This window comes from Thalassophryne amazonica, chromosome 12 (genome assembly GCF_902500255.1).
Source record: "Thalassophryne amazonica chromosome 12, fThaAma1.1, whole genome shotgun sequence".
Lineage (NCBI taxonomy): Eukaryota > Metazoa > Chordata > Actinopteri > Batrachoidiformes > Batrachoididae > Thalassophryne > Thalassophryne amazonica.
In genome coordinates this window covers 98022248-98166426 of record NC_047114.1, presented here as the reverse complement: position 1 = coordinate 98166426, position 144179 = coordinate 98022248, and the positions used below count along the sequence as shown (strand labels likewise).

The 144179-nt window shown below is 44.1% G+C and overlaps 2 protein-coding genes and 1 long non-coding RNA gene across 5 annotated transcripts in view; 1 reads left to right on the top strand and 2 right to left on the bottom strand.

Moving 5' to 3' along the window:
• Nucleotides 1–27590: 27590 nt before the first annotated feature.
• On the bottom strand, nt 27591–105518 carry sdr16c5a (short chain dehydrogenase/reductase family 16C, member 5a). 3 transcript variants are annotated; one of them, XR_004564066.1, is made up of 7 exons: nt 98474–98794; nt 92019–92150; nt 91800–91899; nt 78005–78149; nt 65342–65467; nt 28945–29102; nt 27591–28914 (listed from the first exon to the last, which is right to left on the bottom strand). XR_004564066.1 is itself a non-coding variant. In XM_034183171.1 (7 exons), the coding sequence occupies exons 2-7, from the start codon at nt 98792–98794 to the stop codon at nt 29006–29008; spliced, it is 921 nt and encodes a 306-aa protein (XP_034039062.1). In that variant the 5' UTR covers nt 98795–98800; nt 105451–105518; the 3' UTR covers nt 27591–29005. The 3 variants fall into 3 exon arrangements, 2 of the variants coding, with proteins under 2 accessions (XP_034039062.1, XP_034039063.1); XM_034183171.1 differs by adding an exon at nt 105451–105518 and having other exon boundaries at nt 27591–29102; nt 98474–98800; XM_034183172.1 differs by lacking the exons at nt 27591–28914; nt 28945–29102 and adding an exon at nt 65093–65159.
• Nucleotides 100073–119417, top strand: LOC117521824. Its single transcript, XR_004564067.1, has 3 exons — nt 100073–100285; nt 101047–101053; nt 119405–119417. It is a non-coding gene; the product is annotated as an uncharacterized LOC117521824 (long non-coding RNA).
• A 6534-nt stretch (nt 119418–125951) lies between these two features.
• Nucleotides 125952–144179, bottom strand: part of LOC117522272 (proenkephalin-A-like) — a 25001-nt gene continuing 6773 nt past the window's right edge. The window contains exon 3 of the mRNA XM_034183663.1: nt 125952–126763. Within this exon, the coding sequence (XP_034039554.1) occupies nt 126188–126763 (576 nt within the window). The 3' untranslated portion in view covers nt 125952–126187. The remainder of the gene's footprint in view (nt 126764–144179) is intronic.

Genomic DNA, 144179 nt, shown 5'->3' with positions numbered 1-144179 from the left:
AATTCTAGAATAGAATTTAAAATTCTTCTTCTTACTTATAAGGTTTTGAATAATCAGGTCCCATCTTATCTTAGGGACCTCGTAGTACCATATCACCCCAATAGAGCGCTTCGCTCTCAGACTGCAGGCTTACTTGTAGTTCCTAGGGTTTGTAAGAGTAGAATGGGAGGCAGAGCCTTCAGCTTTCAGGCTCCTCTCCTGTGGAACCAGCTCCCAATTCAGATCAGGGAGACAGACACCCTCTCTACTTTTAAGATTAGGCTTAAAACTTTCCTTTTTGCTAAAGCTTATAGTTAGGGCTGGATCAGGTGACCCTGAACCATCCCTTAGTTATGCTGCTATAGACGTAGACTGCTGGGGGGTTCCCATGATGCACTGTTTCTTTCTCTTTTTGCTCTGTATGCACCACTCTGCATTTAATCATTAGTGATCGATCTCTGCTCCCCTCCACAGCATGTCTTTTTCCTGGTTCTCTCCCTCCCCAACCAGTCCCAGCAGAAGACTGCCCCTCCCTGAGCCTGGTTCTGCTGGAGGTTTCTTCCTGTTAAAAGGGAGTTTTCCTTCCCACTGTAGCCAAGTGCTTGCTCACAGGGGGTCGTTTTGGCCGTTGGGGTTTTACATAATTATTGTATGGCCTTGCCTTACAATATAAAGCGCCTTGGGGCAACTGTTTGTTGTGATTTGGCGCTATATAAAAAATTGATTGATTGAATTGATTGATTGAAAAGCACCACAGTTTGTGTGAAGTTTGTTTAAGAACCTCTAAAAGGACTTTGACAAGGAGTCCCCCCTCCCCCCCAAATGTTTTTCTTTCAAGTAAGACCCCCCCCCCCAAACATATTGTTATTGGAAATATAAAATTATGAGTATTCTCCCACAAGTGTTATAAAACTGCAGTTATGATCCACAATTTGTAAAACCACAAAAAGTAAGAGTGCGAGGGTGTGTGTTCAGAGCTGTCCGTGGTGCTGATCAGATGTGGAACACATTAATAAAAGGTGATGAAAGGAAATTGACAGATGGTAACTGATAATTATAAATTGTCTGTCAGCAAAAAAAAAAAAAAAAAAAAAAAAAAAGTTTCAGGATAAACAAAGAGAATGTCAGAGCACAGCTGTAGTAATTCTGACAATTTTAATGTTCTCTGATATCTGCTGTACAAATTATACAGGATAAAAATGCACACATGTAAAAATATAAATCATTACTGAGGATGATAAAGTAGAAAATAGATTAATGTTCTCTTTATTTGACCCTTTTTGGAAGAAGGTCATTGCTGAAATTAGCTGTTTTTGCTGTAAATATTGAAACATTTCTTCGTTTTTGGCTGTAATATAGGTGCTGGAATAAAAATCTTCTTTAAAGGAAGCAGTTTGTGTTGATTCTGTTATTTTGTGGATATAATGTCAGAACACATTTATAACTGCAAACACTGATCTGATCTCTAACAAACAAGAAAAAAATGATCTTGAAGACTGACTTTAGTCACTTTGAACAAAAAGTTTACCAAGTGGATCAAACATCAGCACATCCGGAAGAAAACATTTGTCAACTCACTCTGAGCCTCGAACGTTCGTGATGGTGTCCAGGAAGGTGTTCTGTGGCGCCACATGGCCCCGTCTCACTGGCATGCTTCCAGCTACAGACAGTTCCTGCGACGAGGTCCAGGTCACAGACAGTTCCTGTAACAAGGTTCCTGTGACACAGACGGTTCCTGTGATGAGGTTCAGGTCACAGACGGTTCCTGTGATGAGGTCCTGGTCACAGACGGTTCCTGTGACGAGGTCCTGGTCACAGACGGTTCCTGTGACGAGGCCCTGGTCACAGACGGTTCCTGTGACGAGGTCCTGGTCACAGACGGTTCCTGTGACGAGGTTCAAGTCACAGACGGTTCCTGTGAGGAGGACCGTGTTTTGACACACGGTTCCAGTGATGAGGTTCCGGTCACAGACGGTTCCTGTAAAAAGGTCCTGGTCACACACAGTTCCTGTGAAAAGGTCCTGGTCACAGACGGTTCCTGTGATGAGGTCCCGGTCACAGACGGTTCCTGTGTTGAGGTCCCGGTCACAGACGGTTCCTGTGTTGAGGTCCAGGTCACAGACGGTTCCTGTGATGAGGTCCTGGTCACAGACTTTCCTGTGTTGAGGTCCTGGTCACAGACGGTTCCTGTGAGGTCAGGTCACAGCGGTTTTCCTGTGATGAGGTCTGGTCACAGACGTTCCTGGAACAAGGTTCCTGGTGCCACGACGGTTCCTGTGTTGAGGGTCCCGGTCACAGACGTTCCTGTGTGAGGTCCTGGTCACAGACGGTTCCTGTAACAAGGTTTCCTGTGACACAGACGGTTCCTGTGTTGAGGTCCCGGGCACAGACGGTTCCTGTGATGAGGTCCGGTCACAGACGGTTCCTGTAACAAGGTTCCTGTGACACAGACGGTTCCTGTGTTGAGGTCCCGGTCACAGACGGTTTCCTGTGTTTTGAGGTCCCGGTCACAGACTTTCCTGTGTTAGAGGTCCTGGTCACAGAGGTGTCCTGTGATGAGGTCCTGGTCACAGACGGTTCCTGTAACAAGGTTCCGTGACACAGACGGTTCCGTGTTGAGGTCCTGGTCTCAGACGTTTCCTGTGTTGAGGTCCCGTCACAGACGGTTCCTGTGATGAGGTTCCGGTCACAGACGGTTCCTGTAAAAAGTCCTGGTCACACACAGTTCCTGTGAAAGGTCCTGGTCACAGACGGTTCCTGTGATGAGGTCCCGTCACAGACGGTTCCTGTGTTGAGTCCCGGTCACAGACGGTTCCTGTGTTGAGGTCAGGTCACAGACGGTTCTGTTAGGTCCTGGCCACAGACGTTTCCTGTTGAGGTCCTGGTCACAGACGGTTCCTGTGATGAGTTCAGGTTCACAGACGTTCCTGTCAAGGTTCCTGTGACACAGACGGTTCCTGTGTTGAGGTCCCGGTCACAGACAGTTCCTGTGATGAGGTCTTGGTCACAGACAGTCCGTAACAAGGTTCCTGTGACACAGACGTTCCTGTGTTGAGGTCCCGGTCACAGACATTCCTGTGATGAGGTCTTGGTCACAGACAGTTCCTGTAACAAGGTTCCTGTGACACAGACGGTTCCTGTGTTGAGGTCCCGGTCACAGACGTTTCCTGTGTTGAGGTCCTGGTCACAGACGGTTCTGTACAAGGTTCCTGTGACAGACGTTCCTGTGTTGAGGTCCCGGTCACAGACAGTTCCTGTGATGAGGTCCTGGTCACAGACGGTTTCCTGTAACAAGGTTCCTGTGACACAGACGGTTCCTGTGTTGAGTCCGTCACAGACGTTTCCTGTGTTGAGGTCCCGGTCACAGACGGTTCCTGTGATGAGGTCCTGGTCACAGACGGTTCCTGTGTTGAGTCCTGGTCTCAGACGTTCCTGTTGAGGTCCTGGTCACAGACGGTTCCTGTGATGAGGTCCTGGTCTCAGACGGTTCCTGTGTTGAGGTCCCGGTCACAGACGTTCCTGTGTTGAGGTCCCGGTCACAGACGGTTCCTGTGTTGAGGTCCTGGTCACAGACGGTTCCTGTGTGAGGTCCTGGTCACTTTCCTTTTTGCTAAAGCTTATAGTTAGGGCTGGATCAGGTGACCCTGAACCATCCCTTAGTTATGCTGCTATAGACTTAGACTGCTGGGGGGGTTCCCATAATGCAATGAGTGTTTCTTTCTCTTTTTGCTCTGTATGCACCACTCTGCATTTAATCATTAGTGATTGCTCTCTGCTCCCCTCCACAGCATGTCTTTTTCCCGGTTCTTTCCCTCAGCCCCAAACCAGTCTCAGCAGAAGACTGCCCCTCCCTGAGCCTGGTTCTGCTGGAGGTTTCTTCCTGTTAAAAGGGAGTTTTTCCTTCCCACTGTTGCCAAGTGCTTGCTCACAGGGGGTCGTTTTGACCGTTGGGGTTTTCCGTAATTATTGTATGGCTTTGCCTTACAATATAAAGCGCCTTGGGGCAACTGTTTGTTGTGATTTGGCGCTATATAAATAAAATTGATTTGATTTGATTTGATCAGGAGAGTCGTCAGGGGAGCCGTCAGGAGAGGCGTCCGTCCCCTCATTAGGAGGGATAGCTGCCCTGTCATTAGGAGAGTGCTAACTACAGCATAATAGGTGCTAATTAGAGCTATTGTTTAGACACTAGCCTATAGCAGTCTGCCTCTCGGTAGGAGGGGTCTGGTTAGGTTTAAAATTCCAGCTTTTGTGGCTTCTGTTTGTTCTTCTCTACAAGAGTCAAGACAGAAGTCAGAGCAAGAATTTAGCTGAGGAAGCATCTGCGATTTGAAGCGAAATGTTCTCGCATCAAGCAACCCAGTCCAGTTGAAGATTCAAGCTTCTCTACTCTTGAAACCGTGTCAGATTTTAAACCTGCACATTCTCCCGATGGGCTCACAAAATGAGTATTTGTTTGCTCCCCACTTATCTGAAGGGGTGTTTTTTGGTGAAACTTACCGCCAACAAGCATGATGCAGATGGAGAAGATCTTCTCCGCGTTGGTGTTTGGGGAGATGTTTCCGAAGCCGACGCTGGTCAGACTGCTGAAGGTGAAATAGAGCGCCGTGACGTATTTATCGTGAATGGAAGGACCGGAACCACTGACAGAGTGATTGTATGGTGTCCCCAGCTGCTCGGCCAGAGTGTCCAGCCAGCCGATGCCCACAGACATGGACAGCTCCACGGCACCAATGCATACCCACAACTGCTCAACAAAAGAGAGGCAGCAATTCAGACTTCAGGACATTGCTCGGCAACAGCAGACTGGGTGGGGGGGGGGGGGGGGGGGGGTTGCTAGATGAGAAGGGGGAGCCGAATTCCTTCACCAATGCCATAGATCCTTCTGGGGTAACAGCAGGGTATTTGGGCTTCAGGAGCCGATAAGGCTGATAAGGCTTGAAAAAATGATACTTGAGATGAGATGAGATTTATTGTCATTGTCATTACATGAGTGCAACAACAACAAATTATGTTTACAATCCAATATCTCAGACAAGATACAGCAATTAATCCACAATTATTACTAGTTTACTGTAATATGGCACACATCAGAATTAAGACAACACATATACATTTGACATTGTTTATGTGTACTAAACTTGAAGCAGTCCTGTCATCTGAATTGAGGTAAAGTGGGTGAAGGCTGCATGCAGGAGGGGCCCTCACCGCCCAGCTTGTGGAGTTGAGGCTGCAGCAGTAAAAACCAGCTGCCTTCGAGGAAAGCCAGGGTGAGGGGAGTAGAGAGACACTGGGGGTGTAATATGGATGGATGGAGGGAGACATGCGCCGTGTGCAGATGAGTTAAGTTTTCTGTCTGTTTCTGACAGTGTGTGTGTTAAAGTGTGACATTGCTAAGCAACAGCAGCCTGGGGGGCGGGGGGGGGGGGGGGGTAGCAAACATGAGAAGGGGGAGCCGAATTCCTTCACCAATTCCGTAGATCCTTCTGGGGGAACAGCAGGGTATTTGGGCTTCAGGAGCCGATAAGGCTGCCATGTTGTTAGATGGAGAGATACAGAATTCCATTTATTGCACCTCTGACCATCTAGAGTCCAAATTTATGGACTTTCCCTCAAGCGTCAAGAGCATAGCCCGCTGGGTAGGTTCCATTGGGGCACGCAGGGTCCCCCCAACCCTGATTTCCTTGTTGAAAAAGTGGTGTCAATAGCGTTGAGAGACCAGCTGATCAATTCCATGGTTAATCCAAATCTTAATTTGAAGAATTCACAGTCTGGTGAAGCTGGGACTTTGAAGGTCAGAACAGAGAACAGAAAGGAGGAGAGGAGAGTGGAGGAATGCGACCGTCCTTGCCAGAGTCCCAAGCTGAAATTCTGACTTAATCAAAGACATGGGGGCCATTAGGGCCAGAAAGGACTTCTGCACTGAGGCAAAATAATAATAATAAGCATGAGACTCAATATGTGTCACAACTCTCATTATTATCGCTGACATTCCACCAAAATGACCTGCAAGATATGATTTGGTGGAAAATAACTCCTTGAGTGTATCTCAGCTTGAGAGGTCTGTGATTGTAATGATGTCTAGCCAATCAGATTTTGAGTTTGCAATTGTTTTCTCTGCCCCTGAGCAAGGCAGCGTCGCTACATCAGGAGCTGGTCCCCGGACGCCGGACTGTGGCTGCACACTGCTCCGAGTGGCTGGACAGTGTCGGGTAAAACGTAGAGGACAAATTCATTCTATGTACGATATGTCATCATCATCATCATCATCGTCATCATCATCACCATCATCATGATCGTCATCATCATCATCGCAGTGTTGTATAGTAACGAAGTAAAATACTTCACTACTGCACTTAAGTACGTTTTGGGAGACTTAAATTCCCCTTACTTTCACTTTTACTTCACTACATTTCCGACCTTTTTTGCATACTTCTACTCCGATATATTTTCTATGCGTCATGCCGTTACTCGTTACAAAAAAAAAAAAAACAACAACAAAAAACAAAACACACACAAAAAAGTCGTGTTTTCACCCAGAGACACCACTGATTACTAGTGACTGCAACGAAGTCAGGCCGATTTGTCATGAGCCATATCCGATAGGCTTTTTTGCACTTGCGCACTTGGGGGGTGTTTGTCAGGAAAATGATAATTTCTCTACATTGATTACAGACCCGCTGCAGGTCTGTAATCAAGTTTTCTGTAGAGTGGCTTTGCTTTGAACCTTGAACCAATCGAGCAGTGATTCGCAGGTTGAAGCAGTGCTTCGATCTACGATTCGTGGGTTAATTTATTTCGCTTCATCCTAATTTTTTCCCACTAAAACCCTGAAGAGCATATGTCTGTGAGTAATATTTAATATTTTTATGTTAAACTGACCTGTTACGGTCTTCTGAAACAGTTGATAGATGTATTTTATAACTTAAAAACGGGACCGATGCTATGGCGTTTTCAATGTTAAAGTTAGCATTAAGCTGTTCGCATCAGCACGTTTGTGTTGATTTGTTTTCTGTATAATTAATGACTCAGCATTCATTGTCATAAGAGTCAATTGTAATTTTTTAAATGTATTTTTATTCATATATTAATAATAGCAAAAACAATAATAGTCTACATAATAGACAATAGTCAATAATAATAGATTAATAATGTTACAATACAGTTTTAGAGAGACAAAAAAAACCTAATGAAACAAAACACAACAGAAAAGATAAAACCATGTAACAATGAAAATAAATAAATACATATAGAAATAAATAACTGTTTCCTGAACACCTCGTGAGTAGCCTACTCTCGTTTAGGTTTTGAAACCTTTTTTCTGAAGTGTTTTTGTGTGATGTGCACAATTTTCAGTATTCTGACTAATACTACCAGTCATTTACAAGCCTAGATAAACTGTAATATAAAAAATAAAAAAAATCAGTCCATTTTTGATTATTAACATTTACTTGTACTTTTACTTTCAATACTTGAGTACATTTAGTTGTACATTATTTGTCATACTTAAGTACAACAAATACTAGATACTTTAAGACTTTTACTTGAGTAGCATTTCAATTGGTGACTTGAACTTCTACCAAAGTCTTTTTTTAATGGGTATCTGTACTTTACTTAAGTGTGATTTTCCGGTACTTTATACAACACTGCATCATCATCATCGTCATCATCGTCTCTCATCATTTCTAAGCAGATTGTTAAATAAAAACTTGGAAACTGAGAAGACGCCTGAGTGTGCTGGTTATGATTTTTAAGAACAAGAATGATGTGCAGAGCTGCAGTAACTACAGAGGCATAATGATGATCAGCCACAGCATGAAGTTAAACAGGTGAAGATCTGTGAGCAGCAATATGGTTTCATGCAGAGAAACAGCACTACAGATGTGGTGGTGCAGGATATGTACAAGGATAGTGTGACAGCAGTGAGATGTACAGTAGGAATGACAGATGCATGTAAGGTAGAAGACCATAGGAGTACATCAAGGATTGGATCTGAGTCCTTTTTTGTTTGCAATGGTGATGGACAGGTTGACAGACAAGCTCAGACAGGAGTCTCCATGGACTATGATGTTTGCAGATGACATTATGATCTGTAGTGAGAGTAGAGAGCAGGTTGAGTCTAGCATGGAGAGGTGGAGATATGCTGTGGAGAGAAGGGGAATGAAAGTCAGTAGGCGTAAGACTGAGTACATGTGTGTGAATGAGATGGAGCCCAGTGGAATAGTGCAGTTACAAGGAGTAGAAGTGGTGAAAGTAGATGAGTTTAAATATTTGGGGTCAACTGTTCAAAGTAATGGAGAGTGTGGTAGAGAGGTGAAGAAGAGTGCGGGCAGGGTGGAGTGGGTGGAGAAAGGTGGCAGGAGTGATTTGTGACCGAAGAATATCAGCAAGAGTGAAGGGGAAAGTTTACAAGACAGTAGTGAGATCATACCATACCATACCATACCCTTTATTTATATAGCACATTTCACAAACACAGTTTCCAAAGTGCTGTACACACACAAAAAAAAAAACACACAGAGGACCACACACTCACGCGGTGCTAAAAACCAAAGCATAAAATGGGTCTTTAGACGAGACTTAAAACACTCTACAGTGGGGGCTGTTCGGATATTAAGGGCAAATCATTCCACAGCTGAGGGCCCATCACAGAAAAAGCCCTATCTCCCCTGGTTTTAAGTCTCGTCACAGGCACCACAAGCTGGAACTGGCCCTCAGACCGCAAAACACGGGGAGGCTGATAAATTTGGATGAGGTCCGAAATGTACGTTGGGGGCCAGTCCATTCAAAGCTTTAAAAACAAACAATAAAATCTTAAAATCAACTCTAAAACGAACTGGAAGCCAGTGCAGAGACGCCAGAACTGGAGTGATGTGCTTTCGCCTTCTGCTCCCAGTTAAGAGACGCGCAGCAGAATTCTGGACCAACTGTAAGCGAGAAAGTGCATTTTGGCTGATGCCGATAAAAAGTGCATTACAGTAGTCTAAACGAGAGGACCCAAAAGCGTGCACGACTTCAAAGGCATTAAAAGATAAAAAAGGTTTAACTTTGGATAAAAGACGCAATTGATAAAATCCAGATTTGACAACGGTGTTTACCTGCTTGTCAAATTTAAAATCTTTGTCAATAATGACGCCGAGGTTGCTGATACCAACTATGTTGGATAGATTAGAGACGGTGGCACTAACAAAAAGACAAGAGGCAGAGCTGAAGCTGTTGAGATTGTCTTTGGGAGTGACAAGAATGGACAAGATTAGGAATGAACATATCAGAGAGACAGCTCAGGTGGGACGGTTTGGAGACAAAGTCAGAGAGGCGAGATTGAGATGGTTTGGACATGTGCAGAGGAGGGACCCAGCGTATATAGGGAGAAGGATGCTGAGGATGGAGCCACCAGGCAGGAGGAGAAGAGGGAGACCAAAGAGGAGGTTTATGGATGTGCTGAGGGAGGACATGCAGGTGGTTGGTGTGACAGAGGACGACACGGGACAGGGTGAGATGGAGATGGATGATCTGCTGGAAATGGACAGTGCACTTGTGTCACGCTGCTGTCAGTCTGTGATGTGCTTTTCAAAGCCTCATCGTGGAGCGACAGCATCATTATCTGTTCATAACTGTTTGAGAGAACATCTGAAGCTGCACCTGAGGAAGAAATGAAAGCAGGTCAGTGAAGACAATGTACCAGATGCAGGCCAGCCAGTGAGCAATGAGGGCAAAGGTGCACATGAGAAGGAAGAGGACAGCAGCGCCGTACTCCGAGTAGCGGTCCAACGTCCTGGCTACACGGACCAATCGCAGCAACCGAGCCGTCTTCACTAGACCAATCAGGGTGGTGGTCTGTGAGAAAAACAGCCAGACTGTGACTGTGTGAACGGCAAAGTGAAAGAACAAATGTGAGCTCAGTTCACTGGTCAGAGCAGATCCACAAAGAAAGTCATGAACGTCTGACAATAAGAAATCATAACATGCACACTCTGCTCCTACCTCTCCTTCTGCACCTCCCCTCAGCGTCTCCTCTCCTGAGCGGTAGATGAGGAGGTCAAACGGAATGGCTGCCACCATGTCGATGAGGAACCAGCCTTTGAAGTAGTGAACGGCAATCCGAGCAGACTGGCTGACAACCTGTGAGGGTATACACACACACACACACACACACACACACACACACACACACACACACACACACACACACACACACACACACACACACACACACACACACACACACACACACAAAATAAAAAAAAATAAAAAAAAACCTCCAGGCCACCGCGCCTCCAGCACTCTTCAGTACCACCAGCACACGGTCCCAGACCTGACTTGACTGTGTGAAGCACTTTGAGTAAATTATGTTGGGATTATTTTTGGTGCCTCATCACCATCATTCAGACAAGAAGCATCCAGGAAGTCACTGGCTGGACCACAGACATGATGCAGCAAATAAAAAGATCTCTAGATTCCAGCTGTACAATCCCTGACAACCAGACCGAGGACTTCAGGAGACCAATCCACAACAAAACCCTCAGTCATACTGGCATGTTGTCATTCTGCCGGCATCATGCAGCCAGTCCAGGACCTATAAAGTCTCATGCAGCTGGCTCTGTCTCATCTGTCGGATTTGGCTGAAGAGCCACAGTAAAGAGACTGTGTAGACTTTGGTGGACTGCTGGAGAATCACATATTCTTTGTTCTCGTTGGTGCTAATCGGTATTTGCACAATCAGGTGTACCACTAGTGTTTCACTTTCGGCAAAAAATGAAATTCAGTATAATGCTTAATAGTTTTTTTTCATGAGCAAATACCATTTACATTTTTTTCGGTGACAGACTGAGTGCTTGATCCTTGTGAATAAAAACAGGTACTACGGAGACTACATTAGGTTTGTGAAGAACTCTTTTATTCCAAAAAGTTACACACCAAAGCATTGGAAATGGTGTTATTTCTGTGTCCTATAATGTGAGTCAAAAGACTGGACCAAAATTTCTGCTGTAAAACCTCCATCATAGGTTTATAAGTGATTCCAGTTTAGAGCTACTACTACGGAGACTACAAGGCTCTACGGAGACTACATTTGGCACAAATTGTCATTCTTGAGGCACTAAAAATAAATATATCACTTCCAATTTCTATATCATGGTTGAGACAAAGACACTCTAGTGAAATATATTGGTATCATTCCTGCACCTAGTGTTGCCTCTCTGTGAGTATGCTACTACGGAGACTACAATATTTTGGGGGATATCCACATCACTGATTATGTGAATTTCCCAGAAGTTCCAGCAATAAAACTGAAACAAATTACTAGCACTGTTTTGTAGGGGATCCATTTAGGTGTCAAATCTAATAAACAGGAATTATGAAATCAAAGGATTTATGTTTAGAACATAGTGTTTTCTCAAATGAATTGACAAATTTGGATTCTGGTGACAAACCTATTATTTTACTCAAATGACTGCTGCTTGGCTCCAAGTGAAGATATTTGATTCCGTAACAGCCGCATGTTCTCCTTGAATTGCTGGCTGTCTGAGTGGTGTCCAAAAAATGAGGTGGGCTTCGTAGATAATTGGCAAAGCTTCTGGGGAAAACCTGGTCTTGTTAGGAGAGACGGCATCCATCCCACTTTGGATGGAGCAGCTCTCATTTCTAGAAATCTGGCCAATTTTCTTAAATCCTCCAAACCGTGACTATCCAGGGTTGGGACCAGGAAGCAGAGTTGTAGTCTTACACACCTCTCTGCAGCTTCTCTCCCCCTGCCATCCCCTCATTACCCCATCCCCGTAGAGACGGTGCCTGCTCCCAGACTACCAATAACCAGCAAAAATCTATTTAAGCATAAAAATTCAAAAAGAAAAAATAATATAGCACCTTCAACTGCACCACAGACTAAAACAGTTAAATGTGGTCTATTAAACATTAGGTCTCTCTCTTCTAAGTCCCTGTTAGTAAATGATATAATAATTGATCAACATATTGATTTATTCTGCCTTACAGAAACCTGGTTACAGCAGGATGAATATGTTAGTTTAAATGAGTCAACACCCCCGAGTCACACTAACTGTCAGAATGCTCGTAGCACGGGCCGAGGAGGAGGATTAGCAGCAATCTTCCATTCCAGCTTATTAATTAATCAAAAACCCAGACAGAGCTTTAATTCATTTGAAAGCTTGACTCTTTGTCTTGTCCATCCAAATTGGAAGTCCCAAAAACCAGTTTTATTTGTTATTATCTATCGTCCACCTGGTCATTACTGTGAGTTTCTCTGTGAATTTTCAGACCTTTTGTCTGACTTAGTGCTTAGCTCAGATAATTATAGTGGGCGATTTTAACATCCACACAGATGCTGAGAATGACAGCCTCAACACTGCATTTAATCTATTATTAGACTCAATTGGCTTTGCTCAAAATGTAAATGAGTCCACCCACCACTTTAATCATATCTTAGATCTTGTTCTGACTTATGGTATGGAAATTGAAGACTTAACAGTATTCCCTGAAAACTCCCTTCTGTCTGATCATTTCTTAATAACATTTACATTTACTCTGATGGACTACCCAGCAGTGGGGAATAAGTTTCATTACACTAGAAGTCTTTCAGAAAGCGCTGTAACTAGGTTTAAGGATATGATTCCTTCTTTATGTTCTCTAATGCCATATACCAACACAGTGCAGAGTAGCTACCTAAACTCTGTAAGGGAGATAGAGTATCTCGTCAATAGTTTTACATCCTCATTGAAGCCAACTTTGGATGCTGTAGCTCCTCTGAAAAAGAGAGCTTTAAATCAGAAGTACTTGACTCCGTGGTATAACTCACAAACTCACAGCTTAAAGCAGATAACCTGTAAGTTGGAGAGGAAATGGCGTCTCACTAATTTAGAAGATCTTCACTTAGCCTGGAAAAAGAGTCTGTTGCTCTATAAAAAAGCCCTCCGTAAAGCTAGGGCATCTTACTACTCATCACTAATTGAAGAAAATAAGAACAACCCCAGGTTTCATTTCAGCACTGTAGCTTGGCTGACAAAGAGTCAGAGCTCTATTGAGCCGAGTATTCTTTTAACTTTAACTAGTAATGACTTCATGACTTTCTTTGCTAATAAAATTTTAACTATTAGAGAAAAAATTACTCATAACCATCCCAAAGACGTATCGTTATCTATGGCTGCTTTCAGTGATGCCGGTATTTGGTTAGACTCTTTCTCTCAGATTGTTCTGTCTGAGTTATTTTCATTAGTTACTTCATCCAAACCATCAACATGTCTATTAGACCCCATTCCTACCAGGCTGCTCAAGGAAGCCCTACCATTAATTAATGCTTCGATCTTAAATATGATCAATCTATCTTTATTAGTTGGCTATGTACCACAGGCTTTTAAGGTGGCAGTAATTAAACCATTACTTAAAAAGCCATCACTTGACCCAGCTATCTTAGCTAATTATAGGCCAATCTCCAACCTTCCTTTTCTCTCAAAAATTCTTGAAAGGGTAGTTGTAAAACAGCTAACTGATCATCTGCAGAGGAATGGTCTATTTGAAGAGTTTCAGTCAGGTTTTAGAATTCATCATAGTACAGAAACAGCATTAGTGAAGGTTACAAATGATCTTCTTATGGCTTCAGACAGTGGACTCATCTCTGTGCTTGTTCTGTTAGACCTCAGTGCTGCTTTTGATACTGTTGACCATAAACTTTTATTACAGAGATCAGAGCATGCCATAGGTATTAAAGGCACTGCGCTGCGGTGGTTTGAATCATATTTATCTAATAGATTACAATTTGTTCATGTAAATGGGGAATCTTCTTCACAGACTAAGGTTAATTATGGAGTTCCACAAGGTTCTGTGCTAGGACCAATTTTATTCACTTTATACATGTTTCCCTTAGGCAGTATTATTAGACGGTATTGCTTAAATTTTCATTGTTGCGCAGATGATACCCAGCTTTATCTATCCATGAAGCCAGAGGACACACACCAATTAGCTAAACTGCAGGATTGTCTTACAGACATAAAGACATGGATGACCTCTAATTTCCTGCTTTTATTGTACTTGGCCCCACAAATCTTAGAAACATGGTGTCTATTTCCCAAGCAGGGGCAAGCGATCAGATACGTTCCTCACATTGTGCTTTGGAGTCACGTCAAACACATTAGAGGTCAATGAAAGGTATTTGAATGGAGAAACACACAATATAATAATAAAAGTTCATTTGTAACAAGTTCTAACAAAAGACCCTCTGTGTTTGTCTCCAGAACTACAACAAATCATCAAAGGAAACATAATTAATTCATGAAAGTCTGCACTTTCATACACATTTCTGAACTGATGCAGATCAAACTTACCCAGTGTGAGCCAGGGGATGCGTAACATGCGGTTGAGTTCTCTGGCTGGAGAACTGTTGGTTGGTTTGGGATCATTTGGAAGCTCAAAGTTGAGAATGAACATAATGACAGAGCCGTCCTCATTCTTCACGGGAACCACGTGGATCAGACAGTGGAAACACACACCTGCAGACACACACCAGACAGAAAATGTTATGTGCTGGGGTGTTTGGCTGGCTTGGGTTTTGTTTTCTGTTTCTCCCACCAGGTGGTATGCATTCAGGACTGAGTGGCTGAGCATTAGGACCTCACCCTGAACACCTGAGGCTTGTTTTCACGTGCAGGTCATCAGGACTCACAGCTGTGGTGTATTTTGTCTTGATCAGAGATTGCTGCATTTAAACCTTGAATGCACAGTGTGTGATTGCCAGAGACTCGACCTTGTGAGCAGACGTGTGAGATCGACGTCAGGAGAACAATCTCACCATCACGGACGCAGAGACCGCTCCAGGTTTGACGCCACAGTCTGTGAAGGAGGATTGGGTGAGGTCTCACGCTCTTCAGCACACTTCCTGAGGTAATTCGGTTTTTGGTGACTTTTATGAAGTAATGACAGTGGATTTGGTGTCCCTCACACCTTGTGTTAGTGAGCTGTCACGTTATGCTAATTGTCTAATCAGCTTCTGCTGCAGTGGAGATTTGAACTGAGTTGTTCTGTGCCTGCAGGGTAAGAAGCTGATGTATAGATTTAAGCCAGGAAGTGTTTGCTGATTGTGTGCACCTTTGAGTTGTGTCTCTCTGTGTGGAGTTGGACTCACCTCATGTTTTCTTTCTTCACAGACTTGGTTTGTCGCGGCCACCTGGGGGGTGTCGGCGGGGTCCCTGGGTCCGAACTGCTGTGGCTCCGGACCGTTTGCGCTGTTGAGAGCGCGCCGTGTTTCCACCTCACCAGACCGCGGACTTTTTGGTTGTTTAGCACTGCACACTGTTATGTTTATTAAATTCTGTTATCTTTTGAACCGTGCTCTGCTTATTTTATGCTGGGTCCTTTCAAACGCTGGGTCGGTGCTCCGACCGCGTCCGAATCATAACAGTGAGCAGTGTTTGGGAAGGCGGACACACCCACCCACATGCACACATCCAGGCAACCAATGGTTTAAATACACTGATTAAAGCCATGAATAGCATCAAAGATGGAACTGAGTGAGATGAAAGGCACCTGCAATCCTGATCAATGAACTTTGATCTTGACTGGTCAATACTTTTACCTATTTAAGATTAGCTGCTGTTTGCTAAGTATTTGGACAAAGGAAGGAAGAAAGGAAAGAAGGAAGAAAGGAAGGAAGGAAGGGGGTCCATACGTTTTTGTACATTCTCTGCCTTTCCTGCTCCTCTTTTGATAATGAATCTTTTGTCGCAGTTACTGTTCCTAAGCAACAGACCAGTCATCATTTAGACAGGTGGACATACACACTTCCACACACAACTATTTTTTATATATAAGTAAATGACACTTTCACTTTCTTTATGCATCGCTGAAGCTAATAATTCATTTATTACATGAACTACACTGCTCACCACCAAAGGAGGCTGTGTGTGCATAATACTAAAGGTTACTAAGGCATACCGTCTTTGGTGTAGAGGGAAATCTCCACCTTCCTCTCCTCACCCCCCAGCAATGCTTTGGCCATCTGGGCGACTGCTGGCCTTTTGGTTAGGGGTCCATACAGGAAGCTGCAGGTCGAGGGCTTCTGCATCACCTCAGCTCGACTGTAACCGCACAGTTCACAGAAGGCATCATTGCAGAAGATGATGGCACAGTTCTTAACCTGGGCATTGGCGATGATGAATCTTCGTTCTGTGGAAGAAAAGGGAGGGTGGAAGACAGAGCAGGAATTGAGAGAAGAAAGAACGAGGAGCTGAAACTCAGCCACACAAACACATCAACTGCATTTGCAAACCAACCAAGATGTGCTTCACTACATTCAAATCCTACAAACAAGGCAAGAACTGCAGCATGTGATGTTTGTGGTCCTCACTTCAGAGGACCAAAAGTCCAAACAGAACCTTAACGTCTGCTCTCGTGTGGACAGAAAGCCAGTGAAGAGCATAAGACACAAGAGTTATGTTTATCAAATTTATCACCAAACTCCAGCAGCTGTGTTGGAGATCACATAAGCATTCCTTCTACTGCTCCCTGAAGTATGTCCTCTTGAATCCCCAAGGCCCATCAGGTCACTGCTTACTGCTGCACACTGCAGCATGAAGGTTTTCAGTCTACAACTCTTTCTGCACAGGATGCCAGTCTATTGCAAGTGATATGATCCAACTGAGCCAAGACCATTTCCAGTTGGGTGGACAGGGATGATGCAAGTCTTGTCCAAGGACACAGGCAGCTAGCCAGAAGAACACACTTAGAATTGAATCCCATTCCATGAATTCCTAGTCCGGCTCTATCTCACAGAGCCACCTGTTCCACTTCAAGACTCCTTATATTGCCATGTGGCAACCACCTTGGATCCTGGATGGCAACCACTCAGTCCATCCCAACCTTTCAAAAGTAGCCGTTTATCTGCTGCAGTCAGATGAAACATGGACATCTCCTTAGCCTTCTCCAGTTACTGGCGTCCTCCACACTGACGTGCCTGAGGTGCTGCATCATGCAGAGAACCCCACCACATGGCCAAAATGTCACAGTGGGTGCTTTTAACAGATCTACAAGGCAGTGACGGGAAAGGACAGGAGGAAGCAGAAGCACTTCATAGTACAGGCAGCTGATAGTGGACCCGGAGGTCTCTGTGAGCAGGTGACACACCATCTACGGTCTAGTGACCCTCAAAGTGCTGAGACAGTAATCAAAGCACTGTGTTCTTCCAGACCTACACCTCAAGCTGTTGTAGTTATAGTTGGTGGTTTCTGTTCGATGATTCACCTTCCAATGAGAGGTGGAAATGTTCACCAACTGGTGTGATTTAAACATTTTAAAACTTAATATGGGAAAGACAAAAGAATTCATTATTGATTTTATTATTAGGGGTCAACAGGTCAAGGTCGTTAAATCCTATAAATATCTTTGTGTCTTTCTGGACAACAATTTAACCTGGAAAGAAAACACTCTTGTATTTAAGACGGCTCAGTCACAACTCTTCTTTCTGAGGAAACTAAGATACTTTGAAATTAGGAGGAACCTTCTACAGGTCTTCTACCAGGAATCTTGACTTCTGTCCCTTTTTTCTGTGCTCTGCTGAGGATAAAATAGTCAGATTCTTTAGTGATCTATATTACAATTACGGTTAGTTAGTGGATATTTTCATTAGTTACTTCATCCAAACCATCAACATGTCTATTAGACCCCATTCCTGCCAGGCTGCTCAAGGAAGCCCTACCATTATTTAATGCTTCGATCTTAAATATGATCAATCTATCTTTAGTAGTTGGCTATGTACCACAGGCTTTTAAGGTGGCAGTAATTAAACCATTACTTAAAAAGCCATCACTTGACCCAGCTATCTTAGCTAATTATAGGCCAATCTCCAACCTTCCTTTTCTCTCAAAAATTCTTGAAAGGGTAGTTGTAAAACAGCTAACTGATCATCTGCAGAGGAATGGTCTATTTGAAGAGTTTCAGTCAGGTTTTAGAATTCATCATAGTACAGAAACAGCATTAGTGAAGGTTACAAATGATCTTCTTATGGCCTCGGACAGTGGACTCATCTCTGTGCTTGTTCTGTTAGACCTCAGTGCTGCTTTTGATACTGTTGACCATAAAATTTTATTACAGAGATTAGAGCATGCCATAGGTATTAAAGGCACTGCGCTGCGGTGGTTTGAATCATATTTGTCTAATAGATTACAGTTTGTTCATGTAAATGGGGAATCTTCTTCACAGACTAAAGTTAATTATGGAGTTCCACAAGGTTCTGTGCTAGGACCAATTTTATTCACTTTATACATGCTTCCCTTAGGCAGTATTATTAGACGGTATTGCTTAAATTTTCATTGTTACGCAGATGATACCCAGCTTTATCTATCCATGAAGCCAGAGGACACACACCAATTAGCTAAACTGCAGGATTGTCTTACAGACATAAAGACATGGATGACCTCTAATTTCCTGCTTTTAAACTCAGATAAAACTGAAGTTATTGTACTTGGCCCCACAAGTCTTAGAAACATGGTGTCTGGCCAGATCCTTACTCTGGATGGCATTACCCTGACCTCTAGTAATACTGTGAGAAATCTTGGAGTCATTTTTGATCAGGATATGTCATTCAAAGCGCATATTAAACAAATATGTAGGACTGCTTTTTTGCATTTACGCAATATCTCTAAAATCAGAAAGGTCTTGTCTCAGAGTGATGCTGAAAAACTAATTCATGCATTTATTTCCTCTAGGCTGGACTATTGTAATTCATTATTATCAGGTTGTCCTAAAAGTTCCCTAAAAAGCCTTCAGTTAATTCAAAATGCTGCAGCTAGAGTACTGACAGGGACTAGAAGGAGAGAGCATATCTCACCCATATTGGCCTCTCTTCATTGGCTTCCTGTTAATTCTAGAATAGAATTTAAAATTCTTCTTCTTACTTATAAGGTTTTGAATAATCAGGTCCCATCTTATCTTAGGGACCTCGTAGTACCATATCACCCCAATAGAGCGCTTCGCTCTCAGACTGCAGGCTTACTTGTAGTTCCTAGGGTTTGTAAGAGTAGAATGGGAGGCAGAGCCTTCAGCTTTCAGGCTCCTCTCCTGTGGAACCAGCTCCCAATTCAGATCAGGGAGACAGACACCCTCTCTACTTTTAAGATTAGGCTTAAAACTTTCCTTTTTGCTAAAGCTTATAGTTAGGGCTGGATCAGGTGACCCTGAACCATCCCTTAGTTATGCTGCTATAGACGTAGACTGCTGGGGGGTTCCCATGATGCACTGTTTCTTTCTCTTTTTGCTCTGTATGCACCACTCTGCATTTAATCATTAGTGATCGATCTCTGCTCCCCTCCACAGCATGTCTTTTTCCTGGTTCTCTCCCTCAGCCCCAACCAGTCCCAGCAGAAGACTGCCCCTCCCTGAGCCTGGTTCTGCTGGAGGTTTCTTCCTGTTAAAAGGGAGTTTTTCCTTCCCACTGTAGCCAAGTGCTTGCTCACAGGGGGTCGTTTTGGCCGTTGGGGTTTTACATAATTATTGTATGGCCTTGCCTTACAATATAAAGCGCCTTGGGGCAACTGTTTGTTGTGATTTGGCGCTATATAAAAAAATTGATTGATTGAATTGATTGATTGAAAAGCACCACAGTTTGTGTGAAGTTTGTTTAAGAACCTCTAAAAGGACTTTGACAAGGAGTCCCCCCTCCCCCCCCAAATGTTTTTCTTTCAAGTAAGACCCCCCCCCCCCAAACATATTGTTATTGGAAATATATAAATTATGAGTATTCTCCCACAAGTGTTATATAAACTGCAGTTATGATCCACAATTTGTAAAACCACAAAAAGTAAGAGTGCGAGGGTGTGTGTTCAGAGCTGTCCGTGGTGCTGATCAGATGTGGAACACATTAATAAAAGGTGATGAAAGGAAATTGACAGATGGTAACTGATAATTATAAATTGTCTGTCAGCAAAAAAAAAAAAAAAAAAAAAAAAAAAATGTTTCAGGATAAACAAAGAGAATGTCAGAGCACAGCTGTAGTAATTCTGACAATTTTAATGTTCTCTGATATCTGCTGTACAAATTATACAGGATAAAAATGCACACATGTAAAAATATAAATCATTACTGAGGATGATAAAGTAGAAAATAGATTAATGTTCTCTTTATTTGACCCTTTTTGGAAGAAGGTCATTGCTGAAATTAGCTGTTTTTGCTGTAAATATTGAAACATTTCTTCGTTTTTGGCTGTAATATAGGTGCTGGAATAAAAATCTTCTTTAAAGGAAGCAGTTTGTGTTGATTCTGTTATTTTGTGGATATAATGTCAGAACACATTTATAACTGCAAACACTGATCTGATCTCTAACAAACAAGAAAAAAATGATCTTGAAGACTGACTTTAGTCACTTTGAACAAAAAGTTTACCAAGTGGATCAAACATCAGCACATCCGGAAGAAAACATTTGTCAACTCACTCTGAGCCTCGAACGTTCGGATGATGGTGTCCAGGAAGGTGTTCTGTGGCGCCACATGGCCCCGTCTCACTGGCATGCTTCCAGCTACAGACAGTTCCTGCGACGAGGTCCAGGTCACAGACAGTTCCTGTAACAAGGTTCCTGTGACACAGACGGTTCCTGTGATGAGGTTCAGGTCACAGACGGTTCCTGTGATGAGGTCCTGGTCACAGACGGTTCCTGTGACGAGGTCCTGGTCACAGACGGTTCCTGTGACGAGGCCCTGGTCACAGACGGTTCCTGTGACGAGGTCCTGGTCACAGACGGTTCCTGTGACGAGGTTCAAGTCACAGACGGTTCCTGTGAGGAGGACCGTGTTTTGACACACGGTTCCAGTGATGAGGTTCCGGTCACAGACGGTTCCTGTAAAAAGGTCCTGGTCACACACAGTTCCTGTGAAAAGGTCCTGGTCACAGACGGTTCCTGTGATGAGGTCCCGGTCACAGACGGTTCCTGTGTTGAGGTCCCGGTCACAGACGGTTCCTGTGTTGAGGTCCAGGTCACAGACGGTTCCTGTGATGAGGTCCTGGTCACAGACGTTTCCTGTGTTGAGGTCCTGGTCACAGACGGTTCCTGTGATGAGGTTCAGGTCACAGACGGTTCCTGTGATGAGGTCTTGGTCACAGACAGTTCCTGGAACAAGGTTCCTGTGACACAGACGGTTCCTGTGTTGAGGTCCCGGTCACAGACGTTTCCTGTGTTGAGGTCCTGGTCACAGACGGTTCCTGTAACAAGGTTCCTGTGACACAGACGGTTCCTGTGTTGAGGTCCCGGGCACAGACGGTTCCTGTGATGAGGTCCTGGTCACAGACGGTTCCTGTAACAAGGTTCCTGTGACACAGACGGTTCCTGTGTTGAGGTCCCGGTCACAGACGGTTCCTGTGTTGAGGTCCCGGTCACAGACGTTTCCTGTGTTGAGGTCCTGGTCACAGACGGTTCCTGTGATGAGGTCCTGGTCACAGACGGTTCCTGTAACAAGGTTCCTGTGACACAGACGGTTCCTGTGTTGAGGTCCTGGTCTCAGACGTTTCCTGTGTTGAGGTCCCGGTCACAGACGGTTCCTGTGATGAGGTTCCGGTCACAGACGGTTCCTGTAAAAAGGTCCTGGTCACACACAGTTCCTGTGAAAAGGTCCTGGTCACAGACGGTTCCTGTGATGAGGTCCCGGTCACAGACGGTTCCTGTGTTGAGGTCCCGGTCACAGACGGTTCCTGTGTTGAGGTCCAGGTCACAGACGGTTCCTGTGATGAGGTCCTGGCCACAGACGTTTCCTGTGTTGAGGTCCTGGTCACAGACGGTTCCTGTGATGAGGTTCAGGTCACAGACGGTTCCTGTAACAAGGTTCCTGTGACACAGACGGTTCCTGTGTTGAGGTCCCGGTCACAGACAGTTCCTGTGATGAGGTCTTGGTCACAGACAGTTCCTGTAACAAGGTTCCTGTGACACAGACGGTTCCTGTGTTGAGGTCCCGGTCACAGACAGTTCCTGTGATGAGGTCTTGGTCACAGACAGTTCCTGTAACAAGGTTCCTGTGACACAGACGGTTCCTGTGTTGAGGTCCCGGTCACAGACGTTTCCTGTGTTGAGGTCCTGGTCACAGACGGTTCCTGTAACAAGGTTCCTGTGACACAGACGGTTCCTGTGTTGAGGTCCCGGTCACAGACAGTTCCTGTGATGAGGTCCTGGTCACAGACGGTTCCTGTAACAAGGTTCCTGTGACACAGACGGTTCCTGTGTTGAGGTCCCGGTCACAGACGTTTCCTGTGTTGAGGTCCCGGTCACAGACGGTTCCTGTGATGAGGTCCTGGTCACAGACGGTTCCTGTGTTGAGGTCCTGGTCTCAGACGTTTCCTGTGTTGAGGTCCTGGTCACAGACGGTTCCTGTGATGAGGTCCTGGTCTCAGACGGTTCCTGTGTTGAGGTCCCGGTCACAGACGTTTCCTGTGTTGAGGTCCCGGTCACAGACGGTTCCTGTGTTGAGGTCCTGGTCACAGACGGTTCCTGTGATGAGGTCCTGGTCACAGACGGTTCCTGTGACACAGACGGTTCCTGTGTTGAGGTCCTGGTCTCAGACGTTTCCTGTGTTGAGGTCCTGGTCACAGACAGTTCCTGTAACAAGGTTCCTGTGACACAGACGGTTCCTGTGTTGAGGTCCCGGTCACAGACGGTTCCTGTGATGAGGTCCTGGTCACAGACGGTTCCTGTAACAAGGTTCCTGTGACACAGACGGTTCCTGTGATGAGGTCCTGGTCACAGACGGTTCCTGTAACAAGGTTCCTGTGACACAGACGGTTCCTGTGTTGAGGTCCTGGTCTCAGACGTTTCCTGTGTTGAGGTCCTGGTCACAGACAGTTCCTGTAACAAGGTTCCTGTGACACAAACGGTTCCTGTGTTGAGGTCCTGGTCACAGACGGTTCCTGTGTTGAGGTCCCGGTCACAGACGGTTCCTGTGTTGAGGTCCTGGTCACAGACGGTTCCTGTGATGAGGTCCTGGTCACAGACGTTTCCTGTGTTGAGGTCCCGGTCACAGACGGTTCCTGTGATGAGGTCCTGGTCACAGACGGTTCCTGTGTTGAGGTCCCGGTCACAGACGGTTCCTGTGTTGAGGTCCTGGTCACAGACGGTTCCTGTGATGAGGTCCCGGTCACAGATGGTTCCTGTAATGAGGTCCGTGTTGTGACACTCGACCGTGTGTGTGGTCTGTTTGCTGAGAATCACAACCCATCCATCCTCACACAGCAGGCCACTCCCACTATCTCTGACTGGCCCATCGGCTCAGGTAGGACAGGAGGGCTGGGATGCTGTGACCTGGTGTGTGTGTGTGTGTGTGTGTGTGTGTGTAGTCACAGGCACACGTGTAAACAGAGAAAGCCACACTTACAGTCAGTTTAAAGTTTCCACGTCACTGAAGCTGCATGTCTGTGGAAGTGGGAGGAACCGGAGCACTCAGGGAGAACCATCCTCCACACAGAGAGAACCAGGAGGGACGAGAACCTGCACATTATGATGAAATACTTCATCTTGCTGATTTTTGAAAGCAAATACTTTACTGCAGAGGACTTTTTATTTATTTGCAGCCGTATTTCTTTTTCTGAAGTTTTTTCACCGCTGGATATTTATTTCCGCAGAATAGGATTACCTGTCAATTAACTCCAATAGGGCGGAGTCAGCTGTGTGATTGGATGCTTGTTTTACAGACATAAGCAACAGCACACCGAAAAAAAACCACGACCCAGAAAGCACTGAATCATTGACATACATTATTTTATTTTTCATTTTTTTAGCCAATACACACTTCCTGTAGCATTAAGGCAGTGACTATTTTTGTTTAGCAGCACCTGGCTAATGCTCTTTATTTTGTCATTATTTTTTTGTTTGCGTACCGTTACTTTCACATACGTTATTCTCAAAGTCTACGGAGAAGTGAAAACACGTTTTGCTGTAAGGGGGGTTCACTGCAGCGGAAAACTACGCCGGGAGCTGGCGCACCTAGTGGAAAAAGTTTATCCGATTTTGGAGAAGCGCGACCAGGAAGAGTCGGTGCAAAACTGACGGCTCCGTTTGGTCCAATTGTGGGTGGTCACTTTGAGTGACAGTGTCTCTGCCTCTCTTAGCATCTTTAGCTCAGAGTCCACTCGATACAGCTGCTAGCTGCTGTCTGTCCTTTTGTAGTATTTTATTCCAAACAGCTGGAATAATATACGTAAAGTGTCTTAACGGCTCATGTAAGACATCTCTGCTGTAATATTCATGCAGAGTGAAATTCTTGTCTTAGCTAATGTTGCATGCTAACAGTATTAGCACATTTAGCAGCTGTCTGTAGCTTTGTCCATTAGGTCCACTTTATTAGATTAGATAGAACTTTATTATAATGTATGATTACTGAGAAAATAAGTGGCTCATAATTTTTAATGTCCACAACAAAGTAAATTGTTACAAGAATCACTGTGCAGTCCACAAAAACACCTGAAGTGAGGTTAGGCTGTTAGCTTAGCTGGTTTCATCCAAGCTCCGCCCCTTTATCCATTTATGGATTTGTCATGACATAGGCAAAGTCAGTGCTTCCAACATGGCAACGCAGAGACACGAGCTTCATGTCATCTGTTGTGGGTCTCCATTAAAAACCTACAGGTGATGTCACACAGACTTTGTCCAGGACATAAACAGTCGGTGGTCTTTACACAAACACTTTCATCCTGTTATTTTCAAAGTCCAGTCCATAGGAATAAATAAAGACTAGCGTGGACATCGTGACTGACTGACACAGACAGTAAAGTGTCTCTCCGGCTGCCATCTTGAGAGGGACTTGTCACAATGTTAAAAATAACAAAAAAGGATTTTTAAAAAACCCATCATACTCACAGTTTACACTACAAACAGCAGTAGATTTTTTTTTTTGGGGGGGGGGGGGGGATACTTTATTGTTGTTTATTCTGTGGAGCTTTTTTTTTCATAGAACATAATTTTATGTAAAAATGCAGAAATACTAATGCATTAAATTTTTAGAATTGGTTGGACAAAAATAGAACTAATAATAATAGTAAATACACTTTTATGGAACCAAAATACAGTACAAGAACAATGTCTGTTAAATATACAATCCGCCATCTAGTGTCCAACACGAAGAAACGCATCTCAGACAGATCATTTTATCACATGCACAGGACAACAAACAACAAACAAACAACCAACAAACAAACAGGCAACACGTTTGAGTGACAGCTGCAGACTGAACAGACACAAAGTGTTTAGAATCACAAAACGAGTGTTTTTACCTCGACAATATTTTAATATCAGCAGTCAAAGGCTGAGACACAGACAGGTACAGAGAGAGAGAGACACACACACACACACACACACACACACACACACACACACACACACACACACACACACACACACACACACACACACACACACACACACACACACACACACACACACACGAGTTCAGGTGTGTTAGAGGCGTGGTCCTCACGTGCAAGTTTGCCCGCACTTTAAAGTAAGGGGCGGAGCCGATCAACAAAAGCCGCTGCTGATTGGTTGGAGGGACAGCCGTGTCTCTGTTGCTGTCCTGTGTCTGAGACTTTTCTGTGAAGGACACAGGAGGACAGACACCTACACGTTGAACTGAGGTCCACTGCTCCAATCACCGTGAACAACCAACCAATCAACAGCGGGGCAGCCGGGCAGGGGCCGATGGGAAATAAATCAAATGTGCAGCGGGAGTCTGACAGTCAGGTGTCATTTACAGTGCGTCCAGCAGGTGGCACCATGGCTCCACTGTGGACGGTCAGCAGACTGACAAACCAAAGTCCCCCCAATGAAAGGACCAAAACTACAACCTCTATTTCACTGCATGAACCCAAAATAATTCATGTTTTTTCTGCCTAACTTTATTTCATTTGTTCATCCATTCCAGCGTTTAAGGACTGAAACATTCCAAAAGTCTTGGGACGGACAATTTAGGACTCATGATAAGATTAAAATAAATCACCTTATTTCAAAGAGATGATTATAATCATGATTGGGTATAAAAGCTGTGTCCATGAAAGGCTGAGTCTGAGGAGCAAAGATGGACAGATGATCTGCTGTTACTCAACAAACGCAAGAAAAATTGTTTAAAATCAATGTTCCTCAAGGAATGACTAGAACGGATTTGCATATTTCTCCCTCTACAGTGTAAAATATTAAACAATTCAAGGAATCTGGAGGAATTTCAGTGAGTAAAAGGCAAGGTGCAAGCCTAGGCTCAACACTCATGATCTCTGATCCCTCAAACGGCACTGCATGAAGAACTGTCAGTCATCAATAGCTGATATAACCACATCAGCAAGAGATTACATTGGAAAATCTTTGTCAGGCACTACAATAGTTACTTTCATAAATGCCACTTTAAACTTTACTGTGCAAAAAAGTAGCCTTATGTTAACCTTGTCCAGAAGCTTGGTTTTAGTGTTTTTAGCTATTTAAAGGTTTCATTATAGTTATTTTAAATGTCAACTGATGTTTTAGAGTCGTATTCAGTGGAATAGAAGGGAGGAGTTGTAATTATTAGGATATAAAAGGGCCACGACGACTCCACACCAGTGTGTGGCGCTGTACACACATCTATGCCTGTCCAGGTGTGTCAACGATTAAACCAGCTGCAACATATCTCTGCTCGTCCGTCTGGCTCCTTCAACCATTTGTATATTGATGCCACGCGTGTGAGTAATTCTTCTGTTGTTAGACTGAGTCACAACAACCTGGTACGGATACTAGACTGGCCTGCCTGGAGTCCCGATCTGTCCCCGATAAAGTGTGGAGAATCCAACAGTGATAACCCCGTACTGTTGGACACCTTAAGACATGCTTGCAGGAAGAATGGGGCAAAATAGCACCTCAGAAACTTCATTTAGTATCCTCAAGGTCAGGACTGCTGCCCTCCAGTAACTGATTCGGGCGACCTGAGATACAAGCTAAAACCATCACTTTAGGAGCATTTGGATATTTTTTAGATTACCTGAGAGCTTGAAGTTGGGCAGTTGTTCCATCCTGGACAGGATCTGGTCATGAAGTGTGGGTTTCACTGGCACAGGATCCCCATCAACCTTTTCTGACATGAAAACAGTTCTGTTGAGTCCTCAAACCGACAAAGGACCAGCACAGTGTTCCAGTGCCCAGATTCGTCCCATCCTTGTCTAGAACCGACTCCTGGCTGAGGACGACACTGGAATGCGTAGGTTTCTTTGACATGAACAGTAACGTGCACTTTTCCCGCCATTTTCAGTCGGTGGGTTTTCAGGCTTTTCCTTTAGGGATCACAGAGCACTGATGCCTGGGAGAAGATCTGAGGTTGTCCATGTGTGCTTCCACGTGGTGTCAGGTCAAAAGAAAAGCATTCAGCACAGAGGAACGCGCACATGGATTCTGTTCAAAAAGCCATGTGTATGGATCGCTTTGCTTTACAAATTTCAGCACTCCTGGAAGTGCACGTACATGCACCAGCTTATGGTGCAGGCCCATCTTTAGACATAAATGGAACGAACCACGCCCTAAAAAACTCAGCAAAAAGTTACTCGGCGAGTGTTTTATATAATATAATAAAAGTATTATTTTCACTAAACATGTGGGTTGATGTCAAAAGATGAGTCAGAAACAGTTTAGAACATCGGCTTTTAATTCCTGTTCTTCACATCCACTGCTTTTGTTGGACAACAGTACTGGAATAAGGTAATGAATCGCAACATGTGAGCCAGGTGTACAAAACGGACAAACCAACAGACAGCAGCACAGACAGTGAGGAAGGACAGAGACACAAGATGTGTTTTTAACTGTCTGAACCTGAACCATGGTGGCCACGCCCCCTCATATGTGACAGAACACGCCTGCTGTCCATCAACCAGTTAGCCACACGTACTGCTAATGTTTGTTATCTGTCATCTGGGAAACTAAAGAAAGTCTGCCAGCCCACAGACGAGACAATGCGAGGTGCTTAAAAAAAAAAGAAAAAAAGACTAGGGTTGAGTTGTGTGAATGTTTGAGGAAATTGAATACTTGTGTCACTGCCTCAAACACGCTCAGTGTTCTGGCACACAGTCGGTTTGATCCAGGCGGTCTGGATCAGGATTCAGATGGTCCAGATGTGTAACAGCTGCATGCATATCAGACGGAAGAGTACAGGGGGCAGAGGCCGTGAGTGCAGTACAAACAATGACGACATACACTGAAGGGCGTGGCCACAGCGTGGCTGCGGCCCATATCAGCCTGTCATGAACATATCTGTATTGGCATTATTATTGCTGATATGAAAACTTTTATTTTACCAAATAAACAGTGCAGAAAAAAAAAACACTTTGGCTTTTGGAAATGGCACCATTACACAGTTTGTCCAGTAAAGGGCACTCCGACTGCATTGCTTACAGTGCGTCAAGCATGGCTACAAGCCCATCACCTCTTGCCCACATTAGCTTCCAGAGAAAGCAGCAACGCGACCAGCTGCCGTTCATTTTCAATCAGAGTGGGTGACAAGTGGGGGCTACACCGCCAGCTAGGCGGGGCCAAAATAGACTGTATCTTATGGACATACTGAGCGATGCAACACAGCAACTTGTCAGGCCGAGTGAAGACAGCGTGATGTACGCTGGTTATATTCATATAATTTATAATCACGTTCATGTTTAAATATCAGTTACATTCCTTTGTCATATCGGCTGATAATTTTTTTTATGGAGTTTTATCAGGTTGCTGTAAAAACCCACCTGCTGGCAACAGTCAGACTCACCGTTTACAGGAAACATCAGCCACAATGTCCTTGAGGAAAATTCCCCCCCCCCCCCAAAAAAAAAATTTCAAGAATACATGAAATGAAGCGTCTGTTGCCACGGCAGCAACTACACAAAGTAGTGGTCACATGATGAACAGAATCATCACCCTCTTCACCGTTTTCAAGGTTACACAAAACTAAAGTCACTTAAAATCAACGGCCTGAGAGGAAAGAGGATTTTAAAAAACTTTTACTTTGGACTCGGAGCCAAGTCCGACTTTAAGCTTTTCAGAGATCCATCAGCGTCTCTTCACTCCTGTTTCCTGAAGCGACCCCTGAACGTGTCCATGATGCTGAAGGCGCCCATGTACATGCGCAGCACGTGGGTCTGCTTCGACGGCAGGATGCTGTGGAACACCAGCAACATGTCAGCAACTAATCAGCACACAGACGACAAACAAATTACACACCAACACCACACGCAGACTGCATTTACATTTGCTTAAATGATCACCCTAAACTAATTTTTTAAAATTAAAATTGCTTAAACCACCCTATTTTTTTTCCTAAAGTTGCTTAAATGACAACCCCAAATTTAATTAAAAAAAAAACTTTTGTTAAAGTTGCTTAAACAACCAGGCTAAATTAAATTTTTTTAATTAAAATTCTTAAATGACCCCCCCTAAATTGAATTAAAAAAAAAACTTTTATTAAGGTTGTTTAAACGGCCACCCTAAATTTTTTTTAATTATTAAAACTGCTTAAATGAGCACACAAAATATAATTAATTTATTAAAGTTTCTCAACCATCCACCGTAACTTTAATTTTGTGACAGAAACGCATCGTAAAAAGCAAAAATTGCTTTCATGAGGTCCAACTCCAATCAAGGAGAGTGGTTCTGGAGTTGCCCAGAGTATGAGGTGCCGGGCAGGTGTGGGGATACTCACGAGTCCCCGGCGCCACTACATTGGAGTTTACCGGTAGATGAGAGGGCCCCCCCCACTTCAACGCACACGTGGGCAATGACAGAAACATCTGGAGAGGTGTGATTGGGAGGAACGGCCTCCCTGATCTAAACCCGAATGGTCGTTTGTTATTGGACTTCTGTGCTAGTCACTGACTGTCCATAACAAACACTATGTTTGAACATAAGGTTGCTCGTAAGTGTACATGGTACCAGAGCACCCTAGGCTGAAGATCGATGATCAATTTTGTGATTGTATCATCTGATCTGAGGTCATGTGTTCTGGACATCAGGTGAAGAGAGGAGCAGAGCTGTCAACTGATCACCATCTGGTGGTGAGTTGGATCAGAGGGTGGGGGAGGACTTTGGACAGACCTGGTCAGCCCAAAGGAGTAGTGTGGGTGAACTGAGACTGTTTGGAGAGCCCACTGTCTGGCAAATCTTCAACTCACACCTCCAGCAGAGCTTTTCTAGCATCCCTGTGGAGGTTGGGGGCACTGAACCAGAATGGGCAATGTTCAAAGCTTCCACTGCTGAAGCTGCAGTGGGGAGCTGTAGGCTGAAGGTCTTAGGTGCCTCAAAGGGTGGCAACCCTCGAACACCGTGGTGGACACCGGTGGTCAGGGAAGTCATCTGACTGAAGGAGGAGTCCTTCTGGGATATGTTATCTCCAGAGGCAGTTGCAAGGTACCGGCAGGCTCGAAGGGCAGCAGCCTCTGCTGTGGGGGAGGCAAAGCAGCAGGTGTGGGAGGAGTTCGGAACAACCATGGAGAAGGACTTTCAGTTGGCACCAAGGTGCTTGTGGCGGACCGTGAGGCACCTCGGGAGATCAAAATAGGTAACCATCCAAGCTGTCTACAGTAAGGATGAGACTCTGTTGACCTCAACTGAGGATGTAATCCAGCGATGGAAGGAACACTTTCAGGAACTCCTGCATCAGACCGGAGCACCCTCTATAGTAGGGGCAGAGCTGGAATCCGATGGAGGATTTTCATCAATTTCCCTGGTGGAAATCACTGAGGTAGTCAAACAAGTCCACAGTGGAAAAGCCGGGGGTTGATGAAATCCATCCAGAAATGCCGAAGGCTCTGGGTGTGGAGGAACTGTCTTGGATGAGATGTCTCTTCAACATTGCATTTAGGTCTGGGACAGTGCAAGTGGCAAACTGGGGTGGTGGTCCCCATATTTAAAAAGGAGAATCACAGAGTGTGTGCCAGCTACAGGGGCATCACACTACTCAGCCTTCCTGGGAAAGTCTACTCCAGGGTGCTGGAAAGGAGGGTTCAGCCGATAGTTGAACCTCTGATTGAAGAGGAACAATGCGGGTTCCGTCCTGGTTGTGGAACAACCAACCAGCTCTTCACTCTCACAAGGAACCTGGAGAGGGCTTAGCGGTATGCCCATCCAGTCTACATGTGTTTTGTGGACTTGGAGAAGGCGTATGATTGGGTACCCTGAGAGATCGGGTACTGTGGGAGGTGCTGCGGGAGTATGGAGTGAGGGGGTCCCTTCTCAGGGCCATCCAATCTCTGTACTTACAAAGCAAGAGCTGTGTTCGGATGCTTGGCAGTAAGTCGGACTCGTTTCCAGTGGGGGTTGGCCCAGCCCTGGCCTGCGCCAGCGCTTTGCCTCGTCAACAATTGTGATATTCATGGACAGGATATCGAGGTGGAGTCGGGAGGAGGAGGGTTTTCAGTTTGGTGGGCTCAGGGTCTCATCACTGCTTTTTGCAGATGATGTGGTCCTGTTGGCTTCACTGGTCTGTGGCCTCCAACACTCACTGGATCAGTTCACAGCCGAGTGTGAAGCGGCTGGGATGAGGATCAGCACCTCTAAATCTGAGGTCATGGTTCTCAGCAGGAAACCGCTGGATTGCCTACTCCAGGTAGGGAATGTGGTGTTGCCCCAAGTGAAGGAGTTTAAGTACCTCTGGGTCTTGTTCAGGGGTGAGGGGACAATGGAGCGCGAGATTGGCTGGAGAATTGGCACAGCAGGGGCGGTATTGCATTCATTCTACTGTACTGTTGTGACAAAAAGGGAGCTGACCCAGAAGGCGAAGGGTTGAGGGTATGAGGGTTGGGTCATGACCAAAACAACTAGATCACAGGTACAAGTGGCCGAAAAGGGCTTCCTTGGAGGGTGGCTGGTGTATCCCTTAGAGATAAGGTGAGAAGCTCAGTCAGAGAAGCTCGGGGAGAAGTCAAGGGAGCGCGGAGTAGAACCACTGCTCCTTCACGTTGAAAGGAGCCAGCTGAGGTGGTTTGGACATCTGGTAAGGATTCCTCCTGGGTGCCTCCCTAGGGAGGTGTTCCAGGCACGTCCACCTGGGAGGTGACCCCCGGAAGACCCAGGACTAGGTGGGGAGATTATATCTCCACACTGGCCTGGGAACACCTCAGGACCTCCCAGTCAGATGTGGTCAATGTGACCTGGGAAAGGGAAGTCTGGGGTCCCCTGCTGGAGCTGTTGGCCCCGTAACCCAATCCCGGATAAGCGGTTGAAGTGAAAGGAAGAAGTGGCTTTCATGTGGTTTGACCCGTGATGTCATCAGTGTGTGCTCGTCTTTCTGTAAATGTATCATGGGACCCCCAATAACTCTTTTTGCATTGTGCCCCCTGAAAAACAATTATTTTCCACATGTATGTAATGGGTTTTTTGTTTTGTTTTAAATCAGTAGTAGTCACCTGACAAGGGGTGGTCGCCAAGCAGTTAAGTGCACTTGCTTGCAGGGTGGAAGGTTCTGGACTCAAACCCCAACCCCTGACTATTCTCCGTGTAATGCGAAGTTGCGTCAGGAAGAGCATCCAGCATAAAATTTGTGCCAAATCAACATGTAGATTCACCTCAGATCTGTTGTGGTGACCCTGAGAGAAAAACCAGGGAGAAGCCGAAGGAACTTACTTTTGACAATGTCGTCAGTTTGAGAGCTGTGCACGAGGCTGAATGGGTCAGACCCCATCTGGCACCAAACGCGTGAGCTATACGTGATGAAATCAGATATTTTATTGAACTATACTGGATGGGTGGGGGTGGGGTGCCCCGATGGGGGCAGGTGATGGTCTAGTGGTTAAGCGTTGGGCTTGAGACCAGAGGATCTTCAGTTCAAATCCCAGCCTGACCGAAAAATCACTAAAGGCCCTTGGGCAAGGTCCTTAATCTCCTAGTTACTCCTGAATTAGTTGTGGGCGCCTTGTACGGCAGCAGCCTGACATCGGGGTGAATGTGAGACACTTATGTGTAAAGCGCTTTGAGCGTCTGATGCAGATGGAAACGCAGTATATAAATGCAGTCCATTTACCATTTAATATTGGACACGTACTCCCTTTTATCCACCAACCCGCTCTTGAGGCAGAATTTTACAGATACATACATCACCATTTCTCAGTGATGAAAGTGAGGTCTGGAAAAAACAACAACAAAAAAAAACCTTAACTTTTTGCTGAAGATCTTTGTGGACGGTGAACCTCGGCTATCTGATTTTTTTTTGTATTTAATTAATTAATATATTTTTGAATCTGCACTCTGAGATGTGTTCTGATGCACGTTGGAAGCAAAATTCTGTGAACAATTGCAGTTTAAAATGAAAAAGATAAAAATGTGCAAACGTGATAAAATCTGAGTATTTGTACGTCTCACAGATACACTGATGACAACAGACTAATTAGGTCACATCTGTTCATCTTCAGGAAATCCGGTCAAATCTCACTGTCGGCAAGAAAAAAACCTTTTACCTGTGACAGACATGAAGACAGATCTGATAAAATATTTGACCAAATTCTTTATGAGATGTGCATTAATAAGTAGAGCAGAATGTGAGTTGCTCTCGTTGACAACAGTTTACATGATGTCCTCATCTGATATCACAATCACAATCGCTTTTATTCTCCAAGTATCCACAGAACACAAGGAGTCGGAGCTGCACTCTCTCTGTACGGCAGGTAGAATTATACACCAAACAGTATCTGTCAATCACAGACAGATTGTTTGCAGACTGTTTTTGGTGACTGTTATGGGCTCAGTGAGTCTGTGGTATCAAACAGCGACACAGACGCACGCTGTTGATGATCTAAGAGAGACTTGCTGTGTGCTTAAAGCGAAGCAGTGCGTTTGTGTACTTTTTTTTTAACTCATACCACAGCATGCTGCTCGCTCCACCTCACAGATGACACGAGAGGACGTGCACTTTTTTAGTGAGCCAAGTTTAACTGAGGAGGAAAAAAGCCTCTATCAGGCTGATTCTTGTCAGAGTTCTGATCCGTTTTTCAGCAGACAGCAGGTTCCTTAATGCAGCTTTTCAGGAACTCAGTAAGGAAAAGCTGCGTTCCACAGACCCACGTCACTGAATCGGAGCACGAGGCTGCTGCGGTTGTGACTGAACGACGTGCACGTGCAGCTGCTTTAACTCCGCTCAGTGTAATTTTACTGCAACTGCATCGAGACACAAAACCACACAACTCCACAGTTCACCTGTGTGCTGAACCACTTTGTGTGTGTGTGGGGGGGGGGGGGGGGGGGGGCAGCTACAGACCAGCTATGATCAGAAGCTCAGAACTGGTTTCTATTTTCTGGGAAAATACATCAAGCCGCAAAAAACCCCAGTAAACATGGAAATCCAGGAATACGTGGAAAGCTTTTGTCTCTGCTTCCTTGTCTTGTGCTATTCAGTCAAAATAAATATTACATCGCCTCCCTGTGTAAACAGCATCTCGTCTGGGCTAGTACTGTGTAATCATTACATTTTCATTATCATGGCAATATGAGAACGCACAATAAACACAACAGATTAAAAAAACACAGCCTATCACAGGGCTCCAGACTAACGGCTTCCAGCCGGAGCTGTTTAGGAGCAAAAGGAGAAAGTTTAGGGGTGAAAATCACAAATTAACACAGACACATTTAACACATAATTATTAATATTTTCCCCACTTTAACAGTTACTGATAAATACTTTGGTAACAAACTAAACTTGTCTTCCCTGTGCGGGCAGACTCACTCCTGAAAAAAATAAAAAACTAAACCATGTGGTGTCTAACAGCAGGGTGTGTCTGGAGTTTTATCTTTGACTTTTCTTTTATCTGCACACACCATGACGACAATGTTTTACAGCGAGGAGGAGCAGCTCAACTTCCATGTTTTTAGTCAAACTGCTCCATCAGGGGAAATGAAGAGCCAGAAAAGGCGTTTGTTCATTTGTCCCAGGTCTTACAATCATCATCATATTGACCAGCAACTTTTTCTCTTCTTGTGGACACACAAAAGACACGCAAAAACAGAGACCCACAATGAGATCCACCACAAATAACTGTACAGACAGCCACCAGAACACAGAGCCCAAAACAGTCACGCCCCTGCACAGTGCCCAGAACAGCCACACCCCTGCGCAGTGCCCAGAACAGCCACGCCCCCATAAAGCCAAAAACAGCCACGCCCCTGCACAGAGCCCAAAACAGCCACACCCCTGCGCAGTGCCCAGAACAGCCACGCCCCCACAAAGCCAAAAACAGCCATGCCCCTACTCAGAGCCCAAAACAGCCACGCCCCTGCGCAGAGCCCAAAACAGCCACGCCCCTGCGCAGAGCCCAAAACAGTCACGCCCCTGCGCAGAGCCCAAAACAGCCACGCCCCTGCGCAGAGCCCAAAACAGCCACGCCCCTGCGCAGAGCCCAAAACAGCCACGCCCCTGCACAGAGCCCAAACAGCCACGCCCCCACAAAGCCAAAAACAGCCACGCCCCTGTGCAGAGCCAAAAACAGCCACGCCCCTGCGCAGAGCCAAAAACAGCCACGCCCCTGCGCAGAGCCCAAAACAGCCACGCCCCTGCGCAGAGCCCAAAACAGCCACACCCACACAAAGCCAAAAACAGCCACACCCCTGCTCAGAGCCCAAAACAGCCACACCTCCACAAAGCCAAAAACAGTCACACCATGGTGAAGAGCCAAAAACAGCCACGCCCCTGTGCAGAGCCCAAAACAGCCACGCCCCTGTACAAAACTAAATACAACCACGCCCCTGTACAGAGTCACCACAGATGACTATTCAGGCAGCTGCCACAGTGACAGAATAAATATTTGCTGTGGGTTCAGGTTGAGTGCCCTGAAGCCACCTGAAGTGTAAACGGTGTGTGGTGTGACATTTGAGTGTGCTGTGATCAGTGATCAGCCTCAGGTTACTCTGAACATTCTGCTGCTTTGCCGTAAGGACAAAAAACATTCACACAGCATGATTTTTTGACTCCACACAGTCCTCAGCCGTGTCACTTCTGGAAGTGATGAAGTCCTGATAACTTACGGCCGTGAATGATGTTCACCCCGTTTAAAGAGAAGGACGGTAAAATCCACAGACACGTCAGGGCCGGGCTGTTTGTAAGATGATCAAAATCAGCAGATTGTGTGTGTGTGTCCCTGTCAGAAAGGAGTGTAATCTTTTCCAGCACAAAGTCCTCACAGGCAGACTGGAGGAGACTGACAGGAGAACAGAATATCAGTGTCAGCATCCTTTGTTCCCCACGCCGACATTGTGAAGGACCGTTTGTTGTAGAAATCAGCTTCTGGATGATGAACAATGACGGTTTTCAAAGCTGACAAAGACTTTTTAATGTCGCTTAAAGCGAGGTGACAGGATGAAGAAAGGCTCCACACAAACCAGAGCGCCGTTAACGGCACGCACCAATCACTCAGTCAGGCTCAGCCCCTCGCTCTCACAGCCCGTAAGGAACGGGACGGGCGACCTGCAAAGATCCTTTGAAAGAAAACTCAGAGGGGATGAACACATGAACGTTTCCCTCAGCCACTACAGGACTGTGCAGTAAATCTGTCCATGTTCAGACCGCGTGGGACCCATCACAAAGGAAAACCACAAAAATCAGAGAAACACCAGCGCTGAGTCATCACAATCACGGCCATTCAGCTCCACGTGGAGTCAGAAACATCTCACAGGTCGGGATCGCCGGCCGGCCAATCAGCAGCCTTTGTTCAAAGTGCTGCTGATTACACGTTTTACATTCTTTCTCCAAGAAAAGGTCACACCGCCTGTGAAACACCTCCATGTTCACACATCCTGTGCGAGACGGTACACAATGACCACTTTAATAGGTACGCCCCCTCAACTGCTCACGAAAGTAAATATGTAATCAGCCAATCGTGTGGCAGAGACACAGCACCTTCACGCACACAGACAGAACACTGAGGAGGCCCTTGAACACGGACACTGCTGCCTCTTCAACCACGTCCCTCTCTGTGGACTCTGCAGACACCAGGATCCAGTCAGCAGCATTCCGCTGGCTGACCGCGCCTCGCCGATGGCAGAGGTCAGAGAAGAACGGTTCCAGCTGAGACAGAAGGTCCATTTCCACCTCAGAACTCCACCTGCTGCCAGATTTCAGGACCAGCTGAAGGAACGGCCCATTAAGTGACAGTGAAGAACGCCGCACTCGCAGTGACAGCAAGCATCTAATGCTAGTAACAGCTAGGAAAACGTCAGCGGCAAAGTAACATCAACGTTTGCTTGCTAGCTATTGTTAGCATCCAACCCAAGAGATGTTCAAGCACATATGAAGTCTGCTGTTTGTATATTTCTCACCCTGTAGGGCAGGTGGTTTAGTGGGACAGCAGTTGGACTGCCAATACCCAGACCTGGATTTGACTCCTGGTCGCCTACCCATGTGAGTCTTTGGACAAGCCCCTCACTGCATTGTTCCAGTCACCCAGCTGGACTTGTTTCCACCACAACCGAGGATATGTTCTGGCACCAATGAGCCTGAGGGAAGAAATAGACTAACCTATTGATTTCAGACAACTCTCAACTATTCAAACGTCTGTACCAGAGGTGTCACCCCACCCCCCAGTACAGATGTTGCACCCCAGAAAAGATCAGCTCACAGAAATCATTAACAGCCAGACATCATTCAAATACATGAACCATGATAAAGACGTGCATTTACTTGTCCTGGCTTCATTTTAATGAGAAAAAGTGTTCCAAAAGTGCCACAAAGCACGACAGTGGCACCAATGAAACTGATGAGCCTCGAAGAAGCTTCTCTCACATCAGCAGCCACGGCTGGTTGGCTCCTGCTGGGTTTTAATCCATCAAGCAGCACATTAAGAACCACTGGAAATCAATCTGTGGACACGCTTCGTGTCTACACTCAGGACCAACTCATCATCGTCTCCATGAGGACGGTACGACAAGACCCAAAGGAAGGAGGCTCCTGTGGGACATCACTAAACTAAATTCTAACTGGCGTGACCTCCCAGTCACTGAGCGATGAGTGCAGAGCAGAGACGACGCTGAAAGTCCAGAGTCCCGATGTCGGTACTGCTGTCACTTTATCCCAACACGTCTAACATTTCTGAGTTCAACAGAAACAGGGCGGTCGTGTTTGGTACCTTTGTTTTACAGCAGCTTAGTTCAAAAACAGTCACACCTAAACAAAGCAGACCTGTGAGGGAAGCTTCCAAGAGGCCCAGTGACAGTTTCTGAGGCTGTGACTGGATAAAATGAGGATGGGACAATGTCTCACAGCTTCATGGTCCAGCGGCACAACAAGAACTTTCTGGAGGGACAAGGGAGACTTGAACTGAGATTTAATCTACTTTATGACTTTACACGTTCTTCTGTGTGCCACTCGTGTCCAGCTGAACCTTTGAAAGTCGATGGATTATAAAAGACCAGAGCTCCATCTGCACACATCACCGCACAATACATGGAGCTGATGAAGAGGAGGACGTGAGCCCAGAACAAGGTCCCCCTGCTGACTGTAACACCATCACAGCTGCACTCTGGGACCAGACCGGATGGATCAGAGGCAGAACAGAGTCCAGCGACGGCTGACTGATCCAAACAAGTTAGAAAATGTTCTCAATCAACTCTGTCAGAAGTTACTCCACCAGCACGGAGGAAACTTCCACAGCTGACGTCTGAGGGCTCAAACATTCAAACCAAACCAGTAAAGTAAAAGGTGCCAACATGACCAGCTGGACTACAGACATGTGGATCTGTTTCCTGGTTATATTACCAGTCTGTGTCCTTGGACAAGGCATCATCTACATCATCCCAGTCCAAGTCAAGACTGGGAGCATTCAGTGGTGCCACGCTTCACCCCATCTGCAACACCATGGTGCGGCCTTGGGCCTGGATGGCAAACTATCCCCACTTCTTGTCTGTTGTTGCTCTTCTGTCAGCTGAAACCTGTCAGTTTGACTGCGGGTGGAGCTGAGCTGCGTGTGCACCCAGCGGGGCCTGTCTGTGGAGGAACCGTAACCAGTCAGTGGACAGTGAGCTGAGTTTAAAGTCTCAGAAACAACATTCCACTCAGGTTCACCTTTGTCCTCGAAGATAGCAAAGTATTATCATTCATTCACAGTCACTCACTCAATGTGGTAACTTTTGGTAAATCAGAGTCGGTCCACACGGATACAAACCTTTTCAGGGCAGTTAAGAGATGAATCCTGGGTATTTCTAGGATGTCTTGGTCTGTAAGGACAGCATGGATAATCTTCTTCGCGACGTACCCTGGATCTAGCATGGGTAACACCGGGCCACCTGACAAAGACAAAAGAACCAAAGACATCACTGCTAGGACTGAGTTGGTTAACAGAAACTGTTTGATAGAGAACTTGTTCTGGATGATGTGACATCAGAACCAGACCAGATGCAGGCATTGTTTTTGACAGATCACCATCGTGTAAATGAAACCTGAGTCATCACATCAGTGCACGTTTCCTCTTAGCCACAGTGCAAGTCACCAAAAAACCAAAACTATATTTCATTCACTTTAAATACACACCAAGTCTGTTTCTGATGGATGGTGTATGTGATTCATATCTAATAATAATCATTAGAGAGCACTTTGCACATAAGGAGTGTTTCATCATTTTCATTTGTTTTGCTCTTGCTGACAGTGGACATTCGGAGGGACAATACCACACACCTTCTTAAAAGTAATGGTTCACTTTTGAGGATATTGTGAAGACCTTTGCACATAACACCAACAAAATGTTTAACAACTAAACCCTTCAGTCATTCACTCAACGTCCTTGTTTTTACTACGACGCTGCACTAAGCAAAGATGATGAGCCAGATAAAGAAGATGCTGACTTAAAACTCACATGTTATCCTCCTTTTCAACAGGTTAATACAAATCTGACAAGTCCAAAAACACATATTTAAGATTCTGGCTAAAAACCCACTCTGACCCTGGACTTGGACTATAAACTCCTCTGTTTCAGCCTCGCTCAGAACAACCGGTTTCCATAACTTTAAATGCTAATGAGCTGTATCTGACCACACCCCTCTCAGGAAAGGGCTGTTGTGTTGGAGTGGAGAACTGCAGGTACCTCACAGGAATGTGCAGAGCTGAAGAGGAAACAAACGTGTGCACACCAAAAAGAACTGGCTTGGAAATTAATTATTATCCAAAGGCTGCAGTTAATGAATGCTCAGGAGTTACTGCACTGAGATAATAACGATGTCTTCCATTTGAACATTCTGAAGGAAGACTTTGGTTTTATCCAGGTCCTTCCCACTGTCGCCAAGTGCTTGCTCACAGGGGGTCGTTTTGACCGTTGGGGTTTTTACGTAATTATTGTATGGCCTTGCCTTACAATATAAGCACCTTGGGGCAACTGTTTGTTGTGATTGGCGCTATATAAATAAAATTGATGATGATGATGAGGTAAAGTATGGGAGCATGCGCGATGATGCACTTTGCCACATCCACAATGTCACGGAACCTTGGGTCCTGGATGCCAACCAACCATGCAGACAACTGCACAATTCCCGCTCTAAAAATAACCATATTGCTACGGCCAGGTGAAATGTGATGTCCCCTTGGCCTTCTCCAGCTACTGGGCTTCTCAAGACACAGACACCTACATGCCTGGATCATGCACGAGAAATGAGCACACGGCCAAACTGTCGTAGCTGATGCTCTCACAATGCAAGGGTTTAAGTAACCACTCGTTTGATACAAAGCCATTCCAGAGGCACCAAAGGATCCTCCAGAGACCCAGTACCAAAGATTTAGTCGCCACCTTAGGTCAATGTTTAGCATCAAGTCTCACCACCATACAGCAAGACAGGCAGCACGAGGACCATAAAGACTGGGACCTTCATTCGCCTGCAGAGACATCGCCAAACACCTCTGTGCAGTGACCTCATGATTATACATGTGACAATTAATACTTCAGAAGTTTAAGGGTTTACATCTAGAAACACCTGAATCCTATTTTAGCTAAAGTCAAGTGATGTCATTATGTGTGTAACCTGACCACAGTCATGCAAGTCTTGATCACTGGTTTAAAAAAATTGCACAGGTGTTGTTCTCATAAAAAGAACCCCAAAGAGTAGGATCACTCTGTTTCAGCTTCACTAACCTCCACACCGCCAACTGCACGGAAGCAAAACATATCTGGACAGAATCAGAATTCAGTGTGCCGAGTTACTGTCCGATGACTCTCAAAGTGGACTTTTTGTCTGCAAAACACACCAGGCTACACTCTGTCCACACAAAAGGAGTCCGGGACAAATCTGGACCACAAATCCTCAGGCCTGATTAAAAAAAAAAAAAAGTAACAGCTAGTGAGTGAAAATTTTATTAAAAACAAAACACGCCTGCAGTGCAAAGAGATTACAGCAACACGACTGCCGAGACGCGAGATATCAGTTACAGAATAACTCTGAAGTGTCAAAAGTGATCATTTTTAGTTGTTTTGCTATACTTTAATAAAACAAAATGAAGAAGTGAGAAGAAAGGTTTTCATTTTTCATTAGTTGGAGAATAACTGGACTGAGAGCTCAGTGTTTGTTTGTTCCACAGTAAAATTAATCCTCAGGAAGACAACTTGACTAATAACTGTGCACGTGTGCATCAAAGGTCAGGTCACTGGAGCCGGGCACCGCTGCACCCACCGCGGGACCTGGATGACAACCAGTCAGGCAGATCAAAACAACAGTCCATCTGCTGCAGCCAGACCAAAATCAAAAAACTAATAACTAATCAATGCTGTTGCAGTTGACTGTAAGGATTTACCGCCGTGGCCTCAATTTTAACTATGGTGTTGCTATGGAGACAGCACAAGAAGACTGAGTGCCTGACTGTCATGGTCGTGTGTGGACGCCGAGCTGTCCACACGGGCTCACAGACCACATTATGTCTTAACAGGTTTGTGCGTCTCTGCGGTGCCCCGTTTTTTTTACATATATACGCATTATTATTTTTTATTTTAGATTTTTGTATCCTCTTGCTGTTTTATTCCTTTTCTGTGTTTCCATTTAAGAGTTTTATTCGAGAACCACAATGGACATAAATAAATGTTGTAGCTTTTTTTTTTATTATCCTTGTAATTATGTCCTTTCAAATACTTCGTCTTCACATTTTACATTTTCAGTACGTGCTGAACTTAAAATAAATCAATCAGCATGAGCGCATGCATATGCATGTGCGTGTGTGTGTGTGTGTGTGCATAGCAGGAAGTGAGAGACCAGCGTTAACTGCTGCGGTAGCAACCTGTGTCCTGAGGGGGCTGCTGGATGAGGGGACAGAGACACAGACTACAGCGGACACATTATTCCTGACCCCGGGCTGTCTGACTCCGTGTGCGTGTTCCAACAAAGAAACTGTCAATTTAAGGACCAGCTGTAAAATGTCACAAACACACACCTCAGGCACTATGTTTTCTGTGTGGCAGAGTCTGGATATGACTAACCTCTGCACTGTCTATCCTATACACACACTAAATATTGTGGTAAATATGAGAAAAAAAGACATTAAGTCTGCTTTTGAGTCATCTTTTAAATGTCCCCGACGGGCTTGTTGATGAGACAACATGATGACACTGAAGGACACGAGCTCAAAGTCCATGTCCACATCAGTAAAACCGATAAGACGTTTGAACACAGCAAGAATTCAAAGTTTCTCTTCACCGGAGCTCAATCAAGGGGGCTTCTGGAGCCCTTCCCTTCACAAATAATTATGATCAGGTCTGGGAGCGTCCACTGGTGCCACAAGTCACAGCATACACCATGACCCTGAACCGCAACCACCAGGAAGATAACTGGTCCATTCCCACCATCTCTGAAGTGTCGGCCTCACCTTCTCCAGCCGCAATTATAATTGAATATTCTCATGAAAGGAGAGTATTTGTTTCTGTGGTACAACAAAGACATTTGGGTTTGAGCTCCAAAGATGACTGAGAAGAGAGTTTAGATCAGACATGTCTAAACTGTTGCCCGTGGGCCAGTTCTGAGAGGCCCGCAGCAAATTCTGAAAATATAATTGCATATGGTCCACACTTATAGCTTCAGCTCAACTCTGTTGCATTCTCAGTTTAACACTAGATGGAGCCAGCTCTGGAGATGGAATACTCCATGAAACAAAATAAAAACTTACCAGGAGCTACCAGAAATGACAGAACTGAAGAAACACAAAATAGCATGTGAGTACCGAAGATTTCAGACACAGTGGGAAAATGAAAATTTCTCTAAAGCAATCGATGGAAAGTGTGTGTGTCTGATTTGCAATGAAGCTGTTGCTGTAATGAAAGAGTATAATGTCTGTCGATACTATGAGACCAAACATCAACGCTACACATCGTACACCGGGTGGAATGAACACAAAGTCAAACAAATGGCAGTCAGCCTGCAAGCTCACTCACTAAACTCATTGCCCAACACGGCAAAACCGTTCTCAGATGGTGATTTCATAATGCCTCATCAAAGTCACAGAAATAATGTGTTTTGCTCACATTTTCATGAGATGAACTCAAAGATCTAAAACGTTTTTATATACCACAAAAGACCTACTTTTCTCAAATATTTTATTGTGGCCAGCCTAAGGCGCACTGTGCAACAATCATGCTGTCTAATGGGATCTTGATAAGTCAGACCTGTGAGGTGGGATGGAAGTGCATTAAAGCAAGGAAGCCACTTCACAACATTGTAAAAACTGTGCAGCAAGATCTTGGGGGCCCAGCAGACCTCACTGTTAACTTGTTTTCCAGACAGGTGAGGAGGAAGGCTCAGAGGATCTGGCCCACTCTCCATGGTGAATTTTGTTATTTGCCATCTGGAGCGAGGCTCAGGTTTCTACAGTGAGAAGCAACAGATATAGCGTAAGTACTCCTTTGTACCCGTGGCCATCTCTGGAATGCTGACCAGAGGAGAGAAGCAGGTACTTAGGATTGATGGTAAAACACGTTAGGTAACTCAGTTCCATTTCCATCGATTCAAGTCTGTACTGTGTCCCCCTTGGTACTGAATGTCTGGTGTGTTTTTCTTTTCTTTCTTTTGTACTTTTTGTATACCCATTGCTGTACAGCCCGTTGCTCCTTTGGAGACACTGAATAAATAAAGTGAAGTGAAAGTGAAAAGTGAAGTGCTCACAGATTCAGACAGATTTGTGACCACTTGGAGAGAAATAGGTCTTTGTGTGTACAGAGAATGTCTTAGATCCTTGAGTTCAGTTCACGCAAATGAAAGCAAAAACAAACGGGTGCATTTGTATTTTTGTTCAGAGTATTAACTTACATGAATTCAGTGTCTGAATTAGTGGAGTAAGTGGTTAAAGCTGAGACAGAGCCCTCGCTTGTCTTGTGTTGATAAGACAGAAGTTATCCTTCACTCTGATTACTTTTGGTTCCAGATGAGACTGATCTAATTTTGGTTTTCTGCTGATAAGCAGGCAGTGCCCCGAGCTACTTAAAATCTAAAGTACTTATTTTTTGCTGCAGCATGCTGCAAGTCATATATGGGTTCACTAAAAAGTTTGGTTAATTTCAGGTTGAACTCAGCTGGAATCTCAGCATCTGCTCTGCCTCACATCAGAGTCACAATTTCATGACTGGAGGGATCCAACAGCCTCCTCCTCCAACAGGGGACAATTATAGGTCCTGTGTTAAAATGCTGCAGGATGCTTTTGTCGTGGGTTAATCCTCTATTCCACCTCGAATAACACCGTGCGCACCCCAGAGACTCCACCAGCTACAGTGAACGTAAACACCAGAGCTGGGTCAACACATCAGAGGCCTCCAGACTGACCAGCTCCATTGTTTCAGACTTTCACAATATCAGAATATTATTCACAGTAAAACAAAAAAAAATATATATATATTCAGCCTAATATCATATTGGGTTTTGAGATCTGGGGCTTTAAAAATGTGGCACAACACTGATTTATACTCCAAAGACGAACAGTACAGAAAAAAAAGATTGTTCTATATACTAACAGGTGTCAAAGTCAACATCAAGGATGATTACTGTTAAATTTGCTGATGATTCTGTCATTGTGTCTCTTTAAATTCAGATGATCAAGACCATGGCCCTGTGGTGTCAGATTTTATCAGTGGGGTAAAATCGTTTTTTTAGATATCAACGTGACCAAACTAAAGAGATATTAATTGATTTAGGAAAAAAGCAGGATGACTTCCTCCTGTAGTTTAAATGGATGGCTGTGCAAGTGTACAGAACTATAAATACCTTGGAACCGTATTGACAGTGGATTAACCTTTGAGCAGATTGACCAGGTATGTAAGAAAAGTTCATCAGCGCTGATGTTTTACCGTAAAACTCAGGCATGTTAATGAGGACAGCATTTTATGAAGATGTTTATTCCTGTTTTCAATCAATCAATTTTATTATATAGCGCCAAATAACATAAACAGTTGCCCCCAGGCGCTTTATATGTAAGGCAAAGCCATACAAAAATTACGTAAAAACCCCAAACAGTCAAAACGACCCCTGTGAGCCACGGCACTTGGCAACAGTGGGACGGAAAAAACTCCCTTTTAACAGGAAGAAACCTCCAACAGAACCAGGCTCAGGGAGGGGGCAGTCTTCTGCTGGGACTGGTTGGGGCTGAGGGAGAGAACCAGGAAAAAGACCTGTGTGGAGGGGAGCAGAGATCAATCACTAATGATACAACGCAGAGTGGTGCATACAGAGCACAAAAGAGAAAACGCTCAGTGCATCATGGGAAACCACCCAGCCAGTCTAGGTCTATAGCCGCATAACTAAGGGCTGGTCAGGGTCACCTGAACCAGCCCTAACTATTAAGCTTAGCAAAAGGAAAGTTTTAAGCCTAATCTTAAAAGTAGAGAGGGTAGTCTGTCTCCCTGATCTGAATTGGGAGCTGGTTCCACAGGAGAGGAGCCTGAAAGCTGAAGGCTCTGCCTCCCATTCTACTCTTACAAACCCTAGGAACTACAAGTAAGCCTGCAGTCTGAGAGCTGAAGCGCTCTATTGGGTGATATGGTACTAGAGGTCCCTAAGATAAGATGGGACCTGATTATTCAAAACCTTATAAGTAAGAAGAAGAATTTTAAATTCTATTCTAGAATTAACAGGAAGCCAATGAAGAGAGGCCAATATGGGTGAGATATTGCTTCTCCCTTCTAGTCCCGTCAGTACTCTAGCTGCAGCATTTTGAATTAACTGAAGGCTTTTCAGGGAACTTTTAGGACAACCTGATAATAATGAATTACAATAGTCCAGCCTAGAGGAAATAAATGCATGAATTAGTTTTTCAGCATCACTCTGAGACAAGACCTTTCTAATTTTAGAGATATTGCATAAATGCAAAAGCAGTCCTACATATTTGTTTAATATGCGCTTTGAATGACATATCCTGATCAAAAATGACTCCAAGATTTCTCACAGTATTACTAGAGGTCAGGGTAATCCCATCCAGAGTAAGGATCTGGTTAGACACCATGTTTCTAAGATTTGTGGGGCCAAGTACAATAACTTCAGTTTTATCTGAGTTTAAAGCAGAAATTAGAGGTCATCCATGTCTTTATGTCTGCTAAGACAATCCTGCAGTTTAGCTAATTGGTGTGTGTCCTCTGGCTTCATGGATAGATAAAGCTGGGTATCATCTGCGTAACAATGAACATTTAAGCAATGCCGTCTAATAATACTGCCTAAGGGAAGCATGTATAAAGTGAATAAATTGGTCCTAGCACAGAACCTTGTGGAAACTCCATAATTAACCTTAGTCTGTGAAGAAGATTCCCCATTTACATGAACAAATTGTAATCTATTAGATAAATATGATTCAAACCACCACAGCGCAGTGCCTTTAATACCTATGGCATGCTCTAATCTCTGTAATAAAATCTTATGGTCAAACAGTATCAAAAGCAGCACTGAGGATCTAACAGAAACAAGCACGAGATGAGTCCACTGTCTGAGGCCAAGAAGATCATTTGTAACCTTCACTAATGCTGTTTCTGTACTATGATGAATTCTAAACCCTGACTGAAACTCTCAAATAGACCATCCTCTGCAGATGATCGTTAGTGTTTACAACTCCTTTCAAGAATTTTTGAGAGAAAAGGAAGGTGGAGATTGGCCTATAAGTAGCTAAGATAGCTGGGTCAAGTGATGGTTTTTAAGTAATGGTTTAATTACTGCCACCTTAAAAGCCTGTGGTACATAGCCAACTAATAAAGATAGATTGATCATTTAAGATCGAAGCATTAAATAATGGTAGGGCTTCCTTGAGCAGCTGGTAGGAATGGGGTCTAATAGACATGTTGATGGTTTGGATGAAGTAACTAATGAAAATACTCAGACAGAACAATGGAGAGAAAGAGTCCTAACCAAATACCAGCTGAATCACAAGCGCCAAGATAACGATAGTCTTTGGGATGGTTATGAGTAATTTTTCTCTAATAGTTAAAATTTTATTAGCAAAGAAGTCATGAAGTCATTACTAGTTAAAGTTAAAGGAATACTCGGCTCAATAGAGCTCTGACTCTTTGTCAGCCTGGCTACAGTGCTGAAAAAAACCTGGGGTTGTTCTTATTTTCTTCAATTAGTGATGAGGTAGTAAGATGCCTAGCTTTACGGAGGGCTTTTTATAGAGCAACAGACTCTTTTTCCAGGCTAAGTGAAGATCTTCAATTAGTGAGACGCCATTTCCTCTCCAACGTACAGGTTATCTGCTTTAAGCTGCGAGTTGTGAGTTATACCACAGAGTCAGGCACTTCTGATTTAAAGCTCTCTTTTTCAGAGGAGCTACAGCATCCAAAGTTGTCTTCAATGAGGATGTAAAACTACTGACGAGAACATAAAGAAGGAATCATATCCTTAAACCTAGTTACAGCGCTTTCTGAAAGACTTCTAGTGTAATGAAACTTATTCCCACTGCTGGGTAGTCCATCAGAGTAAATGTAAATGTTATTAAGAAGTTTTATTTTTAAGTTTTATTGAATCTGTTCTTACTTTTCCTTTATCTGCTGGTATGGGTTTTTAATTTGAAAAAACAAAAACCGTCTGGATCGTATTGTAAATGAGTGCAACAAGACTGCTGGCGTTTCCTTAAACGACCTGCCATTATATATAAAAACAGATTAAGAAGGCGAGGTTGATCTTGGACGATTCCAGTCACCCCCTGTACCCTGAGTTCACAATGTTCCATGGTCATAGATTTATGTCTAAGAAATGTAAGACCAGTAGGTACAAGAACTTTTTTCCCCACTGTTATAGATTTTTAAACACTATCACGATAGTTTTTAAATCGGTTTTTTTACTGAGTTATGTGACTGTGTGGTGAGTTTTTGGTGACTTTTTATGCCATATTTAAGATCATGTTATGTTTATGTATGTCCGAATGTGTTTACTTGCTGGTATACAACAAACTGCCCCTGGGGGGCTAATAAAGCTACTTGATACTTGACTTGATACTTGAAAGATGCTCAGTCTACTTAGTAATTACTTCTGAACTTCAAGCTAGATGCATTTAATTACTATAACTGAAGATTCACAGCTGGACATTTGTCAGTTTATAGTTTGCTAAAAAGTGTTTAAGAAATGCTTTGGAACAGTTTTGGGTTTCCACACATTTTCACTTTGGGATTTATTTCTTGTGTTGTAGTATTTTTGGTGATTAAGATTTCTGAAAGAAACAAAATTTTCGATTTATGGCATTAAAAAAAAAAAAATTCTCGCCTATACTTCAAGTGCATATTGCTCATATGTGAGAGGGTCCACCATAAAAATAATTATACCACCAGAAACAGCGTGTCTTCATTAATACATTCTCAAAATATAATTATTTATTAATTAAGATATCAAATATGCCATGTTTCACCACAAACAGAAGTGTCAAATATAGAACCACTGCACTTAAAATTATATCAGAGAACTAATATTTGTATTTTATGTCTAAATATTCATTCATCTTATCTTTATTTTGTAAGTTTGACAAAACATGGTTCCATCATTTTAAGAAACTACAGTGTCAGAAGCAAAAGATTAACAAATACTGTCTACTTCAAGAGTTTGGACAAAACACTGATTCGTTTTCACCATCAGATGGAAGTTCATCTGCTGGAAGTAGAGCATCAACAGTCTTCATGATGTCTACACAGACATCCTGTCTCCGGGACCACCTATGCGTCTCAGAGGGACCATGAGGACGCACAAATGTTAATTGTGCATATGGTTCCTCATTCCGACATTGCACCAATATCTCAAAAACCATTAAAGATGTAAGGCTGAGATTCGTATTGTGTCTCCTTGTGGGAGACAATCAGTCTGGAACATTTTCTGAAATCTGATGATTTGAGGTGGATTTATCCACCCGAGTGGTCGTGGATCTAATGGAAGGCTCCTTACAGATAATCAATCACTTCTGCAGCTTTAGAGCCAAGTCCCCTGAGCAGAGGTGCCAGGATGGCATGTCCATTAAAGGTGAAGAGCCTGAGGCCCCATGTATCATGACAGCCATGATGCAACCTCCAAACCTAAACAGACTGAGACGGTGGACACATTCACAGGTCCCAACATCACCACTGATGACATCATCCAAACCCAGCTTCTAGGTGAAGGGACGAGGTCAGTGATCAGACCAAACACTCACAGTGTCAGGGCCACTGTGCTCCCCCTTTGGTGGCTGGATCATCATGACACAAAGCCAAAACAAACAAACAAACAAAAAAACCACACACACTAAACCTGCCACAGTGTGACAGGTCAGATTACATTCCATTCCGTTTCCCAATCACATTCCACACCAGTCAGTGATTTCCACCCCGGCTGCCTCCATCTCTTCATCAGAAGACATCCACCATGTTTTTTTCCTTTCGCAACTCTGTAGCTCTTTCATTGAGTCATGGATCCTCCTCCTGAAGTCCTCCTTGGTCTTCCTGATGCCTCTCTTCAGGTTGGCGTGGGCTGTGCTGTAGAGAGCCCTATCACCATCTCTGAAGGCGGAGTTTCTCTCCTTCAGCTGGTTCACCCTGGTCATCCAGGGTTTCTGATTGAGGTCAACCCGGATGTGTTTCTCCACTGTGACCGTATCTACACAGTTCTTAATGTAACACCGTACAGCAGGGGTGGCCAAGTTCGGTCCTCGAGAGCCACATTCCTGACACTCTTAGTTGTCTCCCTGCTCCAACACACCTGAATCCAATGAAAGGCTCATTAGCAGACTTTTAATGAGCCTTTCATTGGATTCAGTTTAAGTATCTCGGGGTCTTGCTCACGAGTGAGGGACGGATGGAGCGTGAGATCGATAGACGGATCGGTGCAGCATCTGCAGTGATGTGGTCGTTGTATCGGACTGTCGTGGTGAAGAGAGAGCTGAGTAGGGGGGCAAAGCTCTCGATTTACTGATCGATCTACATTCCAATCCTCACCTATGGTCATGAGATTTGGCTCATGACCGAAAGAACGAGATCTCGAGTACAAGCGGCCGAGATGAGTTTCCTCCGCAGGGTGGCTGGGCACTCCCTCAGAGATAGGGTGAGGAGCTCGGCCATTTGGGAGGAGCTCGGAGTCGAGCCGCTGCTCCTCCACGTCAAAAGGAGTCAGTTGAGGTGGCTCGGGATCTTTTCCGGATGCCCCTGGACGCCTCGCTGGAGAGGTGTTCCGGGCACGTCCCATTGAGAGGAGGCCCCAGGGAAGACCCAGGACATGCATCTCTCGGCTGGCTTGGGAACGCCTTGGGGTTCCCCTGGGGGACGTGTGTGTGTGGATGGGGAGGTCTGGGCGGCTTTGCTTGAGCTGCTGACCCCGCGACCCGACTCCAGATAAAGCGGAAGAAAATGGATGGATGGATACTTCTCCATAACTCCGTGACCACACAATCGCTTTGATGCCATCGTGAACCTTTCAAACTCTTCCCTTGGGGTTAACACGTTGGTGGGTGTCATAATGCAATTCACCACCAGAACAGTACAGGGTGTGACAGTTTTGTGAAGACTGGCCTACTATCCCATGAAGTCTACTGTCATGAAAGTCACTGATCGTGAAACCGGAAAAGTGAGATTCTGGAAATGGTGCAGTTAGCGGACCAATCACAGCCCGTGCGGTCTCGATCATTTTGATGTATAGCTTTTGGGAGGTACACGTCTGGCTACAGAAAGGGGCTTGGAGGGGGTTCGCAATGACACAGAGGGCGCCAAGTGGCTACGGAGTTACGGATACAGAGCAGCATAAATCTGGCTATAGTCAGTCCTATCCTGGTCCAGAGGCCTGTGTCAGTGCTTGTTTCTTCATTCCATAGTGTGACAAAGATGAGAGTCTACAGATCAATCCATAAACAGTTTTCCAACTTGCAAACAAAATGGCTGCATATTGCACTTATTTCTAAGTGTGTTTGCGTTGCTATTCTGTGTATGAAGAACTGGACAAAGACTAGACAGAAGCCAGTCCACCAATCAGAAAGACTACAAACATTACAGTTACAAACAATGACTGTTTTCTCCAAGTCTGTACAATCTACAGCAAGTAGACTTGGTCAAAACCTGTAGCAGCTGACACACACACACACGCACGTGTGTGTGTGATGCTCATAAGATTTTGGTGATTTGGATTTTTTTTATCCACTTTCCTGAACAGTTTCACTGATATCATGTGTTTGATGTGTGAAGGACCTACTTTGTCTGACATCCATTGAACATTCCGGTGTTGATAAAGTACGGGCACACGATGGTGGTCTTGACGCCATCCACTCCACTTGCCAGCAGTTCTAGATTCACCGCCTCAGCAAAACCTACTGCCGCAAACTTACTGGCACAGTAATCTGTGAACCAGAGACACAGGGTAAAAGAAAAGACAAGTCAAGTCCTGTCTGGATACAGTCACTAATCCGGCCTCGTTAAACCGGCATACATGGGATTGAGAAGCCTCTATTGAGCCAAGCCATTCCAACCCAAATTTGGATTCTGGTCAAACCCACAGCTTTCTCACAGGACCCGGGTCAGGATTTAGAAAAAAGTTCCTGTAGAATGAACACATTCACACACTTGTGTTCAGTGACACAAAAGCTTTAAATACAACAGTAAAGACACATGTAGACTGACAGAATGAACAGGTGAGCACATGAGCCTGGATAACATAAGGCCACACCCTTCACACAAGCCGTGCAAACCATAGCCACCAATGAGGGAGAGCAAAGACACGCCTGTGGCACAGCCAGCAGTTGACCACCCTGGTGCCTCGTCCCAGCCTGTCCTTCAAACATTCTCAAAGGTCATCAGCCTTTGAGATTCAGAAATAGAACCATGAGGTCAAAGGTTAGGTGTTTGGTGACAATGGCATCTTTGCAGGAGAAAGAAGGTCCAAGTCTTTAGTGTCCTGGTGCTTCCCGTCTCACTGTATAGCTGTCAGACTTTGACTCTAACCAGCGACCTGATGTGACGAGTGGACATCTTTGGTCCAGTCCATCCCTGACAGTTTACCAGAATTATTCTAAACCAGTAACTGCTGTCAAGGACTGATGGAGTCTGAAAAAAAAATTCTGAGCCAAGTTGCTGAACTTGTTTAGAATGTGGACACGTGTGCAGGTCACCATCTCCAGCGAGTCATCAAAAGTCAGGACAGATCTGGCAGCGGTGCTGCATATCACAGGCACGTCTCAGAGTGATCTAACGGACCATCGTTGAGCTGTACGGACTGCTCCTCATGGTTCAGCACGCATTCAAACTGCAGATTATCTCCGAAATTTAATGATGTGTTGTCACATGACCCACTGCTAAATGTGTAGGTTTTGATACAGGAGTCAAACTGCAAGCTGCACGGTCAAGTGCTAGAAGCAGACCACCTCGCACTCCAGAGAAGCTTGAAGCATTTCATAGTCTAAACACAACAATTACTCAGACATCAGGGAGGCTGATGTGAAACGTGCACGCTGATCATTCAGATGAGTGAGTGTGTGCTGTGCTCACATCAACACACACCATCTCCCAAATGTAGCCAATGTTTCACGGTGAGAGTGGCATGCCTCACCTGAGTCTACGCGGCCATACGCAATATAGTCATTTTAGCAATACCAACGATGCTCTGGAGAAACCTGGTATCAAAGACATCCAGTCATCACCTGAGGCCAATAGTTTGAGTCCAAGCCTCAGAGTTGTGACAATCCCTCTGGTGGTGAGGAAGACTGTCTCCAGATAGATTCCAAAAGAGGATGGTGGATGTGGAGAAAATCTACACCCAGGGATGATCTAGAGACACCTTGGTGTGGGTTTGTTTAACGTGGGAATGTTATTGTACGCCAACAAACATGGTCCTTGACAGATACCTAACCTGGTCTGATGGCTGGGAAAGCAGGCTCGCGTTCAAGGCTCCTGTTGGACCTTCATGATTACCATCATGATGATAGGGCACATAAGGTTCCCGTCATATTTCACCCCAATAGGCATTCACCTACTTGACCCCTTACCCAGGTGTCACAAGGGGATGACGAGTTGAATTTTGACAGCCATTCAAGCTTCAGAACCACGTCATGAATCTGAAAGCACCTGGGGCCTCATGTACAAAGCGCGCGTACGCACAAAAACCTGGTGTACGCCCGTCTCCACATCCATGTGCAGATGTATCAAAAGTGACTTGAGCATGGAAATTTGCGGTGCGTCACGCAAAAATCCTGGCTGGCGTACACAGGTTTCTACAGCTGTTGTGCTCTCCGACATGTACAGGTGACGCAGGGAGCCGTTAATAGTGTGAAAACAAGAAGTCATCAGAGTGATGTGCACATCAGAGACACACTGATGAACAATTAACACCACATGTTTGCACTTAGATGGATGGATATAAAAGCACGCGCAAAGTGATGCGTAAAATGGCACTAACAATGGCTGCATTAGCATCAGAGGACCTTGCACATGGTGCAATATGACGTGAGCGTGAACTCAGGGAACGCGAGGATTTACTTCCAAATGAGGATAATTGGCTTTGAAACCAAGGCCACTGTTAGTGGAGTTGCACACAGAAATGCAGCTGGGCCAGACCACAATACAATGTGGACCCAGGAGTTGTCTGTGCCCACACAGGTGCTGACCACACTGTGCATCCTGGCATCATGAGCATTCCAGCGTGAGCTGGCTGATCAGTCAGGCGTGTACCAGTCAACCTTGTGCCGAGCCACGCCAGCTGGAATGCAATCATCTGAATCTCATCCAGGCACATTCCAACATTACAGTATGCTTTGCAGGAGAGACAGTTTCCAGAATGTAATCAGAGCTACTGCACACGTTGCCATAAAGGCACCATCACATGATGAGTTTGTTTTTTTAATAGGAAACATTTTCATTCCATCAATGTTCAAATCTCTGATCCCCTCGGTAAATCATTTATGGAAATCATGGATGCATTAGGATTTCAGCAGTTCGTTCATGGTTCAACCCATATCAGTGGTAATACTCTGGATTTGGTTCTTGCACGTGGCCTTGCTGTCACAAATATCGACATCCTGCCTCTTGCATCAGCGGTCTCTGACCACTCGCTTATTAGGTTTACAATTACGTTGCCGTGTTTAGTGGAGCAACAACCTTGCCTATCATTGCGGCGACTGAACTCGAAGCAAGACTACCTGAAATCCTAACTTCAAGCTTGATGAAATTTCAGTCAGTAGACAGTCTTGCAGATAGCCTGAATTTAGTGCTAAAAACCACACTTGATAAGATTGCGCCTCCTCTATTAAAGCAACGCCTTCCCAAAGCACAGACACCCTGGTTCAATAGTTATTTGCGTGACCTTAGGAAGAAGGCTAGAGGGTTGGAACGGAAATGGCGTAGTTCCAAACTAGAGGTGTTTCACCTTGTGTGGCGTGAAGCTATTTTAGATTATAAGCATGCTTTATTGGCTACGAAGCAGGCGTATTATTCTGAATTGATCAACAAAAAAAGCATAACTCAAAGTTCCTGTTTGATACGGTGGCATTTCTTATTCATGGACAGCCACCTGTTGGTCGTTCTCCTTTTTCAGCACAGGACTTTCTGGACTATTTCGAAAAGAAAATAGAAGATATTAGGTTGAGCACATCTCAGCATACTTTGGTTGAATCATTGTATCCAGCTACTGAGCTGGGGACTACTACTGAGGTGCTACCTAGATTCATGGAATTTAACAGTATCTCACAAGGTGTGCTGACGAAACTCATGATGTCTACTAGAAGCACAACCTGTTTATTTGATCCTATACCAACAAAATTGTTTAAGGATCTTTGGCCCATTCTTGGGCCGACTGTGCTGGAAATTGTTAACCTTTCTTTAAACTCTGGATGTGTTCCAAATTGTTTTAAATCTGCAGTGGTTAAACCACTACTCAAGAAATCTAATCTTGATCCTGGTGAATTGAAAAATTATAGGCCGATATCAAATCTATTATTCTGCTCTAAAATTCTGGAAAAGGTGGTTTCACGGCAGCTTCTGGACTATCTTACTGAGAATGACCTTTTTGAGCCACTGCAGTCTGCTTTTAGAAGACATCACTCCACAAAAACAGCACTTATTAAAGTAGTTAATGATCTTCTGCGAGCAATGGACTCGGATACTACTACAGCATTGGTGTTGTTGGATCTCAGTGCTGCGTTTGACACAGTTGATCATCATATTCTACTTGATAGGCTAGAAAACTGTTTCGGGATTACTGGAACTGCTCTTGTGTGGCTGACGTCTTATCTGTCTGGTCGTTCCCATTGTGTTTTGTGCAATGACACTACCTCTGACTTTAAGGGCATGACGTTCGGGGTTCCGCAGGGATCCGTTCTGGGTCCCTTGCTTTTTTCCCTGTATATGGCACCCCTTGGGAACATTTTGCGGCATTTCGGGGTTGCTTTTCATTGTTATGCTGATGATACTCAGTTGTATATGCCGATAGCTGCTGGAAATCCTGTCCGCATAAAATCTTTACAGGACTGTCTTGCAGCAGTGAGAAGTTGGATGTCTAGCAACTTTCTACTTTTGAACTCTGATAAGACTGAAATGATGGTTCTTGGCCCAGCAAGACATCGGCACCAATTTGATCAGCTGGCGCTTAGCCTAGGTTCATGTGTTATACATCATACTGACAAAGTGAGGAACCTTGGGGTAATCTTTGATCCTACGTTGTCCTTTGACCTCCACATTAGGGACATTATGAGGACTGCTTTCTTTCATCTGAGAAATATAGCAAAGATTCGCCCCATCCTGTCTATGGCTGATGCTGAGACTCTGATTCACGCATTTGTCTCTTCTAGATTGGATTATTGTAATGCTTTATTTTCTGGTCTGCCGCAGTCTAGCATTCGAGGACTTCAGTTGGTGCAGAATGCTGCTGCCAGAATTTTGACACAAAGTAGAAGGTTTGACCACATTACTCCCATTCTGGCATCCCTTCATTGGCTACCGGTTTCTGCCAGATTGGATTTTAAAGTTTTATTGTTGGTTTATAAAATTGTTCATGGACTGGCGCCTTCCTACTTGGCGGACTTGGTTAAGCCCTACGTACCTGCGAGGCCTTTGCGTTCGCAGGGCGCAGGGCTTCTGTGTGTTCCGAGGATGAACAAAAAGTCTGTGGGGTATAGAGCCTTCTCCTACCGTGGTCCGGCTCTTTGGAATGATCTACCTGTTATTCGGCAGTCTGACATGGTGGAGATTTTTAAATCAAGACTGAAGACCCACTTTTTTAGACTGTCTTATTAATTTTTTAATCTGTGTTTGCTTTGTAATTTTTTTTTTTTCTACTGTGTTTTATCTTTTAACTGGCAAAGCAGCAGGTGTGGGAGGAGTTCGGAACAACCATGGAGAAGGACTTTCAGTTGGCACCAAGGTGCTTGTGGCGGACCGTGAGGCACCTCGGAGATCAAAATAGGTAACCATCCAAGCTGTCTACAGTAAGGATGAGACTCTGTTGACCTCAACTGAGGATGTAATCCAGCGATGGAAGGAACACTTTCAGGAACTCCTGCATCAGACCGGAGCACCCTCTATAGTAGGGGCAGAGCTGGAATCCGATGGAGGATTTTCATCAATTTCCCTGGTGGAAATCACTGAGGTAGTCAACAAGTCCACAGTGGAAAAGCCGGGGGTTGATGAAATCCATCCAGAAATGCCGAAGGCTCTGGGTGTGGAGGAACTGTCGTGGATGAGATGTCTCTTCAACATTGCATTAGGTCTGGGACAGTGCAAGTGGCAAACTGGGGTGGTGGTCCCCATATTTAAAAAGGAGAATCACAGAGTGTGTGCCATGCTACAGGGGCATCACACTACTCAGCCTTCCTGGGAAATCTACTCCAGGGTGCTGGAAAGGAGGGTTCAGGCCGATAGTTGAACCTCTGATTGAAGAGGAAAATGCGGGTTCCGTCTGGTTGTGGAACAACCAACCAGCTCTTCACTCTCACAAGGAACCTGGAGAGGTCTTAGCGGTATGCCCATCCAGTTCTACATGTGTTTTGTGGACTTGGTAGAACGGCGTATGATTGGGTTCCCCTTGAGAGATCGGGTACTGTCTGTGGAGGTGCTGCTGGGAGCGTATGGAGTGAGGGGGTCCACTTCTCAGGGCCATCAATCTCTGTACTTACAAAGACAACGAGCTGTTGTTCGGATGCTTGGGCAGTAAGTCGGACTCGTTTCCAGGGGGTTGGCCCCAGCCCTGGCCTGCGCCAGCGCTTTGCCTCGTCAACAATTGTGCTATTGCATGCGACAAGGCTACGACGGTGGAGTCGGGAGGAGGAGGGTTTTTCAGTTTGGTGGGCTCAGGGTCTCATCACGCTTTTGCAGATGATGTGGTCCTGTTGGCTTCACTGGTCTGTGGCCTCCAACACTCACTGGATCAGTTCACAGTCGAGTGTGAAGCGGCTGGGATGAGGATCAGCACCTCTAAATCTGAGGTCATGGTTCTCCAGCAGGAAAACGCTGGATTGCCTACTCCAGGTAGGGAATGTGGTGTTGCCCCAAGTGAAGGAGTTTAAGTACCTCTGGGTCTTGTTCAGGGGTGAGGGGACAATGGAGCGCGAGATTGGCTGGAGAATTGGCACAGCAGGGGCGGTATTGCATTCATTCTACTGTACTGTTGTGACAAAAGGGAGCTGACCCAGAGGCGAAGGGTTGAGGGTATGAGGGTTGGGTCATGACCAAAACAACTAGATCACAGGTACAAGTGGCCGAAAAGGGCTTCCTTGGAGGGTGGCTGGTGTATCCCTTAGAGATAAGGTGAGAAGCTCAGTCAGAGAAGCTCGGGGAGAAGTCAAGGGAGCGCGGAGTAGAACCACTGCTCCTTCACGTTGAAAGGAGCCAGCTGAGGTGGTTTGGACATCTGGTAAGGATTCCTCCTGGGTGCCTCCCTAGGGAGGTGTTCCAGGCACGTCCACCTGGGAGGTGACCCCCCGGAAGACCCAGGACTAGGTGGGGAGATTATATCTCCACACTGGCCTGGGAACACCTCAGGACCTCCCAGTCAGATGTGGTCAATGTGACCTGGGAAAGGGAAGTCTGGGGTCCCCTGCTGGAGCTGTTGGCCCCGTAACCCAATCCCGGATAAGCGGTTGAAGTGAAAGGAAGAAGTGGCTTTCATGTGGTTTGACCCGTGATGTCATCAGTGTGTGCTCGTCTTTCTGTAAATGTATCATGGGACCCCAATAACTCTTTTTGCATTGTGCCCCCTGAAAAACAATTATTTTCCACATGTATGTAATGGGTTTTTTGTTTTGTTTTAAATCAGTAGTAGTCACCCTGACAAGGGGTGGTCGCCAAGCAGTTAAGTGCACTTGCTTGCAGGGTGGAAGGTTCTGGACTCAAACCCCAACCCCTGACTATTCTCCGTGTAATGCGAAGTTGCGTCAGGAAGAGCATCCAGCATAAAATTTGTGCCAAATCAACATGTAGATTCACCTCAGATCTGTTGTGGTGACCCTGAGAGAAAAACCAGGGAGAAGCCGAAGGAACTTACTTTTGACAATGTCGTCAGTTTGAGAGCTGTGCACGAGGCTGAATGGGTCAGACCCCATCTGGCACCAAACGCGTGAGCTATACGTGATGAAATCAGATATTTTATTGAACTATACTGGATGGGTGGGGTGGGGTGCCCCGATGGGGGCAGGTGATGGTCTAGTGGTTAAGCGTTGGGCTTGAGACCAGAGGATCTTCAGTTCAAATCCCAGCCTGACCGAAAAATCACTAAAGGCCCTTGGGCAAGGTCCTTAATCTCCTAGTTACTCCTGAATTAGTTGTGGGCGCCTTGTACGGCAGCAGCCTGACATCGGGGTGAATGTGAGACACTTATGTGTAAAGCGCTTTGAGCGTCTGATGCAGATGGAAACGCAGTATATAAATGCAGTCCATTTACCATTTAATATGGACACGTACTCCCTTTTATCCACCAACCCGCTCTTGAGGCAGAATTTTACAGATACATACATCACCATTTCTCAGTGATGAAAGTGAGGTCTGGAAAAAACAACAACAAAAAAAAAACCTTAACTTTTTGCTGAAGATCTTTGTGGACGGTGAACCTCGGCTATCTGATTTTTTTTTGTATTAATTAATTAATATATTTTGAATCTGCACTCTGAGATGTGTTCTGATGCACGTTGGAAGCAAAATTCTGTGAACAATTGCAGTTTAAAATGAAAAAGATAAAAATGTGCAAACGTGATAAAATCTGAGTATTTGTACGTCTCACAGATACACTGATGACAACAGACTAATTAGGTCACATCTGTTCATCTTCAGGAAATCCGGTCAAATCTCACTGTCGGCAAGAAAAAAAACCTTTTACCTGTGACAGACATGAAGACAGATCTGATAAAATATTTGACCAAATTCTTTATGAGATGTGCATTAATAAGTAGAGCAGAATGTGAGTTGCTCTCGTTGACAACAGTTTACATGATGTCCTCATCTGATATCACAATCACAATCGCTTTTATTCTCCAAGTATCCACAGAACACAAGGAGTCGGAGCTGCACTCTCTCTGTACGGCAGGTAGAATTATACACCAAACAGTATCTGTCAATCACAGACAGATTGTTTGCAGACTGTTTTGGTGACTGTTATGGGCTCAGTGAGTCTGTGGTATCAAACAGCGACACAGACGCACGCTGTTGATGATCTAAGAGAGACTGCTGTGTGCTTAAAGCGAAGCAGTGCGTTTGTGTACTTTTTTTTTAACTCATACCACAGCATGCTGCTCGCTCCACCTCACAGATGACACGAGAGGACGTGCACTTTTTTAGTGAGCCAAGTTTAACTGAGGAGGAAAAAAGCCTCTATCAGGCTGATTCTTGTCAGAGTTCTGATCCGTTTTTCAGCAGACAGCAGGTTCCTTAATGCAGCTTTTCAGGAACTCAGTAAGGAAAAGCTGCGTTCCACAGACCCACGTCACTGAATCGGAGCACGAGGCTGCTGCGGTTGTGACTGAACGACGTGCACGTGCAGCTGCTTTAACTCCGCTCAGTGTAATTTTACTGCAACTGCATCGAGACACAAAACCACACAACTCCACAGTTCACCTGTGTGCTGAACCACTTTGTGTGTGTGTGGGGGGGGGGGGGGGGGGGGGGCAGCTACAGACCAGCTATGATCAGAAGCTCAGAACTGGTTTCTATTTTCTGGGAAAATACATCAAGCCGCAAAAACCCCAGTAAACATGGAAATCCAGGAATACGTGGAAAGCTTTTGTCTCTGCTTCCTTGTCTTGTGCTATTCAGTCAAAATAAATATTACATCGCCTCCCTGTGTAAACAGCATCTCGTCTGGGCTAGTACTGTGTAATCATTACATTTTCATTATCATGGCAATATGAGAACGCACAATAAACACAACAGATTAAAAAAACACAGCCTATCACAGGGCTCCAGACTAACGGCTTCCAGCCGGAGCTGTTTAGGAGCAAAAGGAGAAAGTTTAGGGGTGAAAATCACAAATTAACACAGACACATTTAACACATAATTATTAATATTTTCCCCACTTTAACAGTTACTGATAAATACTTTGGTAACAAACTAAACTTGTCTTCCCTGTGCGGGCAGACTCACTCCTGAAAAAAATAAAAAACTAAACCATGTGGTGTCTAACAGCAGGGTGTGTCTGGAGTTTTATCTTTGACTTTTCTTTTATCTGCACACACCATGACGACAATGTTTTACAGCGAGGAGGAGCAGCTCAACTTCCATGTTTTTAGTCAAACTGCTCCATCAGGGGAAATGAAGAGCCAGAAAAAGGCGTTTGTTCATTTGTCCCAGGTCTTACAATCATCATCATATTGACCAGCAACTTTTTCTCTTCTTGTGGACACACAAAAGACACGCAAAAACAGAGACCCACAATGAGATCCACCACAAATAACTGTACAGACAGCCACCAGAACACAGAGCCCAAAACAGTCACGCCCCTGCACAGTGCCCAGAACAGCCACACCCCTGCGCAGTGCCCAGAACAGCCACGCCCCCATAAAGCCAAAAACAGCCACGCCCCTGCACAGAGCCCAAAACAGCCACACCCCTGCGCAGTGCCCAGAACAGCCACGCCCCCACAAAGCCAAAAACAGCCATGCCCCTACTCAGAGCCCAAAACAGCCACGCCCCTGCGCAGAGCCCAAAACAGCCACGCCCCTGCGCAGAGCCCAAAACAGTCACGCCCCTGCGCAGAGCCCAAAACAGCCACGCCCCTGCGCAGAGCCCAAAACAGCCACGCCCCTGCGCAGAGCCCAAAACAGCCACGCCCCTGCACAGAGCCCAAAACAGCCACGCCCCCACAAAGCCAAAAACAGCCACGCCCCTGTGCAGAGCCAAAAACAGCCACGCCCCTGCGCAGAGCCAAAAACAGCCACGCCCCTGCGCAGAGCCCAAAACAGCCACGCCCCTGCGCAGAGCCCAAAACAGCCACACCCACACAAAGCCAAAAACAGCCACACCCCTGCTCAGAGCCCAAAACAGCCACACCTCCACAAAGCCAAAAACAGTCACACCATGGTGAAGAGCCAAAAACAGCCACGCCCCTGTGCAGAGCCCAAAACAGCCACGCCCCTGTACAAAACTAAATACAACCACGCCCCTGTACAGAGTCACCACAGATGACTATTCAGGCAGCTGCCACAGTGACAGAATAAATATTTGCTGTGGGTTCAGGTTGAGTGCCCTGAAGCCACCTGAAGTGTAAACGGTGTGTGGTGTGACATTTGAGTGTGCTGTGATCAGTGATCAGCCTCAGGTTACTCTGAACATTCTGCTGCTTTGCCGTAAGGACAAAAAACATTCACACAGCATGATTTTTGACTCCACACAGTCCTCAGCCGTGTCACTTCTGGAAGTGATGAAGTCCTGATAACTTACGGCCGTGAATGATGTTCACCCCGTTTAAAGAGAAGGACGGTAAAATCCACAGACACGTCAGGGCCGGGCTGTTTGTAAGATGATCAAAATCAGCAGATTGTGTGTGTGTGTCCCTGTCAGAAAGGAGTGTAATCTTTTCCAGCACAAAGTCCTCACAGGCAGACTGGAGGAGACTGACAGGAGAACAGAATATCAGTGTCAGCATCCTTTGTTCCCCACGCCGACATTGTGAAGGACCGTTTGTTGTAGAAATCAGCTTCTGGATGATGAACAATGACGGTTTTCAAAGCTGACAAAGACTTTTTAATGTCGCTTAAAGCGAGGTGACAGGATGAAGAAAGGCTCCACACAAACCAGAGCGCCGTTAACGGCACGCACCAATCACTCAGTCAGGCTCAGCCCCTCGCTCTCACAGCCCGTAAGGAACGGGACGGGCGACCTGCAAAGATCCTTTGAAAGAAAACTCAGAGGGGATGAACACATGAACGTTTCCCTCAGCCACTACAGGACTGTGCAGTAAATCTGTCCATGTTCAGACCGCGTGGGACCCATCACAAAGGAAAACCACAAAAATCAGAGAAACACCGGCGCTGAGTCATCACAATCACGGCCATTCAGCTCCACGTGGAGTCAGAAACATCTCACAGGTCGGGATCGCCGGCCGGCCAATCAGCAGCCTTTGTTCAAAGTGCTGCTGATTACACGTTTTACATTCTTTCTCCAAGAAAAGGTCACACCGCCTGTGAAACACCTCCATGTTCACACATCCTGTGCGAGACGGTACACAATGACCACTTTAATAGGTACGCCCCCTCAACTGCTCACGAAAGTAAATATGTAATCAGCCAATCGTGTGGCAGAGACACAGCACCTTCACGCACACAGACAGAACACTGAGGAGGCCCTTGAACACGGACACTGCTGCCTCTTCAACCACGTCCCTCTCTGTGGACTCTGCAGACACCAGGATCCAGTCAGCAGCATTCCGCTGGCTGACCGCGCCTCGCCGATGGCAGAGGTCAGAGAAGAACGGTTCCAGCTGAGACAGAAGGTCCATTTCCACCTCAGGAACTCCACCTGCTGCCAGATTTCAGGACCAGCTGAAGGAACGGCCCATTAAGTGACAGTGAAGAACGCCGCACTCGCAGTGACAGCAAGCATCTAATGCTAGTAACAGCTAGGAAAACGTCAGCGGCAAAGTAACATCAACGTTTGCTTGCTAGCTATTGTTAGCATCCAACCCAAGAGATGTTCAAGCACATATGAAGTCTGCTGTTTGTATATTTCTCACCCTGTAGGGCAGGTGGTTTAGTGGGACAGCAGTTGGACTGCCAATACCCAGACCTGGATTTGACTCCTGGTCACGCTACCCATGTGAGTCTTTGGACAAGCCCCTCACTGCATTGTTCCAGTCCACCCAGCTGGACTTGTTTCCACCACAACCGAGGATATGTTCTGGCACCAATGAGCCTGAGGGAAGAAATAGACTAACCTATTGATTTCAGACAACTCTCAACTATTCAAACGTCTGTACCAGAGGTGTCACCCCACCCCCCAGTACAGATGTTGCACCCCAGAAAAGATCAGCTCACAGAAATCATTAACAGCCAGACATCATTCAAATACATGAACCATGATAAAGACGTGCATTTACTTGTCCTGGCTTCATTTTAATGAGAAAAAGTGTTCCAAAAGTGCCACAAAGCACGACAGTGGCACCAATGAAACTGATGAGCCTCGAAGAAGCTTCTCTCACATCAGCAGCCACGGCTGGTTGGCTCCTGCTGGGTTTTAATCCATCAAGCAGCACATTAAGAACCACTGGAAATCAATCTGTGGACACGCTTCGTGTCTACACTCAGGACCAACTCATCATCGTCTCCATGAGGACGGTACGACAAGACCCAAAGGAAGGAGGCTCCTGTGGGACATCACTAAACTAAATTCTAACTGGCGTGACCTCCCAGTCACTGAGCGATGAGTGCAGAGCAGAGACGACGCTGAAAGTCCAGAGTCCCGATGTCGGTACTGCTGTCACTTTTATCCCAACACGTCTAACATTTCTGAGTTCAACAGAAACAGGGCGGTCGTGTTTGGTACCTTTGTTTACAGCAGCTTAGTTCAAAAACAGTCACACACTAAACAAAGCAGACCTGTGAGGGAAGCTTCCAAGAGCCCAGTGACAGTTTCTGAGGCTGTGACTGGATAAACTGAGGATGGGACAATGTCTCACAGCTTCATGGTCCAGCGGCACAACAAGAACTTTCTGGGAGGGACAAGGGAGACTTGAACTGAGATTTAATCTACTTATGACTTTACACGTTCTTCTGTGTGCCACTCGTGTCCAGCTGAACCTTTGAAAGTCGATGGATTATAAAAGACCAGAGCTCCATCTGCACACATCACCGCACAATACATGGAGCTGATGAAGAGGAGGACGTGAGCCCAGAACAAGGTCCCGCCCCTGCTGACTGTAACACCATCACAGCTGCACTCTGGGACCAGACCGGATGGATCAGAGGCAGAACAGAGTCCAGCGACGGCTGACTGATCCAAACAAGTTAGAAAATGTTCTCAATCAACTCTGTCAGAAGTTACTCCACCAGCACGGAGGAAACTTCCACAGCTGACGTCTGAGTGGCTCAAACATTCAAACCAAACCAGTAAAGTAAAAGGTGCCAACATGACCAGCTGGACTACAGACATGTGGATCTGTTTCCTGGTTATATTACCAGTCTGTGTCCTTGGACAAGGCACTTCATCTACATCATCCCAGTCCAAGTCAAGACTGGGAGCATTCAGTGGTGCCACGCTTCACCCCATCTGCAACACCATGGTGCGGCCTTGGGCCCTGGATGGCAACTATCCCCACTTCTTGTCTGTCTGTTGCTCTTTCTGTCAGCTGAAACCTGTCAGTTTGACTGCGGGTGGAGCTGAGCTGCGTGTGCACCCAGCGGGGCCTGTCTGTGGAGGAACCGTAACCAGTCAGTGGACAGTGAGCTGAGTTTAAAGTCTCAGAAACAACATTCCACTCAGGTTCACCATTTGTCCTCAGAAGATAGCAAAAGTTATTCTCATTCATTCACAGTCACTCACTCAATGTGGTAACTTTTGGTAAATCAGAGTCGGTCCACACGGATACAAACCTTTTCAGGGCAGTTAAGATGTAAATAATCCTGGGTATTTCTAGGATGTCTTGGTCTGTAAGGACAGCATGGATAATCTTCTTCGCGACGTACCCTGGATCTAGCATGGGTAACACCGCCGGCCACCTGACAAAGACAAAAGAACCAAAGACATCACTGCTAGGACTGAGTTGGTTAACAGAAACTGTTTGATAGAGAACTTGTTCTGGATGATGTGACATCAGAACCAGACCAGATGCAGGCATTGTTTTTGACAGATCACCATCGTGTAAATGAAACCTGAGTCATCACATCAGTGCACGTTTCCTCTTAGCCACAGTGCAAGTCACCAAAAAACCAAAACTATATTTCATTCACTTTAAATACACACCAAGTCTGTTTCTGATGGATGGTGTATGTGATTCATAATCTAATAATAATCATTAGAGAGCACTTTGCACATAAAGGAGTGTTTCTTCATCATTTCATTTGTTTTGCTCTTGCTGACAGTGGACATTCGGAGGGACAATACCACACACCTTCTTAAAAGTAATGGTTCACTTTTGAGGATATTGTGAAGACCTTTGCACATAACACCAACAAATATGTTTAACAACTAAACCCTTCAGTCACCATTCACTTCAACGTCCTTGTTTTACTACTACGACGCTGCACTAAGCAAAGATGATGAGCCAGATAAAGAAGATGCTGACTTAAAACTCACATGTTATCCTCCTTTTCAACAGGTTAATACAAATCTGACAAGTCCACAAAAACACATATTTAAGATTCTGGCTAAAAACCCACTCTGACCCTGGACTTGAGACTATAAACTCCTCTGTTTCAGCCTCGCTCAGAACAACCGGTTTCCATAACTTTAAATGCTAATGAGCTGTATCTGACCACACCCCTCTCAGGAAAGGGCTGTTGTGTTGGAGTGGAGAACTGCAGGTACCTCACAGGAATGTGCAGAGCTGAAGAGGAAACAAACGTGTGCACACCAAAAAGAACTGGCTTGGAAATTAATTAATTATCCAAAGGCTGCAGTTAATGAATGCTCAGAGTTACTGCACTGAGATAATAACGATGTCTTCCATTTGAACATTTCTGAAGGAAGACTTTGGTTTTATCCAGGTCCTTCCCACTGTCGCCAAGTGCTTGCTCACAGGGGGTCGTTTTGACCGTTGGGGTTTTTACGTAATTATTGTATGGCCTTGCCTTACAATATAAAGCGCCTTGGGGCAACTGTTTGTTGTGATTTGGCGCTATATAAATAAAATTGATGATGATGATGAGGTAAAGTATGGGAGCATGCGCTGATGCTGCACTTTGCCACATCCACAATGTCACGGAACCTCCTTGGGTCCTGGATGCCAACCAACCATGCAGACAACTGCACAATTCCCGCATCTCTAAAATAACCACCTATCTGCTACGGCCAGGTGAAATGTGGATGTCCCCTTGGCCTTCTCCAGCTACTGGGCTTCTCAAGACACAGACACCTACATGCCTGGATCATGCACCGAGAAATGAGCCACACGGCCAAACTGTCGTAGCTGATGCTCCCTCACAATGCAAGGGTTTAAGTAACCACTCGTTTGATACAAAGCCATTCCAGAGGCACCAAAGGATCCTCCAGAGACCCAGTACCAAAGATTTAGTCGCCACCTTAGGTCAATGTTTAGCATCAAGTCTCACCACCATACAGCAAGACAGGCAGCACGAGGACCATAAAGACTGGGACCTTCATTCGCCTGCAGAGACATCGCCAAACACCTCTGTGCAGTGACCTCATGATTATACATGTGACATAATTATACTTCAGAAGTTTAAGGGTTTACATCTAGAAACACCTGAATCCTATTTTAGCTAAAGTCAAGTGATGTCATTATGTGTGTAACCTGACCACAGTCATGCAAGTCTTGATCACTGGTTTTAAAAAAATTGCACAGGTGTTGTTCTCATAAAAAGAACCCCCAAAGAGTAGGATCACTCTGTTTCAGCTTCACTAACCTCCACACCGCCAACTGCACGGAAGCAAACAACATATCTGGACAGAATCAGAATTCAGTGTGCCGAGTTACTGTCCGATGACTCTCAAAGTGGACTTTTTGTCTGCAAACACACACCAGGCTACACTCTGTCCACACAAAAGGAGTCCGGGACAAATCTGGACCACAAATCCTCAGGCCTGATTAAAAAAAAAAAAAAGTAACAGCTAGTGAGTGAAAATTTTATTAAAAACAAAACACGCCTGCAGTGCAAAGAGATTACAGCAACAACACGACTGCCGAGACGCGAGATATCAGTTACAGAATAACTCTGAAGTGTCAAAAGTGATCATTTTTAGTTGTTTGCTATACTTTAATAAAACAAAATGAAGAAGTGAGAAGAAAGGTTTTCATTTTTCATTTAGTTGGAGAATAACTGGACTGAGAGCTCAGTGTTTGTTTGTTCCACAGTAAAATTAATCCTCAGGAAGACAACTTGACTAATAACTGTGCACGTGTGCATCAAAGGTCAGGTCACTGGAGCCGGGCACCGCTGCACCCACCGCGGGACCTGGATGACAACCAGTCAGGCAGATCAAAACAACAGTCCATCTGCTGCAGCCAGACCAAAATCAAAAAACTAATAACTAATCAATGCTGTTGCAGTTGACTGTAAGGATTTACCGCACGTGGCCTCAATTTTAACTATGGTGTTGCTATGGAGACAGCACAAGAAGACTGAGTGCCTGACTGTCACTGGTCGTGTGTGGACGCCGAGCTGTCCACACGGGCTCACAGACCACATTATGTCTTAACAGGTTTGTGCGTCTCTGCGGTGCCCCGTTTTTTTTACATATATACGCATTATTATTTTTTATTTTAGATTTTTGTTATCCTCTTGCTGTTTTTATTCCTTTTCTGTGTTTCCATTTTAAGAGTTTTATTCGAGAACCACAATGGACATAAATAAATGTTGTAGCTTTTTTTTTTTATTATCCTTGTAATTATGTCCTTTCAAATACTTCGTCTTCACATTTTACATTTTCAGTACGTGCTGAACTTAAAATAAATCAATCAGCATGAGCGCATGCATATGCATGTGCGTGTGTGTGTGTGTGTGTGCATAGCAGGAAGTGAGAGACCAGCCGTTAACTGCTGCGGTAGCAACCTGTGTCCTGAGGGGGCTGCTGATGGATGAGGGGACAGAGACACAGACTACAGCGGACACATTATTTCCTGACCCCGGGCTGTCTGACTCCGTGTGCGTGTTCCAACAAAGAAACTGTCAATTTAAGGACCAGCTGTAAAATGTCACACACACACACACCTCAGGCACTATGTTTTCTGTGTGGCAGAGTCTGGATATGACTAACCTCTGCACTGTCTATCCTATACACACACTAAATATTGTGGTATTTTAATATGAGAAAAAAAGACATTAAGTCTGCTTTTGAGTCATCTTTTAAATGTCCCCGACGGGCTCTGTTGATGAGACAACATGATGACACTGAAGGACACGAGCTCAAAGTCCATGTCCACATCAGTAAAACCGATAAGACGTTTGAACACAGCAAGAATTCAAAGTTTCTCTTCACCGGAGCTCAATCAAGGGGGCTTCTGGAGCCCTTCCCTTCACAAATAATTATGATCAGGTCTGGGAGCGTCCACTGGTGCCACAAGTCACAGCATACACCATGACCCTGAACCGCAACCCACCAGGAAGATAACTGGTCCATTCCCACCATCTCTGAAGTGTCGGCCTCACCTTCTCCAGCCGCAATTATAATTGAATATTCTCATGAAAGGAGAGTATTTGTTTCTGTGGTACAACAAAGACATTTGGGTTTGAGCTCCAAAGATGACTGAGAAGAGAGTTTAGATCAGACATGTCTAAACTGTTGCCCGTGGGCCAGTTCTGAGAGGCCCGCAGCAAATTCTGAAAATATAATTGCATATGGTCCACACTTATAGCTTCAGCTCAACTCTGTTGCACTTCTCAGTTTTAACACTAGATGGAGCCAGCTCTGGAGATGGAACTACTCCATGAAACAAAATAAAAACTTACCAGGAGCTACCAGAAATGACAGAACTGAAGAAACACAAAATAGCATGTGAGTACCGAAGATTTCAGACACAGTGGGAAAATGAAAATTTCTCTAAAGCAAATCGATGGAAAGTGTGTGTGTCTGATTTGCAATGAAGCTGTTGCTGTAATGAAAGAGTATAATGTCTGTCGATACTATGAGACCAAACATCAACGCTACACATCGTACACCGGTGTGGAATGAACACAAAGTCAAACAAATGGCAGTCAGCCTGCAAGCTCACTCACTAAACTCATTGCCCAACACGGCAAACCGTTCTCAGATGGTGATTTCATAATGCCTCATCAAAGTCACAGAAATAATGTGTTTTTGCTCACATTTTTCATGAGATGAACTCAAAGATCTAAAACGTTTTCTATATACCACAAAAGACCTACTTTTCCTCAAATATTTTATTGTGGCCAGCCTAAGGCGCACTGTGCAACAATCATGCTGTCTAATCGGGATCTTGATAAGTCAGACCTGTGAGGTGGGATGGAAGTGCATTAAAGCAAGGAAGCCACTTCACAACATTGTAAAACTGTGCAGCAAGATCTTGGGGGCCCAGCAGACCTCACTGTCTAACTTGTTTTCCAGACAGGTGAGGAGGAAGGCTCAGAGGATCTGGCCCACCCTCTCCATGGTGAATTTTGTTATTTGCCATCTGGAGCGAGGCTCAGGTTTCCTACAGTGAGAAGCAACAGATATACGCGTAAGTACTCCTTTGTACCCGTGGCCATCTCTGTCCTGAATGCTGACCAGAGGAGAGAAGCAGGTACTTAGGATTGATGGTAAAACACGTTAGGTAACTCAGTTCCATTTCCATCGATTCAAGTCTGTACTGTGTCCCCCTTGTGTACTGAATGTCTGGTGTGTTTTTCTTTTCTTTTTATTTTGTACTTTTCTGTATACCCATTGCTGTACAGCCCGTTGCTCCTTTGGAGACACTGAATAAATAAAGTGAAGTGAAAGTGAAAAGTGAAGTGCTCACTAACAGATTCAGACAGATTTGTGACCAGTATTGGAGAGAAATAGGTCTTTTGTGTGTACAGAGAATGTCTTAGATCCTTGAGTTCAGTTCAAGAAAAATGAAAGCAAAAACAAACGTGGTGCATTTGTATTTTTGTTCAGAGTATTAATCTTACATGAATTCCAGTGTCTGAATTAGTGGAGTAAGTGGTAAAGCTGAGACAGAGCCCTCGCTTGTCTTGTGTTTGATTAAGACAGAAGTTTAATCCTTCACTCTGATACTTTTGGTTCCAGATGAGACTGATCTAATTTTGGTTTTCTGCTGCTGATAAGCAGGCAGTGCCCCGAGCTACTTAAAATCTAAAGCTACTTATTTTTTGCTGCAGCATGCTGCAAGTCATATATGGGTTCACTAAAAAGTTTGGTTAATTTCAGGTTGAACTCAGCTGGAATCTCAGCATTCTGCTCTGCCTCAATACACTTCAGAGTCACAATTTCATGACTGGAGGATCCAACAGCCTCCTCCTCCAACAGGGACAATTATAGGTCCTGTGTAAAATGCTGCAGGATGCTTTTGTCGTGGTTAATCCTCTATTCCACCTCGAATAACACCGTGCGCACCCCAGAGACTCCACCAGCTACAGTGAACGTAAACACCAGAGCTGGGTCAACACATCAGAGGCCTCCAGACTGACCAGCTCCCATCTGTTTCAGACTTTCACAATATCAGAATATTATTCACAGTAAACACCAAAAAAAAATATATATATATTTCAGCCTAATATCATTATTGGGTTTTGAGATCTGGGGCTTTAAAAATGTGGCACAACACTGATTTTACTCCAAAGACGAACAGTACAGAAAAAAAAGACTTGTTCTATATACTAACAGGTGTCAAAGTCAACATCAAGGATGACTTACTGTTAAATTTGCTGATGATTCTGTCATTGTGTCTCTTTTAAATTCAGATGATCAAGACCATGGCCCTGTGGTGTCAGATTTTATCAGTTGGTGTAAATCGTCTTTTTTAGATATCAACGTGACCAAAACTAAAGAGATATTAATTGATTTTAGGAAAAAGCAGGATGACATTCCTCCTGTAGTTATTAATGGACTGGCTGTGCAAGTTGTACAGAACTATAAATACCTTGGAACCTGTATTGACAGTGGATTAACCTTTGAGCACCAGATTGACCAGGTATGTAAGAAAGTTCATCAGCGCATGCATTTTTACCGTAAACTCAGGCATTTTAATGAGGACAGCACTTTTATGAAGATGTTTTATTCCTGTTTTCAATCAATCAATCAATTTTATTTATATAGCGCCAAATAACAATAAACAGTTGCCCCAAGGCGCTTTATATTGTAAGGCAAAGCCATACAAAAATTACGTAAAAACCCCAACAGTCAAAACGACCCCCTGTGAGCAAGCACTTGGCAACAGTGGGAAGGAAAAACTCCCTTTTAACAGGAAGAAACCTCCAACAGAACCAGGCTCAGGGAGGGGCAGTCTTCTGCTGGGACTGGTTGGGGCTGAGGGAGAGAACCAGGAAAAAGACATGCTGTGGAGGGGAGCAGAGATCAATCACTAATGATTAAATGCAGAGTGGTGCATACAGAGCAAAAAGAGAAAAACGCTCAGTGCATCATGGGAACCCCCCAGCAGTCTAGGTCTATAGCAGCATAACTAAGGGATGGTTCAGGGTCACCTGATCCAGCCCTAACTATAAGCTTTAGCAAAAAGGAAAGTTTTAAGCCTAATCTTAAAAGTAGAGAGGGTGTCTGTCTCCCTGATCTGAATTGGGAGCTGGTTCCACAGGAGAGGAGCCTGAAAGCTGAAGGCTCTGCCTCCCATTCTACTCTTACAAACCCTAGGAACTACAAGTAAGCCTGCAGTCTGAGAGTGAAGCGCTCTATTGGGGTGATATGGTACTATGAGGTCCCTAAGATAAGATGGGACCTGATTATTCAAAACCTTATAAGTAAGAAGAAGAATTTTAAATTCTAGTCTAGAATTAACAGGAAGCCAATGAAGAGAGGCCAATATGGGTGAGATATGCTCTCTCCTTCTAGTCCCCGCTAGTACTCTAGCTGCAGCATTTTGAATTAACTGAAGGCTTTTCAGGGAACTTTTAGAACAACCTGATAATAATGAATTACAATAGTCCAGCCTAGAGGAAATAAATGCATGAATTAGTTTTTCAGCATCACTCTGAGACAAGACCTTTCTAATTTTAGAGATATTGCATAAATGCAAAAAAGCAGTCCTAAATATTTGTTTAATATGCGCTTTGAATGACATATCCTGATCAAAAATGACTCCAAGATTTCTCACAGTATTACTAGAGGTCAGGGTAATCCCATCCAGAGTAAGGATCTGGTTAGACACCATGTTTCTAAGATTTGTGGGGCCAAGTACAATAACTTCAGTTTTATCTGAGTTTAAAAGCAGGAAATTAGAGGTCATCCATGTCTTTATGTCTCTAAGACAATCCTGCAGTTTAGCTAATTGGTGTGTGTCCTCTGGCTTCATGGATAGATAAAGCTGGGTATCATCTGCGTAACAATGAACATTTAAGCAATGCCGTCTAATAATACTGCCTAAGGGAAGCATGTATAAAGTGAATAAAATTGGTCCTAGCACAGAACCTTGTGGAACTCCATAATTAACCTTAGTCTGTGAAGAAGATTCCCCATTTACATGAACAAATTGTAATCTATTAGATAAATATGATTCAAACCACCACAGTGCAGTGCCTTTAATACCTATGACATGCTCTAATCTCTGTAATAAAATTTTATGGTCAACAGTATCAAAAGCAGCACTGAGATCTAACAGAACAAGCACAGAGATGAGTCCACTGTCTGAGGCCATAAGAAGATCATTTGTAACCTTCACTAATGCTGTTTCTGTACTATGATGAATTCTAAACCCTGACTGAAACTCTTCAAATAGACCATTCCTCTGCAGATGATCAGTTAGCTGTTTTACAACTACCCTTTCAAGAATTTTTGAGAGAAAAGGAAGGTTGGAGATTGGCCTATAAGTAGCTAAGATAGCTGGGTCAAGTGATGGCTTTTTAAGTAATGGTTTAATTACTGCCACCTTAAAAGCCTGTGGTACATAGCCAACTAATAAAGATAGATTGATCATATTTAAGATCGAAGCATTAAATAATGGTAGGGCTTCCTTGAGCAGCCTGGTAGGAATGGGGTCTAATAGACATGTTGATGGTTTGGATGAAGTAACTAATGAAAATAACTCAGACAGAACAATCGGAGAGAAAGAGTCTAACCAAATACCAGCTGAATCACTGAAAGCAGCCAAAGATAACGATACGTCTTTGGGATGGTTATGAGTAATTTTTTCTCTAATAGTTAAAATTTTATTAGCAAAGAAAGTCATGAAGTCATTACTAGTTAAAGTTAAAGGAATACTCGGCTCAATAGAGCTCTGACTCTTTGTCAGCCTGGCTACAGTGCTGAAAAGAAACCTGGGGTTGTTCTTATTTTCTTCAATTAGTGATGAGTAGTAAGATGTCCTAGCTTTACGGAGGGCTTTTTTATAGAGCAACAGACTCTTTTTCCAGGCTAAGTGAAGATCTTCTAAATTAGTGAGACGCCATTTCCTCTCCAACGTACAGGTTATCTGCTTTAAGCTGCGAGTTTGTGAGTTATACCACAGAGTCAGGCACTTCTGATTTAAAGCTCTCTTTTTCAGAGGAGCTACAGCATCCAAAGTTGTCTTCAATGAGGATGTAAAACTACTGACGAGAACATAAAGAAGGAATCATATCCTTAAACCTAGTTACAGCGCTTTCTGAAAGACTTCTAGTGTAATGAAACTTATTCCCCACTGCTGGGTAGTCCATCAGAGTAAATGTAAATGTTATTAAGAAGTTTTATTTTTAAGTTTTATTGAATCTGTTCTTACTTTTTCCTTTATCTGCTGGTATGGGTTTTTTAATTTGAAAAACAAAAACCGTCTGGATCGTATTGTAAATGAGTGCAACAAGACTGCTGGCGTTTCCTTAAACGACCTGCCATCTATATATAAAAACAGATTAAGAAGGCGAGGTTGATCTTGGACGATTCCAGTCACCCCCTGTACCCTGAGTTCACAATGCTTCCATCTGGTCATAGATTTATGTCTAAGAAATGTAAGACCAGTAGGTACAAGAACTTTTTTTCCCCACTGTTATTAGATTTTTAAACACTATCACGAGTAGTTTTTAAACTAGGTTTTCTTATTACTGAGTTATTATGTTGACTGTGTGGTGAGTTTTCATGGTGACTTTTTATGCCATATTTAAGATCATGTTATGTTTATGTATGTCCGAATGTGTTCTACTGCTGGCTATACAACAAACTGCCCCTGGGGGGCTAATAAAGTCTACTTGATACTTGACTTGATACTTGAAAGATGCTCAGTCTACTTAGTAATTACTTCTGAACTATTCAAGCTAGATGCATTTAATTACTATAACTGAAGATTCACAGCTGGACATTTGTCAGTTTATAGTTTGCTAAAAAGTGTTTAAGAAATTGCTTTGGAACAGTTTTGGGTTTCCACACATTTTCACATTTTGGGATTTATTTCTTGTGTTGTAGTACTATTTTTGGTGATTAAGTATTCTTCTGAAAGAAACAAAATTTTCTGATTTATGCGGCATTAAAAAAAAAAAAATTCTCGCCTATACTTCAAGTGCATATTGCTCATATGTGAGAGGGTCCACCATAAAAATAATTATACCACCAGAAACAGCGTGTCTTCATTAATACATTCTCAAAATATAATTATTTATTAATTAAGATATCAAATATGCCATGTTTCACCACAAACAGAAGTGTCAAATATAGAACCACTGCACTTAAAATTATATCAGAGAACTAATATTTGTATTTTATGTCTAAATATTCATTCATCTTATCTTTATTTTGTAAGTTTGACAAAACATGGTTCCATCATTTTAAGAAACTACAGTGTCAGAAGCAAAAGATTAAACAAATACTGTCTACTTCAAGAGTTTGGACAAAACACTGATTCGTTTTCACCATCAGATGGAAGTTCATCTGCTGGAAGTAGAGCATCAACAGTCTTCATGATGTCTACACAGACATCCTGTCTCCGGGACCACCTATGCGTCTCAGAGGGACCATGAGGACGCACAAATGTTAATTGTGCATATGGTTCCTCATTCCGACATTGCACCAATATCTCAAAAACCATTAAAGATGTAAGGCTGAGATTCTGTATTGTGTCTCCTTGTGGGAGACAATCAGTCTGGAACATTTTCTGAAATCTGATGATTTGAGGTGGATTTATCCACCCGAGTGGTCGTGGATCTAATGGAAGGCCTCCTTACAGATAATCAATCACTTCTGCAGCTTTAGAGCCAAGTCCCCTGAGCAGAGGTGCCAGGATGGCATGTCCATTAAAGGTGAAGAGCCTGAGGCCCCATGTATCATGACAGCCATGATGCAACCTCCAAACCTAAACAGACTGAGACGGTGGACACATTCACAGGTCCCAACATCACCACTGATGACATCATCCAAACCCAGCTTCTAGGTGAAGGGACGAGGTCAGTGATCAGACCAAACACTCACAGTGTCAGGGCCACTGTGCTCCCCCTTTGGTGGCTGGATCATCATGACACAAAGCCAAAACAAACAAACAAACAAAAAAACCACACACACACTAAACCTGCCACAGTGTGACAGGTCAGATTACATTCCATTCCGTTTCCCAATCACATTCCACACCAGTCAGTGATTTCCACCCCGGCTGCCTCCATCTCTTCATCAGAAGACATCCACCATGTTTTTTTCCTTTCGCAACTCTGTAGCTCTTTCATTGAGTCATGGATCCTCCTCCTGAAGTCCTCCTTGGTCTTCCTGATGCCTCTCTTCAGGTTGGCGTGGGCTGTGCTGTAGAGAGCCCTATCACCATCTCTGAAGGCGGAGTTTCTCTCCTTCAGCTGGTTCACCCCCCTGGTCATCCAGGGTTTCTGATTGAGGTCAACCCGGATGTGTTTCTCCACTGTGACCGTATCTACACAGTTCTTAATGTAACACCGTACAGCAGGGGTGGCCAAGTTCGGTCCTCGAGAGCCACATTCCTGACACTCTTAGTTGTCTCCCTGCTCCAACACACCTGAATCCAATGAAAGGCTCATTAGCAGACTTTTAATGAGCCTTTCATTGGATTCAGTTTAAGTATCTCGGGGTCTTGCTCACGAGTGAGGGACGGATGGAGCGTGAGATCGATAGACGGATCGGTGCAGCATCTGCAGTGATGTGGTCGTTGTATCGGACTGTCGTGGTGAAGAGAGAGCTGAGTAGGGGGGCAAAGCTCTCGATTTACTGATCGATCTACATTCCAATCCTCACCTATGGTCATGAGATTTGGCTCATGACCGAAAGAACGAGATCTCGAGTACAAGCGGCCGAGATGAGTTTCCTCCGCAGGGTGGCTGGGCACTCCCTCAGAGATAGGGTGAGGAGCTCGGCCATTTGGGAGGAGCTCGGAGTCGAGCCGCTGCTCCTCCACGTCAAAAGGAGTCAGTTGAGGTGGCTCGGGGATCTTTTCCGGATGCCCCCTGGACGCCTCGCTGGAGAGGTGTTCCGGGCACGTCCCATTGAGAGGAGGCCCCAGGGAAGACCCAGGACATGCATCTCTCGGCTGGCTTGGGAACGCCTTGGGGTTCCCCTGGGGGACGTGTGTGTGTGGATGGGGAGGTCTGGGCGGCTTTGCTTGAGCTGCTGACCCCGCGACCCGACTCCAGATAAAGCGGAAGAAAATGGATGGATGGATACTTCTCCATAACTCCGTGACCACACAATCGCTTTGATGCCATCGTGAACCTTTCAAACTCTTCCCTTGGGGTTAACACGTTGGTGGGTGTCATAATGCAATTCACCACCAGAACAGTACAGGGTGTGACAGTTTTGTGAAGACTGGCCTACTATCCCATGAAGTCTACTGTCATGAAAGTCACTGATCGTGAAACCGGAAAAGTGAGATTCTGGAAATGGTGCAGTTAGCGGACCAATCACAGCCCGTGCGGTCTCGATCATTTTGATGTATAGCTTTTGGGAGGTACACGTCTGGCTACAGAAAGGGGCTTGGAGGGGGTTCGCAATGACACAGAGGGCGCCAAGTGGCTACGGAGTTACGGATACAGAGCAGCATAAATCTGGCTATAGTCAGTCCTATCCTGGTCCAGAGGCCTGTGTCAGTGCTTGTTTCTTCATTCCATAGTGTGACAAAGATGAGAGTCTACAGATCAATCCATAAACAGTTTTCCAACTTGCAAACAAAATGGCTGCATATTGCACTTATTTCTAAGTGTGTTTGCGTTGCTATTCTGTGTATGAAGAACTGGACAAAGACTAGACAGAAGCCAGTCCACCAATCAGAAAGACTACAAACATTACAGTTACAAACAATGACTGTTTTCTCCAAGTCTGTACAATCTACAGCAAGTAGACTTGGTCAAAACCTGTAGCAGCTGACACACACACACACACGCACGTGTGTGTGTGATGCTCATAAGATTTTGGTGATTTGGATTTTTTTTATCCACTTTCCTGAACAGTTTCACTGATATCATGTGTTTGATGTGTGAAGGACCTACTTTGTCTGACATCCATTGAACATTCCGGTGTTGATAAAGTACGGGCACACGATGGTGGTCTTGACGCCATCCACTCCACTTGCCAGCAGTTCTAGATTCACCGCCTCAGCAAAACCTACTGCCGCAAACTTACTGGCACAGTAATCTGTGAACCAGAGACACAGGGTAAAAGAAAAGACAAGTCAAGTCCTGTCTGGATACAGTCACTAATCCGGCCTCGTTAAACCGGCATACATGGGATTGAGAAGCCTCTATTGAGCCAAGCCATTCCAACCCAAATTTGGATTCTGGTCAAACCCACAGCTTTCTCACAGGACCCGGGTCAGGATTTAGAAAAAAGTTCCTGTAGAATGAACACATTCACACACTTGTGTTCAGTGACACAAAAGCTTTAAATACAACAGTAAAGACACATGTAGACTGACAGAATGAACAGGTGAGCACATGAGCCTGGATAACATAAGGCCACACCCTTCACACAAGCCGTGCAAACCATAGCCACCAATGAGGGAGAGCAAAGACACGCCTGTGGCACAGCCAGCAGTTGACCACCCTGGTGCCTCGTCCCAGCCCTGTCCTTCAAACATTCTCAAAGGTCATCAGCCTTTGAGATTCAGAAATAGAACCATGAGGTCAAAGGTTAGGTGTTTGGTGACAATGGCATCTTTGCAGGAGAAAGAAGGTCCAAGTCTTTAGTGTCCTGGTGCTTCCCGTCTCACTGTATAGCTGTCAGACTTTGACTCTAACCAGCGACCTGATGTGACGAGTGGACATCTTTGGTCCAGTCCATCCCTGACAGTTTACCAGAATTATTCTAAACCAGTAACTGCTGTCAAGGACTGATGGAGTCTGAAAAAAAAATTCTGAGCCAAGTTGCTGAACTTGTTTAGAATGTGGACACGTGTGCAGGTCACCATCTCCAGCGAGTCATCAAAAGTCAGGACAGATCTGGCAGCGGTGCTGCATATCACAGGCACGTCTCAGAGTGATCTAACGGACCATCGTTGAGCTGTACGGACTGCTCCTCATGGTTCAGCACGCATTCAAACTGCAGATTATCTCCGAAATTTAATGATGTGTTGTCACATGACCCACTGCTAAATGTGTAGGTTTTGATACAGGAGTCAAACTGCAAGCTGCACGGTCAAGTGCTAGAAGCAGACCACCTCGCACTCCAGAGAAGCTTGAAGCATTTCATAGTCTAAACACAACAATTACTCAGACATCAGGGAGGCTGATGTGAAACGTGCACGCTGATCATTCAGATGAGTGAGTGTGTGCTGTGCTCACATCAACACACACCATCTCCCAAATGTAGCCAATGTTTCACGGTGAGAGTGGCATGCCTCACCTGAGTCTACGCGGCCATACGCAATATAGTCATTTTAGCAATACCAACGATGCTCTGGAGAAACCTGGTATCAAAGACATCCAGTCATCACCTGAGGCCAATAGTTTGAGTCCAAGCCTCAGAGTTGTGACAATCCCTCTGGTGGTGAGGAAGACTGTCTCCAGATAGATTCCAAAAGAGGATGGTGGATGTGGAGAAAATCTACACCCAGGGATGATCTAGAGACACCTTGGTGTGGGTTTGTTTAACGTGGGAATGTTATTGTACGCCAACAAACATGGTCCTTGACAGATACCTAACCTGGTCTGATGGCTGGGAAAGCAGGCTCGCGTTCAAGGCTCCTGTTGGACCTTCATGATTACCATCATGATGATAGGGCACATAAGGTTCCCGTCATATTTCACCCCAATAGGCATTCACCTACTTGACCCCTTACCCAGGTGTCACAAGGGGATGACGAGTTGAATTTTGACAGCCATTCAAGCTTCAGAACCACGTCATGAATCTGAAAGCACCTGGGGCCTCATGTACAAAGCGCGCGTACGCACAAAAACCTGGTGTACGCCCGTCTCCACATCCATGTGCAGATGTATCAAAAGTGACTTGAGCATGGAAATTTGCGGTGCGTCACGCAAAAATCCTGGCTGGCGTACACAGGTTTCTACAGCTGTTGTGCTCTCCGACATGTACAGGTGACGCAGGGAGCCGTTAATAGTGTGAAAACAAGAAGTCATCAGAGTGATGTGCACATCAGAGACACACTGATGAACAATTAACACACCCACATGTTTGCACTTAGATGGATGGATATAAAAGCACGCGCAAAGTGATGCGTAAAATGGCACTAACAATGGCTGCATTAGCATCAGAGGACCTTGCACATGGTGCAATATGACGTGAGCGTGAACTCAGGGAACGCGAGGATTTACTTCCAAATGAGGATAATTGGCTTTGAAACCAAGGCCACTGTTAGTGGAGTTGCACACAGAAATGCAGCTGGGCCAGACCACAATACAATGTGGACCCAGGAGTTGTCTGTGCCCACACAGGTGCTGACCACACTGTGCATCCTGGCATCATGAGCATTCCAGCGTGAGCTGGCTGATCAGTCAGGCGTGTACCAGTCAACCTTGTGCCGAGCCACGCCAGCTGGAATGCAATCATCTGAATCTCATCCAGGCACATTCCAACATTACAGTATGCTTTGCAGGAGAGACAGTTTCCAGAATGTAATCAGAGCTACTGCACACGTTGCCATAAAGGCACCATCACATGATGAGTTTGTTTTTTTTAATAGGAAACATTTTCATTCCATCAATGTTCAAATCTCTGATCCCCTCGGTAAATCATTTATGGAAATCATGGATGCATTAGGATTTCAGCAGTTCGTTCATGGTTCAACCCATATCAGTGGTAATACTCTGGATTTGGTTCTTGCACGTGGCCTTGCTGTCACAAATATCGACATCCTGCCTCTTGCATCAGCGGTCTCTGACCACTCGCTTATTAGGTTTACAATTACGTTGCCGTGTTTAGTGGAGCAACAACCTTGCCTATCATTGCGGCGACTGAACTCGAAGCAAGACTACCTGAAATCCTAACTTCAAGCTTGATGAAATTTCAGTCAGTAGACAGTCTTGCAGATAGCCTGAATTTAGTGCTAAAAACCACACTTGATAAGATTGCGCCTCCTCTATTAAAGCAACGCCTTCCCAAAGCACAGACACCCTGGTTCAATAGTTATTTGCGTGACCTTAGGAAGAAGGCTAGAGGGTTGGAACGGAAATGGCGTAGTTCCAAACTAGAGGTGTTTCACCTTGTGTGGCGTGAAGCTATTTTAGATTATAAGCATGCTTTATTGGCTACGAAGCAGGCGTATTATTCTGAATTGATCAACAAAAACAAGCATAACTCAAAGTTCCTGTTTGATACGGTGGCATTTCTTATTCATGGACAGCCACCTGTTGGTCGTTCTCCTTTTTCAGCACAGGACTTTCTGGACTATTTCGAAAAGAAAATAGAAGATATTAGGTTGAGCACATCTCAGCATACTTTGGTTGAATCATTGTATCCAGCTACTGAGCTGGGGACTACTACTGAGGTGCTACCTAGATTCATGGAATTTAACAGTATCTCACAAGGTGTGCTGACGAAACTCATGATGTCTACTAGAAGCACAACCTGTTTATTTGATCCTATACCAACAAAATTGTTTAAGGATCTTTGGCCCATTCTTGGGCCGACTGTGCTGGAAATTGTTAACCTTTCTTTAAACTCTGGATGTGTTCCAAATTGTTTTAAATCTGCAGTGGTTAAACCACTACTCAAGAAATCTAATCTTGATCCTGGTGAATTGAAAAATTATAGGCCGATATCAAATCTATTATTCTGCTCTAAAATTCTGGAAAAGGTGGTTTCACGGCAGCTTCTGGACTATCTTACTGAGAATGACCTTTTTGAGCCACTGCAGTCTGCTTTTAGAAGACATCACTCCACAAAAACAGCACTTATTAAAGTAGTTAATGATCTTCTGCGAGCAATGGACTCGGATACTACTACAGCATTGGTGTTGTTGGATCTCAGTGCTGCGTTTGACACAGTTGATCATCATATTCTACTTGATAGGCTAGAAAACTGTTTCGGGATTACTGGAACTGCTCTTGTGTGGCTGACGTCTTATCTGTCTGGTCGTTCCCATTGTGTTTTGTGCAATGACACTACCTCTGACTTTAAGGGCATGACGTTCGGGGTTCCGCAGGGATCCGTTCTGGGTCCCTTGCTTTTTTCCCTGTATATGGCACCCCTTGGGAACATTTTGCGGCATTTCGGGGTTGCTTTTCATTGTTATGCTGATGATACTCAGTTGTATATGCCGATAGCTGCTGGAAATCCTGTCCGCATAAAATCTTTACAGGACTGTCTTGCAGCAGTGAGAAGTTGGATGTCTAGCAACTTTCTACTTTTGAACTCTGATAAGACTGAAATGATGGTTCTTGGCCCAGCAAGACATCGGCACCAATTTGATCAGCTGGCGCTTAGCCTAGGTTCATGTGTTATACATCATACTGACAAAGTGAGGAACCTTGGGGTAATCTTTGATCCTACGTTGTCCTTTGACCTCCACATTAGGGACATTATGAGGACTGCTTTCTTTCATCTGAGAAATATAGCAAAGATTCGCCCCATCCTGTCTATGGCTGATGCTGAGACTCTGATTCACGCATTTGTCTCTTCTAGATTGGATTATTGTAATGCTTTATTTTCTGGTCTGCCGCAGTCTAGCATTCGAGGACTTCAGTTGGTGCAGAATGCTGCTGCCAGAATTTTGACACAAAGTAGAAGGTTTGACCACATTACTCCCATTCTGGCATCCCTTCATTGGCTACCGGTTTCTGCCAGATTGGATTTTAAAGTTTTATTGTTGGTTTATAAAATTGTTCATGGACTGGCGCCTTCCTACTTGGCGGACTTGGTTAAGCCCTACGTACCTGCGAGGCCTTTGCGTTCGCAGGGCGCAGGGCTTCTGTGTGTTCCGAGGATGAACAAAAAGTCTGTGGGGTATAGAGCCTTCTCCTACCGTGGTCCGGCTCTTTGGAATGATCTACCTGCTGTTATTCGGCAGTCTGACATGGTGGAGATTTTTAAATCAAGACTGAAGACCCACTTTTTTAGACTGTCTTATTAATTTTTTAATCTGTGTTTGCTTTGTAATTTTTTTTTTATTCTACTGTGTTTTATCTTTTAACTGTGCTTTTCTTGCTTTTAATTTTGAATTTAGATTAATTTGTGTTGTTGTGAATTATGTGAAGCGCCTTGGGGCGACTTTGTTGTGATTTGGCGCTATATAAATTAATAAGTTAAATTAAATTAAATCATGTGATGTGCAAATGTGCATCAGGTGCCTGGCACAGCGAGCCACGGGAGGGTTGCTTGCTTGTGTTTAAATAGTCTATTTGTGTAACTGTTCCAATCAAAAACCAGTGCGGGCACATTTGTGCATGTGCGCATTCAATATGTTTTTATTATTATTATTGTCTTTTTTTATTTTTGCTTGATGGTGAGCTGCAGAGCTTCTTAACAGGCTTCCTGTGTTCTGTATTTGTCAAACGTGTATGTAAATTTGAATGTGAAACTGTCAGCAGAGGCGCGCCTCACCTTTTTAACATCAGTGTCGCATGCTGTTCTGTGTGTCGGCCTCACACACACACACACACACACACACACACACACACACACACACACACACACACACACACACACACACACACACACACACACACACACACACACACACACACACACACACACACACACACACACACTCTGTAGCTCCCACAAACATTTTTCCAGTTTCATGATTAATCCATTTAACAGTGTACTGAATAAATTGTCCCTGTGTGTCTCCACGTCATTTCCAGTCATCTACAGTATCATTTCTTTTCTGTGTTCATGTTGTCTGATGTGACATCGTGGGGAATCCCTGCTCAAAGGGCCTATTTACATGAAATTACATATTTAAATGGGGCGTGGCCAGGGAGAAGTTTGGCTCCAGGCTCAATTCCACATTCAGTGGGATGTACAACCCCAATTCCAATGAAGTTGGGACGTTGTGTAAAATGTAAATAAAAACAGAATACAATGATCTTCAAATCCTCTTCAACCTATATTCAATTGAACACACCACAAAGACAAGATATTTAATGTTCAAACTGATAAACTTTATTGTTTTTGTGCAATTATTTGCTCATTTTGAAATGGATGCCTGCAACACGTTTCCAAAAAGCTGGGACAGTGGTATTTAAAAAGTTCTTTTAGTCAGACAGGAAAGATTGTTTTTACCTGCTTTACATGTTTCGGCTACTTCCTGTAGCCTTCCTCAGAAGCGTCACAAGATGGGGAAGTGACGTGTCTTGTAGGCTGCTGCTTCTTGGTTTGGCCAGACAGCAGGGGGAACGTACGCCCCCTACTGTCTGACATCTTCTCCAGCACGGCATCCCATGTATGTGATAGGGTGTAGGCCCCCTCATCCCAATTCATGCTTCTTGGACCTCGCTTGCGGATCTCGATGGCCTCTCTGATCCAGCGGTGGTATTTGTTGCTTTCAGCACGTATGACCCTGGCATTGGTCCAGTCCATGATGTGATTTTTGCTGGCTTTTGAACTTCATGCTGGTAATAATCTGGATGGTCTTTTTCCTCTTTTGTCCGGAGGACACGACATCCATGATTTCCAAAAACAATCTGAAATGTGGACTCATCACACCACAGCACACTTTTCGTCTGTCCATTTCAAATGAGCTTGGGCCCAGAGAAGGCGGTGGCGTTTCTGGATGTTGTTGATGTTTGGCTTTTGCTTTGCATGGTAGAGTTTTAACTTGCACTTGTAAATCAATCAATCAATCAATTTTTTTATATAGCGCCAAATCACAACAAACAGTTGCCCCAAGGCGCTTTATATTGTAAGGCAAGGCCATACAATAATTATGTAAAACCCCAACGGTCAAAACGACCCCCTGTGAGCAAGCACTTGGCTACAGTGGGAAGGAAAAACTCCCTTTTAACAGGAAGAAACCTCCAGCAGAACCAGGCTCAGGGAGGGGCAGTCTTCTGCTGGGACTGGTTGGGGCTGAGGGAGAGAACCAGGAAAAAGACATGCTGTGGAGGGGAGCAGAGATCGATCACTAATGATTAAATGCAGAGTGGTGCATACAGAGCAAAAAGAGAAAGAAACAGTGCATCATGGGAACCCCCCAGCAGTTTACGTCTATAGCAGCATAACTAAGGGATGGTTCAGGGTCACCTGATCCAGCCCTAACTATAAGCTTTAGCAAAAAGGAAAGTTTTAAGCCTAATCTTAAAAGTAGAGAGGGTGTCTGTCTCCCTGATATGAATTGGGAGCTGGTTTCACAGGAGAGGAGCCTGAAAGCTGAAGGCTCTGCCTCCCATTCTACTCTTACAAACCCTAGGAACTACAAGTAAGCCTGCAGTCTGAGAGCGAAGCGCTCTATTGGGGTGATATGGTACTACGAGGTCCCTAAGATAAGATGGGACCTGATTATTCAAAACCTTATAAGTAAGAAGAAGAATTTTAAATTCTATTCTAGAATTAACAGGAAGCCAATGAAGAGAGGCCAATATGGGTGAGATATGCTCTCTCCTTCTAGTCCCCGTCAGTACTCTAGCTGCAGCATTTTGAATTAACTGAAGGCTTTTTAGGGAACTTTTAGGACAACCTGATAATAATGAATTATAATAGTCCAGCCTAGAGGAAATAAATGCATGAATTAGTTTTTCAGCATCACTCTGAGACAAGACCTTTCTGATTTTGGAGATATTGCGTAAATGCAAAAAAGCAGTCCTACATATTTGTTTAATATGCGCTTTGAATGACATATCCTGATCAAAAATGACTCCAAGATTTCTCACAGTATTACTAGAGGTCAGGGTAATGCCATCCAGAGTAAGGATCTGGTTAGACACCATGTTTCTAAGATTTGTGGGGCCAAGTACAATAACTTCAGTTTTATCTGAGTTTAAAAACAGGAAATTAGAGGTCATCCATGTCTTTATGTCTGTAAGACAATCCTGCAGTTTAGCTAATTGGTGTGTGTCCTCTGGCTTCATGGATAGATAAAGCTGGGTATCATCTGCGTAACAATGAAAATTTAAGCAATACCGTCTAATAATACTGCCTAAGGGAAGCATGTATAAAGTGAATAAAATTGGTCCTAGCACAGAACCTTGTGGAACTCCATAATTAACTTTAGTCTGTGAAGAAGATTCCCCATTTACATGAACAAATTGTAATCTATTAGACAAATATGATTCAAACCACCGCAGCGCAGTGCCTTTAATACCTATGGCATGCTCTAATCTCTGTAATAAAATTTTATGGTCAACAGTATCAAAAGCAGCACTGAGGTCCAACAGAACAAGCACAGAGATGAGTCCACTGTCCGAGGCCATAAGAAGATCATTTGTAACCTTCACTAATGCTGTTTCTGTACTATGATGAATTCTAAAACCTGACTGAAACTCTTCAAATAGACCATTCCTCTGCAGATGATCAGTTAGCTGTTTTACAACTACCCTTTCAAGAATTTTTGAGAGAAAAGGAAGGTTGGAGATTGGCCTATAATTAGCTAAGATAGCTGGGTCAAGTGATCTTAGCTAATTGTAAATTGTAAATGTAGCGACAAACTGTGTTAACTGACATTGGTTTTCTGAAGTGTTCCTGAGCCCACACAGTAAGATCCTTTACACAATGATGTCCGTTTTCAATGCAGTGCCACCTGAGGGATCAAAGGTCACGGGCATTCAATGCTGGTTTTTGGCCTTGCCGCATACGTATAGAAAGTTCTCCAGATTGTCTGAATCTTCTGATTATATTATGGACTGTAGATGATGGAATCCCTAAATTCCTTGCAACTGAATGTTGAGAAAAATTGTTCTTAAACTGTTGGACTATTTTTTCACCCAGTTGTTCACAAAGTGGTGATTCTCACCCCATCTTTGCTTGTGAATGGCTGAGCCTTTTGGGGATGCTCCTTTTATACGCAATCATGACACTCACCTGTTTCCAATTAGGTGTTCTTTGAGCATTCATCAACTTTCACAGTTTTTTGTTGCCCCGTCCCAACTTTTTGGAAATGTGTTGCAGGCATCCATTTCAAAATAAGCAAATATTTGCACAAAAACAATAAAGTTTATTAGTTTGAACATTAAATATCTTGTCTTTGTGGTGTATTCAATTGAATAAAGGTTGAAGAGGATTTGAAAATCATTGTATTCTGTGTTTATTTACATTTTCCACAACATCCCAACTTCATTGGAATTGGGGTTGTACAAACTGAACGTGCGTGGATTCATGCCTGTGCACACTTTCATACATCTGAATATATTTGTGCTTACGCAAGTTTCAGGGTTTTGGCATACGCCAACTTTTAGTAGAAAGTCCACGTTAGTCTTTGTACATGAGGCCCCAGGATCCTAAAAAATTGGACCTTTGTTGTCCAGCAAATGTAAAAAAAATAAAAAACCTACCCTGTCTTTATACGCTAAAGACTCAAAAACACGCATGTCATGACAGAGATACTAATTAAACTCCTGATATGACTGACCTTTTTACAGTAACTGATGTCTGAGTCCAGTAAGTCGTTCCAGTACAATCACATAACCAGACACTCACCCCAAACTCAGCTTATCAACAGCTGCAATCAGGGCATCCACAGACTGGGCAAAGATCGCGACATCAACCTCAGTAAACCCAAGCTGCTGGTCTCCAGTCCATGTGAACAGTGGGGACTGTTTCAGGGTTGTCAATATCAACAGGATGAGGCATTCCATATCAAAGGGCAACCTGAATATCATCCAAGAAATTCCGGAATAAAAGGGAGCTATGAATTCAGCCTGCGATGGCTCTGAGGGTTGACAAGTAGGCACCGGGCGGAGGAATGGGACACACCTGAACCTTGGCTTACTTACAGAGGAACCACAGCTGTTTGTTCTACGACATAGACACAGACACCTTGTACCTCTGCTTTCCTGCAAAGGTCCCACTGCTCTTGTGACTGAGCAGTGGGACCAGCTTGATTCCACAGCAAGAACTTTAGACCTCACTCAGTGTGGACTTTACAACACCAGTCTGATCTCAGCGATCAGTGTTGGGCTTCATCACAACCTGGTTCGTCGGTATTGGACATAAATTAAAGAGGACTCTCACATAGATCAGCTTGCCTTGTGTCTCCTGTGGGATACAATTCAAAACGCATTTTTATTTCTGTTTGGCTTCAAATACACAAAAGTTCTACTTGTAATGGATGGTGCATCTGGTACGTTTGTTACCGGCCAATGAGGTCACACTATTTAGTGTGTTATTTTATGGCCCCTTCATACAGTGTGAATTTGGTCGAATTGCCCATTAAGTGCGCATGAAGCAGGAATCGTATGCAAACTGTGTAATTTTGTCGCTGCCTCCAACGCCTCGTACACCTGTTGCTACAACTATTTGCGCACACTAGCAGCTGAAAGACAGAGTGTGCACTGTGAGAGCCCATTGAACCCTGTCGCGGCAGGTGTCGGCCAAATTCCAGGTGACACAGTCGAACATCTAACACCGCCCACATGGCACGTAGAAAATGTGTGGCTATTCACACTCTTGGCACGACAACAGTCTGCAGACAATCTCTGTCGTACTTGCAGTGAAATTTGTCTAAGTGCCCCACGAGTATGGGTTTGGTGTGTACGCTGAACTGACATGACGTGTGGCTATGACAGAAGCAGCTGTGGAGATCTGTCGTTCTGGACATCCCAGATGGACACACCAGCCGTAACCACTGTGACGCACGTGTTTGTTTGCTGTCATCAAGTGGACAAAAATAAAAACGTATCACTGTGGCAATAGGCTGCAGCAAGCGAGCGCGCACAGCGCACACATGGACAGGCTGCTCCCCAGGTTGAAACGGACCGTCTGATCATAACGCAGCAGGCGATCTTACTGTCACGTCACTCAAGTGTCGCAGGACACCGCGTCATGTGGACGCGGTGTTCTGCGGTGCGCCATCCACAGGACACCTGTGTTAGCAAGACGCACGTGGGCCGGCAGGACACGCGCCAGCAGACATGGACATGAATGAGATAAGCGAACTTCTTCTCATTCATGTGATTTCATGACTGTGCGTCAGTGACCATGGGCATCTACAGAGGAACAGACTGATCATATTTGTATTTCCCGCTTGATGAGAGGGATTTAATACAATGCGATGTTTTATATGGTGCGTCGTTTTTATTTATTTATTTATTTATTATATGCCCATCTGCTTCCTGATATGAGGCAGTGTTCAGCACCTTTTAAAGGACAGTGATGATACCTTACTTGGTAAAGTTTCTGGCTGCAATCAGAGCTTTTGGAAGGTGCTGGTTCGAATCCTGTGGGTGACATGTATTTTTTATTTAGCTGTGTGATGTGTAACCGCACCGTGCAGCTGCTGTGTTTCTGTGTGCACGGAACTGTTGCAGCATGTATTTTTTATTTGTTATTTATTTTTTCTTCACACCAGCTGTGTGATGTGTAACCACATCGTGCAGGTGGTGGCACTGTGTTCCTGTGTGCTTGAACAGTCGCACCAGCTTTGTGCACATCTGTCCATCAGTGCAATGTTTTCGTGGTGCACACATACCAGGTGCTCCGATGGGTGTTGCTCTGGAGTTGTACATATTCGCACTGTGTGAGAAGGGGCCTTTAAACTAGTAACACAAGGCTGTAAAATCAACAGCAACTAAACACTAACTTGTATGTAAACTAGTTTAGTACTTCTACTACCCAATGACCTAAAATGTAGAAGTAACCAATTAGAAAAACCTGCCAACAGGTACACACAATGTCCAGTGTCATATAAAGGTCAGAGGTCATTATCATATTTGGGAAAAATATTCAAGTCAAACCAACATCAGTCACTTCAAGGTGCTTCACGTGAATCAGGTTTAACTTCGCCCACCCCCTGAGCGAGCACACACACAACAGTAATCAGAAAAACCTCCTCAGGCATTCTGATTATGATGAGAAACCTCAAGCAGACCGGCCTCAGCGGTGTGACCATGTGCTCTGGTCACACTACTAGAAACAAATTAAAAAATAAAACAAAGAGCAACAAAGAATTGTCAAACATGTAGAGAGAAAAATGCTGCAGCTAAGTAACCATATAGATGTTAGAGTACAGGCAGTCACAACCACTGAAGGGTCAAAGTACACCCAATCACTGAAGAGAAGAGTGTCAGTAAACAGACAGCAATCAGTGAGTCAGTGATCAATGAAAGATCAGTTATTGAACGTGCTCAAGTTCTCATCCTCATGATGCTTCCTTAAATTACCTGCACGCTCCAGATTTACAGTTTCCTCTAGATCTCAAACATCCAAGAAATATATGAGACAACATCACAGAGGATGCACAATTTGAATGATTTGGTTGAAATAATTAACATGTAAAATCTACAACAGAAGTGTTTCTGTGACTTTTAGTGGCACTTGGTAACAGACTTGGAGAGAAATTATTTTTCATATTTGGAAAGAAAAAAAAATTACTTCATAGATCATTGGCTGCGCTGGAGGAAAGTTTTGTCATGATTCTGTGGATGCACAAAAAATTATACAGTTCAGAAAGATGAATGGGAGATTTTTTGGTGAATTTTTGAAATTTAACAATATTTTTCATATTCTGAAAACTATAGAGTGACGGCCTTTAAAACAGACCACAGGTACCCATGAGTCAAAGTTTTGTCTTTAGTTTTGTTGTGCATTTAGAGGCACAAATAGTAAAATAATGTCAGCCGTGTGGGATGGAAGTGACTTCATCATCAAAGCTTTGAGAGGTAAATTTATTGTTCAGTCCCATGTACAGTAAAACTCACCTAAACCATCATCGTATAAACCAGATATTCACAGTCACTGGACAAAAAAAGTCCCAAAGTTTTTGTAGTGTTTTCCATGTAATAAAAACCGTATATAACAGATTTTGTGCAGCGGATTTTCGCTCACATCGGATAAAATGTCCCATCCGGTTGCAATATATTTCCATTAAACCCCTCGCGTGTGGGACCACAGACATTTACGTGAATAAAAACGTGACCGTTTATTTTTTCCACACGGTGCAGCCTGATGTCCATCCATTTTCTTCCGCTTCATCTGGGGTCGGGTCGCGGGGGCCGCAGCTCAAGCAATGCCGCCCAGACCTCCCGAACCACACACACCTCCCCCAGCTCCTCCGGGGGAACCCTGAGGCGTTCTCAAGCCAGCTGCGAGACGTAGTCCCCCCAGCGTGATCCGGGGCCTCCTCCCAATGGGATGTGCACCTCTCCAGCGAGGTGTCCAGGGTTCATCCGGAAAAGATGCCCGAGCCACCTCAGCTGGCTCCTTTCGACGTGGAGGAACAGCAGCTCAACTCCGAGCTCCTCCCGAGTGACCGAGCTCCACATCCTATCTCTAAGGGAGCGCCCAGCCACCCTGCAGAGGAAACTCATCTCGGCCGCTTGTACTCGCAATCTTGTTCTTTCGGTCATGAGCCAAATCTCATGACCATAGGTGAGGATCGGAACGTAGATCAATCTGTAAATCGAGAGCGCTGCTTCAGTTGTTCCGCCATTTCCTTGCAAAGAAAAAACGACGAGGGACTCCACCCATCCTCACAAAGGCTGCTTACCAGCAAATGACAATCGACAGGCGTGAAAAAATTCACGCATGCGCACGAAGGTTCAAGGTTGGCTCATGCAAGCACACGTGATTCAAATCCATCAGGTTTTTGAAAAACATAAAAAGGTCGTATACTTTTCTAACAGACCTCGTATAACCCACCCAGAAGCCTGTTCAAAACAAAGTGAAGCCTTTAACTAGCAAGAGGATTCATCATAACTGTTCACATCTCCGCTGCACATTAAGAGAGAAAACACGCACCTGCCAATCCATTGACTCCTATGAGTCCAGCCGAACTGGCAATGCAGACAAGGTGGCCGTGGTTTTTGGCCATCATGGCAGGAAGGAAGGCCTTGTAGGTCTGAGGAGACAGAGAGAGACCCCAATGCTCATAGTGGACAGCTCAAAACACAAGCTGGTCCCTCTGAAGAGGACAGGACACAGTGAGGAGACAATTTCTCAGCATGTGGACACACTCACCCAGAAATGAGCCATGATGTTCACTTCCATCGTCTTCTCAATGAGCGAATCAGGAGACTCCATGAAGGTCTTTCCCGTCACCACGCCGGCATTGTTCACCAGAATGCCCACATCACCCACCTCCCGCTTCACCTACGCCGGGAAAAAAGGACAAAATACGGTAAATTGATAGATTGTTACCAAACAAGATGTCGAGTCATCTCAGGATTGCAATTATAGTCCTTAACGATTCTAAACTTTTAAAAAAAATTTAAATTATTTTTAAAATAACATCTCCATTTCATTCAGTTTCTCCTCACTGCCATAAATGTGGAGTTGCTCTTGCAGATCCCTCTCAGCTTCCATACATGGGTGATTCTTAGACTACGGGCACTTATGTCCTTTGATCATATTGTATGACAAACAGCAAAAAGGGGAAATTTTTAATCAATTTTATTTATATAGCGCCAAATCACAACAAACAGTTGCCCCAAAGGGCTTTATATTGTAAGGCAAGGCCATACAATAATTATGTAAAAACCCCAACGGTCAAAACGACCCCCTGTGAGCAAGCACTTGGCGACAGTGGGAAGGAAAAACTCCCTTTTAACAGGAAGAAACCTCCAGCAGAACCAGGCTCAGGGAGGGGCAGTCTTCTGCTGGGACTGGCTGGGGCTGAGGGAGAGAACCAGGAAAAAGATATGCTGTGGAGGGGAGCAGAGATCAATCACTAATGATTAAATGCAGAGTGGTGCATACAGAGCAAAAAGAGAAAGAAACACTCAGTGCATCATGGGAACCCCCCAGCAGTCTAGGTCTATAGCAGCATAACTAAGGGATGGTTCAGGGTCACCTGATCCAGCCCTAACTATAAGCTTTAGCAAAAAGGAAAGTTTTAAGCCTAATCTTAAAAGTAGAGAGGGTGTCTGTCTCCCTGATCTGAATTGGGAGCTGGTTCCACAGGAGAGGAGCCTGAAAGCTGAAGGCTCTGCCTCCCATTCTACTCTTACATACCTTAGGAACTACAAGTAAGCCTGCAGTCTGAGAGCGAAGCGCTCTATTGGGGTGATATGGTACTATGAGGTCCCAAAGATAAGATGGGACCTGATTATTCAAAACCTTATAAGTAAGAAGAAGAATTTTAAATTCTATTCTAGAATTAACAGGAAGCCAATGAAGAGAGGCCAATATGGGTGAGATATGCTCTCTCCTTCTAGTCCCCGTTAGTACTCTAGCTGCAGCATTTTGAATTAACTGAAGGCTTTTCAGGGAACTTTTAGGACAACCTGATAATAATGAATTACAATAGTCCAGCCTAGAGGAAATAAATGCATGAATTAGTTTTTCAGCATCACTCTGAGACAACACCTTTCTAATTTTAGAGATATTGCGTAAATGCAAAAAAGCAGTCCTACATATTTGTTTAATATGCGCTTTGAATGACATATCCTGATCAAAAATGACTCCAAGATTTCTCACAGTATTACTAGAGGTCAGGGTAATGCCATCCAGAGTAAAGATCTGGTTAGACACCATGTTTCTAAGATTTGTGGGGCCAAGTACAATAACTTCAGTTTTATTTGAGTTTAAAAGCAGGAAATTAGAGGTCATCCATGTCTTTATGTCTGTAAGACAATCCTGCAGTTTAGCTAATTGGTGTGTGTCCTCTGGCTTCATGGATAGATAAAGCTGGGTATCATCTGCGTAACAATGAAAATTTAAGCAATGCCGTCTAATAATACTGCCTAAGGGAAGCATGTATAAAGTGAATAAAATTGGTCCTAGCACAGAACCTTGTGGAACTCCATAATTAACCTTAGTCTGTGAAGAAGATTCCCCATTTACATGAACAAATTGTAATCTATTAGATAAATATGATTCAAACCACCGCAGTGCAGTGCCTTTAATACCTATGGCATGCTCTAATCTCTGTAATAAAATTTTATGGTCAACAGTATCAAAAGCAGCACTGAGGTCTAACAGAACAAGCACAGAGATGAGTCCACTGAGGCCATAAGAAGATCATTTGTAACCTTCACTAATACTGTTTCTGTACTATGATGAATTCTAAACCCTGACTGAAACTCTTCAAATAGACCATTCCTCTGCAGATGATCAGTTAGCTGTTTTACAACTACCCTTTCAAGAATTTTTGAGAGAAAAGGAAGGTTGGAGATTGGCCTATAATTAGCTAAGATAGCTGGGTCAAGTGATGGCTTTTTAAGTAATGGTTTAATTACTGCCACCTTAAAAGCCTGTGGTACATAGCCAACTAATAAAGATAGATTGATCATATTTAAGATCGAAGCATTAAATAATGGTAGGGCTTCCTTGAGCAGCCTGGTAGGAACGGGGTCTAATAGACATGTTGATGGTTTGGATGAAGTAACTAATGAAAATAACTCAGACAGAACAATCAGAGAGAAAGAGTCTAACCAAATACCGGCATCACTGAAAGCAGCCAAAGATAACGATACGTCTTTGGGATGGTTATGAGTAATTTTTTCTCTAATAGTTAAAATTTTATTAGCAAAGAAAGTCATGAAGTCATTACTAGTTAAAGTTAAAGGAATACTCGGCTCAATAGAGCTCTGACTCTTTGTCAGCCTGGCTACAGTGTTGAAAAGAAACCTGGGGTTGTTCTTATTTTCTTCAATTAGTGATGAGTAGTAAGATGTCCTAGCTTTACGGAGGGCTTTTTTATAGAGCAACAGACTCTTTTTCCAGGCTAAGTGAAGATCTTCTAAATTAGTGAGATGCCATTTCCTCTCCAACATATGTGTAATCTGCTTTAAGCTGCGGGTTTGTGAGTTATACCACGGAGTCAGGCACTTCTTATTTAAAGCTCTCTTTTTCAGAGGAGCTACAGCATCCAAAGTTGTCTTCAATGAGGATGTAAAACTATTGACGAGATACTCTATCTCACTCACAGAGTTTAGGTAGCTACTCTGCACTGTGTTGGTATATGGCATTAGAGAACATAAAGGAGGAATCATATCCTTAAACCTAGTTATAGCGCTTTCTGAAAGACTTCTAGTGTAATGAAACTTATTCCCCACTGCTGGGTAGTCCATCAGAGTAAATGTAAATGTTATTAAGAAATGATCAGACAGAAGGGAGTTTTCAGGGAATACTGTTAAGTCTTCAATTTCCATACCATAAGTCAGAACAAGATCTAAGATATGATTAAAGTGGTGGGTGGACTCATTCACATTTTGAGCAAAGCCAATTGAGTCTAATAATAGATTAAATGCAGTGTTGAGGCTGTCATTCTCAGCATCTGTGTGGATGTTAAAATCGCCCACTATAATTATCTTATCTGAGCTAAGCACTAAGTCAGACAAAAGGTCCGAAAATTCACAGAGAAACTCACAGTAACGACCAGGTGGACGATAGATAATAACAAATAAAACTGGTTTTTGGGACTTCCAATTTGGATGGACAAGACTAAGAGTCAAGCTTTCAAATGAATTAAAGCTCTGTCTGGGTTTTTGATTAATTAATAAGCTGGAATGGAAGATTGCTGCTAATCCTCCGCCTCGGCCCGTGCTACGAGCATTCTGGCAGTTAGTGTGACTCGGGGGTATTGACTCATTTAAACTAACATATTCATCCTGCTGTAACCAGGTTTCTGTAAGGCAGAATAAATCAATATGTTGATCAATTATTATATCATTTACTAACAGGGACTTAGAAGAGAGAGACCTAATGTTTAATAGACCACATTTAACTGTTTTAGTCTGTGGTGCAGTTGAAGGTGCTATATTATATTTTCTTTTTGAATTTTTATGCTTAAATAGATTTTTGCTGGTTATTGGTGGTCTGGGAGCAGGCACCGTCTCTACGGGGATGGGGTAATGAGGGGATGGCAGGGGGACAGAACCTGCAGAGAGGTGTGTAAGACTACAACTCTGCTTCCTGGTCCCAACCCTGGATAGTCACGGTTTGGAGGATTTAAGAAAATTGGCCAGATTTCTAGAAATGAGAGTTGCTCCATCCAAAGTGGGATGGATGCCGTCTCTCCTAACAAGACCAGGTTTTCCCCAGAAGCTTTGCCAATTATCTATGAAGCCCACCTCATTTTTTGGACACCACTCAGACAGCCAGCAATTCAAGGAGAACATGCCACTCCTGGTCCAATTGGGGAGGGGCCCAGAGAAAACTACAGAGTCCGACATTGTTTTTGCAAAGTTACATACCGATTCAATGTTAATTTTAGTGACCTCCGATTGGCGTAACCGGGTGTCATTACTGCCGACATGAATTACAATCTTACCAAATTTACGCTTAGCCTTAGCCAGCAGTTTCAAATTTCCTTCAATGTCGCCTGCTCTGGCCCCCGGAAGACAATTGACTATGGTTGCTGGTGTCGCTAACTTCACATTTCTCAAAACAGAGTCGCCAATAACCAGAGTTTGATCCTCGGCGGGTGTGTCGTCGAGTGGGGAAAAATGGTTAGAAATGTGAACGGGTTGGCGGTGTACACGGGGCTTCTGTTTAGAACTACGCTTCCTCCTCACAGTCACCCAGTTGGCCTGCTTTCCCGGCTGCTCGGGATCTGCCAGAGGGAAACTAACGGCGGCTAAGCTACCTTGGTCCGCACCGACTACAGGGGGCTCGCTAGCTGTAGAATTTTCCACGGTGCGGAGCCGAGTCTCCAATTCGCCCAGCCTGGCCTCCAAAGCTACGAATAAGCTACACTTATTACAAGTACCATTACTGCTAAAGGAGGCCGAGGAATAACTAAACATTTCACACCCAGAGCAGAAAAGTGCAGGAGAGACAGGAGAAGCCGCCATGCTAAACCAGCTAAGAGCTAGTAGCTGCGCTAAGCTAGCGGATTCTTAAAGACACAGAAAGTGAATAATGTGTAAATAATTTAGAGGTGATTCAGCAGAGGGAGTGCTTTAGTTAAGGCACGTGAAGATTACACTGTGAAACAAATCGTTATCTAGGTAACTAGATCAATCTAACTGCGCACATTAAACAGCTAACAGATACAGCAAAACACCACTGTGCTCCGGAACAGGAAATGATACAATACCGCAGTGAGAGCCAACCACCAGTAGAGGCAAGCAAGAGCCTCTACGGCTCTTGCTTGCCTCTACGGCAATTTTACACTTTTATAGTTATCTTTACAATGAAAGTGTGTTAAGAAATTTGTTCTAGTAGTCTATGATGACTTTTTCACCTTTTTTCAGCATCATTATATGCAAATATTGCCGTTTTGTGCTTGTCCCACACCCAGACTTTTGATCTTCTATGATAAAAATGAATGGTAAAGAAACATTTTTTCTAATGTTTTAAAATATCTCTGAATAAAATATCAGTAAAATAATCAAAACATAATTGGGGTATTCAATGTCATACAACTGTTGTGATTTTTTTTAAACAAAATGTAGTTGTCCCACACTATTGCCGTAATTTCCACCACAACACTAATGTCCCTTTAAACAGTTTGTATGAAAGATTGTTTGGGTAGTTTCTATGGAGATAAACAGTGACATCAGAGCACATGTATATAGCGCCAAATCACAACAGTTGCCCCAAGGCGCTTTATATTGTAAGGCAATGGTGTGGTGGAAATTACATTTACAAGGCCAATAGTGCCCGTAGTTAAAGAATCACCCACATGCGTTCGCGCTACGTTACTGAATTAGCTTAGCTCGCTGTTAGCATAGAGGAGCAACAAATGCAAGAGGTTCAACCAATTCCACCACCATTAAAAGCACTTTGGATTCTACAATCTAACGGGTAAGAAGTGCTCGACATGACCACCTCTGTCCGCAAGCTGTGCAAAATGAAGGCCACATGTTTCAGAAAGACAACAAGCACTCAAGCACATTTATCACGTCATCACCCCGAGTTGAAAGAAGCGGAGCAGCCACAGCGGCTATCACGCCCTTACCAAAAAGTAGTACATGCAAGTATGTTTCAAGTATACTTCCAGTTTACTTTTTATATATTTATCAGTACTATTTTTTTGTAAGGGCGAGCAGATGCCGCGCGCTCACTGCATCACTAACAAATTTCCAGCCAATTCCAAACATGCAAAAAAACAAAAAACAAAACCTAAATCCGTGGCCTTTTTACAGTCGTGGAAAAGGAAGGCTTCCGATTCATGATGCAGATAACATATGAAATACAGTCACAAAGCTTTTTTAGCGCACTGCAGCACACGTGACTAGATCCAGGAATAAGCAGCTGTGTGTACTGAACTGATTATCGAAAATCAAAAATAATTTTGAATTGAAAAAATAAATAAATAGATTTTTAATTGAAACGTGATCCCGTGAATTTGAATCTAATTGAATCGTGAGATACTGTAAGATTCACACCCCTACAGAAAATACTGTAGAAATAAGAACCAGAGTGTCTTTTTTTTGTTGTTGTCTAATACTGTGTATCTGCATCCACACCCCCCTGGTTCAGAGGTCACGACCCTGGATTTCCACAGCGGCTGCCGTAGCTCCTACCTGGTCAGCCACTCTGTAGACTTCGGCCTTGTCGCTGCAGTCACACAGATAGCAGTGGACTCTGCAGGCTCCTTGCTCTTTAGCCAGCGCCGCCGTTTCCTTCAAGCCCTCCTGGTTAATGTCCCACAGCACCAGCACCGAGCCCAGACGGGCAAACTCCAGAGCCATCAGGCGGCCGATCCCACTGCCTGAGCCGGTGATCAGCACCACCTCGCCCGACACGCTCTTCCTCTTCTTGGGGACAATGAAGTAGATGAAGGACTCCACACTATACCAGATGAACAGGAAAACCATTCGGACCGTCTCCAAGAAGAAGTTCATGGTTTTCTAAAAGAGAGAAAGAAAAGGGAGAGAATGAAAAACAGAAAGACTCACTAATCAATAACAAGATACTGATACCGAGAGCTGAATTACGGATCACTGATAAGGAGCAGAACCTTTGACCTGGTTAGTGAACGCACAAACAGCAAGTAGGAAGTCAAACGTGACAACGTGACCTGAACTTTAGTCCGACCACGAAACCAAACAGGTCCGCATGGGCCCAGTGTCACGACCCCTCAACAAGTCAAAAACGCACGTTTCCAGAGGTCATGTTTAACATTCGACAAAAATGGACATTTTTCGAGACAGCATGCCACACTGACAATAACTCATCTTTTCAAAATGTTTACCTTGAATTCAAAAAAACCTGAACATGACTAAATATAACTGATTATAATTAAATTCTTTGGTGTGAGTTTAGACCACAAAATATGCTGGAAACCACACGTTAAATATGTTAGAGGGAAGTCGGCACGGAGCGCTGCTGTCCTGGGAAAAACAAGACACACACTAATAAATAGGAAAGCATTATATACTTTATATATTAAGAGCCAAATGGCCTCTGTGTAAATGTGTGTGTAACTTCGATCACGGAGAAACTGGGGAGAGCTGACATTTGCCGTTTGGTATGCTTATGTACTTTGGGTGAAGGATGAATGCCGCCAAAACAGAACAGTGATAAGACTAATAGTTAATAATACTATTAGTCTATAAGTAATTATTAACTATAAGTTAATACGTTTTGGAGCAATTAGGGATATTAACTAACTACAGTGAACAGTGGATGTTGATATATCACCATGAATCAGTCGCTGGTAACCAGACAAGCTCTGAACAAAGGAAACACAGTAAAACTCACATATAATGGATTCAGGTGGACCAGTGAATTTTGTCTATTATAACCAAAATCTATTACACATATAAAACGGACAAAATCTGTTATATTTATGTAACATGTTAGTTACAGTCAGGAGGCGCCGAACGATCTACGGGGAATCCTGAATCGGGATCTGCCTCATTTAATGACCGGGTCTGGAAAAAAATTAACACCTGCCTTAAATAAGAAGCAGGTATCATGTCCATTAAAAAGATTAGATTTGGTCGAGTCACTCTTTTTTCTAAGTCCACTGCGCATAGAGTGGTACCATAAAATCCTAAACCCTGATTTACATTTCTGCAGCTCAGTAACTCTGTGAGATGCAGTAACGTTGACGTGTGTGACAGTTTTAAAATTCTCCATCACGTATCTATGGAATTTTTCTGCATTTTGCTTTTCTGGATTAATTTGTCCCTCAACGAGCTCTTCTATCTACAACCTCCAAATCAAAGGTAAGGTGTACAGTTTCCTTCATGAATTGCGGGTGTAATCAGCTGCACACCGCATAAACTTTTAAAATATGATGGGAGAGGAAGGAGTGAAAACGTAAAAGTGATCATAGCCTTTTGCGGTGTCCGATGTAGCAGGTGCACATCAGACTGTGGGTCCCGTCTGTTTGAAAAAAGAAACAAACAAAACGCGGGTATCAGGGCTGAACTTTAATGTTGCACCACTGTTGCTGGGCACGTCCAGACTGCACTGTCTGGCAGATGCGAGGGTTTTTTACTGGGAATGCAGTCGTCGGACAGGATGTTTTGTCCAATGTGAGTGAAAAACTGTTATCCAAAACCGTATATAACAATACCCCCACCCCCACTCCCCCATCTGTGCCCCTGGTTAACTTCCCCACACCACTTTCCACTTCTGTCCCATTCCATACAATTCTCAACTCACAACCACGCCCCGCTCCTCCTCCCACCACTTCACCCCCACCAACCAGCACTCAACTCCCCTGCCTGTCCCTCTCATTACCCCATGTGAGAAATTAGCTCAGGAAGCTCAAGGAAGAAGCTGATGCCATCAGGCTGGTCGTGATGGCATCAGCTCCAGGCTCCTCATATCCTGTGCAGACCAGCTGTGCAGGATAATGGAGCACATCTTCAGCTTGAGCCTGAAACTTGGGAGAGTGCCTCAGCTGTCTGGTACCAGTTCAGAAGAAAAGGTCACCACACCTGGAGAACTTCAGCAGCTTCAGGCCAGTAGCACTGACATCGAATGTGATGAACACCCAGGAGAGGCTGGTCCTTGGACATCTTCGCCCCCCTGTGAAATCATCAATGGATCCAGTTCAGTTTGCGCATCAGCCTGGCATTGGAGTGGACGATGCAGTGAGCTACTTCCAACATGAAGCTCTCTCTCACCTTGAAAAGCCTAGGAGCACTGTGAGAATCATGTTTTTTGATTTCTCCGGAGCTTTCATACCATACAGCTGGTGCTTCTGAGGGACAAGCTGGAGACCACAGGTGTGGATCCCTGCCTCTCATCTTGGATCTTGGACTACCTCACAGAACAACCACAGTATGTTAGGGCTCAGGACTGCGTCTGTGACATGTTCTCAGGCAGTGATCCTCTTAAAGCCTGAAAATATGATGACTAAACAAGGTTCACCACAGCATTTTAAGAGCACTGAGTAGGTGATGTGCAGTAAAAGGTCACCAAAGCTGAAGGGAGCAAGTCAGTAGTGTGGCAGCATCACCACCAAACGAGTAAGACCAGCGGGACAAGCTTGCCCAAAAGGAAACTTGATCGAAGAAATTAAGCACAACCTCAATTGCTGTGATGGTCCTAAGAGCGGACAAGGAGGCATTATAGTGGAAGATGGTTCCATCCTGGCAGATGTCTCTGCTGTACCGTCATGCTAGGCTGGCTGCTGTGAGGAGTTGTTGAGCAGGCTGAGCCTCCTGCTGGGAAGTTACACATCTCCATTGATAGAATTCTTGTGGTTGATTCTCCAGTTAACTACCAACCAAGTGCTCCCCCCACCCCCTCCATCTGTCCCCCGTCGTGGAGAAGCTGCAATTTTGCCTTACAAATTAAAGGCCTTGCGTACAGGGAAACAATTTTTTATATGTCAATTTCAAAACTGGTCTGTAAACACAGGACCGTTTCCACTGAAAATAATGTAACACATATGCCAGGCCTGTATGTGGCACTGTAATGCTCCCACAAAAAATGAAGGCATAAAGCACGCCAATCAATGTAGCAGCAGAAGCAAGAACTTTACAAAACAGCACTGAGTCAACATGAAGCCTTTTAAGCTGACTTGTTGCGTTCTTTCAGCCAGATTCATCATCACAGCCAAAACCTGTTGTTCACATAAGATGCCTCTGTTTTAGAAGATGACACCTGGAAATACTCTAATTCCTTATGTTGGATATTGCTTGTGAGTAAATGCTGAGTTACGCAGGGTGGAGTTGTCTGTAAAGAAATCCCTCGGTGTTTGTCTGCTCCGAGTACATTTCTCAGCCCACTGCCACTTGTCCTGCCACCACCACCACCACCAACAACAAAAAAAATAACGTACTCGTATTTTAAAAGCTGAAAGTGTTGCAAGAGTCCCTTTATTCATGTCAGTGTTCACCACAGCCATTCTTCTCGTCAGCATTCTGTTATAGTCTATTATGAGCAGGAGATGCCGGTACACCCGGAGAAAATTCATTATACAAAATGTAAACATTGTTTTCTTGTTTTATGGCCAATTCTGCCATTAGAGAGGTGGGTCTGACACATTGAAAGATCGTGAGATGACACCGCTTCACTTAACGAAGGGCAACAAAGCCCAAATGAAACAAGAAATCTGGACTTTCATTAATTTTCGTTGGCATTGTTTAACCTTCGTGTAGCTTCGTTTGTGCAGCTGGCGCTTCGTCAGGATTTTTAAACTGTCGAAAAATTTTAATGAATGCCATCAAAAACCTCAATTTGTACGTATTTCATTTTGCTGTCGTTCTTGATGGTTTCTTACTGTTTGCTTAGTTTTTGTAACGTTAGCTTTTAGTTTGACTTTGTTCGACCAGCTGAGTGTTTTCATACAGTGCAGAAGCCAGTTTGTGAGCACTGCTGCTGCCATTGTGTTCAAGTACCGTTGGACATTACAGGGCAAACTCAGCCTGTTTGCTTGGATTTTTTTTTTTTTTTTTTAATCAGAGTGGAGGGTCAGCTTCACTGGGCACCTTATACAGGCCAGAATTAATGTTTTGTGTGGATATAATGAATTATTTTACCAAAAATAAAATGAAAACCAGTGCCACAAGCAACTGCTGAATTTGACACAACAAAAAATTGTGTAATTTCCAACGGTACATGAATGCAGCGTCAGCAGCATTCGCGTGCGCTTATTATTTTTTATTAAATATAACAATATGAGTGTAGGAATGACAATCCAGCCCTTCTGTACATGTGGCAACAGGTAGATGATTCAGATGATTATATAAGAGCTGTTCTGGAAGGCAGAATTCAGGTTGTGGATCAGCTGCAGCTGGTTGAAATAACTGCACATGGGGAGTCAATGTGCGGCGTTCACACAGACTGATTAATTTACTGCTTTGATTATATATTCAGTTATATTAGCGTGTGTGGTTAGTGTGGTGGTGGGTTTTTTTAATATGTTTTTGTTTTGTAAAAATGAGGCATCTTGTTGAGCAAGCGCTTCAGGTTTTTTTTTTTTAAATTGTAACAAGACAGAGCACGCAGCAGCATGTCGTGAGTCTGAACCAGACAGTGAGGATTCTGATGATGAAGGAGATGATCCCTCTTTTGTTTTGGATGAGCAACCAGAGCAGGTGGATCCACCAATGTGTGCACAGATCTCCACAGTTGGTCAGATGGTGTGCTTCTGTTTGCAGCGTCTCCAGGACTCAGACACTACTGAGCTCTGGCTCAGTGCCGAGCCCTGGGACACAGAGCAGGATACAGACACACACTGCTCCAGCAGTGGCCCCAGGTGCCTTTCGTTTAAAGTTTCGAGATCAACGTTAGCTTCGGTTTTGTTCTGTTGCTCTTTCGTTCCTTTTGCGCTCTTGACTTGCAGGCTATTCGGTGATGGGAAGAGTCAAAAGCTCATTCGTCCACCTTTTCTCGACGTTTTGTGACATTTTGCCCTTCGTTCAGGAATCGTCATATGCTGTGTGACCGGGTCATTACCTGCACTGAGGTGAAAAAGGACTGGACTGTTGCTCAGTGGTCCAAAGTCCTCTTTTCATATAAAAGTAAATTTTTGCATTTCATCTCGAAATCAAGATCCCAGAGTTTGGAGGAACAGTGGCAAGACACAAAATTCAAGGTGGTTGAAGTCCAGTGTGAAGTTTCAGCCCACTCTCACGTTTATTTTCATGTTCCTGTCACGAAATGAATCAAATTTTCGTGACAGGGTTTTTTTTAACTGTCTACTACTAACCCTATTACTGATCCTCAACCCTAACCTTAACCATAACCTAACCCTACCCCTTCCCCCAACCCTAACCATAACCACCCCGACCCCCCCACCCCCAAACCCCTGCTTCTCTTTTAATTTCATGCAGCCATCACAGATTGAATTGGAATGAATTTGTGCTGTCGTGACGAAAACGAGGTGCTGAGACCAGGCTGGAAGTTTCCACAGTCAGTGATGATTTGGTACCATGTCCTCTGCTGGTGTTGATCAACTGTGTTTTATCAAGTCCAAAATCACCGCAGCCGTCTACGAAGACATTTTAGAGCAGCACTTCATGCTTGACTCTGTTGTGAACCTTTATGAAGATGCCAATTTTCTTTTCCAGCAGGACTTGGCACTGCTCACAGTGCCAAAACTACTGGTACTTGGTTTTCTGACCATGGTATTACTGGACTTGATTTGACTCAAAGACAATACCTTATAGATTCTCCATGGGGTACTGTCAAAAGGAAGATGAGAGACACCAGACCAACAAGCCAGATGAGCTGAAAGTAACTGTCAAAGCAACCTGGACTTCCAGAACAGCTCAGCAGGTCCACCTCCACACCCCGCGGTACTGACGCAGGAATAATTTGACATAAACATCGAGTTGATTGTTAAAAGGGCCCAACAGAGAATCTACAAGCTGCAGAAGTTTAATTCCTATGGTGTCTCTAAATCTAGTCTGTGGACAACCCAAGCTGTCAAACATCAAGAGTATGACTTCTTTCATTATCTGCTCCAGAATTATTGGAGCCCAACAGAGTAATCTGAACTGTCTTAGGGAGGAACAAGCACTTCTCATTACTCGTCTCCAGCCAGAAAGACAAACTACTCCAGATATTGTGATATATGTGTTTCATGCTGTAATCTAAATTAAATTTGAAAAAAACAAAACCCTTGAATATGTAAAATTTTCACTTTTAATTTACTGTCATCTCTTTTTGATGCACCTCTTTAAACACTAGTGTGAAGAGGTGCATCTTTAAAGAATTTCAGTCTTTAAGGAATTTTAACAGAATAATGACAGAATTTATACTGAGATAAAAATTCAGAGAAAACTGTACTGTAGCTACAGTGTCCCCTGTCGGCGGACTCAGACTCGAAACTTTAATTTTTCTTCGTGTTCGCTTTGGTGTCAGACCATCATAATTCGTTACACGTCAGTGAGTTTGCACATAATTAGTCAGCTGGTCAGAATATTTAACGTAAACTAAGAACGCAGGTTCGTGAAACAAGTTTCACAAGAGAAACTGAAACAGGTTTCACGACCGCAGTTTTTTTTTTTTTTTTCCTTAAACTGAAGCACTGAGAGACTGAGAAACTCGGACTGAGAACACAGCGACAAAGTGGCAAGAAATAACTCACCGACACGGCAGAAACGAACTCCGAATCCAAACCACAAAAACGACCTCCGAGTCCGAACCGGAACTCAGCACAGGAACAGGAAGCAGGAATCCAATGAGCAGCGGCCACGTGACACACAGCCAATCAATCCCCGCCCCGCGCGTCTCCTCCCCAAAGTGGGCCACGTGGTGATTACATTTTTTGTTTGTTTGTAATAACTAACTTCAAATGTACACAAAACACACAAATTAGGAATTACTGAAAATAACACAACAAAGCACAAACATTATGTCCCCGAAGAACAAATAAGAGAGCAGGAGCCTGATCAATCAATCAATCAATCAATCAATCAATCAATCAATCAATCAATCAGTCAGTCAGACAGACAGTCAATCAATCAGAGTGTGTTAATCAATCATTCAATCAATCAGTCAATCAATAAAGCAATCAATCAGTAAATCAACCAATCAGTCAATCAGTCAGCAAATCAGTCAGGCAGTCAGTCGAAGGAGAAAGGATCTTTGTTTCAAATTGTATTTCATTTGTGAACAGGTACGTTACTGTTGCTGGTTTTGCGCAAATATGCTCAACCATTGCAATTTTCAGCCCACACGTGGCAATGTTAAGAATAGTCGTATCAAAATAACATTTTGCACAAAACATTTTCTCATCAAGATGAACAATTTTGTCACGAAGCACTTAAGAAAGTGACATTTTTATTTTTGGCAAACTGTAGAGGACCACCCTAATATCTATGGTAAATGGATTGCATTTATATAGCGCTTTTCCATCTGCATTGCTCAAAGCGCTTTACAATAATGCTTCACATTCACCCCAATGTCATGGTGCTGCCATACAAGGGACCTACTACACACCGAGAGCAACTTGGGGATTAAGAACCTTGCCCAAGGGTCCTTAGTGATTTTCCAGTCAGGCTAGGATTTGAACCAAGGATCCTCTGGTCTCAAGCCCTTAAACACTTAACCACTAGACCATCACCTCCCCTACTGCAACATATATATATTCTGCAATTAACATAGAAGTAGAGAGATGGAATGCCAACTCAAGATCTTGTTCCACTGAGTTCTGTTTGTGAGCTTGAGACCCCGAGATTTCGGCCACTCGGGCGCGAGAGTTGGGGTAATTTCACTTCCGGTTGTCTGCCAGATGCACTTGTAAAGCGTAGTTTCTGTGTTTTTCTTGCATTTTCTGCCGTGGCTTCAACAAGTTATCCCCTTGAAGTATGTTGTGTAGCTTGAATGAAGTTCTTGTTGATTTTAAATCTTATTCAGGACAAAACTTGCTAATATTATTGATAAGAGCATGCAGACTGTCAGCAACTGTGGCGGAAAATCACGGTCAATAATCATTAATTATTCTTAAAACATTTATAAAAATACAATAAAACCCCACATCATTCATCATTAATCAATCAATTCAATCAATTTTATTTATATAGCGCCAAATCACAACAAACAGTTGCCCCAAGGCGCTTTATATTGTAAGGCAAGGCCATACAATAATTACGTAAAAACCCCAACGGTCAAAACGACCCCCTGTGAGCAAGCACTTGGCGACAGTGGGAAGGAAAAACTCCCTTTTAACAGGAAGAAACCTCCAGCAGAACCAGGCTCAGGGAGGGGCAGTCTTCTGCTGGGACTGGTTGGGGCTGAGAGAGAGAACCAGGAAAAAGACATGCTGTGGAGGGGAGCAGAGATCAATCACTAATGATTAAATGCAGAGTGGTGCATACAGAGCAAAAAGAGAAAGAAACATTCAGTGCATTATGGGAACCCCCCCAGCAGTCTAAGTCTATAGCAGCATAACTAAGGGATGGCTCAGGGTCACCTGATCCAGCCCTAACTATAAGCCTTAGCAAAAAGGAAAGTTTTAAGCCTAATCTTAAAAGTAGAGAGGGTGTCTGTCTCCCTGATCTGAATTGGGAGCTGGTTCCACAGGAGAGGAGCCTGAAAGCTGAAGGCTCTGCCTCCCATTCTACTCTTACAAACCCTAGGAACTACAAGTAAGCCTGCAGTCTGAGAGCAAAGCGCTCTATTGGGGTGATATGGTACTACGAGGTAGAAGGGACCTGACTATTCAAAACCTTATAAGTAAGAAGAAGAATTTTAAATTCTATTCTAGAATTAACAGGAAGCCAATGAAGAGAGGCCAATATGGGTGAGATATGCTCTCTCCTTCTAGTCCCCGTCAGTACTCTAGCTGCAGCATTTTGAATTAACTGAAGGATTTTCAGGGAACTTTTAGGACAATCAATCAACTCAATCAACTTTTTTTTTATATAGCGCCAGATCACAACAGACAGTTGCCCCAAGGCGCTCTATATTGTAAGGCAAGGCCATACAATAATTATGAAAAACCCCAACGGTCAAAACGACCCCCTGTAAGCAAGCACGTGGCTACAGTGGGAAGGAAAAACTCCCCTTTAACAGGAAGAAACCTCCAGCAGAACCAGGCTCAGGGAGGGGCAGTCTTCTGCTGAGACTGGTTGGGGCTGAGGGAAAGAACCAGGAAAAAGACATGCTGTGGAGGGGGGCAGAGATCGATCACTAATGATTAAATGCAGAGTGATGCATACAAAGCAAAAAGAGAAAGAAACAGTGCATCATGGGAACCCCCCCACAGTCTACGTCTAAAGCAGCATAACCAAGGGATGGTCCAGGGTCACCTGATCCAGCCCTAACTATAAGCCTTAGCAAAAAGGAAAGTTTTAAGCCTAATCTTAAAAGTAGAGAGGGTATCTGTCTCCCTGATCTGAATTGGGAGCTGGTTCCACAGGAGAGGAGCCTGAAAGCTGAAGGCTCTGCCTCCCATTCTACTCTTGCAAACCCTAGGAACTACGAGTAAGCCTGCAGTCTGAGAGCGAAGCGCTCTAATGGGGTAATATGGTACTACGAGGTCCCTAAGATAAGATGGGACCTGATTATTCAAAACCTTATAAGTAAGAAGAAGAATTTTAAATTCTATTCTAGAATTAACAGGAAGCCAATGAAGAGAGGCCAACACGGGTGAGATATGCTCTCTCCTGCTAGTCCCCGTCAGTACTCTAGCTGCAGCATTTTGAATTAACTGAAGGCTTTTTAGGGAACTTTTAGGACAACCTGATAATAATGAATTACAATAGTCCAGCCTAGAGGAAATAAATGCATGAATTAGTTTTTTCAGCATCACTCTGAGACAAGACCTTTCTGATTTTAGAGATATTGCGTAAATGCAAAAAGGCAGTCCTACATATTTGTTTAATATGCGCCTTGAATTACATATCCTGATCAAAAATGACTCCAAGATTTCTCACAGTATTACTAGAGGTCAGGGTAATGCCATCCAGAGTAAGGATCTGGTTAGACACCATGTTTCTAAGATTTGTGGGGCCAAGTACAATAACTTCAGTTTTATCTGAGTTTAAAAGCAGGAAATTAGAGGTCATCCATGTCTTTATGTCTGTAAGACAATCCTGCAGTTTAGCTAATTGGTGTGTGTCCTCTGGCTTCATGGATAAATAAAGCTGGGTATCATCTGCGTAACAATGAAAACTTAAGCAATACCGTCTAATAATACTGCCTAAGGGAAGCATGTATAAAGTGAATAAAATTGGTCCTAGCACAGAACCTTGTGGAACTCCATAATTAACTTTAGTCTGTGAAGAAGATTCCCCATTTACATGAACAAACTGTAATCTATTAGACAAATATGATTCAAACCACCGCAGCGCAGTGCCTTTAATACCTATGACATGCTCTAATCTCTGTAATAAAATTTTATGGTCAACAGTATCAAAAGCAGCACTGAGGTCCAACAGAACAAGCACAGAGATGAGTCCACTGTCCGAAGCCATAAGAAGATCATTTGTAACCTTCACTAATGCTGTTTCTGTACTATGATGAATTCTAAAACCTGACTGAAACTCTTCAAATAGACCATTCCTCTGCAGATGATCAGTTAGCTGTTTTACAACTACCCTCTCAAGAATCTTTGAGAGAAACGGAAGGTTGGAGATTGGCCTATAATTAGCTAAGATAGCTGGGTCAAGTGATGGCTTTTTAAGTAATGGTTTAATTACTGCCACCTTAAAAGCCTGTGGTACATAGCCAACTAACAAAGATAGATTGATCATATTTAAGATCGAAGCATTAAATAATGGTAGGGCTTCCTTGAGCAGCCTGGTAGGAATGGGGTCTAATAAACATGTTGATGGTTTGGATGAAGTAACTAATGAAAATAACTCAGACAGAACAATCGGAGAGAAAGAGTCTAACCAAATACCGGCATCACTGAAAGCAGCCAAAGATAACGATACGTCTTTGGGATGGTTATGAGTAATTTCTTCTCTAATAGTTAAAATTTTGTTAGCAAAGAAAGTCATGAAGTCATTACTAGTTAAAGTTAATGGAATACTCAGCTCAATAGAGCTCTGACTCTTTGTCAGCCTGGCTACAGTGCTGAAAAGAAACCTGGGGTTGTTCTTATTTTCTTCAATTAGTGATGAGTAAAAAGATGTCCTAGCTTTACGGAGGGCTTTTTTATAGAGCAACAAACTCTTTTTCCAGGCTAAGTGAAGATCTTCTAAATTAGTGAGACGCCATTTCCTCTCCAACTTACGGGTTATCTGCTTTAAGCTACGAGTTTGTGAGTTATACCACGGAGTCAGACACTTCTGATTTAAAGCTCGCTTTTTCAGAGGAGCTACAGCATCCAAAGTTGTCTTCAATGAGGATGTAAAACTATTGACGAGATACTCTAACTCCCTTACAGAGTTTAGGTAGCTACTCTGCTCTGTGTTGGTATATGACATTAGAGAACATAAAGAAGGAATCATATCCTTAAACCTAGTTACAGCGCTTTCTGAGAGACTTCTAGTGTAATGAAACTTATTCCCCACTGCAGGGTAGTCCATCAGGGTAAATGTAAATGTTATTAAGAAGTGATCAGACAGAAGGGAGTTTTCAAGATCTAAGATATGATTAAAGTGGTGGGTGGACTCATTTACTTTTTGAGCAAAGCCAATATAGTCTAATAATAGATTAAATGCAGTGTTGAGGCTGTCATTCTCAGCATCTGTGTGGATGTTAAAATCGCCCACTATAATTATCTTATCTGAGCTAAGCACTAAGTCAGACAAAAGGTCTGAAAATTCACAGAGAAACTCACAGTAACGACCAGGTGGACGATAGATAATAATAAATAAAACTGGTTTTTGGGACTTCCAATTTGGATGGACAAGACTAAGAGACAAGCCTTCAAATGAATTAAAGCTCTGTCTAGGTTTTTGATTAATTAATAAGCTGGAATGGAAGATTGCTGCTAATCCTCCGCCTCGGCCCGTGCTACGAGCATTCTGACAGTTAGTGTGACTCGGGGGTGTTGACTCATTTAAACTAACATATTCATCCTGCTGTAACCAGGTTTCTGTTAGGCAGAATAAATCAATACGTTGATCAATTATTATATCATTTACCAACAGGGACTTAGAAGAGAGAGACCTAATGTTTAATAGACCACATTTAACTGTTTTAGTCTGTGGTACAGTTGAAGGTGCTATATTATTTTTTCTTTTTGAATTTTTATGCTTAAATAGATTTTTGCTGGTTATTGGTGGTCTGGGAGCAGGCACCATCCCTACAGGGATGGGGTAATGAGGGGATGGCAGGGGGAGAGAAGCTGCAGAGAGGTGTATAAGACCACAGCTCTGCCTCCTGGTCCCAACGCTGGACAGTCACAGTTTGGAGGATCCAAGAAAATTGGCCAGATTTCTAGAAATGAGAGCTGCTCCATCCAAAGTGGGATGGATGCCGTCTCTCCTAACAAGACCAGGTTTTCCCCAGAAGCTTTGCCAATTATCTATGAAGCCCACCTCATTTTTTGGACACCACTCAGACAGCCAGCAATTCAAGGAGAACATGCGGCTAAACATGTCACTCCCGGTCTGATTGGGGAGGGGCCCAGAGAAAACAACAGAGTCCGACATTGTTTTTGCAAAGTTACACACCGATTTAATGTTAATTTTAGTGACCTCCGATTGGCGTAACCGAGTGTCATTACTGCCGACGTGAATTACAATCTTACCAAATTTACGCTTAGCCTTAGCCAGCAATTTCAAATTTCCTTCAATGTCGCCTGCTCTGGCCCCCGGAAGACAATTGACTATGGTTGCTGGTGTCGCTAACTTCACATTTCTCAAAACAGAGTCAGTTTGATCCTCGGCGAGTGTATCGTCGAGTGGGGAAAAACGGTTAGAGATGTGAACGGGTTGACGGTGTACATGGGGCTTCTGTTTAGGGCTACGCTTCCTCCTCACAGTCACCCAGTCAGCCTGCTTTCCCAACTGCTCGGGATCTGCCAGAGGGGAACTAACGGCGGCTAAGCAACCGTGGTCCGCACCGACTACAGGGGCCTGGCTAATTGTAGAATTTTCCACGGTGCGGAGCCGAGTCTCCAATTCGCCCAGCCTGGCCTCCAAAGCTACGAATAAGCTACACTTATTACAAGTACCGTTACTGCTAAAGGAGGCCGAGGAATAACTAAACATTTCACACCCAGAGCAGAAAAGTACGGGAGAGACAGGAGAAGCCGCCAAGCTAAATCGGCTAAGAGCTAGTAGGTACGCTAACCTAGAGGATTCCTAAAAACACGCAAAGTGAATAATGTGTAAATAATTTAGAGGTGATTCAGCAGAAGGAGTGCTTTAGTTAAGGCACCAGACAGACCATGAAGCAGCACAGATAACGCACGGCAACAGCGCCAAAAAACAAAATAAAATAAAAATCCACCTGACAGGCCATGAAACAGCACAGGTAACGCACGACAACGGTGCTAAAGAAAAAAATAAAATAAAATAAAAATCCACCAGACACGCTGTGGAGCAGCACAGATAACGCAGGGCAAGAGTACTAAAAAATAAAATAAAATAAAAATCCACCAGACAGGCTGTGGAGCAGCACAGGCAACGCACGGCAGCAGTGCTAGAAAATAAAATAAAAATCCACCAGACAGGCCATGGAACAGCACAGGTAACGCACGACAACGGTGCTAAAATAAAATAAAAATCCACCAGACACGCTGTGGAGCAGCACAGGTAACGCATGACAACAGTGCTAAAAAATAAAATAAAAACGAAAGCTAACTAGCTTGCTAACGCTAATGAAAGTTAGCTGATGAAAGTGCTCCGTCGCGACGTTTCGACCGTTAGAGGTCTTCTTTAGGCGTTGGAGCACGGTGAAAAAGTAAAAAAAAAGTAAAAAAGTCTTGAAAAAGACTGTTAGTTCAAAGTCCAAAGCAGCAGGTAGCAGTCTCTGTGTAAACAGTTCCAACAGAGAGCCAAAATTCTGATGCAACGTCTCAGTCGTGGATTGTCCTGATAGGGACCCGCACGAGAATGCAACCTGAGACAACCTGATAATAATGATTTACAATAGTCCAGCCTAGAGGAAATAAATGCATGAATTAGTTTTTCAGCATCACTCTGAGACAAGACCTTTCTAATTTTAGAGATATTGCGTAAATGCAAAAAAGCAGTCTTACATATTTGTTTAATATGCGCTTTGAATGACATATCCTGATCAAAAATGACTCCAAGATTTCTCACAGTATTACTAGAGGTCAGGGTAATGCCATCCAGAGTAAGGATCTGGTTAGACACCATGTTTCTAAGATTTGTGGGGCCAAGTACAATAACTTCAGTTTTATCTGAGTTTAAAAGCAGGAAATTAGAGGTCATCCATGTCTTTATGTCTGTAAGACAATCCTGCAGTTTAGCTAATTGGTGTGTGTCCTCTGGCTTCATGGATAGATAAAGCTGGGTATCATCTGCGTAACAATGAAAATTTAAGCAATGCCGTCTAACAATACTGCCTAAGGGAAGCATGTATAAAGTGAATAAAATTGGTCCTAGCACAGAACCTTGTGGAACTCCATAATTAACCTTAGTCTGTGAAGAAGATTCCCCATTTACATGAACAAATTGTAATCTATTAGATAAATATGCTCATTAAAAAAGCATCATAGTAAAACTCATAAATATAACCGTATAAAACTCATAAATAGCACAGTAAAATTCATCAAACATGAAATCATCAATCAATAAAAATCAAACACCATAAAAATCAAACACCATAAAATAATCATAGTATTTTTTGAAGTAATAAGATTCGGAGCTTTTACCACATGATGTGTTATGTGCTGACGCGGGTCAGAGAACCGAACCAGCATCTGACAATGGCCCAGCGCTAAATAACCCGAAAGCGGTTCCAAGAAACAAATTTATTCCCCCTCATGTGCAATAATTCGTGTACAACATAAATAGTCAGCTGTCTTGGCAAGGTGAAGGACGGCGCGCTCTCCAGCGCCCAAATGGATCAAAAGCCCGGCACTTCACCGCCGAACACCCCCAAGGTGAATACGACAAACTGACTCTGTGAAGGACGGAAAAGGTGAGGTAAGTCAACAGAGCTACAACAAATATCCTTCAGAGGCACACACTATCAGCAACACATTCAGGTCTGAATTTAAGCCTTATGTAAATGAGCAGCTTCTCACAACAGGTGGAGGATCATCAATCCGTACGCCACGGCAGTGAGAAGCAAACTGCACAATTCTCATCAATGTTCAAATATACTGCGTAACAAAATGCCAAATTACTATTAACGATTATTCAGACGATAATCACCTCTGATGTGTGCTGACAGCATGTGTCCCTCACCCGTCCTCCTTCACAGGCACAATGTGTCAAACCCTGGCGCGGTCCTCAGCGTCTCACAACCGAACGTCACAAGGTCGAGTTCCCGGCAATTCTGCTCAAATCACTCATGGCTTAAATGCAGAACGCCATCTCATTATCTGCTTCAGCTGAAAGTCTTTAAGTCTGCACGTGAGCATCATCCACAGGTGCTGCAAGTTGTTAGGCCTGCACGTGAACATCCTCCACAGGTGCAGCCAATAGTTCTGATGAGGGTGAAGGACTCTTCCGCCAGCACCTTCTCCACAGAAAAAAACAGTTTGCATACCACCTGGAGAGCAAAGAAAAGAAAACAGCACCCAAATGTCCAGCCAAACCCCCCAACACACAACAGTACCCCCCCATCAACGGGAAGCCTCCCTGCGACCGAACAGACCAGGCCCGAGAACAGCACCTCCCTCTGGGGTCCACAACAGGAAGCAGACGGTGTAACGCCCCCAAAGTCCACAGCAGACAGCAGGACAGGGCACCGCGGCTGGAAGGCCGGCTGGCATCAACAAAAACCCCAAAAGAGTCCCAAGTACAATCTAACATACAAGAAAAATACAAAACCCACTCAAACCCTCCCCAGGGGACCGTCCCATCCAACCCCGGGAAGAAAAGAAAAACTCCCAAATCCAATAACCCAACATAGCCCCGACAACACAATACAAACACAATTTCACAAAGAAAAATAACAAACAACCCCTCCAGACGGCGTGCAGAGCTCAACACCCCCAGAAGACCTTTACCGCCAGTTCCAGGAGTAATAACCAAAGCCGGAATCCCACAGAGGTCCCCAGGTATACATGGAGCAACAGCGCCCCCCAGAGGACCGTACCATCAACCCCAGGAGGCACCCTCCCCACAACCCAGGAACCCCAGACCAGGCCACACTTGGCTAGTTGGCCCCACAATCAATTCCCCCCCAGAGGACCGTCCCATCAACCCTGGAGGTGGAACCTGGAAGGAAACATAAAAAACACAAAAATCCAACCCCCGGCAGACTCCACTAAACCACCCCGGGGGCAAAGAAAACAACCGGAAACCCTGTTACCCTCCCCAGCACCCCGAAAGACCCCAGATTACTCCCAGAGCCTATCGTCAGTATAATTTTGGCGAACGGCACAAAACTACCAAGCCGGGGAAGGAAACAGGAAAAACTAACCCAGTCCCATCCCCTAAGCGCAGCGGAAAACCGGAAATACGTCCGGTGCCCGACCATACCACCAGCCTATCGGGAGGGGTGGAACTACCGAAATCGCGAACGGCACAGATCGGCCCACCACTCCGACTGAGGTACGTTCCCGCTGCACTACACCCCGGTAACACCAATGATGAACGGTCAAAGGCCCACCGGGGCTGGAGTGGAACCGGGTAACAACCAAACCCAAAAAAACGCCCCTGACAACCCCCCCCCCCCCCCCCCCCCAGGCGCAGAGGTTTTCTGAGAAGCGCTCAGCGTAACCAACCTGCACCACCCCACAACCCAAAAGACAAACGGTCTTAGAGTACGTGAGGTTGGGGTTAGGGAAACAGGGAAATAAAAAACAACAAAACGACCCAATCCACAAACAAAAATTACCTAAGTTCAAATAATGAAGACATACGATTACCTGAGTCCAGCCGAGCTCCGAACTGCCAGTCGTTCACCCAACCAGAACAGCCTCTAATTCCCTAAACACTTTATAACCCCTACATGAAAACAAAAACAGACCAAATAACTAAATAACCAGAGGTCTGCCCCTTTTTTTTTTCTTTTTTATATATATATTATGCCTGTCCAAAAACACCTGGAGATACGTCATCGTTATCTTTCTTGACGCTTATGTGACCGGGGCAATATGGCTGTTTCAGCTCGTCCGACCTGCATGGGCTCATCCGCAAGAGGAGCCAGAGGTCCCGTCGGAGGAGTCTCAGTGGGGCGAAGAAGAGGCGGCCCTGATCTGTGTTGGGGAAAGCCCCGAGACGGAAAGACCCGCTCAGATGTCCGCCCTCTCTCGCGTCCACACTCCTTTATCCGATCATCTAGACGAATAACCAAAGATATTAGCTCATCTAAATCTTTTGGTTCGTCACGGACTGCTAGCTCGTCTTTTAATAAATCGTTCAAACCATCCACAAACACTCCTCTCAAAGCTACGGCATTCCAACCGGACTGAGCAGAAAAAACTCGGAAATCAACGGAATAATCCGCCACACTCCGTCTCCCCTGCCTGAGATTCAGCAACCGTTGGGCAACGGTATTTGTTTTCACTGGATGGTCAAAAACCAATCGGAACTCCCGGGAGAAATCCTTAAAGGATCCTAACAATGGAGAGTTACTGCTCCACAACGCAGTGACCCAAGCTAAGGCGTCACATCGAAGCAAATTTGTCACATATGAGACACGGCTACCATCAGAAGAGAAGGAAGCCGGTCGCTGAGCAAAAACCAGAGAACATTGCATCAAAAACGGAGCACAGGCTTCAGCGTTTCCCGCATAATGACAAATAATTGGTTCGGAAGCCGACTCTCTGGGTGACGGAGTTATCTGCACCGGTATCGATGGTGCCGCAGCTGGAGCAGCAGGAAGCGGAACGGCTTGCGCTGCGAGCTCCGTAACGCGGGCATCTGTTTGTTTAATTTGGTTTGCGAGATGCTGTAATTGCTCCCATATCTTCTCCAAGTGTTCTTGAACTCTTTCCGCAAATGGAACCGCTTCTGCCGCTGGGTCCATTTTGTACTGGCCGGGAACTACTGATGTGTTATGTGCTGACGCGGGTCAGAGAACCGAACCAGCATCTGACAATGGCCCAGCGCTAAATAACCCGAAAGCGGTTCCAAGAAACAAATTTATTCCCCCTCATGTGCAATAATTCGTGTACAACATAAATAGTCAGCTGTCTTGGCAAGGTGAAGGACGGCACGCTCTCCAGCGCCCAAATGGATCAAAGCCCGGCACTTCTGGACTCAGATTCACCGCCGAACACCCCCCAGGTGGATACGACAAACTGACTCTGTGAAGGACGGAAAAGGTGAGGTAAGTCAACAGAGCTACAACAAATATCCTTCAGAGGCACACACTATCAGCAACACATTCAGGTCTGAATTTAAGCCTTATGTAAATGAGCAGCTTCTCACAACAGGTGGAGGATCATCAATCCGTACGCCACGGCAGTGAGAAGCAAACTGCACAATTCTCATCAATGTTCAAATATACTGCGTAACAAAATGCCAAATTACTATTAACGATTATTCAGACGATAATCACCTCTGATGTGTGCTGACAGCATGTGTCCCTCACCCGTCCTCCTTCACAGGCACAATGTGTCAAACCCTGGCGCGGTCCTCAGCGTCTCACAACCGAACGTCACAAGGTCGAGTTCCCGGCAATTCTGCTCAAATCACTCATGGCTTAAATGCAGAACGCCATCTCATTATCTGCTTCAGCTGAAAGTCTTTAAGTCTGCACGTGAGCATCATCCACAGGTGCAGCCAAAAGTTCTGATGAGGGTGAAGGACTCTTCCGCCAGCACCTTCTCCACAGAAAAAAACAGTTTGCATACCACCTGGAGAGCAAAGAAAAGAAAACAGCACGCAAATGTCCAGCCAAACCCCCCAACACACAACATGATGAAGGCGCCTGTTCCATAACATATATATAATGTTAATGTATATTATATACATATAATATATATATAATAATATAATGCTCCTCTTCCATGATACATGTCCAACTGGACTGGACCGGTTCAGTCACACTGTGTATTGATCTGAAGTGGAAATGATCAATCATGTATTCATTCATTCTTTCTTTCATTTTCTCTACCCACCTACTCCAAACTATGGCCACGGGGGGTGCTGGAGCCAATCATAGCAGCCGTTGGGTGTGAGGGTTCACCCTGGACAGGACACCAGTCTGTCTCAAGGTAACATGTAGAGAGACAAACACATCCACTCATACACCTACAGTCAATTTAGAATCACCAGTTCATCTAACCTGCGTGTCTTTGGATGTGGGAGGAAGCCAGAGCAGCTGGAGGGAACCCACACAAACACGGGGAGAACATGCAAACTCCACACAGAAAGGCCACAGGCGAGAAGCGAACCCATGGCCTGTTGCTGTGAGGCATCAGTGCTAATCACTAAGCCACCATGCTGCTTCATGTATTCATTCATTCAAATACTATGTATTTTTATGTTTATGTGTGTGTGTGTGTGTGTGTGTGTGTGTGTGTGTGTGTGTGTGTGTGTGTGTGTGTGTGTGTGTGTGTGGGTGGGTGGGTGGGGGGGGGGTCATGTGTGCAGATGGTGTGTGTTTGTGTGTGAATGTGAGCTGTCACTGTAAAGCCCTTTGAGTGCTTGCTTCAGATGGAGAAGAAAAGCCTTCCATTCATATTTTACAGTTAAAGATGCACGTTTGTTACGTTGTCACAAATGCAGGGCCTGAAATGAAAATGAAGACACTAAAAATATACATACAAACAAAAGCAAAAACTGCAAACAAAAAATTATATTATATTAATATAAAAATCTTATAACGTTCGTATGCACACCAACAAGCAAAGTTCTCTTCATAAGTCACACATTACCTGGAAGAGTGCACACGTCTGTCACTCCCCACCGCACATTGTCATGACAGGTGGCAGCCCGACCCCAGGAGCGGGTGGACCCACAATACAAACTCCCAAACCAGGCTTTGAAGTACAAGTCGTCATGTTTATTTCTGGCAGAGGTTCGGTACACAGGTTGTCAGAAAACAGAGCAGAGGCACAAGCAGGGTGAGACAAAAACGCAGTCATCTCCAGGCAGGGGTCTGAGGCACGGGCAAACACTGGCATATAGGCTGAGGTAAAAAGGCAGTCAAAAAACACAGAGCAAGGAACTGGTACACGGCAAGACTAATCAGGACAGAGAACAAAAAAGGCTGGAGAGTGTGCTGGAAGCGACAACAATCTGGCAAGGGACTGTGAGACTGTGAGGGTTTATATGCATGTGGACTAATTAGGAACAGGTGGTGTTACCAAGGTGCATTTGGGAGGAAGGATCCAGAAAGGGGGCGTAGCTAATGAACAAAGATACTATGTTGTGCAAGACAGTGAGGGAAGAGAACACAAGGTGGAGAGAAGAAAAGACAAAGATGTGTGAACAGGTGTCAAGAATGTGACTAAATGAAAACACAAAGCAGACTGGGACAAAGTGTGAGAGGAGGGCACAGAACTAGTGGAGTGACATGACGTGACAACACAGACAGAGATGCCAGAGGGATGAAAACAAAAAGCAGGTGCAGGTTGGAGTGAAACACAAAACTAAGAACAGAGCTACTATGGAATATAATATTACTATGAACAAAAGTAACAACGAAAACGTAGGGCTGAAAAACATAGCTAGGAACCAGGCATGACATGATAACTGATCAGGAGACATGAAACAATACTAAAGCAAAACTAAACAAGTGATAATGAAAACACAACTGACTGAACAATACCAAATGAAAACCAGATGACAAAATCAACAAGCCATGACACAAAAATACCAATACTAAAGATCAACAGAAATTAATAGATGACAACTGAATGATAAACAATGAAAACACCATCTGGCAGAACAAGAAAAGAACTTCACAATAGCTAAAGGATGCAAAGTAACAGAGAACTAAAGTAAAATAGAACAGGGAATAAATACATGATAAATAACTAATAAAATAGAACAGGAGCAGAAAGTGGGTCAAAGAAAGGGGAAGCAAGTAGACCAAAAACCTGATCAGGGCCAAGCATGACACACATCCACTCGAGGCCCGTAACATATTCCTAAAAAAGGTTGGGACGGGGACAATTTATTCTAAATACTACGAGGATTAAACCATCACTTTTACAGCCAGTTATCTTCAGACACGTCATGAACATTTCAAAGTCACTGAACATGTCATGAACTTCATTTCCATCAATCATGCAGGAACACAAACAGTTTGGTCCTGCGTCAGGTTGATCCATGCTGGAAGGAGATGAGGGAAGGAAGCGAGTGTGTTTATTTTTCATTAAGTTGTAATGAGCCTGTTGATTTTTGTTGCTGCAGTATTTGAGGGCACAACTAATGGTCTCTTTGTGCAGCTGCTCATTTGGCTTTCAGCTGGCAAACGGCAGCTGACTACAGCTGCTGTGGGGGAACATCATAGTGTTTTAGCACCAAAACACAATCAACCCGGCAGGCAGAGCGCTGCACGCCATCGTGTGGGTCGCCACCGTGCGGACCGCCGCCCTGAACTGTGACGCAACATCAGCAGAGAATCCTAGACTGAGCTTCTCCATCTGCAGACAACCTGCCATGAAGGTTGGTCCTGAACTGAAGTAAAGACAGTGGTTCTGTACCAATTCAGGGTCTGCAGCCTTCTAAGGGCAGAGTCCCACGAGACTCTGCAGGCTTCTGGCCATCAGACACAGTGGAGGCCACATCAATCCATTCTGAAATGATGCGGTCTAGCCCATGGAAGATTTTGCTATTGCGCCATTAGCTTTTCCTGCCCCTACCCCATGTTGCCTGGCAACCTCGACAGCTGCATCCACCAAGCTAGCGCACTGGCCGCAACGTGTAGTTTAGTAATAATTTTTCAATACCCAATTATTTTAATACACTCAACAAAAATATAAACGCAACACTTTTGGTTTTGCTCCCATTTTGTATGAGATGAACCCAAAGATCTAAAACGTTTTCCACATACACAATATCACCATTTCCCTCAAATATTGTTCACAAACCAGTCGAAATCTGTGATAGTGAGCACTTCTCCTTTGCTGAAATAATCCATCCCACCTCACAGGTGTGCCATATCAAGATGCTGATTAGACACCATGATTAGTGCACAGGTGTGCCTTAGAGGCCAATGTGCACTGGAAACAGGTTTGACTTACTATCGGCAATGCGAACCAAGTTCCTGCTGTGGTCGTGCAGGGACTGGCTAGCCTTTAGCAAAGGACCACAGACCCTGTACTCCCGGAGCACCCCCAAAGGGTGTCCCGAGGGACATGGTCGAACGCCTTCTCCAGATCCACAAAGCGCATGTGAACTGCTTGGGCAAACTCCCACGAACCCTTGAGCACCCGATGGAGTGTGTACAGCTGGTCCAGTGTGCCGCGGCCAGGACAAAAACCACACTGCTCCTCCTGAATCTGAGGTTTGACTATCGGTCGAATTCTCCTCTCCAGTACTCTGTAATAGACCTTACCGGGGAGGCTGAGGAGTGTGATCCCCCTGTAGTTGGAACACACCCTCCAGTCCCCCTTCTTAAACAGAGGGACCACCACCCCGGTCTGCCAATCCAAAGGCACTGTCCCCGACTGCCATGCGATGTTGCAGAGGAGTGTCAACCAAGACAGTCCCACAACATCCAGAGAATTAAGGTACTCAGAACAGACCTCATCCACCCCAGGAGCCCTGCCACCGAGGAGCTTTCTAACCACCTTGGTGATTTTGGCCTGGGTGATGGACGAGTCCGCCCCTGAGTCCCCAGCCTCTGCTTCCTCTTCAGAAGATGTGACAATGGGATTGAGGAGATCCTCGAAGTATTCCTTCCACTGCCCGACAACATCCCCAGTCAGGGTCAACAGCTCCCCACCCGCACCATAGACAGTGCTGGTGGAGAGCTGCTTCCAACTCCTGAGGTGTTGGGCGGTTTGCCAGAATTTCTTCGAGGCCGACGGATAATCCTCCTCCATGGCCTCCCCGAACTCCTCCCAGACCCACGTTTTTGCATCTGCGACTGCACGGGCTGCAACACGCTTGGCCTGCCGGTACCTTTCAGCTGCCTCCGGGGTCCCACTTACCAACAAAGACAAGTAGGACTCCTTCTTCAGCTTGACGGCATCCCTTACTTCTGGCGTCCACCACTGGGTTTGGGGATTGCCGCCGCAACAGGCACCAGAGACCTTGTGACCACAGCTATGAACGGCCGCATTGACAATGGAAGTGGAGAACATGGTCCACTCGGACTCCATGTCTCCAACCCCCCCACCCCCAACACTTAGCCTAGGCTGGTGTGTCATACACCACAATGACAAAGTGAGGAACTCCAGATGTTCCTGGGAGGTCCTGAGGTGTTTCTAAACCAGATGGGGAAATCTAATCCCTCCAGCAGTTTACCCTGGTAAAAGTCTATGGAACGTGTTTTTTTAGGGGAGGTGATGGTCTAGTGGTTAAGCGTTGGGCTTGAGACCAGCGCATCCTCGGTTCAAATCCCAGCCTGACCAGAAAATTACTAAGGGCCCTTGGGCAAGGTTCTTAAGCCCCTAGTTCCTCCCGGTGTGTAGTGAGTAAATTGTATGGCAACAGACTGACATTGGGGTGAAGGTGAGGCATTAATGTGTAAAGCTCTTTGAGCATCTGATGCAGATGGAAAAAGCGCTATATAAATGCAGTCCATTTACCATTTAACCTTGGGTTAATTTTTGATCCTACGCTGTCCTTTGACCTCCACATTAGAGATATTACGAGGACTGCTTTCTTCCACCTGCGAAATATAGTGAAGATCCGTCCCATCATGGCTGATGCTGAGACCCCGATTCATGCATTTGTTTCTTCTAGATTGGACTACTGCAATTTTCTATTTTCTGGTTTACTGCAGTCTAGCATTAGGGGTCTCCAATTGGTTCAAAATGCTGCAGCCAGACTTTTAACAGGAAGCATAAAGTTTGACCACATTACACCCATTCTGGCGTCTCTTCACTGGCTTCCTGTCCCTGTGAGATCAGATTTTAAGATTGTGTTACTAACCTATAAAATTATTCACAGACTGGCACCTCCCTACTTAACTGACCTAATTAAACCCTACGTACCGGCCCAGGCTCTGCGATCAGAGGGTGCAGGACTACTTTGTGTCCCTAGGGTGAATAAAAACTCTGCAGGCCACAGAGCTTTCTCTTATCATGCCCCTGTTCTGTGGAATGATCTCCCTGCTTCAATAAAACAGTCAGATTCTGTAGAGACTTTCAATCCAGACTTAAGACACACTTATTTTCCCTTTCATATGGGTAGGATACTGGTATAGTATGTTACTATGCTTTTTACCCTTTTAAATTCATTTTATTAGTAAAGAGAGCGGGCCGCAGCCTCAACTTTATCTAAATTCTGGGTCTTTTAGTGAAGCTTAGGGCTAGTGGCCGGTGATCACCTTAGTATTTCTTCTGTTTTTCTTTTTGCTTAATGCTGAAAAAGTATACTGTATTTGCTGTCTTTCTGCCACCTGATTCTGTTTTTTCTGCCTGTTTGAGGTGCGGCGTCTTCTACTGCAAGCCTCCTGTCCTGTGTTCCAGCATGGACTCCCAACATTTCTTGTATATTCCTATTGTTAATTGTGTTGATAGCATGGCAAAGCAGGGGGTCACCTCTTTGAGTTTGGTCTGCTTGCTGTTTCTTCCTCAAATCATCAGAGGGAGTTTTTTCTTACCACTGTCACCTATGTGCTTGCTCTGGGGGTTGGTAAGGTTAGACCTTACTTGTGTGACACACCTTGAGGCAACTTTGTTGTGATTTGGTGCTATATAAATGAAATAAATTGAACTGAACTGAAATCCTCTAACTTTTCAAGATTTTATGAAACAGTCTGGTTAGAAACTCCAGTGCCACCTTTCAAAGACATTTCTATGCCTCCAGTCGAATGTCATCTGGACCAGCTGCCTTTCCACTCTTCTTCCTCTTCATAGCTGCTCTCACACCATCTTTGCTAATCTCTTGTGCTACCTGATTTACTCTCTCCACATCATCCAACGTTTTTTTTTATCTTACAGTACTTTCTTCATTCATCAACTCCGCAAAATATTCCCTCCACCTTCTCAACACACTCTCCTCTTGTCAGCCCATTACCATCTGCATTCTTTACCACCCTAACCTGGTGGACATGCTTTTAACTTGGTCCCTTTGTCTGGCCAATTGGTACAACTCCTTTTCTCCTTCACTATATACCTTTTCCTTTGCTTTTGCCACTTCTCTTTTCACCTGAATCCACATCTCCTTGTACTCGTCTGCTTCATTTTTCTGACTGTCCCAATTTTCTGAAAACCTTTTTCCTGACACTTTTATCAGGTCAGCTTTCCACAGACCTTTTCTTGATGCTTTATAACTTCATTCCACCACCAAATCTCTATCTCTTCCTTCCTCTATACAAATATTTGATGCACTACATTCCTTAGCTGTCTCGCTCTTCCCTTCTGCCGTACCCTTCAGCATTTCCCTTATTTTCAGTTGGGGTTCCAACAGCAGATCCAAGGTGGCTCTGCATGTTGTCCAGAATCACTTCACCTTCATTCAGTGCCTGTCTCACCTCCTCCCTGAATTTCACACAACAGTCTTCCTCCTTCAGCTTTTCACCATCTGATCCTTCATTCAGCTCTCACTCTCTCCCCTTCGTCACCTGCAGAGTTATCCTAAAAACTACCGTCTGAAACTGTTTAGAGACACTCTCCCCAACAGTTTCTTTTAGGTTGCATCTCTTACCCAGAATGTAGGCCACCAGTGTGAATCTTCATCCACTCTTGCCTATGCTCAATTTTCTTAAGTATTCACAACAGAAAATTTAATCTTTAATAAAAATCTACCACCAACTATCCTTCCACATTACTGTCCTTGATACCATATCTACCCATTACTTCCTCATTGGCTCTGTTCCCTTTACCAACATGCCCATCGAAGTCTTCTCCTATCATCACGTTTTCATGTTTGGGTTCACGCTCCACCACCTCATCTAAATCACTCCAGAAATTTGCAATTTCACACTGTCAGTTAACCTCCAACACACTCTTAACATACTCTTCCTTTAAAATTACCCAACACCATGATAAAACAGTTTGAACCCACCTCTGATGCTCCTGGTCTTACTTCCTTTCCACTTGGTTTCTTGGTACACACCTTTCTCCTCTCCATCACATCAGCCAACTCTGTCCCTTTACCAATCGTACTCCCAACATTCAAAGTCCAGAGTCTCACTTCCACCCTGAGAACTTTCCTCCTCTCAAGCTGCCTCTGGGCATGTTCTCCGCCTGTTGTTCTCCACCAAACAGTAGCTCAATTTCCTCTGGTATGATGTTGGACAATAACACCAGGAGCAGTCATTTTTAATCAGGGCCTCCACCGGTACTGTATGGAAATTTAATTTGTGATCTGCATGTTTGATTTAGTAAATAATATGCCAGATTTCCTTCCTGGCGCAACTCTACTCATTTATCTGGATTTGCGACTGGCAGTTGTCAATCACTACATCACCAGACCAAGAAGAGCAGTGGCTCACATTAGTGATAGTATTTGGCATACATTGGGGGTTTTGTGTTGACTCAAACACCATGAGGTTAGTTCACAGTCAGGATGACTTCCTGATCTCATCTCTTCAGCTCACTGGCTGAATAGAGTGTAGACCAGACCTGGGCAAACTGTGGCCCAGGGGCCACAAGCGGCCCTTTACATGTCTCTGTCCGGCCCTCATAAGGTCTGTGATTATTATTACATGTATTAAAAATGTCAAGTCAAATCATTAGAGAGGTTTATTTAGGTATATTTAAATATTTACATATTATTACAATAATAAAAATTACCTATAAAAGCTATTAAATAGGTCATTTCTTTTGTAAAATTTGTAATGGGAGACGGCCGAGTTATCGATGGTGTGGCCCTCGGACTAATTCAGGTTCTCTATGTGGCCCCTTGTAAAAATTAATTGCCCACCCCTGGTGTAGACTATTGTGAACCACGTGACAGAATTTTTGAGAGGTAGGACATGAAGATTCAGACAAATGTGAAAAATGCACACACACTGACACACACATCACACCTCAATCAGATTCTTTTAATAAATAATGCCAATGTTTTAACAGACGAAACATACAAAAAGTTTCAGAAAAAACATTTCTGAACATCTCACCAACAAACATTTACATCGTTACATCAGAACCAATGTCACAGTCGGATGACCAAAAGTAATCAGCAAAGAAGATGGGAGATGATTGGAACACCAACAAGTCCACACGGTTTGTTATTGGCTGAAGGGGCTGTTTGAACTGCTGTGTCTTAGTCCATGAAGCCGCCATACCGCTTCTGTAGCTCACTGCCGCTCTCCCAAGCGCGTTTAAACACCCCTCCATTGACGCTCTTGCTGTTGTCCACCAGCCACTCAGGCCTGCCCACACGCCTCATGAAACCACCATAGCGCTTCTTGAGGCCACGGCCTAGGACAGCCTCCAGCAGCTCACCTCCAGCTCTCCGCATGAAGCCTCCATAGCGCTTCACTGCCTCTCCCTCCGGGCCTCCGCCTTCACCATCCTGATCAGCTGCCGCATTCAACATCTTCAAGATTTCCACACGCACATTTTCTTCTTCATTCGGATTCTCAGGATTCTGCAGCGCCACCTGTGGGGAGGAAGAGCGGCGAGCCATGAAGCCACCATAACGTTTCATGAAGCCGCCATACTTCTTATCCAACTGGTGTTCAGGTAACGTTGCTCCATCGTCATCAGCTGCCATGTCACCCACTGATTCCTGCTGCTGAACCTCAAGAGGAAGGTAGCTTTCTTCCTCCAGTAGGATGTCCCTGCAGAGGCGGACCTTCTGGCTGTCTAACTCACCATCACACTCAAGAGAACATGTCTGGAAAAAAAAAATCATCTGATAAGAACATTTTTGGTAACACAATGAAGAAGAAGAAGCAACCTACCATCACTATGTGTGGTCCAACTCTGGATACTGCACACCGCCAACCTACCATCACTACGTGCGGTCCAACTCTGGACACTGCACACCGCCAACCTACCATCAGTACGTGCGGTCCAACTCTGGACACTGCACACCGCCAACCTACCATCAGTACGTGCGGTCCAACTCTGGACACTGCACACCGCCAACCTACCATCAGTACGTGCGGTCCAACTCTGGACACTGCACACCGCCAACCTACCATCAGTACGTGCGGTCCAACTCTGGACACTGCACACCGCCAACCTACCATCACTACGTGCGGTCCAACTCTGGACACTGCACACCGCCAACCTACCATCACTACGTGCGGTCCAACTCTGGACACTGCACACCGCCAACCTACCATCACTATGTAGCGTCCACATGTAGACACCACAGGACCACTGTGGGGTTAGCAGGCAGTCCTTCGTTGCCAACAAGCCTTTGAAAGTGAGGATGTTATGAATTGTTTCTCTGCCTTTAACAATGGTGGCAAATTAAATAAATGAGCGACGAGTGAGTCATGACTTCATGCGTCTATGGAGACGCCAGCCTGAATATCTGTTTCCTGTCACGGATGGATACGTCCCGCAGCAGAAGAATGACAAAGTGTCAAATGCATGGCTGAGCATTAGCATGTGGACGCCTTGGGATGACATCACGCTGGAACAACACCTGCTGTGGAGCAGCGTTTAGAAATTTTCATGTCTGATTTAATGCTATCAAGTGTCTTCAGGTGATTGACAGAACTATTTGGACAAATCTGATTTTATGCAAGAGATGAAAAACGTCCAGGGCAGAGCGCCAAACCAGCAGGGGGTTTGGAAACCAGCGAGTGAACTCAAGCTGACAACCTCAGAAATACAAGCAGCTCGAAGAGGGTGAAGTCAAACATCATGACGTGTAATTGTCCCAGGTGGTGTCAACATGTCTGCCCACTCAGCGCGTGAGGTGTTACCTCCACAATGAGTTTGGTAAAGTTGCCGTAGTTCATTCTTTGATCAATAGTTTTTAGTGATTAGTTCAGCAGCGCCCTCATTCTCCCACACAGACACAAGACCAACTGTGTTTTCCACATCACACCAACTTTTTCTGATTTGGGGTGGAACGTCTGTTCAGCCCCAAAACCCAGTGATGCTACGAGTTCTCACAGTGCTTTGTCCTCATAATAACCCAATCCAGCATGCAGTGACTGAAGCCCGGAGCTGTGAAAGCCGTGTGATCAATACCCACCGTGTGAATGTGGACAGACGCAGCAGCTTGAGGGCGTGGGGGTAAAGTGGCCCCGCCCTCACACGTCTGTGATTTCACTGATTTATGACATCACAAAGTGGTCTTTGATAGCAGATACTGACTGCATTTTCACAGCTGCTGGTTGATGAGTACAGAATTTAGAACTCGGAATAGTGAGTTGAGTACTTATTGGCACCTCAGGGGGCTGTCAGCTTGGGCAGCAACAGCCTCCTCTAGTGGTCAAAGTGTAGCATGCAACATGCAGGTTTTTTAACACTTGTACGAACTTTGTCTACTTGTTATGAACTTCAAACACATTTTGCTTTAAAATCTGCACCTGAGTACATCAGTTAAGCTTTTGTACTATTTGTGATTTGAAAATACTTCATACTTAATTCATGACCACTGCTTCAGAAACACTTTTTCCAAGTTAATAATTACAGAAATGAACCCTGAAAGTATCATTTTAACCTCCCACCACTTCTGCAGTACAACCGACCCCCACCCCCCAGTTATGGTCCTGAATCCAAATGCTTTATTTCACTGATTCTATGAAAAAACTGAACCATTAACAAGAACTAAATCAAATCACTGTATCAAAGTCATTAAATACCATTACTTCTATACACATCTGGCTTTTTTGTTGAATATAAGTGTTTTAAAACCCTTAATCACAACAACCAATGAGTCAAAACATCTTTATAAACATTAGTTTAATTTAATTTAATTAGCTTATAATGCGCCAAATCACAGCAAAAGCCGTCTCAAGGCGCCTTACATAAAACAAGTCAACATAAAATTGAATAAATAATTAAAAATGAATAAAAAAAAATTCAAATACATAAATAAAAACAGAAGTAAAAGAATAAAACAAATAAAAATAAAAACTATCCATAAGAAAGAGAATAAAAATAGGTTTTGAGTCTTGATTTAAAACCTATTTAAAGAAAACGTAAAGTAAAATCTGATTTTAAAAACAGGAACGCTAACAAAATTCACAATATACAGTTAAATCATTTAGAAATTGTTCCTTTGATGTTTTATTATTGTCTTTGTTGTTGCTCATCTGTGTGCCAGATAAATAAATTAATTAATTCATTCATTCATTCAATTCAGAAATTGATTTAAGGCAAAATGCTGACAATGCAATACGGCAGCATAGTCGTGGTCTGTGTTGTTGACTGGCTGTTGTGATGATCGCACACTCACTTCAAAACACAACTTAACTAAATCTTTAAGAGATCAAAGTGAGAAATCATTCAAACGCGGGGGGTGGATAAAATGTTAAACATCATGAAAATATGAAGCTTGAAGAAGTTACTGAAAAAAAATTAAGTAACTGTGTGTCAATTCTAAATTTGTGACGAGAAACAAGAGTTGAGGAAAATGTTTTGGTTTTCAAGAATCTAGAAGAAGATGCAAAGGACTGATTTTGTCTGGATTAATTTTCTTCTTGTAATGGCAAAATTTTATTAAATTTAAAAGACGGAAGTCATTTTGTTGCATTTTTTTAACATTTTTCTGCTTATTATAACTTATGTAAACATACAAACTATTTTTAGACATACAAATGAAGATAATATTAGACCCTCTATGAAATTTAATGGATTCTTCAAAATTTTCCCAAGTGCTTTTTTAAACAGAGCAAGGAAGTTTCAACACAGCAATTCAAAACATTGTAGTTTGGTTTTGGATGTAAAAATATATATATATTTTGCACACAGAAACCAAATTATTTCACAAAAACCAAAAACGTCCAGCATGTTCAACTCAGAATGTAAAGTAACTGTCCTCAAATCATTCTTGATTAATGATCTAATTTTTGAAAATCACTTAGATAAGACTGGCTGATGTTAAACCTGGTTGAAGCCAAATGTCCTCTGCCCTTTAAATGAAGCCACCCACCCCCATAAGCATTTAGTCATGTTCCCTGTGATACTGTACAAAGCAAGAAGGAGGTGTCGCTCTAATTTACAAATCTGGGTTTCACTTAATGGCTCATCTGGATCCTAAATTTACTTCATTTGAACATCCCATTTTCTGCACCATCCCTGGCTGACACATGCAGTTATGATCAGAAGAACAAGATTCTGCCATGTTACTATGTCACTGTTTATAGGCCTTCGGGATCATATTCTAATTTTTAGATAAATTTGGTGAGTTTATTTCTGATCTGGCAACTGACACTGATAACATTCTGATTATCGGTGACTTAAGTATCCATATAAATTAGTCCTCTGATCTCCTCAACAAAGCATGCACATTATGGAAATGCTGGGATTTCATCAATAGATTCAGCGACTCACAGCAGTAGAAATACCCTGGATTTGGTCCTCATTCACAGTATGCATTTTGACCCTTCTACTGGATGGCAGAATGAATGGCGCCCAGTTATATCACTTGGTTGTTGAGCTGAATCACAATTTAAACAGAATTTCCAGTTTTGCAAATGCCTTTTTTTTTACAAATGAAAAAATGACATATTTTGCAAATACACGCTGATTTGTAAAAACCAACACACGTTACAGTAAGTTGGTTTTTACATCAACCAATCAGTGATGAGGGGAGGCTCACTTTACCCATAATGCCTTCTGGCATCTGTGTGTGTTAATGTTCAAAACATCAGAATTAGTGCATTATTTTAAAATTGGGGTGTGCAGCCAGTACATTCTGAGTGCCGGTCCCAAGCCCAGATAAATGAGGAGGGTTGCGTCAGGAAGGGCATCCGGCGTAAAACAAGCCAACCCAACTATGCAGACTAAGAATCGAGTTCCCATACCGGATCGGTCGCGGCCCGGGTTAACAACGTCCGCCACCGGTGCTGTTGCCCAACAGGGTGCAGGTGGAAATTGGGCTACTGCTGGGCGAAAACGACGAAGAAGAGGAGGAAAATGTTGACAAAAACAGCGGGAGAAGAAGAAAACTAGAAGGGTGGAAATGAGAGTGGGGACTTTGAATGTTGGTAGTATGACTGGTAAAGGGAGAGAGCTGGCTGATATGATGGAGAGGAGAAAGGTAGACATATTGTGTGTGCAAGAGACCAAGTGGAAGGGAAGTAAGAGCAGGAGCATCGGTGGTGGGTACAAGTTGCTGTACCATGGTGAGGACAGGAAGAGAAATGGTGTTGGGGTCATTTTAAAGGAAGAGTATGTTAAAAGTGTGTTGGAGGTTAAGCGAGTGTCTGACAGGGTGATGAGTGTGAAGTTGGAAATTGAAGGGGTGATGATGAATATCATCAGTGCATATGCCCCACAGGTAGGTTGTGAGATGAAGGAGCAAGAAGATGCGACATAAGGCAAAAAGAGAAGTGGCAAAAGCAAAGGAAAGGCATATTGCGAGCTGTACAAGAAGTTGAATAGTAAGGAAGGAGAAAAGGACTTGTACCGATTGGCCAGACAAAGGGACAGAGCTGGAAAGGATGTGCAGCAAGTTAGGGTGGTAAAAGATGCACATGGTAATGTGCTGACAAGTGAGGAGTGTGTGCTGAGAAGGTGGAGGGAATATTTTGAAAAGCTGATGAATAAAGAAAATGAGCGAGAGAAAAGGCAATGGTGATGTGATGTGCAGAGCTGCAGTAACTACAGAGGCATAAAGCTGATCAGCCACAGCATGAAGTTATGGGAAAGAGTAGTAGAAGCTAGGCTTAGAAAACAGGTGAAGATCTGTGAGCAGCAATATGGTTTCATGCCAAGAAAGAGCACTACAGATGCAATGTTTGCTCTGAGAATACTGTTGGAGAAGTACAAAGAAGGACAGAAAGAGTTACATTGTATGTTTGTGGACTTAGAAAAAGCTTATGATAGGGTGCCAAGAGAAGAGTTGTGGCATTGTATGAGGAAGTCTGGAGTGGCAGAGAAGTATGTTAGGGTAGTGCAGGACATGTACAAGTATCGTGTAACAGCGGTGAGATGCGCAGTCGGAATGACAGACTCATTCAAGGTGGAGGTGGGATTACACCAAGGATCAGCTCTGAGTCCTTTCTTGTTTGCAGTGGTGATGGACAGGTTGACGGATGAGATCAGACAGGAGTCCCCATGGACTATGATGTTTGCAAATGACATTGTGATCTGTAGTGAGAGTAGAGAGCAAGTTCAGTCTAGTCTGGAGAGGTGGAGATATGCTTTGGAGAGAAGGGGAATGAAAGTCGGTAGAAGCAAGACTGAGTACATGTGTGTGAATGAGAGGGAGCCCAGTGGAATAGTGCAGTTACAAGGAGTAGAAGTGGTGAAAGTAGATGAGTTTAAATATTTGGGGTCAACTGTTCAAAGTAATGGAGAGTGTGGTAGAGAGGTGAAGAAGAGAGTGCGGGCAGGGTGGAGTGGGTGGAGAAAGGTGGCAGGAGTGATTTGTGACAGAAGAATATCAGCAAGAGTGAAGGGGAAAGTTGACAAAACAGTAGTGAGACCAGCTATGTTGTATGGTTTAGAGACAGTGGCACTAACAAAAAGACAGGAGGCAGAGCTGGAGATGTGATTCTCTTTGGGAGTGACAAGAATGGACAAGATTAGGAATGAACATATCAGAGGGACAGCTCAGGTGGGACGGTTTGGAGACAAAGTTGGAGAGGTGAGATTGAGATGGTTTGGACATGTGCAGAGGGTTGGGACCCAGGGTATATAGGGAGAAGGATGCTGAGGATGGAGCCACCAGGCAGGAGGAGAAGAGGGAGACCAAAGAGGAGGTTCATGGATGTGCTGAGAGACGACATGCAGGTGGTTGGTGTGACAGAGGAAGATACAGAGGACAGGGTGAGATGGAAACGATTGATCTGCTGTGGCGACCCCTAACGGGAACAGCCGAAAGACAAAGAAGATTTTAAAATTAAAAGATATGTGTTATATTTTGACTTTGTAAACTTTGACATTAATGTAGTCATTCATTTGGTTTATAAATCATAACCATAAGTCAGACCTGCGTTCTCTTTCAGGACTTCTGCCTCACGTCTGGACCACTGTATGCTGTGAATGTAAATGACTCTTCTTTACAACAGCAGGCAGGGCGCACAGAGACAGAAGTGCTGACTCGTTGGTTGTGTTGGGTTTGTGATCGTCTTTGATTCTACTCAGAAGGTTTGGTGGTGCTTAAACTCAAAACCGGCTTGTCAGTAGCTGAGAGGGTACTGGCGACAATACGAAAACTAGCAATTAGCTGTAGTTTCCACTAAATTTCTTAGTGGTTTATCAGTTTAGTGTTATAAAAGTTAAGTTTCAGTTAGCTGTGCCCACCACTGATGTAAGTAAATAATATAATTGTAAATACATTAAAAATAAGTGGATGACACAAGAAAGGGAAAACACTTATTTTCATTGTGGTCCATTTATAAATCAAATGACAAACAGAAGTAATAATAAAATAATAATAACAATAATAATAATACTGATAACAATAATAATAATGATAATAATAATAATAAGTGTGTATATGATAACAAGAACCTAAACAGTTTATAAACACATTAAGATAGTAAATTAGTATTAAAAAATTCTGTATGTAATAGCAAATAATAGGGTTGAGTTCTTTTAAAACGTCTGAGGTAAGGTTCTAAAAACATTTTGGAATCACACATCATTCCAATTCATTATAGAAACTTTGCATAATTTATGACCATCCTTGAAAAATGTCAGATACTTATTTTATAAACACTACCCAATCTAGAGCCCACGGATCCCCACAAGCAACACGCTAGTCTGTTATAAAGTCACACTGCCCAAAAACACAAACGTCATGGTTCAAAGACTATCTATGTGATCTCAAACATACGTCCAGCAGTTTAGAGCACAAGTGGGGTAGCTCAAAATTAAAAGTCTTCCACCTTGCATCGCACAATGCTATTCTGGATTACAAGCACGTGTTATTGGCTACAAAGTGGGTCTACCACTCTGACTTGATTAACAAAAACAAGCAAGATGCAAAGTTCTTGTTTGACACAGTGGCAACACTTATTCAAGGGCAGTCACCTGTAAGTCACCATTTAGATTATTTTTTTGAAGACAAAATAGAGGATATTAGTTCAAAAATATCCCAGCATGATCTAGTCTCACAACTCAGTCTTGTTACTGATGTAGGTGCCATCTTATCTGCAAGCGATAAGCACAATAGCTTGCCTCTACTGGTGGTTGGCTCTCACTGCGGTATTGTATCACTTCCTGTTCCGGAGCACAGCGGTGTTTTTCTGTATCTGTTAGCTGTTTAATCTGCGCAGTTAGATTGATCTAGTTATCTAGATTACGATTTGTTTCCCAGTGTAATCTTTACGTGCCTTAACTAAAGCACTCCTTCTGCTGAATCACCTCTAAATTATTTACACATTATTCACTTTGAGTGTTTTTAGGAATCCGCTAGCTTAGCGTAGCTACTAGCTCTTAGCCGATTTAGCATGGCGGCTTCTCCTGTCTCTCCCGCACTTTTCTGCTCTGGGTGTGAAATGCTTAGTTATTCCTCGGCCTCCTTTAGCAGTAATGGTACTTGTAATAAGTGTAGCTTATTCGTAGCTTTGGAGGCCAGGCTGGGCGAATTGGAGACTCGGCTCCGCACCGTGGAAAATTCTACAGCTAGCCAGGCCCCTGTAGTCGGTGCGGACCAAGGTAGCTTAGCCGCCGTTAGTTACCTCCTGGCAGATCCCGAGCAGCCGGGAAAGCAGGCTGACTGGGTGACTGTGAGGAGGAAGCGTAGCCCTAAACAGAAGCCCCGTGTACACCGCCAACCCGTTCACATCTCTAACCGTTTTTCCCCACTCGACGACACACCCGCCGAGGATCAAACTCTGGTTATTACTGTTTTGAGAAATGTGAAGTTAGCGACACCAGCAACCATAGTCAATTGTCTTCCGGGGGCCAGAGCAGGCGACATTGAAGGAAATTTGAAACTGCTGGCTAAGGCTAAGCGTAAATTTGGTAAGATTGTAATTCACGTCGGCAGTAATGACACCCGGTTACGCCAATCGGAGGCCACTAAAATTAACATTAAATCGGTGTGTAACTTTGCAAAAACAATGTCGGACTCTGTAGTTTTCTCTGGGCCCCTCCCCAATCGGACCGGGAGTGACATGTTTAGCCGCATGTTCTCCTTGAATTGCTGGCTGTCTGAGTGGTGTCCAAAAAATGAGGTGGGCTTCATAGATAATTGGCAAAGCTTCTGGGGAAAACCTGGTCTTGTTAGGAGAGACGGCATCCATCCCACTTTGGATGGAGCAGCTCTCATTTCTAGAAATCTGGCCAATTTTCTTAAATCCTCCAAACCGTGACTATCCAGGGTTGGGACCAGGAAGCAGAGTTGTAGTCTTACACACCTCTCTGCAGCTTCTCTCCCCCTGCCATCCCCTCATTACCCCATCCCCGTAGAGACGGTGCCTGCTCCCAGACCACCAATAACCAGCAAAAATCTATTTAAGCATAAAAATTCAAAAAGAAAAAATAATATAGCACCTTCAACTGCACCACAGACTAAAACAGTTAAATGTGGTCTATTAAACATTAGGTCTCTCTCTTTTAAGTCCCTGTTGGTAAATGATATAATAAGTGATCAACATATTGATTTATTCTGCCTAACAGAAACCTGGTTACAGCAGGATGAATATGTTAGTTTAAATGAGTCAACACCCCCGAGTCACACTAACTGTCAGAATGCTCGTAGCACGGGCCAGGGCGGAGGATTAGCAGCAATCTTCCATTCCAGCTTATTAATTAATCAAAAACCCAGACAAAGCTTTAATTCATTTGAAAGCTTGTCTCTTAGTCTTGTCCATCCAAATTGGAAGTCCCAAAAACCAGTTTTATTTGTTATTATCTATCGTCCACCTGGTCGTTACTGTGAGTTTCTCTGTGAATTTTCAGACCTTTTGTCTGACTTAGTGCTTAGCTCAGATAAGATAATTATAGTGGGCGATTTTAACATCCACACAGATGCTGAGAATGACAGCCTCAACACTGCATTTAATCTATTATTAGACTCTATTGGCTTTGCTCAAAAAGTAAATGAGTCCACCCACCACTTTAATCATATCTTAGATCTTGTTCTGACTTATGGTATGGAAATAGAAGACTTAACAGTATTCCCTGAAAACTCCCTTCTGTCTGATCATTTCTTAATAACATTTACATTTACTCTGATGGACTACCCAGCAGTGGGGAATAAGTTTCATTACACTAGAAGTCTTTCAGAAAGCGCTGTAACTAGGTTTAAGGATATGATTCCTTCTTTATGTTCTCTAATGCCATATACCAACACAGTGCAGAGTAGCTACCTAAACTCTGTAAGGGAGATAGAGTATCTCGTCAATAGTTTTACATCCTCATTGAAGACAACTTTGGATGCTGTAGCTCCTCTGAAAAAGAGAGCTTTAAATCAGAAGTGTCTGACTCCGTGGTATAACTCACAAACTCGTAGCTTAAAGCAGATAACCCGTAAGTTGGAGAGGAAATGGCGTCTCACTAATTTAGAAGATCTTCACTTAGCCTGGAAAAAGAGTCTGTAGCTCTATAAAAAAGCCCTCCGTAAAGCTAGGACATCTTTCTACTCATCACTAATTGAAGAAAATAAGAACAACCCCAGGTTTCTTTTCAGCACTGTAGCCAGGCTGACAAAGAGTCAGAGCTCTATTGAGCTGAGTATTCCATTAACTTTAACTAGTAATGACTTCATGACTTTCTTTGCTAACAAAATTTTAACTATTAGAGAAAAAATTACTCATAACCATCCCAAAGACGTATCGTTATCTTTGGCTGCTTTCAGTGATGCCGGTATTTGGTTAGACTCTTTCTCTCCGATTGTTCTGTCTGAGTTATTTTCATTAGTTACTTCATCCAAACCATCAACATGTTTATTAGACCCCATTCCTACCAGGCTGCTCAAGGAAGCCCTACCATTATTTAATGCTTCGATCTTAAATATGATCAATCTATCTTTGTTAGTTGGCTATGTACCACAGGCTTTTAAGGTGGCAGTAATTAAACCATTACTTAAAAAGCCATCACTTGACCCAGCTATCTTAGCTAATTATAGGCCAATCTCCAACCTTCCTTTTCTCTCAAAAATTCTTGAAAGGGTAGTTGTAAAACAGCTAACTGATCATCTGCAGAGGAATGGTCTATTTGAAGAGTTTCAGTCAGGTTTTAGAATTCATCATAGTACAGAAACAGCATTAGTGAAGGTTACAAATTATCTTCTTATGGCCTCGGACAGTGGACTCATCTCTGTGCTTGTTCTGTTAGACCTCAGTGCTGCTTTTGATACCGTTGACCATAAAATTTTATTACAGAGATTAGAGCATGCCATAGGTATTAAAGGCACTGCGCTGCGGTGGTTTGAATCATATTTGTCTAATAGATTACAATTTGTTGATGTAAATGGGGAATCTTCTTCACAGACTAAAGTTAATTATGGAGTTCCACAAGGTTCTGTGCTAGGACCAATTTTATTCACTTTATACATGCTTCCCTTAGGCAGTATTATTAGACGGTATTGCTTAAATTTTCATTGTTACGCAGATGATACCCAGCTTTATCTATCCATGAAGCCAGAGGACACACACCAATTAGCTAAACTGCAGGATTGTCTTACAGACATAAAGACATGGATGACCTCTAATTTCCTGCTTTTAAACTCAGATAAAACTGAAGTTATTGTACTTGGCCCCACAAATCTTAGAAACATGGTGTCTAACCAGATCCTTACTCTGGATGGCATTACCCTGACCTCTAGTAATACTGTGAGAAATCTTGGAGTCATTTTTGATCAGGATATGTCATTCAAAGCGCATATTAAACAAATATGTAGGACTGCTTTTATGCATTTACGCAATATCTTTAAAATCAGAAAGGTCTTGTCTCAGAGTGATGCTGAAAAACTAATTCATGCATTTATTTCCTCTAGGCTGGACTATTGTAATTCATTATTATCAGGTTGTCCTAAAAGTTCCCTAAAAAGCCTTCAGTTAATTCAAAATGCTGCAGCTAGAGTACTGACGGGGACTAGAAGGAGAGAGCATATCTCACCCATATTGGCCTCTCTTCATTGGCTTCCTGTTAATTCTAGAATAGAATTTAAAATTCTTCTTCTTACTTATAAGGTTTTGAATAATCAGGTCCCATCTTATCTTAGGGATCTCGTAGTACCATATCACCCCAATAGAGCGCTTCGCTCTCAGACTGCAGGCTTACTTGTAGTTCCTAGGGTTTGTAAGAGTAGAATGGGAGGCAGAGCCTTCAGCTTTCAGGCTCCTCTCCTGTGGAACCAGCTCCCAATTCAGATCAGGGAGACAGACACCCTCTCTACTTTTAAGATTAGGCTTAAAACTTTCCTTTTTGCTAAAGCTTATAGTTAGGGCTGGATCAGGTGACCCTGAACCATCCCTTAGTTATGCTGCTATAGACGTAGACTGCTGGGGGGTTCCCATGATGCACTGTTTCTTTCTCTTTTTGCTCTGTATGCACCGCTCTGCATTTAATCATTAGTGATCGATCTCTGCTCCCCTCCACAGCATGTCTTTTTCCTGGTTCTCTCCCTCAGCCCCAACCAGTCCCAGCAGAAGACTGCCCCTCCCTGAGCCTGGTTCTGCTGGAGGTTTCTTCCTGTTAAAAGGGAGTTTTTCCTTCCCACTGTAGCCAAGTGCTTGCTCACAGGGGGTCGTTTTGACCGTTGGGGTTTTACATAATTATTGTATGGCCTTGCCTTACAATATAAAGCACCTTGGGGCAACTGTTTGTTGTGATTTGGCGCTATATAAAAAACTGATTGATTGATTGATTGATCTCTGCTACCAAATTCAATACCATTTCGCTGGGTATGCTGTCACAATTCATGAACGATGTGTCTTTTTGCCCGATGCTGACTGAACTATTTTGTGTCCTGTGGGCTACACTTGGGCTCACTATGCTGAAAACTATTAACCTGCCACAAACCTCAGGTTCTGTTCCTACAAGTTTTAAATCTGCAGTGATCAAATCAATTCTTAAGAAACCTAACATAGATGTCGGTCTCCTTTCACTGGCTTCCTGTCTGTGTGAGGTCAGAGTGTAAGGTTTTGTTATTAACATTCAAAATGCTTCATGACCTAAAGCCTCCTTCTGACCAACCTAATGAAACATTACATAGCAGCCCAGGTCCTGTGTTCTCCGGACACAGGACGACTGTGTGTTCCAAAGCTTAAAAAGAAGTCAGCAGGCCACGGAGCTTTCTCTTACTGTTAAACAGGACGACCGTGTGTTCCAAAGGTTAAAAAGAAGTCAGCAGGCCACGGAGCTTTCTCTTACTGTTACACAGGACGACCGTGTGTTCCAAAGGTTAAAAGAAGTCAGCAGGCCACGGAGCTTTCTCTTACTGTTACACAGGACGACCGTGTGTTCCAAAGGTTAAAAAGAAGTCAGCAGGCCACGGAGCTTTCTCTTACTGTTACACAGGACGACCGTGTGTTCCAAAGGTTAAAAAGAAGTCAGCAGGCCACGGAGCTTTCTCTTACTGTTAAACAGGACGACCGTGTGTTCCAAAGGTTAAAAAGAAGTCAGCAGGCCACCGAGCTTTCTCTTACTGTTAAACCTGTTCTGTGGAACAATCTTCCTGCTGAGATAAAACAGTCTGATTCTTTGAAGTCATTCAAATCCAGATTAAACACTCATCTGTTTTCTTTTTTGTATGAGTAAGATTTTAGTGTTGCACCAAGTCATTTTCCCCCCTATGTCTTAATGTAACAGGGTCAATTATACAGCGGCAATGTATGTGTGTGTGTGTGTGTGTGTGTGTGTGTGTGTGTGTGTGTCAAATGTGTTTTACATTAGTTATTGTTATAATTACACAAAATCTGTGTAACCTTTATTTTATTTGTATTTATTTTAGTTAATATCTAATATGTGGGAACCTTAATTACGTTCACATTTTAATGTGACATGCCGCTCTATAAGTAGGGTAAATTCAAGGATCACAAACACACAAGAACTTTTTTCCCCTTTGCCAATATTGCACTTGTTGCTATTTTAGTTTAGCTCTTTGTGGTGTCAGGGGTGGATATTTTTGAGGCTTGTAATTTTACGTTTCCATAATGTCACATTTTGGGGGGGCAGCAGGTTGCTGGTAGGGGTTGGTTGATGTCCCCGGTGTTCCCAAATATACAGTGGAACCTCAACATACGAGCGGCTCAACATACGAGTTTTTTGAAATACGAGCTGTTGCTCGGTCCATATTTTTGTTTGGAATACGAGCTGAAATCTGCATTATGAGATGTGCTTCGGGACGCCACCGAACAACAAGGACCGTGGAGGGAAGGAGGAGGAGAAACTTCTAGTGTGGACGTTAAGGCAGCAGAAGAATATGTCTCATGTTTTGCTGCACTTGTTGCGAAGGAAGACTATGTCCCGCAACAAGAGTTTAACTGTGAGGAAACAGTAGAGGAGAAGAAGCTGCTTCATTGAAAAGAAACACCTAGAAAAAGTGTCCACTGGTTTCGCTTCAGCACTTTTAATGACACTTGTTCGTCACATTTCTGCAACATTTTGAAAGGCAGAGAGAAACAAACTTCCTTGGATAAGTTTTTAATCCAAAAGACCTGCAGGTTTACAATTAAAGTTACGTCTGTATGATCCTTTTCATACAGATCATAGGCAAACCTTCCCCCCCCCCCGCCTCCGCCTCCACCTCTGTTAACCGCATTTGTCTGTTTCTAAGGTAAGAACACTTAATGAAACTTTTTTCTTATATTTTATATATTTTATTATGCACAGGTAAAGTATACATGTCTATTTGCTAATGAAAAATATTTTTTCATAATTTAGAGTGGTTTTGGGATGTTTTACAAGGCTGGAACAGATTAAAGTTATTTTAATTATTTTCAATGGGGAAAATTTGTTTGAAATACGAGCAGATTGGCTTATGAACTTCGTCACGGAACAAATGAAATTGTATCTCGAGGTTCCACTGTATATGGCTGATCAGACAGTTAACCCACCTTTGACCACCACTGCTAGTTCCACACCAATTACCCAGCCAGACCCCAGTCCCACACAAGTCATAGTTGTTGATTATTTTGGGGACATGAGTACAAATTGGGCTAAACTCTAACTTGCCCATGAAAGATTTTTACAGCACTGTTCTCCATGCTGGTGAGAGTGTTATGGACTATTGGATCTGCCTTAACAAGTCCATTGATGCTGCTGATGAGCGTCTCCGGAGGCGGGATAAATCTGTGGAGGACCCCAGTGCTGAGGTGGTCCTGATGTTCATTAATCATTGTCCTGGCCCCAGGCTTGCCATGTCATTCCAGCTGAAGGCACCTGAGCAGTGGACTGCAGCTGAGGTTCAGGAGCATCTGGATGCCCACATGAGAAATATGAGAAAGGCAGCAGTCCAGTCCCAACACACAGTGGGTTTGTCAGCCTACAGTCAAAGCCCCGTAGCAGATTCTTTTTACCCTCTTGATCTTAGCATGTCCCAGGCTGCTTTGGTAGCACACCAGACAAAGTTCCCTCCAAACTCACCCCAGTCAGACAATGTTGTCATGAATCCCCATGAGCCTGTTTCTTTGTCCCTGTCTCCTCCTGCCATCTCTGACCCAGTTCATGCTGCCGTTGGCTCACCTTCTACCAACTCTGGTGTTCAACAGGCTGTGGCTATGTTTGATAAAGTTCTGTCTTTGGGCAATGCTTCTATTGCAACAAATCAAAAGCCAGTCAACTGTCAGCCAGGCAATCATCGACCAGCCCACCGTCAAACTAGTCAACCACATAACCTTCTTCATAGGTTTGCCTATGAACCTTCTTCTGAGCCCTTTGCATGCAAGGTCTGTGGCTCCAGGGACCACTCTATCCAGGCACACTGTAGGCTTTACAGATTGTGTCTCAACTGCTTCGGTCCTGGTCGCATAAGAAATCAGTGCCCGCAGGTCTCTCTTTCCCCAGCAATGCCACCACCTTCTCCTGCCAAACTAACCCCCCTGTGTAGTGAGAGGGGTAACATGGGCGGTGCTGGTGACACCCTCAGTGTGGAGAATGACTTGCAATTGATCTATGTGAACAGTTGTAGTAAATTTCGTTAGTGATTTGTTTTATGCTCCATTGTCTGTCGGGGGTTAGTCTACTTTGAGAGGGATGCTTGATTCAGGGAGCATGTCATGCACACTCAGTGTAGAGGTAGAGTCCAAGCTTAGAGCCACTGGTGCTCTCCCTAGTCCTCAGCCTGTGCCTGACATGGTGGTCTTTGTTGGCTGCAGTGGCCTAACAACACAACCCAGTTGTATCTACACTCAACAAAAATATAAACGCAACACTTTTGGTTTTGCTCCCATTTTGTATGAGATGAACTCAAAGATCTAAAACTTTTTCCACATACACAATATCACCATTTCCCTCAAATATTGTTCACAAACCAGTCTAAATCTGTGATAGTGAGCACTTCTCCTTTGCTGAGATAATCCATCCCACCTCACAGGTGTGCCATATCAAGATGCTGATTAGACACCATGATTAGTGCACAGGTGTGCCTTAGACTGCCCACAATAAAAGGCCACTCTGAAAGGTGCAGTTTTATCACACAGCACAATGCCACAGATGTCACAAGATTTGAGGGAGCGTGCAATTGGCATGCTGACAGCAGGAATGTCAACCAGAGCTGTTGCTCGTGTATTGAATGTTCATTTCTCTACCATAAGCCGTCTCCAAAGGTGTTTCAGAGAATTTGGCAGTACATCCAACCAGCCTCACAACCGCAGACCACGTGTAACCACACCAGCCCAGGACCTCCACATCCAGCATGTTCACCTCCAAGATCGTCTGAGACCAGCCACTCAGACAGCTGCTGAAACAATCGGTTTGCATAACCAAAGAATTTCTGCACAAACTGTCAGAAACCGTCTCAGGGAAGCTCATCTGCATGCTCGTCATCCTCATCGGGGTCTCGAACTGACTCCAGTTCGTCTTTGAGTTGAGTGGGCAAATGCTCACATTCGCTGGCGTTTGGCACATTGGAGAGGTGTTCTCTTCACGGATGAATCCTGGTTCACACTGTCCAGGGCAGATGGCAGACAGCGTGTGTGGCGTCGTGTGGGTGAGCGGTTTTCTGATGTCAGTGTTGTGGATCGAGTGGCCCATGGTGGCGGTGGGGTTATGGTATGGACAGGTGTCTGTTATGGACGAAGAACACAGGTGCATTTTATTGATGGCATTTTGAATGCACAGAGATACCGTGACGAGATCCTGAGGCCCATTGTTGTGCCATGCATCCAAGAACATCACCTCATGTTGCAGCAGGATAATGCACGGCCCCATGTTGCAAGGATCTGTACACAATTCTTGGAAGCTGAAAATGTCCCAGTTCTTGCATGGCCGGCATACTCACCGGACATGTCACCCATTGAGCATGTTTGGGATGCTCTGGACCGGCGTATACGACAGCGTGTACCAGTTCCTGCCAATATCCAGCAACTTCGCACAGCCATTGAAGAGGAGTGGACCAACATTCCACAGGCCACAATTGACAACCTGATCAACTCTATGTGAAGGAGATGTGTTGCACTGCATGAGGCAAATGGTGGTCACACCAGATACTGACTGGTATCCCCCCCCCCCCCCCAATAAAACAAAACTGCACCTTTCAGAGTGGCCTTTTATTGTGGGCAGTCTAAGGCACACCTGTGCACTAATCATGGTGTCTAATCAGCATCTTGATATGACACACCTGTGAGGTGGGATGGATTATCTCAGCAAAGGAGAAGTGCTCACTATCACAGATTTAGACTGGTTTGTGAACAATATTTGAGGGAAATGGTGATATTGTGTATGTGGAAAAAGTTTTAGATCTTTGAGTTCATCTCATACAAAATGGGAGCAAAACCAAAAGTGTTGCGTTTATATTTTTGTTGAGTGTATGACCTGGAAGTTAAGCTTTATGGTTCCAAATTCATTGTGTGAACTTTCCTTGTCCCGGGGCAGAGAGAGACGAGTTCATCATCGGCAGCAATGTCATTTGGCCCATAATACAGAGGATGGCATCTTCCGAGAATTGACTCCTCAAGATTGGACTCCTGCCTGTGAGAAAGCATTTGAAGATCTAAAAAGCGCACTCCTCAACAGTGTGGTGTTGGCACACCCAGACTTTATAGGCCTTTCATTCTCTC

What these genes read in the sequence shown, in the direction of transcription:
- sdr16c5a (XM_034183171.1), bottom strand. Translation starts at nt 98,794, where the DNA reads ATGAACTTCTTCTTGGAGACGGTCCGAATGGTTTTCCTGTTCATCTGG. An exon ending in TCTACAGAGTGGCTGACCAG is followed by an intron (nt 92,151 to 98,473) that starts GTAGGAGCTACG and finishes TTCCCGGCGTAG; the next exon opens with GTGAAGCGGGAGGTGGGTGA. An exon ending in ACATCATGGCTCATTTCTGG is followed by an intron (nt 91,900 to 92,018) that starts GTGAGTGTGTCC and finishes CTGTCTCCTCAG; the next exon opens with ACCTACAAGGCCTTCCTTCC.